General features: G+C 48.3%; 5 protein-coding genes and 1 non-coding gene across 9 annotated transcripts; 4 read left to right on the top strand and 2 right to left on the bottom strand.

Annotated features, from left to right (window-relative positions):
* The first annotated feature begins 5,304 nt into the window (after positions 1–5,304).
* Positions 5,305–37,454, top strand: DMC1 (DNA meiotic recombinase 1). Of its 2 annotated transcripts, none has more exons than XM_039914133.1 (14): positions 5,305–5,353; positions 9,328–9,417; positions 10,119–10,163; positions 11,729–11,875; positions 14,731–14,813; positions 18,082–18,134; positions 19,265–19,306; positions 20,486–20,558; positions 21,323–21,414; positions 22,332–22,405; positions 22,554–22,668; positions 24,196–24,256; positions 34,358–34,474; positions 36,691–37,454. In XM_039914133.1, the coding sequence occupies exons 2-14, from the start codon at positions 9,361–9,363 to the stop codon at positions 36,758–36,760; spliced, it is 1,029 nt and encodes a 342-aa protein (XP_039770067.1). In that variant the 5' UTR covers positions 5,305–5,353; positions 9,328–9,360; the 3' UTR covers positions 36,761–37,454. The 2 variants fall into 2 exon arrangements, with proteins under 2 accessions (XP_039770067.1, XP_028934420.1); XM_029078587.2 differs by lacking the exon at positions 5,305–5,353 and adding an exon at positions 5,382–5,515.
* A 3,841-nt stretch (positions 37,455–41,295) lies between these two features.
* On the top strand, positions 41,296–63,319 carry DDX17 (DEAD-box helicase 17). Of its 2 annotated transcripts, XM_016225389.3 has the most exons (13): positions 41,296–41,428; positions 47,736–47,889; positions 49,363–49,462; positions 50,682–50,815; positions 52,242–52,307; positions 52,524–52,665; positions 53,363–53,523; positions 53,638–53,810; positions 54,676–54,786; positions 55,022–55,083; positions 56,703–56,762; positions 61,110–61,346; positions 62,485–63,319. In XM_016225389.3, the coding sequence occupies exons 1-13, from the start codon at positions 41,385–41,387 to the stop codon at positions 62,988–62,990; spliced, it is 1,950 nt and encodes a 649-aa protein (XP_016080875.2). In that variant the 5' UTR covers positions 41,296–41,384; the 3' UTR covers positions 62,991–63,319. The 2 variants fall into 2 exon arrangements, with proteins under 2 accessions (XP_016080875.2, XP_028935018.1); XM_029079185.2 differs by lacking the exons at positions 41,296–41,428; positions 47,736–47,889; positions 49,363–49,462 and adding an exon at positions 51,387–51,765 and having other exon boundaries at positions 50,725–50,815.
* A 2,418-nt stretch (positions 63,320–65,737) lies between these two features.
* Positions 65,738–77,329, bottom strand: KDELR3 (KDEL endoplasmic reticulum protein retention receptor 3). Its single transcript, XM_029079184.1, has 5 exons — positions 76,808–77,329; positions 71,293–71,393; positions 67,564–67,722; positions 67,005–67,257; positions 65,738–66,716 (listed from the first exon to the last, which is right to left on the bottom strand). Exons 1-5 carry the CDS (start codon positions 76,896–76,898, stop codon positions 66,676–66,678), a joined length of 645 nt encoding a protein of 214 aa, XP_028935017.1. The 5' UTR covers positions 76,899–77,329; the 3' UTR covers positions 65,738–66,675.
* Positions 77,330–78,369: 1,040 nt separating this feature from the next.
* On the bottom strand, positions 78,370–78,507 carry LOC114816809. The gene has a single exon (XR_003764616.1). It is a non-coding gene; the product is annotated as a small nucleolar RNA SNORA7 (small nucleolar RNA).
* Positions 78,508–87,626: 9,119 nt separating this feature from the next.
* Positions 87,627–90,076, top strand: LOC114816463 (neurofilament light polypeptide-like). The gene is made up of 3 exons (XM_029078680.1): positions 87,627–87,679; positions 89,489–89,516; positions 89,809–90,076. Exons 1-3 carry the CDS (start codon positions 87,627–87,629, stop codon positions 90,013–90,015), a joined length of 288 nt encoding a protein of 95 aa, XP_028934513.1. The 3' UTR covers positions 90,016–90,076.
* Positions 90,077–90,278: 202 nt separating this feature from the next.
* On the top strand, positions 90,279–117,253 carry KCNJ4 (potassium inwardly rectifying channel subfamily J member 4). Of its 2 annotated transcripts, none has more exons than XM_029078542.2 (2): positions 90,279–90,514; positions 114,813–117,253. In XM_029078542.2, the coding sequence occupies exon 2, from the start codon at positions 114,889–114,891 to the stop codon at positions 116,260–116,262; it is 1,374 nt and encodes a 457-aa protein (XP_028934375.1). In that variant the 5' UTR covers positions 90,279–90,514; positions 114,813–114,888; the 3' UTR covers positions 116,263–117,253. The 2 variants fall into 2 exon arrangements, with proteins under 2 accessions (XP_028934375.1, XP_028934376.1); XM_029078543.2 differs by having other exon boundaries at positions 90,279–90,730.
* Positions 117,254–117,631: the final 378 nt, after the last annotated feature.

Genomic DNA, 117,631 nt, shown 5'->3' with positions numbered 1-117,631 from the left:
ATTAGAGAGATCCTTCTTTTGAAATGGAAGTTACTGAATTCCCCAACAGTTAGTAGTAGAGTTGTCTGTCCTTCAGCTTGAACGTGTCATTATCTAGTTTAAATATGACACCACCGACGGAGACATTGTGTCCAGGAGTGAGTCTTTGAAAAATAATCTCCTGCACTCTTGCGTACTTTGTCCACGAAACCACAACAGTGCACTTTTTCTGACCCCTTGCCATTCACAGAGGTACATGGATGGTGGCTGTACCTTGAGCACATGTTCTTTCTCAGTGGAAAATAGCCAATACCTAGAACCTGGATGTTGGGACTGGAGTGGGGGAAGAGAGAATGTTTGTTTCACCAGATGTACTTCTATTTCTCTGCTTCTTGACACTTAACCAGATTACACAGCAACACAGAGAAATGGGAATGATGTAAGAAGAGGTGACTTTGAATTGGCTATGACCAAAGACCTAAACCCATCCATGTGCTCTTTGTAAATCTTTCTTAGTGGTCCTCACACATTTTGCTGCTCAACCTGTCCATTTTTCAGTTTCCACAATGAGACAATAAGCAAGTAGGCTTGTGAGGAAAAAGTTAGAGGAAATAGAGATTTTTACACTAGAGAAAAAAGGATAGGATGTGAACAATTCTTCAAATGCATGAAGGGATATAGATAAGGGAGTTTAGGAGTTCTCCATTTCTCCTGAGAACAGGATTTGAGGGAACATTTTAAACTGCAGTAAAAAGGATTAGATTAAACAATAGGAACTAAAAGTCCTTGAAATTTGGAGGCAAGGGGAAACCATTACCAAGAAGCATAGGATCTCCTGAATATTTTAGTGTAAGCAAATATCTGGAAAGGGGAATGGCTCAAATGACCACCGGATATCATTGTAGCTCTATGATTCTTTGATTTCAGGGTTGTACCTCACCAGGAGAATGGGGATGCAAGTGAGCCAAATGGCAAATTCTGTCCCAAGTAGGCACCAGTGGCTCCTACTCTGACATTCACAATCTGACTTGGTTGGTGCAGAGTGGATGAAAAGCAGGACGTATCTCCCCAGCTGCTATCCCTATTAGCGCTCCCCTCTTCAATCTTTCCACTTTACCAATTATATCTAGCACCAAATAATTTCTAAAAGAGAGGCAGTTGTCATTTATGGCGATTGTTAAACATTTACTATGTGCCAAGCCCCGTATTAAGTTCTGGGCTAGGTACAAGCTAATCAGGTGGGACACAGTCCATGTCCCACAAGGGGCTCACGGTGTTAGTCCCCATTTTACAGATAAGGTAACTGAGGCACAGAGAAGTTAAGTGACTTGCCTCAGGTCACACAGCAGACAAGTGGCGGAGTGGGATTAGAATCCATGTCCTTCTGACTCCCTGGCCTGTGCTCTATTCATTAGGCCTTGCTGCTTTTCTAATTCTAGCTTAATGAGGGAGAGAACTAAAAGAAAGTGTTAACCACTGGCAGGATCCATTAGATGTCCTCAATATGTTTTTAGGTTCGGTCACTGACTGTTGCACTTGCTGGCTCTATAAACCTGTTTTCTGACAAGAATTGTTCTCCAGGTGGAAGCATCTTTGAAAACTACTCAGAAGCTTCCATCAATGATAACTCCTGCCACTTATTTATCTGGGAAAGTGTTTTGACACCTGGTTACTGACACTTCACCCCTCTTCCTCTCCACGGCCCTGGAATCATTCAAGAACCCTCCTTGTCATTTCAGTAGGGCAGTAGGAAGGTAAGAAGAGAATGTTTTAGTAACAGTAGGATGGGTCATTCCTCTCCCAGTAACCCCAATTTTCTTTTTACTTTTGAGGTCTGATACAAGATATTCATTTTCAAAGAGTTTTGGATGAGTCAAGGGCTGGTATCATTTTCCTTAGTTATTTTGAGTCCATTTCAATTTGTGTTTAATAAAATCACAAATGGATTCCTCATACCAATTTGTTTTTGCCTCTACAAAGCTTGGTTTTATCCTCCCCCACCATCTGAAGCTGTTCCTTTCTTTCCTTGAAGGGTTTACATACACCCTTCAAATATTATGAACAGTTGTCATCTTTCCCAGCTGTCACTGCACCAAACTACATATGTTATACTGAATTTTCCTCAGTCATTTTTGCTGCCCTTCTAGTTGTCTTCTCAAACACTGTTGACATCATCATGATAAAACCCTCAGAATCAAATTTAAGAATTTCAAGAGGGGTCTCACCTACAGAGAGCCAATCATCCCCTCCCAGGTCTGAGTAAAATGAGGTATCTTTGTACGAAGTTCCCATCATGGTAGATACTAAACCTTCTCTTCCATTTAACAAGTCATTCCATGTTTCTAGAAAACAGATCTGGAACAGTTTTGGAAGACACTTATTGGTTTTTGGAGCTGTCCACCTGAGCAAAATTCTCCACCAAATATCAAATATGCTATTAAGGGATTTTCAGCGACATTTACAACAAAATTACTCATGCACCTTTAAAGGCAGGATCGCCCTGTACCCTTCTCCAGCCCTAAGAACTGTTTATCCGAGTGAGCACCCGGGCTGCGTAGCACCCAGCCTCCACCTCGACAGATGCTCTTCTTCAAAATTCCTCATGCTACTTCACGATAGCCTAGGGCGCAGTCACACATTTTGAGGGCTGGAGATGGCACTGCACATGTGAGAGAAATACCAGAAGCCCTGCTCCCTCTGTCTCTTGAAGGCAGCGAAAGTAAGGCCCTTGATGCCTCAGTTTCTTCCTCAGTTAAATGGAGATTCTCCCCCTTCTTTCCCCTTTATACTGTAGCCCTGTGTGGTACAGGGACGGTGACCCATCTGATGATCTTAATGATTCCGGTACTTGTTCAGCTCTTACTGTGTGCCAAGCACTGTACTAAGCATTGGGTTGGTTACAAGTAAATGGGGTTGGGCCCAGTCCCTTAATCCCACATGGGGCTCACAGCCTTAATCCCCATTTAACAGATGAGGAAATTGAGGCACAGAAAAGTGAAGTGACTTGCCCAAGGCCACAGAGCAGACAAGTGGCAGAGCCAGGATTAGAATTTCACAATCTTCTAACTCCCAGGCTCATGATCTATCCACTACACCATGCTGCTTCCCATCTTGCATGTAATCCAGCAGTCAGTATGGAGCTTGGTACAGTGTGTTTAACAAATACCACAATGATTTTCATTTTTACAAAAGAAGCAGCATGGGGTAGTGGATAGAGCACGGGCCTGAGAGTCAGAAGGTCATAGGTTCTAATCCCGGCTCTGTCACTTGTCTGCTGTGTGATCTTGGGCAAGTCACTTTGCTTCTCTGGGCCTCAGTTACCTCATTTGTAAAATGGGGATTGAGACTGTGAGCCCCACCTGGGACAGGGACTGCATCCAACCCAATTCTCTTGTATCCACCCCAGCGCTTAGTACAGTATATGGTAAGCACTTAACAAATACCACAATTATTATTATCCATCCTGCTGCCTTTGAGGGTATTTTGGGTTTGTGAGATAGGGGGAGGTGATTGATTTAAGGAAGGAGAAGCTAGGTTGAGGGGAGAAAGGGGAAGAATTAGTTCCTAAAAGGTGGATCTCCCCGTCTCCTCAATTCTAGACAGTGAGCCCGTTGTTGGGCAGGGATTGTCTCTGTTGCTGAACTGAATTCACCAAGTGCTTAGTCCAGTGCTCAGTAAGTGCTCAATAAATATGATCGAATGATTGATTGAGTGAATGAATGAATACCCTGACGTGGAATGCCCTCCCTCCTCACCTCCGCCAAACTAACTCTCTTCCCCTCTTCAAACCCTACTGAGAGCTCACCTCCTCCAGGAGGCCTTCCCAGACTGAGCCTTCCCTTTCCCTCTGCTCCTCCTTCCCTCCCCATTGCTCCTCCTCCCTCTGTTCTACCCCCATCCCTTCCCATAGCACTTGTGCATATTTGCATATATCATTTATTCCTCTATTTTATTAACGATGCATATACATATAATATATATTATACATATAAAATATATACATATGTATGTATATATAATATGTATATACATCATTAATGAAATATATATATATATATATATGTATGTATATGACTCTGTTTATCTTGATGGTATTGACGCCCGACTACTTGTTTTGCTGTCTGTCTCCTCCGTTTAGACCGTAAGCCTGTTGCTGGGCAGGGATGGTCTTTATCTATTGCCCAATTGTAATAATAATAATAATGTTGGTATTTGTTAAGCACTTACTATGTGCAGAGCACAGTTCTAAGCTGTGGTAGCGTGGTTCAGGGGAAACAGCCCGGGCTGGGGAGTCAGAGGTCATGGGTTTGCCTCAGTGACCTCATCTGTAAAATGGGGATTGAAAGTGTGACCCCCACGTGGGACAGCCTGATTACTCTGTATCTCCCCCAGCGCTTAGAACAGTGCTCTGCACATAGTAAGCACTTAACAAATACCAACATTATTACAGGGTCCTCAAGTTGTCCCACGTGAGGCTCCCAGTCTTCATCCCCATTCTACAGATGAGGGAACTGAGGCCCAGAGAAGTGACGTGACTGGCCCACAGTCACACAGCTGCCAAGTGGCAGGGCCGGGATTCTGCCTCCCAAGCCCGGACTCTTTCCACTGAGCCACGATTGGGCATCCAAGCGCTGAGTCCAGCGCTCTGCACATAGTAAGCGCTCACTCGTGGCTCAGTGGAAAGAGCCCGGGCTTGGGAGCAAGAGGTCATGGGTTCGAATCCCGGCTCTGCCCCTTGGCAGCTGTGTGACTGTGGGCCAGTCACTTCACTTCTCAGTGCCTCAGTTGCCTCATCTGTAAAATGGGAATTAACTGTGAGCCTCACGTGGGACAACCCGATGACCCTGTATCTACCTCAGCGCTTAGAACAGTGCTCTGCACGTAGTAAGCACTTAACAAATACCAACATTATTGTCTATCATTATTAATCAAGATGAGTGAATGAATGAAGACGATTGAATGAATGTGGAAAGGGGGCGGGAGGGGGGGAGGGGGAGAGGGGAAGCTCGCCTCAGGGAAGGGAGTCCCCCTTCCCGCCAATTCCCGCCTCGCGCCGGCAGCCGCTCGCGCTGTGCTGGGATTGGCTGGAGCCCTGAGGCGGGGAGCGCGGGGATTGGTGGAGGCGGAGGGCGGGAGGGCGGGTGAGCCGGCAGCCGCTCGCTGTGATGGGATTGGCTGGAGCCCTGAGGCGGGGAGCGCGGGGATTGGTGGAGGCGGAGGGCGGGAGGGCGGGTGAGCCGGCAGCCGCTCGCGCTGTGCTGGGATTGGCTGGAGCACTGAGGCGGGGAGCGCGGGGATTGGTGGAGGCGGAGGGCTGGAGGGCGGGGGACACGGCGGCCGGCGCGAGCCGAGGCTGTGAGGGACGGGCGGGACGGTGAGGGCCAGAGGGGCAGTTACCCCGAGGGGCTGAGGAGACATTTCTGGGGAGAAACAGGGGCCCCCGGAGGGAGGATTGATTTCATTTACTTTTGAGATTCACATCCCCCTAAAAGGAAGACCGAAATCTCTCCTTATCCGGAGGATAATAATAATATTGGTATTTGTTAAGCGCTTACTCTGTGCAGATCACTGTTCTAAGCGCCGGGATAGATCCAGGGTCATCAGGTTGTCCCACGTGAGGCTCCCAGTCTTCATCCCCATTTTCCAGATGAGGGAACTGAGGCCCAGAGAAGTGAAGTGATTTGGCCACGGTCCCACAGCTGACAAGTGGCAGAGTCGGGAGTCGAACCCATGACCTCTGATTCCCAAGCCCAGGCTCTTTCCACTGAGCCACGCTGCTGTTGTGGGGCCCTCCCAGCCAGATTAGTCCTTTTCCCCCTTCTTCAGTTGATGACTCTCCCAGAGGGAGCAAAAGAGTCACCTCAGGAACGATTTCATTTAGTTCATAATAATAATAATAATGATGGCACTCGTTAAGCGCTTACTATATATACTTATACTTAATAATGTTGGTATCTGTTAAGTGCTTACTCTGTGCCGAGCACTGTTCTAAGCGCTGGGTAAATACAAGGTGATCAGATTACCCCACCTGGGGCTCACAGTTCTAATCCCCATTTTCCAGATGAGGTAACTGAGGCACAGAGAAGTGAAGTGACTTGCCCAGAGTCACAGAGCTGACAAGCAGCAGAGCCGAGATTGGAACCCATGACCTCTGACTCCCAAGCCCGGGCTCTTTCCACTGAGCCACGCTGCTTCTCAAGTCAAGGAAGACCGAAGTCTCTCCTTATCCGGAGGTTGTGGGGCTCTCCCAGCCAGATTAATAATGTTGGTATTTGTTAAACGCTTACTCTGTGCCGAGCACTGTTCTAAGCGCTGGGTAGATACAAGGTGATCAGGTTACCCCACCTGGGGCTCACAGTTCTAATTTTCCAGATGAGGTAACTAAGGCACAGAGAAGTTAAGTGACTTGCCCAAGGTCCCACAGTGGATAAGTGGCAGAGCCGGGATTAGAACCCATGACCTCTGACTCCCAAACCCGGGCTCTTTCCACTGAGCCATGCTGCTTCTCTAGTCCTTTTCCCCCTTCTTCAGCTGATGACTCTCCCAGAGGAAGCAAAAAAGTCACCTCAGGAAGGATTTCATTTAGTTCATAATAATAATAATAATAATGATGGTACTTGTTAAGCGCTTACTATATATACTTATACTTAATAATAATGTTGGCATTTGTTGAGCGCTTACTATGCGCAGAGCACTCTTCTAAGCGCTGGGGGATTCAAGGTCATCAGGTTGTCCCACGTGGGGCTCACAGTTTTAATCCCCATTTTACAGATGAGGTAACTGAGGCCCAGAGAAGTGAAGTGACTTGCCCACAGTCACACAGCTGACAAGTGGCAGAGTCGAAATTTGAACCCACCACCTCTGACTCCCAAGCCCGGGCTCTTTCCACTGAGCACCGCTGCTTCTCAGTAATGATGAGGATGGTATTTATTAAGTGCTTACTATGTGCCAAACACTGTTCTAAGTGCTGGGGTAGATGCAAGGTAATCAGGTTGTCCCAAGAGGGGTTCACAGACTTCATCCCTATTTTACCGATCAGGTAACTGACAGAGAGAAGTTAAGCAGCTTGCCCAAGGTCACACAGCTGACAAGTGGCGGAGCTGGGATGAGAACCCATTTTGGGATTGGGATTGGGATTAGTACCTCATTAGAGACTCATTTTACCGATGAGGCAACTGAGGTACAGAGAAATTAAGCGGTCTGCCCAAAATCACACAGCAGATGAGCGGTGGAACTGTGATTTGAACCCATTTTGAGATTGGGATTAGAACCTCAATAGAACCACTGGGATTAGAACCTCATTTTACAGATGAGGTAACTGAGGCACAGAGAAGTTATGCGGCTTGCCCAAGGTCACATAGCAGACAGGTGGCAGAGAAGGGATTAGAACCCACATCCTCGGACTCCCAAGCCCATTCTCTTTCCACTAAACCATGCTGCTTCTCTAATTGAGGGCTTATTTTTATTGAGGGCTTACTATGTGTAAAGCACTGTACGAGTGCTTGAGAAAGTATAATATAGCGTACGAATCCCCACATGAAAACGTTTTGGGGCCCCGCAGTCAATAGAATGAAGGGTCTCTATAGATTTAATAAAATAGAGCAGTACAGTTCTGTATTTCTGCCAGGGAACAGTAATAATAATAATGATGATGATATTTGTTAAGTGCTTACTATGAGCCAGGCACTGTACTAAACCCTGGGGTGGATATAAGCAAATTGGGTTGGACACAGTCCCCTTCCCATGTGGGGCTCCTACTCTCAATCCCCATTTTACAGATGAGGTAACTGAGGTACAGAGAAGTGACTTGCCCAAGGTCACACAGCAATCATCCAAGTCCTTGGGAAAGTCTCCTAGGGCATAAACATCACTACCTCTTATTATAGGGCAACAGGTACAAAATTGCCAAGACTGGGGGGTGGTCTTCGCACATCGCAGCTTGACTGTCACAGAAAGTCCAATTAAAATTGAAATTCCCCCAGAAACCCTGAAGTTGTGTGAAAGTATTTGCTCTCAAAATTGAAATGCTTCATAGCTTTCAAAAAATATAAAAGATAGGTCCCCTACAGGGCTTATTCAGTCTCTAAATCAGTAAGGGAAATTTAAGGTCAGATTTTAAAGTGCAGGAATAACCTTACAGGAAAAAAAAATATGTGTGCTATTTCCCAGAAGAAATTCTGGATGTGTGTATGGAACATCTCTTTATTTACAGCTTTTCCTTTTTTATTTCCCTGTTCTTTTTTGTTATCAGAGGGCAACCATGATTGTGAAATTGCTTAAGAGTGAAACAATGCACTGAATTGACATAAGAACTTTACGATTCTCTTTATAGTTCTTGAATTATTTAGCAATTAGGGTAATAATGCTGTTACTATCAGCACTTTTATTGCACACCCACGTTTACTTACTTTCCTAAACAACAACCTCATAGTGCAAATACTATAAAATACAATAAATTTGAATGTCCTAGTTATTTAGCAAAACAGTGATTATTGTAACCTCTGCCATCAGGAGCAATTTCAGAGTGTGGAGGAAGAGATACATAGACTTTTTAGGAGGCTGACAAGTGAATTGCAGGACAAGGAGAAAAAAGGAAAAAACCTATGGAAAAATGTCAGTGACATGGCAAGGAGCAGGATAGCTGTGAGAATCAGTGTAGCCTCGTTGACAGAGTACAGGTCTGGAACTCAAAGGACCTGGGTTCTAATCCTGGCTCTACCACTTGTCTACTGAGAGACCTTGGGCAAGTCGCTTCACTTCTCTGTTTCAGTTACCTCATCTGTAAAATGGGGATTAAGACTGTGAGCCCCAAGTGGGACATGGACTGTGCCCAACCTTCTAACTACTCTAGTACTTAGTACAGTGCCTGGCACATGATAATGCTTAACAAATACCATGTGGAAAAAAAATACATTCTCATTTCTATTATGGACATTCAACTTATTATGGTTTTCAACAGAGAAGCAGCGTGGCTCAGTGGAAAGAGCCCGGTCTTGGGAGTCAGAGGTCATGGGCTCGAATCCCGGCTCTGCCACTTGTCAACTATATGACAGTGGGCAAGTCACTTGACTTCTCTGAGTCTCAGTTACCTCATCTGTAAAGTGGGGATTAAGACTGTGAGCCTCACGTGGGACAACCTGATTACCCTGTAAATCTACCCTCTCTCTGCATGTAATACGTGCTTAACAAATATCACCATTATTATTATTATTATTATTAATAACTCTTTCTGGCTCTGGGAGTCCTTGTTGGGGTGGGATAAGTGCAAGGAAGTTTAGGATCATAATATCCAACCATGACCTCAAGTGATCTTGTCTGCTCCCTAAACACCATGCCTCTTCTCTCTAGAGGTGATTATCACCCTACAGCTATTTTTTCCACATGAAAGCCATGGAGGATCAGGTTGTGCAGGAAGAATCTGCACTTCAGGATGAGGAGGTATATCTAGCCCACTCAGATTGCCCTTGGATCTGCTCGCTTTATTCACCCCTCCCTCAGCCCCATAGCACCTATGTCCATATCTGTAATTTATTTATACTCATGTCTGTTACTTCCACTATAAGCTCATTGTGGTCAGGGAACGTGCCTACAAACTCTGTAATAAGGTACTCTCCTGAGTGCTTAATGCAGGGCTCTGCACATGTTAAGTGCTCTGTAAATCAATAGATTGATTTGATTAGCCCAAGGGAAAATACTTAACTCTAGAAGATACTGATGGGTGGCGATTCCTCAGCAATGCTATGGAGAGAAAGATGGAAGAAATGGGCAGTTGCCCATCACCTCCAGGGACTAGTCTTCTCAAAAGAATGTTAACCTGTCCGGTACTTCGAAGCAGGGGTTTGTTATCAATAAGTAAATCAGTTGTATTTATTGACTGCTTACTAGGTGCAGAGCAGTTTACTAAGCTCTTGGAACAATACAATTCAACAGAGCTGGCGATGTGTTCCCTGCCCATAACGAGTTTACAGTCTAGAGGGCCCACCTTACTGACCCTCCTCCTAGTATGTCTCTACAAAAGTTGTGTTTGAAACACTTAGAATCTTCAGATGACATTGAATTAATTGACTAACAAAAGTGAAAGTCTGTACATTTTGTTCTGAGTAACCAAAATTCATTTTTGTCCTCTCTCTCTCCCCTAGGATTCTCTATTTCAAGACATTGATCTGTTACAAAAGCATGGTATTGTGAGTACAGCAGACTAGGTCTCTGTCAAATTAGCCAGCTGGTCTTTAAATCCCTCTTTCTCTCTGACTGCTGTTCTTGGAGTTAATAATGGAAGTTCTGTTCCACAATGACCATGATGTTGGGAAAAGCAGTGTCTTTTAATTACAAACTAGGTACATTTCAGCAGCAGCTAATTAGCAGCCAAGAGCACCCACAGAGGCTGGGTCTGCACCAGGCAAAACCCACACTTTTCCAAAAAAATCCCCAACCCACGTGTTTCTTAATGAAACAAACATGTCCATTTCAGCTCTCTCCCTTAGATCAAATTAGGGATTGGCAACACTAAAATTTAGTCATAATTTTCCTTGTCATTGTTGGATTCAGCTTGTGAAAGTATGGATTTTTTTTAAACTGATGTATTGCTCTCCTGGGGGTTCTTAATAATAATAAGACTCCCCCAATCAGTCGGCCAATAGGGTCGGGAACAGGGTTAGAAAGAGCTAAAATGCCATCTGTCAATCAGGTAAATGTGGTGACTTCAGTGTTCACCAACTCCTTGCGTCATCTATCTCATCACCAACCTCTCGCCATGTCCTGCCTCAGGCCTGAAACGCCCTCCCTCTTCATATCCTACAAACGATGACTCTCCCCACCTTCAAAGCCTTATTGAAGGCACATCTCCTCCAAGAGGCCTTCCCTGACTAAGCCCTCTTTTCCTTTTCTTCCACTTCCTCTGCTTCGCTCTAACTTGCTCCCTTTATTCATCCCCCCCCCCCCACCCCCACGGCACTTACGTACATATCTGTGATTTTATTTGTTTATATTAATGTCTGTCTCCCCCTCTAGACTGTCAGCTTGTGTTGGACAGGGAATGTGTCTGTTATATTGTACTCTCCCAAGAGCTTAGTACAGTGCTCTGCACACATTAAGTGCTCAGTAAATTTGACTGACTGAAAAGAGGATGTTACCCCTGTCTGTATTCCACTCTTCCTCCAAGTGTTGGGTTGTGTGCATGTAACGTAAAGCATAATTTGAGAGGATTTTTCTTGCAAAAATTTAGCTTGTAACCTGAATCTGCATGGAGCAAATCTAACCCAAAGATTTTTTTTCCAAGACAAATCCTCTCAAATTATGCCTTCCGTCACATGTACCCACCTATTATCTGAAGCCCCTTGCTTTCCTTCAAGAGCAGGAAAGAAATTCTATTCCAAATAGAAAGACACAACAACATAAAAAATAATAGCTTGATTAAAAATAATTTGCTGCCTGAAGAAGAAACTGAGCATAGGGTAACATAATGTGGCAGGCTGAAGATACGTTAGCTTTTCCACAAATGGGCTGGTTTTTTTGAATTACCTGCTCCATTGCTACGGTTCCACTACCACTCTTTGGAAAGCAGGACTCAGAGAGAATATTTGGCAGCTTGGAAGAAGTGTTCCACCCATACATCAAAACATTTGGCTTCCTGGTGGGTGGGTTCCATCCAGCATCTTGGCATCACAGTGAAAGGAATTGCATGTATAAGTACCAGATATTTCAGGGGAGCTTTGCAGGCTGGCATTTCATTAACCTTTTCTATTTATAGAACATGGTTGATATCAAGAAGCTGAAATCGGTGGGAATCTGTACTATCAAAGGGATCCAGATGACAACAAGGAGGGCCCTATGCAATGTCAAAGGCCTCTCTGAAGCCAAGGTGGACAAGATTAAAGAGGCAGCCAACAAACTCATTGTAAGAGCTTCCATTCCTTATTATTTTATTAACAATAATAATAATAATAATGTTGGTATTTGTTAAGCACTTACTATGTGCAGAGCACTGTTCTAAGCGCTGGGGTAGACACAAGGGAATCAGGTTGTCCCACGTGGGGCTCACAATTTTAATCCCCATTTTACAGATGAGGTAACTGAGGCACAGAGAAGTTAAGTGACTTGCCCACTGTCACACAGCTGACAAGTGGCGGAGCCGGGATTCGAACCCATGACCTCTGACTCCAAAGCCCGTGCTCTTTCCACTGAGCCGTGCTGCTTCTTTTAGTTTAAATGGGCTCACGAAATCTTTTGCAACATTTCTTTAGGGCCATATGAAAATTTTTCATGGACTCTTCGGGGGTTTTGACAGTAACTTTGGTATTTGTTAAGCTTTTACTGTGTGCCAGCTACCGTACTAAGTACTGGGGTGGATACAAATTAATCGGGTTGGACAGGGACTGTAACATGGTGCTCGCCTACAAGAAACTTACATTATATTGGGAGAGACAGACAAAAATACCTACAACTAGTGTGGGCAAAATAAATAAACTGAGCAGGCATATATAAATGTGTGCTAAGGAGAGTGCAACTAAATTCAGAAAGTTCTAGAGTTACATGAAAGGTTGTGTTAAGACCTGTGAGGCGTTAATGGTCAAACTTGTTGGAGAAGGTGGAATTTTAGGAAGGATTCGAACGTGAGAAGAGCTGTGGTGACCAGAACTTTACACAAAACACTATTCCAGAAATCACGTTTTGTAGAGTGGCAAAACATTACTTTTGTTTCATTTTTCATCCCTTTCATGTTGGTGTCTGGCATTCAGATGGCCATTTTGGCTGATGCAGCACTTTGAACGACTTTGAACACTTTGACTCCAAAATCTCTTTCCTGAGCGGTAACTGATTGCTCCCTGCCCATCACGATGTAGTTGTAATTTGGATTATTTTTCCCTATGTGCATTACTTTGCCCTTGCTCACCACAAAGTTCAATGCTCAGTACTCCGTTTTATGAAATTTTTGTGCCGTTCATCGCCATCTGTCTGGCATTTTGCTACCCACAGACTTGGAGGTTTCACTGCCCACTTCCTCGTCCAGATTCTTTATGAAGAAGTTAAATAAAAGTGATTCCAGCACTAATCCCTAGGAGACCCTTATATTTACACTTCCCTATCCTGTAAAGTGGCCTCCTAGGTAACATTGAAGAAGTCACTTCAATTCTCTGAGCCTCAAGTTTCTTCATCTAAAAATCTCTTTTAAAATGTGAGTTGGATATAGGACAGAGATTATGCCTGATTTGATTATCTCCTATCTATCCTAGTGCTTGACACTAAGTGCTTAATACAAAGTAAATAATCATTATTATCAGTGGCATTGGTAAATAAAGGTTTAGCTAAATATAATTTTATAGGCCTATCAATTTTAAAAAAAAGATTATCAAGGCAATTCCGCCTAGGTATTTGATTTATCTCTGGCTGTCAGTTAAATGAGAATGGCAAACTGGCAGCCATAGTCTAACATTCTATTTAACTGGCATCTTTTCAGTAACAAAGTAGCAGCAGTTTATTACTGAAAGATTTGGTCAAATTAATGAGAGGAGTGGGTCAAAAAAAAGAATTTTTATAACAAAGCTTTAGAACTCTTACTCATCTGCTCTGGCTAAACGTATTGAGCTCTGTGTCCTCATCCCTTATTTAATGAGAAGAGAAGAAACACACCGAAGAGGGCAATTCTGCTATATGGCTAAGAATTGGTAACAGTTAAGGAACTAGGCTTGTTTTTCTTGACTAAGCCACCAGAATGTTCCTTAAGGGCAGTGATATGCCAGAATGTATTTTTGCCCCTGTAAATCAATCAGTCAATTAACCGTATTTATTAGAGAAGTGTCGTGGCCTGGTGGATAGAGCCAGAAAGACCGGAGTTCTAATCCCAGCTCTGCCACTTGTCTTCTGTGTGACCTTCGGCAAGTCACTTCACTTCTCTGGGCCTTAGTTACCTCATCTGTAAAATGGGGATTAAGACTTTGAGCTCTTTGTGGGACAGGGACTGTGTTCAACCCAATTAGATTCTATTTACTCCAGCGCTTAGCATAGTGCCTGGTTCATAGTAAGTGCTTAACAAGTACCACGATTCTTCTTCTTCTTATTATTAAGCACTTACCATGTGCAAAGCAGGGTACTAAGCTCTTGGGAAGTACGAAACAACAGAATTAGTGGACACATTCCCTCCCCACAAGGAGCAGTACTCCAAACCCCCTTCCCCAACCTCCCAGTGTACCTGGGCAGTAGAATCCTGCAATCCTCACCCTCATCCAAGAGTGTTTCCTCCTTATTAGAAAGGGCTCAGGGTGCTATCGCTGGGCACCCACATGAGGCCACTGTTGGCAAAGTCTTCCCCGGGAGGATGTTTGCATATGCTTAAAATCTGAATACTTCAAAGTTAAGCAAATTGCATATTTTTCTTTTCTTAATGATATTTGTTAAGCACTTACTATGTGCCAGGTTACAAGATACAAGAAAATTGGGTGGGATACAGCCCCTGTCCCACATGGGCTCACAATCCTAACCCCCATTTTACAGTTGAGGTTACTGAGGCACAGAGAAGTAAAGTGACTTGCCCAAGGTCATCCAGCAGACCTTGCGGAGCCAGAATTAGAACTCAGGTCCTTCTGACTCCCAAGTCTATGCTCTATCCACTAGACCTTGCTGAATCTCATGTTCCTTCAGCCCCAGCCTGTACGGATAGAAGAAGCAAATATACAACAAAGTCATTCCTTGGTCAATCCCTCAGATGCCTGGATAAGCCCATCATCTGTAAACCTTTCTGCTCTCTTCCCCCAGGAACCAGGATTTCTGACTGCGTTTGAGTACAGCGAGAAGCGGAAAATGGTTTTCCACGTCACCACTGGCAGCCAGGAATTTGAGTGAGCCAACCATAGCCTCCCTAACCTCTTAACATAGAGCAATTCCCTTTTTCTCTTCCAGGGTGCCACATCTATTGGGAATGCTTCTTTTTAATAGTTCTTTTGTTCTTTTCAAAAGGTACGCTAAAGCAAAATTGAAATGCTAGACCCCTTGAAGGGACAGGGTTAAATTTGTTGTAAGAAATCAAGTTCCTGCATACAGGAGAAGTAGTTTGAAAATCAGTCCCTATTCATCTGCGAGAAAGAAGTTATGGAAAATTCATGGAAAATCAATTCAAAAATTGATTTAACTTGTCACCCCTCTGCCTCTCTCCATAGCAATCAAAGAACTTTTGCTTCATTTCAGGTGCTTTGGTTTTACAGAAAGATGGATTGGTAGATTACTGAGATGATACAGTTTAGAAGAATCCAGCCAAAAGAAGCTTAGTTTTTTGTTTGTTCTTGTTTTTTAATGGTATTTGTTAAGCACTTACTATGTGCCAAGCACAGTTTTCAGCTCTAAAGTAGATACAAGATGATCTGGTTGGACACAACCCCTGTCCCATATGGGGCTCACAGTCTGAATCCCCAAAATACAGATGAGGTAACTGAGGCCCAGAGAAGTGAAGTGCCTTGCCCAAGGTCACGCAGCAGAGAAGTATCTGAACCGGCATTAGAACCTGCATCCTCTGACTCTCAGGTCTGTGCTCTTGCCACTAGGCCAAGCAACTTCAGGGCCTATTTTGTAATAGGGGGAGGCTGCCCTGAATCAAGACCATGGAGGCAAGGCATGGATACTGCAGTTGAAGAAAGGTCAAAATTAACATAAGATCACATCTTCTAAATGTTTTAAAATTTGCACTTATAAATATTAAAAAGTGGACTAGTGTCCTGGTGCTTCACTGATTAGAGGAATCCTTGGTGAGTGAACACAAAGTCCCCTTTTAAAATTGAACTTTATCATGCCATATCACTTGGGCCGGGCATTGGCTGTTCTCAGCATAAATGTCATCTATTACCACATAATGCCAACCATTTATCCAAAGTTGCCAATCTTAAGTATGAATTCCAGAGGCTGCTGCTACTTTTCCCATTGTTCTGGACTTACAGTTTGTCACATTCCCCCCTCTGCCATTTTTAGTTTTTTGCCACTGACTTTGCTTTCCTTCCCTTCTCCTCTTCATTCATTTATTCATTCAGTCATATTTATTGGCTCTTACTGTGTGCAGAGCACTGAACTAAATGCTTAGGAGAGTACAGTTCAAAAATTAACAGACACATGCCCTGCCCACCACGAGCTTATAGTCTAGAAACGGGGAGACAGACATCGATACAAATAAATAAATTACCGATATGTACATAAGTGCTGTGAGGCTGGGAGGGGGGAAAACAAAAGGAGCAAGTTAGGGTGATGCAGAAGGGAGTGGGAGACGAGGAAAGGGGGGCGCTTAGTCTGGGAAGTCCTCTTCGAGGAGGTGCACCCTCAGTGAGGCTTTGAAGAGGAGGAGAGTAATTGTCTGTCAGATTTGAGGAGGGAGGGTGTTCCAGACCAGAGACAGGATGTGGGCTAGGGATCGGCAGTGGAGTAGGCGAGATGGAGGCAGAATGAGAAGATTAGCATTAGAGGAGTGAAGTGTGAAGGCTGGATTGTAGTAGGAGAGTAGCAAGGTGAGGTAGGAGGGGGCAAGGTGATGGAGTACTTTTAAGCCAGTGGTGAGGAGTTTTGTTTGATGTGGAGGTGGATGGGTAACCACTGTGCCCAGAAACCTCTGCTCAGGTGTTGGAAGCACCTCGATGGGCCGAGGAGCAATTTTCCCAGAGGGGCAGTAGGAGAAGTGGTATAGAAATGTCTGGAACAACAGAACCACAGTGTTTAGGGAAAAAAATTTTCTATGTGGCGGCCTAAAGTTGCCATTCCAGAACAGCCTAAGCCCCCATCCCGTATCAGTCGGTCGATCCATAGTGTGTATTGAGTATCCACTGGGTGTAGGACATTTTATACTAATTGCTTGGGAGAGTACAGATGAGTTAGTAGACATGATCCCTGCTCTCAAGGATTTTACATTCCAGCAGGGAAGGCAGGAGGATGTATGTAACTGAGTGCTTACATGTTAAGATAGTGTGAAATTGTAGAAATAGCCATTTGGGGACATGAGGTGGGGAAAATTAGAAATATGCCACTTCGCCCTTTCACTGTATGGCCCTTTCCCAGCACATGAATCAGCCCTGGAGGAATCAACCTGTGGATGTGGATACCAGACTTAGATTAAAATTTAAATTGTTAAAAATCTCTAACAATCCTTCAGTTACCCACATTTCTTTAAAGTGTACTCCGTACAATTTCTGAAATTCAAAGGGTAGGAGTATTATGGGCCCCTTTGGGGATGGGAAAGAACAAAGAGTGATATCCTTTGGGACTTGATGCTTGGGACAGTTTTATTGAATGTTTCCCTGAATTACCTAGAAAAGGGAGTGTGCAGTGACGTTTCCAAGTTTGCCGATAATACCAGGTTCTTATGTACATTCATAACTATGAAGAAAGATAAATGACAAGTAGAACAACTAATTCATTATTTCTCTAAGTACACTTTATTTCCACTATTGGAGAAAGAATATTGAGCTGAATGAGCCATTGGTTAGTTAGCACATTACTTAAGAAGTACTATGTGATAAGGGATATTTCGGTATTTATGACAAGCCTCAGGTTCTTCTGATATTCTTTTGTTTATTTCAGAATTTGGTCATTGTGACATAACCAGACTACAATCACACACGCAATCTCCTCTCCTGAAAATAATTGTTCCACATTTATTTTTTATTAAATAAAAAAAGACCACAGGGAAGCATTAACTCCCAGGTCAGTAGGAAAATTCCAGTGCAGTTCCAAGCCCATTTCTTCAAATTTAAACTAAAAAAAAATCATATTGGTATCTCTTCATGGCAACTTGTCAGTAGTTAGGGAGTAGCTCTTGGGTAATTTTATTTGTCCCTATGTCCGTCTACAGCATTACCCAGGATCTGAACAGGTGAAAGGTTATCTGTGTGGGTAAGATTTCTGCTTTGTATTGCTTATGTTAATATCAATATTACTGTTTTAAAATCTTTGTCCTTCTTCTCTCTCACTAAATTCACTGAGGGCAGTGAATGTGTCTGCTTTAGTGTTATATAGTACTCTCCCAAGTGCTTAGTACAGTGCTCTGCACAGAGTAAGCACTCAATAAATATTGTTGATTGATTAATGAATCTCCATTTCTGAGAGCCTCTCACTTGCTTTCTGTTTTTCTTCCAGTAAACTGCTGGGAGGGGGAATTGAAAGCATGGCAATCACTGAAGCTTTTGGAGGTAGGTGCTATTTATTTTATACTCAAGAGGATATAAACTCTAAGTAATCGTCAGTAAGTTAGACATCCTTTTGGACTTTTTAAGACAACTCAAACTAGTTATTTTACATTATATTTGAAACATTTGTTGATCAGGATTTTCCATTTTTATCTTCTGTGAATTACCCTGAGGGAAATGGTTTGAGTGTTATAAACATATCTCTAAGTTTATAAATATAACATATAGAAATATATGTATTTAAAAGCTGTATATGTAATAAACACCAGTGATGATGACGATGATTAGCTGGTTACAGGCAGAACTGGAACTAGAGCCCAGTTGTACTGATTCCTAGTGCAGGGCTTTTAATAATAATAATAATAATAACAATAATGAGGGTATTTTTAAGGACTTATTATCTGCCAAGCACTGTTCTAAGCACTGGAGTAGATATAAATTAATCAGGTTGTCCCCCCTGGGGCACACAGTTTTAATCCCCATTTTACAGATGAGGTAACTGAGGCACAGAGAAGTTAAGTGACTTGCCCAAGGTCACACATCAGATGAGTGGCGGAGGTGGGATTAGAACCCACATCCTGTGACTCCCGGTCCTGCGCTCTTTCCACTAAGCCACACTGCTTCTCTTTGTCCACTGTACCAACAGCAGAGCCATTAAAAGAACAGAACATACATGACTTTTCCATATATACAACCAGAAATGTGCTTATGGAACTGCAGGTAACTGATGAGTGAGAAGTGGCTAATTTGAAAGAGTAATACCAATACCAATTTTCTTAGCTCACACTGAATCTCTTAGTGAAATTTTCCTGGAATCCCCAAATCTACCCATCTTTTTTTATGGTATTTTAAGTGCTTACTATGTGCCAAGACTGTACTAAGCCCTGGAGAAGATACAGGCTAATCAAGTTGGACACAGTCCATGTCCCATGTGGGGCTCACAGTCTTAATCCCCATTTTACAGATGATATAACTGAGGTACAGAGAAGTGCCGTGTTGCCTAAGGTCATGCAGCAGACAACTGGAAATGCCGGGATTAGAACCCAGGCCCTTGAGACTCCTAGGTCCCGTGCTCTATCAACTAGGCCACGTTGCTTCAGGAATACTGTTGATACTTGCCCTTTATTTCACAGAATTTCGCACAGGAAAAACCCAGCTTTCTCACACTCTCTGTGGTAAGTCCCTTCCTATAGTGATGCAAGTGAAACCATGCTGATATAGAAGCGTTAACCAAATGGCACCATTCCCTTTGTGCTGGGATGTCAACCAGTATCGAAAGTTGAGAAAGGATGACACCAATTCTTAGACTAGGCATTAGCGCTAGCATTTGAATATCAGGGCTCATAGGACTTCTGGCAGATAGAGGTATCAAATGGGGGTGGGATGTCCTACCACCTCAACATTCCCAGCAGACTTTGACTGTAGCTCCCTGCCAGGGCTGTCACAAAGTAAACCCCCAAGACCTGAATACTCTTTTTTTATGCTATTTGTTAAGTGTTTGTTATTTCCCAAGCAGTGTACTAACCCCTGGAGTAGATAAAAGCTAATCAGGTTGGATATGTACTAAGCACTGGGGTAGCTAAAAGCTAATCAGGTTGGACAGTCCCTGTCTCACATGGGGCTCACAGTCTTAATCGCCATTTTCTAGATGAGGTAACCGAGTCACAGAGGAGTTAAATGCTTGCCCAAGGTCACACAGCAGACAAATGGAAGAGCCGTGATGAGGACGCAGGTCCTTCCTTCTCCCAGGCCCGTGCTCTATCCACTGGCCACACTGCTTCTCACTCAGAGAGACCAAGGGCCTCCCCAAGCCCCATAACCTGATGCTGTGAGCATAGGATGCTGATTCTGCCGGGCACCTAAAAACAAATTTCATGAATGAACAGATCTCATGAATGTTCTTCATTTCCTTGGCCTATTCAGATAAAGACTCCATTTAAATCTGATCCATATTAACCGGAAGGTTCTTTGTTGAAGTCAGCTACTGGGAATAATATAGCTTTCAGAACAGTTGTGGAGCCACTCATATGTGGACCATGTTTAAATTTTGCTGCCATAGTTCAGGGAGGGCTAAGTTTTATAAATCTGATTTCCCATTGTGCAAAGTGTTGGAATTCCTTTCTTGAACTCCAGGAGATTATCCTACCACAGCACTTATAATTTCAGCACTAGTTGTTAATGCTGAATTACTGGTGTGCTGTTTAGAAACTAGAAGACCATTGTTCTTTGCTAAAGGTAGTAAAATAGAAAAGGGGAACAATTGGCTGTAATCTCCTGCTGATTTCCAGCTGAAACTTGTTCAGAGTTCATTTTGCTCTATTCATTTTTATTCTTTCTTTCCTGTTGTTCTCCAGTGACGGCTCAGCTTCCAGGAGCAGGCGGCTACCCAGGGGGGAAAATTATTTTCATCGATACGGAAAATACTTTGTAACCTTTTTAGTTAAACAAATGTACTATTATAGGGTGGTAGAGTGGTACAGTGATGTTGGAGTAAAGGGGAGTTTTGCTTTGAAATGCATTCCTCTTTATATCTTCTCATGTGTTATAAGGCTCTGCTTATTCTGAGCCAAAGCGGATAAGAATGAGTAGAGACCAAGGCCCGTCCCCAACCAGTCATTGATTCATTCAATCGTATTTATTGAGTGCTGTGTGCAAAGCACTGTAGCCATGCCGGATTGAGACCTCAAAGTTGTGGAAGCTGCACTGAAGTTTCTCAGGGACAAGGGGTGGACCCTTCCTTAGTTTCCTTCCTCACACTGGGGTTAGAGCTGCTACATAATTGATAAGTAGTATTTCGAACCTTAGACCTCTTCTGGGTTCCTGAAGCTACTTGTTGGACCTACTATGAAGGCAGTAAAAAAGCTTGATAGCTCAACGTATTGAGTGAGCCCAGAAGATGGGAGTAAAAAATCTGGATATCTCATTTTGCAGTTATAGCTGATGTGCTGCGTAATCTTCAGTCACGCACCTAATCTTTCTAGACTTCCCCATTTGTAAAAATGTAAAACAATCGTCCAGCGGGTTATTGCAAAGAATAACTAGTGAGGGTATCATGTTTTGAAACAACAAAGTTTATTATAAATGCTTGAAATTTTCAAAGTGGTATTTTTCTCATGGCTCATCACTGTCTATAAGAGACTTTTGAGATTTATACAAATCTCATTTGGAATCCTTAATCCGGCATGTTCTAGCCGTCCAGATCGCCTTCGAGACATTGCTGATCGCTTCAACTTAGATCACGATGCAGTTCTGGACAATGTACTCTATGCACGAGCATATACTAGTAAGATTGCCAATTTTTTGGATGCTTACTTTCTTTCAAGGGGCGCAGCACAAATTCACTATTTGACTGCCTGTTGATTTGGGTGGTAGCATTCTGCTCCCAATCAACAATCAATCGATGATATTTATTGAGAACTTGCTGTATGTAGACCACAGTACCAGGTCCTGGGAGACTACAATTCAACAGAATTGGTAGACATGTTCCCTCCCCACAAGGAGCTTACAATCTAGAGGGGGAGACAGGCATTAAAATACATTATGGACCTGTCTATAAGTGCTGTGGGGCTGAGGGTGGGTGAATAAAAGGTAAAAATCCAAGTGCAACAGTGACACAGAGGAAGAGAGAATAGGGGGAATGAGTGCTTAGTTGGGAAAAGTCTCTTGGAAGAGATGGGATTTAAATAAGATTTTGAAGGTGGGGAGAGTGATGGTCTGTTGGATATGAAGGGGGAGGGAGTTCCAGGTCAGAGGCAGGAAGTGGGCAAGAGGTCAGTGGGAAGATAGAGGAGATCGAGGTACAGTGAGTAGGTTGTGTTAGAGGAGTGAAGTGAATGTTCTGGTTTTTACCAGGAAATCAGCAAAGTGTGATAGGACGCGGGCAAGGTGTTTGAGTGCTCTAAAGCCTTTCTCTGTTGCTTGTGGTTTTCTCCACATGAATTTTTACAGCCTTGGTTGTCTCTCCTCAGATGTTAAAATGCCTCATTGAAGAACTAGAGTAACATATTTCTTACTTTAAAACACTGGGACTTCTATAGGCTCATGATATGAAAGGAGTCAAATGCCTCTCTGCTAATAAAATGAAGGGAATTCCCCAACATCTTGAGTTTTTTATAGTCAGCTCCCTAGGAGATGGCATTAACTTGCAGCTTCTCTTTTCTGCTAGCTTTCATGATATTCTCTTACTGTACTTCACCTCAGGTGAACATCAGATGGAGCTACTCGATTATGTAGCAGCTAAATTCCATGAAGAGGCTGGCATCTTCAAGCTACTGGTACAAGCATTTCATCATCTCAGTTGTGTCCCCACTAAATATCTTGTAGTTTTAAAAATAATTACCCTTGTAAAAATGCCATCTATCAATAACTGCTTCTTTTCTCTTTCTCCATGTTTACTTATTCGTTTTTCATCACCCTGTGCAGATCATCGACTCAATAATGGCACTATTCCGTGTGGATTTCAGTGGTCGGGGAGAGCTGGCTGAACGGCAACAGAAACTAGCTCAGATGCTGTCACGGCTCCAGAAGATCTCAGAAGGTAGGAGGAACAAATCAAATGGAAAAGAATCACAGCACTTGGAAACACCGATTAGTAGTTTATTACCAACTAGGCAATGGCAGAAATAGAGATTTTTCCCATGCCATTTTTGGGAGATCTGTGGAAAAAAGGACTCTGGGTTTTTTAATAGTATTTGTTAATTATGATAATTATAATAGTAACGATGATGGTTATGATGATGGTGTTTGTTAAGCACTTACTAGGTGTCAAGCACTGTTCTAAGTGCTGCAGTGCACAGGTTGGGCACAGTCCTTGTCCCACAAGGGGCTCACAGTTTTAATCTCCATTTTACAGATGAGGTAACCGAGGTAACTGAGAGAAGTTAAGTGACTTGCCCAAGGTCACCCAGCGGACAAGTGGCAGAGGTGGGATTAGAACCCAGGTCCTTCTGACTCCTAGGCCCATGCTCTCTCCTCTAGACACAAGTAATGTTCTAAGCCCTGGGTTAGATGCAAGCTACTCTAAGTGCTTTGGACAGCGCTCTGCATATATGTAAGCACTCAATAAGGACCATTGATGAAGTTAATCAGATTAAATATAGTCCCTGTCCCCCTTGGGGCTCACAGTCTAAGTAGGAGGGAGAACAAGTATTGAATCCCCATTTTGCAGTTGTGGAAACTGAGGCATAGAGAAGTTAAGTGGCTTGCCCAAGGGCGCACAGCAGACACCCATAAAATGGAATTAAGACCGTGAGCCCTACATGGGACGTAGACTACATCCACCCTTAAACCTACTCCAGGGCTTAGCATATAGGAAGCACTTAACAATGCCATAAAATATAAATCAAATAAAACAAATTAAAAAAACCTCTAAGGGGCGCTATTAATCTTGGGGTTTCAGTTTAGTTGGGCCCAGGTGTTCTGTTCCAGGCAGTTGTTACAGGATTCCAGGCAATGATTCTTTCCTTTTCTGGCAAGTGCCCTGGGATGTTTCCAAGGTGCCCCTGGAGTTCTGATGGACACAGAGAGGGTTCCATGGGTCTGGACAGATTTTCCAAGATTTTCCCAAGGGAGACCTGAAAGAAGCCCAACTTTACAGGGCTTCCCAACCTGGGAATCTGCTTAGCCTGGATTGGATCCCCCTCCTGAGAAAGATACAGGTCTCTTGAGAAAAATGCAGGTCTCCCTAGACTGCCTCAAGTTTCTCCACATCCCAGTTAGCAGCCTCAGAGGTGATCCGACAGTGTTCCAGAGCTCCTTAGATTGGATGTCCAAGCTCAGATGGAAAATTCCAAGAGGAGAGCAAATTGCTCTAATGCTAGCATTTAATTGCTGCAAGTGCTGCGTTAAAATTTTTTATCAGGCAGTGAGCAACCCCTGAAATCTGACCTCTAGAAGCAGTCTCTTTCTGAGTTCCTTCTGATTCCACAGTTCCACAACTTCTCCTCAGCTTCTCTGGAGAGACTGATTAACTGACAGGAGTTTGTATTTTCACTTCAATACAGTAAGCACTCAATAAATACCACTGATTGCTATCCTTACCTAAGACTTTTGTTTTCTGCTGTAGAATACAATGTAGCTGTGTTCGTGACCAATCAGATGACTTCTGATCCAGGAGCCACCATGACGTAAGCACTCCGTCTCTTCTTTTCTCCTTTCCCTCTCTATTTTGCCACCCTACTCTATGCGTGGAGATGAACTTGAGAAAAGGGTAAGGGAAAATACTGGATGGTGATATGCGGGTCGGCCACTGAGGAGGACTCTTACAGTTATTCTGTCCAGCTGCTTAGCTGCACCCTAAATCCAACCAGCCATCTTGCAAAGCATGCTGCTGGCTACAAGGGGACCCAGTGAGAGTGCGTGGATGGTTCGGTGCAAACTATCACCATTAGTAGAAGAACACATCAAGCTCGTATCCTGCTGATAATGGGATATAACCTCCCTTATCCTGAACAGAAATCCTAAGCAAGTAGGTAGCTTAGGATATCGGTTATTGGATTACTGAAGAGGAAACAGCAGTGTTCAGAGACACTGTGGGATCTAAGTAGCCTTATTTAAGAACATACTGCTCACTTCAAATGGAAAAAGGACTAGAAAATATGCTATAAAAATTTCATGACTCAACAACTCATCACGGGCACACCAAAACACTGACTTCTGGGTTAGGTATTTAGAGATGCTATAAAAAATAGAAAACGAAGAAACCCTGTACCAAAAAAAGGATCGTAGAATATCATCATTATTATTACTATTATTATTATTGTACTTGTTAAACACTTATTATGTGCCAAGCACTGGAGTAGATATAAAATACAAGTAGATACAGAGTTGGTTACAGTTCCTGCCCCAAATGGGGGTCACAGCCTAAACTGGAGGGAGGATTTAATCCCCATTTTATAAATGAAAGAAAGAAGTGAAGGAGTGAAGTTAGTTGCCCAAGATCACACAGCAGGTACATGGTGGATCCAGGATTAGAACCGAGGTCCTCTGACTCTCGGGCTTGTACTCTTTCCCTAAGGCCACACTGCTTCCCATCAGGTAATTCATTTTTTAATGGTATTTGTTAAGCACTTACTATGTGCCAGGCACTATACTACATGCTGAGGCAGATACGAGTTTAATCCCCATTTTACAGATGAGGTAACTGAGGCCCAGAGAAGTTAAGTGACATGTCCAAGGTCACCCAGCAATCAGACAATCCTTAGTCTCCGGCTTCCAAATCTTCTGAGGGGCATGAGTGAGCCTAGATCTGCTTCCAAAGCCCAAACCAAAGTGTGTTGCTTTGCAGCAGTCCATTTGTCCTGGTTCAGACTATATAAGAAGCATCATGACCTAGTGGAAAGAGCAGGGGCCTGGGAGTCAGACGGATCTGGATTCTAATCCTGGCTCTGCCACTTGTCTGCTGTGTGACCTGGAGCAAGTCACTTCACTTCTCTGGGCCTCGTTTACCTCATCTGTAAAATGGGGATTAAACTTGTGAGCCCCATGTGGGATATAGACAATGTCCAACCTGATTTGCTTGTATCTACCCTAGTGCTTAGTTCGGTGCCTGGAACATAGTAAGCATTTAACAAATACCACAACTATTATTAATATTATTATCTAGTTATCCTTGTATTTCATTCATTCATTCATTCAATAGTATTTATTGAGCGCTTACTATGTGCAGAGCACTGTACTAAGCGCTTGGGATGAACAAGTCGGCAACAGATAGAGACAGTCCCTGCCGTTTGACGGGCTTACGGTCTAATCGGGGGAGACGGACAGACGAGAACAATGGCACTAAACAGCGTCAAGGGGAAGAACATCTTGTAAAAACCGATGGCAACTAAATAGAATCAAGGCGATGTACAATTCATTAACAAAATAAATAGGGTAATGAAAATATATACAGTTGAGCGGACGAGTACAGTGCTGTGGGGATGGGAAGGGAGAGGTGGAGGAGCAGAGGGAAAAGGGGAAAATGAGGGTTTAGCTGCGGAGAGGTAAAGGGGGGATGGCAGAGGGAGTAGAGGGAGAAGAGGAGCTCAGTCTGGGAACGCCTCTTGGAGGAGGTGAGTTTTAAGTAGGGTTTTGAAGAGGGAAAGAGAATCAGTTTGGCGGAGGTGAGGAGGGAGGGCATTGTATTTGAAGAAGGCAGCATTGAAGGTGAAATTTACCTATAAGGGAGAGACTGAGAGTGTGTGTGTGGCTGAAAAGGCTGAGATCCTCAATCCTTGCTGCACTGTTCAGCACTTACCGTTGCAGAACACTGTACTAAGCGCTTGGGAGAGTATGATACAAAAGAGTTAGTAGACATCATCCCTGCCCACGATGAGCTTACAGTCTAGAGAAGACAGGAAAAGCATCAAGATCTAGGAAGGGAAAGGCCTTGGGCAAATGAAAACAAGAAGTTATAATGCCGCAAATAACTTTCTCCTACAAGGAAGGCGCATTGTTCGTCAAACTGGAAAACCAAAAACAAACAATGGATTCACATGAGCAATCCCACAGCAAAACCCTGCCATTTGGAGACACAGGGGAAGATTAGATCCATGTTAAACAGACCCACAGCTGATTAGAGGATCATAAACACATACACTTATTCAGTTTGGGAGCAGGAAAGCAACTGGTGGGAATTTTAGAAGCTGAGAGTAGCCTGGGAGAGGAGATAGGTGTCTAGAAGTGAGTTGCTAGTGCCCAGTGACACTGTGGGCAAGGAATGTGTCTGTTCTATTGTTCTATTGTACTCTCCCAGTTCTCCCAGTTCTCTGCACACAGTAAGCAATATGATTGACTGATTGTACTCTCCCATTCTAGAGGGGGAAACAGATAGTAATATAAATAAATGAAATTATAGATATGTACTTAAGTGCTGGAAGATCAATAAAGGCAGCAAGTAAGGGCAACACAGAGGGCAGCGGAGGAAATACAACAGAAGTACAATATAACAGAATTGGCAGAGACATTCCCTGCCCATAACAAGCTTGCAGTCTGCTTACAGAAGAGAAGCAGCGTGGCTGAGTGGAAAGAGCACGGGCTTTGGAGCCAGAGATCATGGGTTCGAATCCCAGCTCTGCCACTTGTCAGCTGTGTGACTGTGGGCAAGTCACTTAACTTTTCTCTGTGCCTCAGTTACCTCATCTGTAAAATGGGGATTAAGACTGTGAGCCCCATGTGGGACAACCTGATTCCCCTGTGTCTACCCCATCGCTTAGAACAGTGCTCTGCACATAGTAAGCACTTAACAAATACCAACATTATTATTACAGCAGATGAAGAGGGGCTTCCCTTTATTTGTCAGTGTACGGTAGTCCAGAAATATAAATTTCTTAAACAGCATTAAAATGGATTTGTCTTTCTTTGGGCAACCATTTAAATTAGTCCTAAAAATTATAGCTGCATTTTGTACCATATGGTAGGGTGGTCACCAAATTGGATCCAGGGGAGTCTTGGAATTTTTGGCCCTCTTCCTATTAAAAATGTATTCCAAATAATCCCCTCTTCAGTGCTTGTAGAACTTTGAGATCCTAATGTACGAAATAGTACAAAACCTGGAAGTCAGCACTGTAGAAGAATGTTGAAGCTGGAAAGGAACTGGTCTCTTCGACTGAGAAGACTTTTAATGCAAAAATGCTCAGGAGGTCACGGATACATCTGTGGTCTCAGAAAGGTTAATAAAACTCTAGGGAATCCTTTAAACATAGAACACCAAGGGGAATCATTTAAACTAAATAGAAAGAAATGTTTGAAGACTAGTTATAAAAAGAGAAAATGACTCATTGGCTCTGAGGGAGGAAAGAGGTTGCATTCAAAGAGAGTGACCTAAGTTAAAGAGCAGTGTTCTCTGTTCAGGTGTGGGGAGGGAGCAGAGAACAGGCCAGAATTGCAGAACTACAGAGAGTGAAGAGGTGGAGTCTCAGTTACCGAGAGACTTTAGCATTAAGTTCATGGAGAATCTGGAAATGAGAGAAGAAATCTGGAAATGGAGCTTCCTAGCTAATGAGAAAAGAATTGGAAGGTGAAATGAAAAAAAAACACTAGAGAAGGAACTGGGGAGGAAATTAAAGATTGATCATGACTGGGAAGTGGCATAGCCTAGCAGAAAGATCATGGGCCTGGGAGTCAGAGGACTTAGGTTCCAATCCTGACTCTGCTACTTGCCTGCTGGATGACTTTGGGCAAGTTGCTTAGCTGCTCTGTGCCTCAGTTTCCTCCTATGTAAAATGGGACACCAATAATACCCATTATTATTCATAATAATACCCATTATTATTATTATTATTAGTCTGTGAGTCCCATGTAGAACAAATACTGTGTCCAACCCGATGATCTTGTATCTACCCCAGTGCTTGGCACAATAGGAAGCACTTAAATACCATCATCATCATGAAGAATAAGGAGCCAGGAAAGGTGACAAGGCTACTATTGCTATGAAGTAAAACCTACAGTCCTTTGAAACAACATCTCCGCCATCAGGTGGAATTGTGAGGAAACAGAGTTGACTATAATTAGTGTATTTTAAAATATATTAAATTTGAACAATGCAAATTAAATACGTGCCTTCAGATAATGCACACTAACTGCCACAACTAGATGAGAAAAGCCAGTGCGGTTTGGAAACTAGCAGGATCTCAAATACAATTTGAAAATCTCCCATAAAGGAAATCTCTTTGTTCCAGTCTGTTGAGGAACTCCAAGCTGCAGCCCGCCTCAGGCCTGTCAGAGAAATATCCCAATAATTGGTACGAGTCCCCGGGTGCACTGACAATAATTGAGGCTTATATCCCAGGCATTATACTTGATGGCACGTCGTATTAAAAAGGAACAAAATTATAGAGGCGAGGAGCTGTAGTATGATACAGCCGCGCAACACTTCCCAGGCAAATCTTACAGATAAAGGCTTTAAGCCTGGTAGTGACACAGCGTGTTGAAACCACGGGGAAGAAGGTCAAAGCATCAGCTTGTGAAGCCCCAACATCACAGCTGGGGCAAATTATACGATAAACAAATAATAATAATTATAATAATGGTGGTGTTTGTTAAGCGCTTACTATGTTCCCAGCAAAGTGCTAAGCGCTGGGGTAGATACAAGCAAATCGGGTTTGATACAGTCCCTGTCCCATGTGGGGCTCACAGTCTTGATCCCCAGTTTACAGACGAGGTCGCTGAGGCACAGAGAAATGAAGTGACTTGTCCAAGGTCACCTCGTAGATGGGTGGTGGAGCCAGGATTAGAACCCATGACCTTCTGAGTCCCGGGCCCAAGCTCTATTCACTATGTCAACACTTAATTTCTCTGGGCCTCACTTAACTCATCTGTAAAATGGGGATTAAGACTGTGAGCCTCACGAGGGACAACCTGATTACCCTGTATCTCCCCCCCAGCGCTTAGAACAGTGCTCTGCACATAGTAAGCGCTTAACAAATACCAACATTATTATTATGCCAAACAAAGAATACGGCCTGAAAGTTACCATGTACTTTGAACACACGGTTCTCCCTTAAAGTGGGAGATGTGGTCTTGCAGATCTTCTGTTCAGGAAAAGGTATGCGGTAGTTGTTAGCCTTAGTCCGACACGTGCTGGATCCAAACAGAACATTCCGTAATTCTGTTGTCACGTTCTAGACAAAATGTGTCACAAGATCACACTTTTTGGGAGAATTGAATGTATTTATATATTTTTTACGACTAGGCAAGTTAATCGTGTCGTAACATCTGTAGTGATATCCTTGGACCCATCTCCCACCCAATATTTTGTGATTTCCATATCTTGGCATCTTGATCCCATGCTGCACAGCTGAATTTCATCAATCTTCCAAAAACATAGAATTGATCTCATTGTGTAATGATAGTCCAATGATATTTTGCTGTAATCGGGTACAATATTGATGGAACATACATCCATGAAGACACAGCATCATAATGCAAAGGAACAAAGTCTCCTTAATACATAACACACATCCCAAACAGCTTCAAGATTCTGCAACCTTAAGATGAAATTAGAAAGTCTGGAAATTATCCTTTAAGAAAATCAAAGCTCTCCTGGGAATTTTAGGCATATGTGGAGGCAGCTGTAAAGGCAAAGAGGTTTTGAGAGAGAAGACTTTGAATAGATCAGCCTTCTTTTAAACAGCATCAATTTTACCCTTTATATCCATATATAAAACTCCAGTATCCTCCCTCGCTAAATGTTGATGGCTCCCCCAAATTTCTCCATTTGTAGATCAGAATAATCTTTTGAAACACAAACATGCATGAGCCATTTCAGTGTGAAGTTTATTTCACTTTTGGCACTGGTTTTGTCTGAGTTAACAGTATGTGACAGCACAGTGAGACACTGTGGTCCTAAAATAACAATGGGCAAAGTTAGAAAGAAATGCTAAAGATCTTACTGAAATCTGCAGAACAGCTCTACATAGAGTACCTATTTTGCACTATTTTGCCATATCTAATCAATCCATCTTGGCCAATAATAATAATAATGATGATGGTATTTGTTAAGCGCTTACTCTGTGCCAAGCACTGTTCGAAGCACTGGGGTAGATATACGGTAATCAGGTTGTCCCCTATAGGGCTTACAGTCTTAATCCCCATTTTATAAATGAGGTAACTGAGGCCCAGAGAAGTGAAGTGACATGCCCAAGGTCACACAGCAGATAAGTGGCGGAGCCAGGATTAGAACCCATGACCTTCTGACTTCCAGGCCTGGGCTCTATCCACTACGCCATCTTGCATCTCATAAAGGAAGGTGAAAGTGGAACAAAATGCTTTTTGAAAGTGGCCTCCAGATATCATTTAGCCACCCCCTTGCCTCTGAGAAGACTTCACCTAAACCATTCTTGATATGTGGAGGTGGGTGGAATTCCAAGGACATTCCAAGTCCTTCCTGTGGTCTCCTGGGGCTTAGAAAAGGGTAACATTAAGGGCAGGGGGTGGCATGGCAGAACTGGACTCACTGGGCCCTCATCTGGTTCAGTATATAGAGAAGCAGCGTGGCTTAGAGGAAAGAGCATGAGCTTGGGAGTCAGAGGACGTGGGTTCTAATCCCTGCCCCTCCACTTGTCTGCTGTGTGACCTTGGGAAAGCCACTTCACTTCTCTGTGCCTCAGCCACCTCATGTAAAATGAGGATTAAGACTGTGAGCCCCATGTGGGACAACCTGATTACCTTCTTTCTACCCCAGCTCTTCGAACACCACTTGGCACCTAGTAAGCACTTAACAAATACCATCATTATTATTATATATGCACCTATGCCCATAAAATATTAGCCATTAATTTCCTTTAATTCAATTGTACCAAAAGATGAATGAATACAAATACAAAATGTTTTGAAAAATTCATTGTTCAAAGGGCTCTTACTCTGGTCATTTTGAAATGATGAGTGGAAATTTAGAAAACATGTTCTTCACAATTCCAAATGTTTTTCTTTAACTTAAGTGCATTCTTTAATCTATTGAGCTTTGGACAGGCTTGCTTGGGCCAACTGAGGTTTTGAGAGAGAATTTTTCAGAAGAAAAATTAATTTTTTGTCTTAAACCTCTGCAGGGATAGCTAGCTCTGAGTAGACACAACTTTGGGGGACCACACCCTTTCAGGGTTACTTCTGAACACCTCTTGACACTAGCAAATCTGCCTGAATGGCAAAGAGCATGATGAGATTTCCTTCTACCTTGAGTCTTGAGTTGGGATAAAAATTTATCCCGTCTCCCTTCATCCTCCCTGGGTTGTGGTCACTCAACACCAGATCCACATGCTGCTATAAAGAAGTCATACAGAAGCCCACCTGAACCTCCAAGAGACACCCCCTAACTCTCCTCCTTGCTCTAGAACGATTACATTGCCCCTTCCCCCCAGTCTCACAGACCTACGTGAATACCAAGCCATGGCATTTGGTGGTAGGAGCCGAGATGGAGGAAGGTTGAGAGCTTTCAAATTTCCAACCATCCTGAGGTGACAATCTCTCTTGCTTCATGTTATGAAATCAGCCCCATCTTTTTTAATGTACTTAAGTGTTTACTATGTGTCAAGCCCTGTACTAAGCACTGGGGTAGACATGAGATAACCAGGTTGGACACAGTCCCGATCCCAAAAGGGACTCACAGCCTAAGTGGGAGGAAGTAGGAGTCAATTCTCATTTTACAGATAAGGTAACTGAGACAGAGAGAAGTTTAAGTGACTTGCCCATGGTGACAAGTGGCAGGGCCTGGATTAGAACCCAGACCCTCTGACTCCCAGGCCCGTGGAGGAAGTGCTGCTTCTAGTCCTGCTTCTTGCCTAAACTCTATCCCAGCCCCACTACTTTCCTAGGTGACCCTCAGATCATCCCCAGAATGCAGGTAGGCTGACAAAATGGGTGAGGAGGGGAACCCAGGGCTATCAGTCCTTCTGGGCTACAACTCACTTTGGGTAGGGCTTCTAGACCAATTAGGAAGCCCAGAAGGATACAGTCCTGGCTACAAGTTTCCAAACTAATGTTGTTGATTTTTTCAGATCTGCTACGCTGAAATACGGCAAAAAGAATGTCATGCTAATTATGACTTAGATAAGTCTAAGCCAAGTCACTTAACTTCTCTGTGCCTCCATTACCTCATCTGAAAATGGGGATTAAGACTGTGAGCCTCACGTGGGACAACCTGATTAACCTGTATCTCCCCCAGCACTTAGAACAGTGCTCTGCACATAATAAATGCTTAAATACCAACATTACTATTATTATTATTAACACAGTTCAGAACTATGGGGATTCTGTGAATTCTTTTCAACCTGCCACCAGGCTTGACTGTGCAGAGACATGCTTGGATTTTTCAATTATTTGGCTAGAAATATACCCAGAGGGGCTTTGATGCGCGAATGAGTCAATCATGAACTCTGAAATTGATAGTACATCTTGTTTGATGAAAGCAAGGAGTGTCTTCTTCATCACTCTCCTACTGTGACTTCTAGCCTTGCCCCTATAGGGCAAGGATTTGAAAAATCAAAAAGGAAACTGAGGGTAGGATTTTTCAGGACGCTGGGCAAAAAAATCAAAATCAAATGAAGGAGTATTGAAAAATGAGACAGGTTGTCTTGCTGGCCCCGAGGCAGCTCAGAGAATGTGAACGCCTGTAGGGAAGGTGGACTGTAGACTGTACGTGGTAGACTGTAGGCTCCCCTTTAGACTGTAAGCTCACTGTGCGCAGGGAACGTGTCTACCAACTCTGAGAAGCAGCAAGGCCTAGCGGATAGAGCTCGGGCCTGAGAGTCAGAAGGACCTGGGTTCTAATCCCAGGTCCGCCACTTGTCTCCTGTGTGACCTAGACCAATCACTTCCTCCTACTCCAGCAGCCCCACTAGTTAAAGAGGCAGTGAATGTCCCCAGATGTGTTCAGGATCCGACTAGTTCTGAAATTCTTACCAGGAATTCCCAGGAAGAGACTGAGAACGGTGGTAGGTGCGGTGTTCTTTCTGGGGCTAAGCCAAGAAAGCCATTTAGGAAAACAGCCCCTTGGCTTGGAAAAAAAAATTAGAATGGCACAGATGATGTAATGAAACATCTGGAAGCCACTTGTCTCAGCAGGGCCAACACCAGTCCACGGGCATTTTCTCAGTATCCTGCTGGGCAAAACCAGTCCTGGCTTGGTTTGCCAGGACTAATCCTAAAGAAGAGCACTGGGCACTTAGGACAAAAAGAGACAAATTGTTGGTTCACAAAAAGCTTCATGGAAAAATGTAGAAAAATGGGGCAGTTCTTCAATCAGTCAATCAATCAATGGTATTTATTGAGTGCTTACTATGTGCAGAGCACTGTACTAAGCGCTTGGGAGAGTATAATACAGTGGAGTTAGCAGACATGTTCCCTGCCCAGGACAGGCTTATAAAGGAGGACTGTGTGGCCAATTCAACTGCTTGCCAAGTTCCTGTGGTGAGATTTCATGGAGATGAAGAGAAGCAGCATAACCTAGTGGAAAGAGTAAGGGCCTAGAAGTCAGAGGACCTGGGTTCTAATCCTAGCTGTGCCGCACGTGCTTGCTCTGTGATCTTGTGCAAGTCGTTTCACTTTTCTGTACCTCAACTGTAAAATGGGGATACACTACCTGTTCTCTTTTCCACATAAATTGTGAAGCTCATATGGGACAGGGGACTGTGTCCAACTTGATTAACTTGTATCTACTCCAGCTCTTAGAACAATGCTTGACACAAAGTAAGGCTTACCAAATATAATAATAAAAATAATAATTATTATAATAATGTTTTTGGTTGATTTAGCTTTCAGGCAGACCCTAAAAAGCCCATTGGGGGCCACATCCTGGCACATGCTTCAACAACCAGGATCAGTTTGCGGAAGGGGAGAGGAGAATTGCGCATTGCCAAGATTTATGACAGGTAATCTCATCTTTTCCTTGAACCTATTATGGAATCATTGCATGGCTTATAATAATTGCAGTATTTATTAAGGGCTTACTGTGTGTCAAGCACTTTTCTAAGCATGAGAGTAGATACATGTTTATCAGGCCATAAAGGTCCCTTATCCCACATGGGGGCTCACAGTCTAAGTAGGAGGGAGAACAGATATTAAATTCCCATTTTACAGATGAGGAAATCATGGCCCAGAGAAGCTAAATGACTTGCCCAAGGTCACGGTGAAGGCAGGGGGAAATGGGATTAAAACCAGGTCCCCTGACTTCCAAGACTGTACTCTTTCCACTAAAACCCTCAAGCCGGCCTCCATGCCCAGACTAGCCCAAACCGAGTTCAAGGTGTGTGGGTCCATATCGACCATAATGGGCCAGGAGGTCTGTTGGTGTTTGACCTCCTTTCTGATATCCCTTTTCAGGACGAGTCATTCCCCACAGCCTGGAATGGAAGCCCATCTAGCACACGTGCGTACACGCACACACACACACAAAGTCACTGTCAGTGGTTTCCTCAAATATGAAAGACAATAGTGCTGTTTTGATAAGATCTGAAGTAAAAAAATCTCTTTTCTGCAAAAATATGCTAATTGCCAGTCAAGAGCTACTGAAGCTTTTTTTGACATAATCCATTCATTGCTTATTTAACAAGAAATAACTAACTTATAGGACTTGAACTATATTCAAGAACTTGAAAATCTTATCTTTTGTACCCACAAATGCAGAACCTTGATCATTCTGGCTTTACTTTCCCCCTTTAACAAAGGAAAGCAAGCTTTGATCTAATTGAAATTGATTTACATTGTGGCTAACACAGTCTCAGTTAAGCTTGGATGTCTTATGGACACTTCAAACTTAACACTGCCAAATCAGAACTCTTCATTTTCTCTAGGAAATGTTTGTGGTGGAGGTGGAGTTTTGGCGAGTCTTTATCAAAGAAGAATGCAACTACTTTGTATTCATTCAATCGTATTTATTGAGTGCTTAGGGTGTGCAGAGCACTGTACTAACCACTTGGGAGAGTACAGTAGAATAATAAACAGACAGTAATACTAACTAAATGCAACTAAAAATAAAACTAAGTTTCCATCGCAAACATAAGTAGCTATTCTAAGTGCCGGGGTAGATACAAGGTAATCGGGTTGCCCCACATGAGGCTCACAGTCAATCTGCATTTTACAGATGAGTTAACTGAGGCACAAAGAAGTTAAGTGACTTGCCCAAAGTCACATAGCTGACAAATGGCAGAGCCAGGATTAGAACCCACAACCTCTGACTCCCAAGCCCGGGCTCTGAGGAAACTAAGGCACAGAGAAGTTATTTGCCCAAAGTCACAGAGCAAGCAGTTTGGCAGAGCCAGTATCAGAACCCAGGTCCTCTGACTCCCAGGCCCATGCTCTTTCTACTAGGCCGTGATGTTTCTCTCATTAATATATTAATCAATCAATCAATGACTCTAGTAAGCACTTGGGAGAGTACAATACAAGGGAGTTAGCAGACATATTCCATGCCCACAAGAAGCTGTAATAGCTTTAGAATCCAGGGCTGAAACTGTGGAATAAGTAATGAGTTAAAAATAAAAATCCAGTGAATCCCAACCTGGAGCTCCAGCTGTATTTAATATAGGCTCAGTACATTGCTGGCATGAAATAAATGTTGAATAGTAGTACGAATCTTCAGTGGATGCTTATCTGGTCGGTCAGCATCTCTTAAAAAGATCCAAGCCTTGAAGAATAGGTGTTTCAAGGCAAGATCGAGGTGTTTGGCAGAAATCTGGAAACAAATGTCTTTTTAACCAATGCTGCCTTAGCCTCTTTCTCCAGCTCCAGATTCACCTAATTTAGAATAAAAATAGCACTCTCAAAATTAAACTCAAGAAAACCTCAGGTATTGTGCAACATATGTTCATTTCTCCTTTCCCCTTGTAGATCTCAACACACAGAGCTCCTGCCCAACAAGGGGAACTTGGAGGTTGGAGAATTAATGTGGGTGGTCAGAATCAAGAAACTAGCCCAGGTTCAAGCTACCAACTCTTAAAAGGTTCATTTTGCAGTTGGCCATTACCCTTAGCTGAAGCAATTCTGTGGAGAGTCCTAGGAGTCTCAGATTAATGAAACATGATGTGTGAATTCCCACTTCACAGACAATGATTATTTACTTCTTTCTATTATTTCTGGTTTTCTTTAGCCCTGAGATGCCTGAAAATGAAGCCACCTTCGCAATAACTGCTGGAGGGATTGGGGATGCCAAAGAGTAGATGGAGAATTGGAGGGCACATCAATTGCTTGTCAGGTTTTCCTAGGAGCCAGACCAATGGAAAGAAAACTACATGTTTTCAGAGCGCCAGTGATGGGCTCAGTTTTTGTTTCTTAATATTTCATCTGGGGTGGGTATTTAGAGAAGGGAAGATAGTAAAATGGATTACAATTTTATTGCTTTTAAGAGCACCTGATTTCCTGAATTCATCCTGGAATAGGGATGCAAGCAAGCAAAAATTCAGAAGGACAAGAAATAAGAAATTCAGAGCCTTTGCCCTTGTCCAGGGACACATTTACTGTAAAACTGAGTGTGAGTCCACCTTGGAAGTGGGAAAGGTTTGCACATTTTGGAAAAAGATGCTTTCTAAGTTCTGGGAGGGAAACCCTATTTATTTTCAATCACAAACAAAGCTGCTCATGTCACTTTAACAGCAACAAACAGATGGAGTCAGCTTTTTTGGCCACCTGACTTCTGGCTCTGGCAACTTTTTAAAAAGCAGTCAATATATTGAGATTCAAAGAGCTAGGGAAAGAGGGAAATTGAGCATTTGGCAGTATTTCATCTGGGGAACAACATGATTTGTTTTTTCAGGCTTCAAAAGTTTGAACTTTATCAGATGATTTAAATTTTAAATGCTTTTGAAGTACTTTAAATGTATTTTTTTTCTGGTCATTAAAAATATCAAATCAGAATTCCTCTTCTCTGTGTATCTGTACAGAGCAATTAACATGAACGCTATCTACAAAAACGTTATTATTTATGGCATTTCTTGAAGTTCCAGTTGGCCTACATCTCTCCACTATTCAAAGCCCTCCACTAGCTTCCCATGACCCCCTGCACCAAGCAAAAACTCATTATTAGTTTCAAGGTTCTTTGCCAACCTACCCCACCATACACTTCTGCTCTCTTCACCCATTATCAGTCAGTAAATCAGTGGTGTTTATTGAGGACATTGTGTGTGCAGAGCGTTGTACTAAGCACTTGGGAGAGTACTCACATGGGACAAACTGATGACCCTGTATCTCCCCCAGCGCTTAGAACAGTGCTCTGCACATAGTAAGCGCTTAACAAATACCAACATTGTTATTATTACAATACAACAGAATTGGTAGATAAGTTCCCTGTTCACAATGAGCTTGCAGTCTACCTGACTACCCATTACTCCCCAATTCACTCTCTTCATTTCTTCCTACCCTCCTGGTCTAGAATGAAAGCTCCTTGTGGGCAGGGAATGTGTCTGCCAACTCTGTTGTATTCAATTCTCCCAGGCACTTAGTACAGTGTTCTGCACATAGTGAGTGCTCAATAAATACCATCAAGGATCGATGAATCAATCAACTATGAATTTTTTTGTTGGAATGGGTTGAGGAGTTATTACCCCACTTGGAAATTTTTGTGATGGAGGTGGAGTTTTGGTGAGTCTTTGTCAAAGAATGCAACTGCTGTATTCATTCAATCATATTTATTGAGTGCTTACCGTGTGCAGAGCACTGTACTAGGCACTTTTACTCTCCCAAGAGAACAATAGACAGAAAATACTAACAAAGTGCAACTAAAAATAAAACTAAGTTTCCATTGCAAATAAGGACATTCCAGGCTTAAGGAGCAGTGATTATGAAGGCATAATATCAGGAGCAGGAAACAAGATGAAGAGAACAGCAAGAAGACTTAACAGAGACAGAACAAAAGTAGATAGAGAAATAAGGTGAGAGAACAAAGCTTAAGTAGCCCAAGATGGCCCAAAAGCCCAGATGGCAGATAAGATGTTTGGATTTAATGGGGGGGGGGGGAGGAAGTGGGCAAGATCAAAGCGTGGCTGTCAAAATGTAAATGATGATGAATTTAATGGAAATATGTAAGATTACTATAGGGGACTGAACACAAGGAAAAGGATTGGAGCAAGCAATGCAAGGGATGGGGGGAAATCAGTGATTTTTGGCATCAGGGGCTACATTTAATGAATCTCTGTGTTTGCCAAGAACTGCTGACCCCTCTCTGAGGTGGCAAGAGCGAGTCCAAGTTTAGGCTGCCATTCTGAAGCTGCCTCATCTACCCCACGTTTGTGGTGAACTCTTGGGAATATGTCCCTGAAAGATATCCATCTGGGTCAGTACTCTTTGAGCACTTCGATATTCAACCCCATCCCACCCCCACAGCATTTGTATTCTGTTGCTTTCCCTCATTTGCAATTTATTTAGTGTCTCCTCCATTAGATTATAAACTCCTTGAGGACAGAGATCATGTCTACCGATTCTATGGTATTGCACTCTCACAAACACCTAGTAATAATAATGTTGGTATTTGTTAAGCGCTTACTATGTGCCAAGCACTGTTCTAAGCGCTGGGATAGACTCAGGGGAATCAGGCTGTCCCACGTGGGGCTCACAGTCTTCATCCCCATTTTACAGATGAGGGAACTGAGACACCGAGAAGTGAAGTGACTTGCCCAAAGTCACACAGCTGACAAATGGCCGAGCAGGGATTCGAACCCATGACCTCTGACTCAAAGCCCATGCTCTTTCCACTGAGCCACGCTGCTTCTCTAGTGATGGGCATGCAATAAGCACTCAATAACTCCTAGTATTACTAGTTATCAAGCTACTTTTGATAATTCCAAAAGTATGATTTTTTTTTCCAGATAGGTAGCAGGCATTGGGTTTGATGGGGCGAAGCCTTGGATGGGCCTGATAAACTTGGCCCAAGCTCGTCAGCCTCTTAAAGCTCATTTATTTCTTCGAACCTTTCTGTAAGCCAACAATTTACACTATTCTTATTTTTGGAGTGTCCAATTCATTCATTATACTGCTCTACAGTTCCTCCCTGCACTGGACTCTGCCAACATAGTTTCTTCAAACCAGAAGAAATACGACTGAATGGACGAGCAAACGGGATGCAACATGTATACATTATAGGGTCCGCCGGCTTTCTGCAACGTGCAGCCCTCACTTCACTTCTCTTTGCCTCAGTGACCTCATCTGTAAAATGGGGATTCGGATGGAGAGCCGTCTGTCATTCATTCATTCAGTAGTATTTACTGAGTGCTTACTATGTGCAGAGCACTGTACTAAGCTTTTGGAATATACAATTCGGCAACAGATAGAGACAATCCCTGCCCAATGACGGGTTTACAGTCTAATCAATATAATCTAATCCTACAGTCATCTGTGGGACATGGATTGCAACCAACTTGCTTAATTTCTATCTACTCCAGCGTTTCATACAGAGCCCGGCAGTAGTAAGCGCTTAACAAGTACCACCACTAAACAAAAACACCCCTCCCAAACGTCCTGGGCTGTAATTCTACCTCCACTGCAACAATTTCACAACCTTTCGGATTCCCTTTTTTTAAAAAATGGTTTTTGTTAGGTGCTTAACATAGACCTGTTCTCCAGGAAGGGGAGGATGGCGGAGCAAGGGAGCACTTTGGGGATGTCAGGAGTGGGGGAAGCGTCATGAGCAGCAGTGTGGCTCAGTGGAAAGAACACGGGCTTGTGAGTCAGAGGTCAAGGGTTCGAATCCCAGCTCTGCCACTTATCATCTGTGTGACTGTGGTCAAGTCACTTCACTTCTCTGGGCCTCAGTTACCTCATCTGTAAAATGGGGATTAACCCTGTGAGCCTCATGTGCGACAACCTAATTACCTTGTATACCCCAGCGCTTAGAAAGTGCTCTGCACAGAGTAAACGCTGAATAAATACCAACATTATTATTATTATCATGGCTGACAGGGGTTTGGTGTGAACAGCAGCACCGCATTGGCTTCGCAGGCGTGCTGAGGAGGGATTCCACCCTAAAGGCCGTCTCTTGCCAGGTCAAAAACCAGGTCTGTAGAACAAGGAGACTAAGACACTCGACCCGAGGGAGGAGCGGGCCGCTCTGACGCCTGCAAAGGGTAACATGGAGGACGTGATCATCGCCTTCACGACCCAACATGGGCCAGCGACGGTCTCCTTCCCCTCGGAGCTCCGCCAGGGCCCCTTATTCTCCAAACAGACTACGCCACGCCCGAGACGTAAATCGGGCCTCCTCAACATGGCCCAAGCCTTAAGGCAATAACGACTGGCGGAAGGTTCTTTCTCCAACGCTACGCCAGGCGCGCCGTCGACGGTCCGCAGTTTGCGTATCTGCCGTCGGCTTCCGCCCCGGGCGAAGGGCCCGAGTCTCCGCGCTTTGCGTAAGTGGCTTTCGGAAATAGCCGTAGCGGGCGGGGAGGGGGGGAGGTTATTCCCAGACGCCGTTTACGTGTGGCCGCGGCCGCACGTAGCGTTGAGTCGGAGCGGGCTGGGCGGCGGCCGCCATTTTGTGTGGCAACCGAGGGCGAAAGGAGACGCCTAAGAGCGCCGCACCGGCCGGGGCGCCAGTGGACCCGACCCTTCCCCTTCCCCCTGTTTCTCCCCATTTTTCTCTCTGAACCGCTGCCGTCTCCGACGCGACAGGAGGCGACGGTGGCGACTACGACGGGAGACATCACCGAGGAGCGAGAGAGCGCCGCCCCCCCCATCGCGGAGCCGCCGCCGCCGCCGCCGCCGCCGCCGCCGCCAGCCGCCACCCGGCCGGAGCCTCAGCCTCTCCCGACCCCGGTGGTCCGAGCCCCGCTCGCCGACCCCTTTCCCTTCGGGACGATGCGAGGCTTCGGAGACCGGGACCGGGACCGCGACCGCGGAGGGTAAGGGACCGGCCAAGAGGCCCGAAGGGCAAGGGGAGGTCGACTGAGGAGGCTGGGCCGCATCCTCTCAGGCCGGGGGTCAAGTGGGGACACCGAAAACCGGGGGGGGGGGGCAAACGGTAGTCTAAAAGTGACAACCGGGAGGGGGGTCTTTTTTACAAGATCAATTCCGAACTCCCCCCCGCCCCCATCGTGGCCTAGCGTCCCTGGTGGGCCGCCCGGCCTGGGCCCGAACCGAGCCCCAGAAACCAGAAATTGACTCGCCAACCTTATAAACAACAATCCGGATCTTCTGGTCCCCTCCCTCTTGACCTCCCCCAGTCTCAGGTTCAGGAACGACCCCAATATTCCCAGTCGTCGGCTTGGAAAACAGCATTTAGGAGACGATCCTCCCCTCCAACAACAACAACTCAGCCAGCCATTATGCCACCAAGCCAAGGAGAGGGAGGACGGGTGTTTTAATCCCCTTTTAACCGAAGAGCCCCAGAGAAATGACTTGCCCAAGGTCCCATAAGCAGGCAAGGGGTTAGAATTCAACTCTAACGCCACTCCTCTGGTCTTTGAACGAGGGCATGTGCCTTGTTCAATAGTATTTTTTGAGCGCTTACTAGGTGCAGAGCACTGGACTAAGCGCTTGGAATGGACAATTCGGCAACAGATAGAGACCATCCCTGCCCATTGACGGGCTCATAGTCTAATCGGGGGAGACGGACAAAAACCAAGGCAACTTAATCAAGTAGAATCAAGGGGATGTGCCTTATCCATTTGCTTATAAAAAGGCAAATAAACTGCAGGTTTAGGAACGACCCCGATATTCCCAATCGTCGACTTGGAAAACAGTGTTCAGGAGACGACCCTCCCTCCAACAACAACATCCCAGCCAGCCGTTATCCCATCTGGGACTCCCAATCCAAGGAAGAGAGACAAGGGGTATTTTAATCCCCTTTTAACCGAAAAGCCTCCGAGAAATGACTTGCCCAAGGTCCCACAAGCAGGCAAGGAGGGGAGTCGGGATTAGAATTCAACTCTCCCCACTCCTGTGGTCTTTCAATGAGGCCATGTGCCTTATAATAATAATGATGATGGCATTTATTAAGCGCTTACTGTGTGCAAAGCACTGTTCTAAGCACGAGGGAGGATACAAAGTGATGAGGTTGTCCCACGTGGGACTCAGTCTTCATCCCCATTTTACAGTTGAGGGAACTGAGGCCCAGAGAAGTCAAGTGACTTGCCCAAAGTCACTTGCCCATGCTCCTTCCTTATCCCATTGCCAATGAAAAGGCAAATCAAAGATGGCCAAACTATTTTTAAAAATAGTCTGAGAGAAAAGGGCTTTCTGTGCGCCTGGGAATGGGGTAGGGAAATTTGAGTTTAAATAATAATGGTGGTATTTGTTAAGCGCTTACTATGTGCCAAGCACTGTTCTGAGCGCTGGGAGAGATACAAGCTTGTCCCACGTGGGGCTCAGTCTTCATCCCCATTTTACAGATGAGGGAACTGAGGCCCAGGGGAGTGAAGTGACTTGCCCAAAGTCACACCGCTGACAAGTGGCGGTGTTGGGATTAGAACCCACGACCTCTGACTCCCGAGCCCGGGCTCTTCCCCCTGAGCCACGCTGTTTAAATCTTAGTTTATGTTTTGGGGACTCGGGCCTCGGCCTGGTTTTTTTGTACCTAAAAGGTTACTGTGTTAAGATTAAAGAGAGCTCGAGTTTCAATATGTGCTCAATATTCTCCTCTACTCCAGAAGAACACCGCTGTGACGAAAATGCTTTTATGAAACACTGAAGGGAGTCGGAATGGAAATAAAAGACCAGGTTTCTATTTTTAAAGGGTTTGCTACTCGTTGGGCAAGGCATAAAAAGTATGAACACAATAATAAAGAAATATACACAGATAAATTACATCGCCCACAAAAGGTACTCTAGAGTGTCAGGAACAGAAGGCTAATGATCATGTTTACTACCTTCGGGAGTTACATTTTTATTAATATTAGGAACTTAAAAAAATTCTGCCTTGAGAGAGTTGACTTATTCTAAAGGAAATGTTAATTGTTAGAGTTTCTAATAAAAAATAGATAGTTCAGACATTATCATCCTAGTAGCAACATCTCATTTATTTTTAATTTTCTATCCCATCTTCATTAAATTTAGAATACTGGAAGCATCGTCCTTACAGTGTAGTGAATAAAATACAAACATTTTAGGGTCTCAAGTTTTCAACAATTAAGGGTATATAAACAAAGATATGTAACTACATGAGTATCTCAAAAATGACCACTAAGGAAATACACTAAATATAATCGGAATCACTTTGTGTTTCCTTGTTTGAAAGATGTCATAATGCATAATATAGTACTGCAGAGGGGTCCAAAGTCATACCAGTTCTGGATCCGCGAGCTTTTCTGTTTGGACCTGAAAAAATAAAATGGTCTTCCCAGAATTGCTACCTTCGAATGCTTAAACCTGATGTAGGGCAATGAAAGAAAAAGGGGAAGCATCTTAAAAATATTTAAAATACCTTAAAACATTTGAAATGTTGCTTAACACTTGCCCTCATCTCTTCTTGTCAGCTGAAATAACTTATTGGCAGAATCACAGTGTTTATGGCCTTGGCCTTGACTTAAAGTAATAAATTAGCCTTTGTTTACATGTCTAGTAATAAAAATAGTTATTGTGGTATTTGTTAAGCCCTTTACTCTGCTCCAGGCACTGTACAAAGCATTGGGGTAGATACAAGCAAACTGGGGTTGGGACACAGTCCCTGTCCCACATAAGACTCACAATCAATCTCAGTCACCATTGTACAGATGAGGTAACTGAGACCCAGAGAAGTGAAGTGACTTGTCCAAGGTCACACAACAGACAAGTGGCAAAGCTGAGATTAGAACCCGGGTCCTCTGTCTCGTAAGCCCGTGCTCTATCCACTAGGCCACAAATGTGGTTGGATTTTTTTTTCTTAAGTATTTCCAAAAGGTTTGCTTATGCTTCAAGGTAGTGCTACTTAGCCTGAATAGTTAACTTTTGTACGAACTAGTGAAAGTTCCAAACCCATGAATGGTAATTATAAGTATTTAACTCTTCATTTAAAACAGTTTATAGTTGATTTGTGTTATACTTTAAGGTTGAAAAATACTGTCCTTTGGAGTTGAGGTTTTTGAGGCCCAGAACGAGTATACAACAAGCCAGTGGCCCAGCTAAGAATCAAATTAGTCTCTAATAAGCCTTCCACTTTTCAAATAACATGTAAAAACAGGTTATTTTTAAAACAAAATGTTATTTTTTCCACAGGAGTAGAACTCAAGTTTTAGAGAATCACCCTTCCCAAAATTCCTTTTAATTTCCTCTTCTCCCTCCTCAAGACCCATGGGGGACAGGGTCTGCATTTGACTAATAATAATGTTGGTATTTGTTAAGCACTTACTATGTGCCGAGCACTGTTCTAAGCGCTGGGGTAGACATAGGGGAATCAGGTTGTCCCACATGGGGCTCACGGTCTTAATCCCCATTTTACAGATGAGGGAACTGAGGCCCAGAGAAGTGAAGTGACTTGCCCACGGTCACACAGCCGACAAGTGGCAGAGCTGGGATTCGAACTCATGAGCCCTGACTCCAAAGCCCGTGCTCTTTCCACTGAGCCACGCTGCTTCTCTAGTTGACTTGTACCTCCCTCAGTACTTAGAACAGTGTTTGAAACATAGTAAGCACTTAACAAATACCATAAAACAAACAATTCACTGTTACTATATCTTTTCCATCCCAATGGCTAAAAGTAGTTTCCAGTTATCGCCATATAAGTATTAAATAGCTGCTTCTCTCTACCAAAAAGTATTTTCGCACTGGTGCACTGATAACTTGTATGTAGCAGCTTCTTTTCCCTTTTTTGCAAGAAGTATATATTTAAATGTTTAATTCATTCAACAGGTTTAAATTCCTAGAAGGCACAGACCGAGTTTTTTTGCTTTTAGGGTACTTTTCCAAATGCTTAGTATGATCTGCACCCAAAAGATCTATTGAGCCTTGAGGAGGAACTTAATAAAATTAGCAAAAAGTATTATTTTTCAAAGTTGAACTATGATCCACAACATTTGTAGCTCAGCAAAAAGTTAAGTCATGAGAGCCTTCCAAGTTAAACAAAACTCCCTACTCCCCCTTCTTGAACTCTAATAGATTACATCTTGAAGGACATTTTCACAACTGGATGAGGAAATCAGTGAAGAAAGATGTGTAAATGGCTAGTGTCAAAATAAACCTGTCATAAGCATTAAAAATTACCACCAACCAAACTGCTCTATCCAGTGCAGCATTATTAATGTATCTTGTGAATAGCAAAAACATAATGTTTTCATAGTAAATTTATAGGTGGAATTGGGGTGCATAGTTTTCTTTTCTCTGTCCTGTCTTGTCATTTTAATGGAAAGTGGCATTGAAATTGCAGCTCCCTTAGGGTACTTGCATTGAAATGTTGAAACTGGCAGGTGTTTCTAATGATCTTGTTGAGTTAAATAGTTCTTAGAATAAGTGAATTAAAAGTCTACGAGTAAAATATGTAGCCTGTTGCTACATATTTGTAAGTGCATGGGAATAGCTGCTGAAATACTACCACCTTGAAATTGTATAGCCCTTCTATTTTTCAAAGCACTTCCCCATCAGTACCCTTAACCTCCTCATGAAATCCCTTTGAGAGGAGATCCTCACTGTATAGATGAGAAATTTAAGGCAAAGAGCAGTGATGTGACTTGCCAAAGGCAACCTGGTAGAGTTCAAGTTCTATAGGTCATTTTTTAGTTTAGGTACATCCGGCAGTTTTCATTTGAAGAAACTAGGCCTTTTTTCCTTTGAATTGGTTGAGTAAAACATAGTTTGATGATTGTTGGCGACTTAATTTAAAAAAGTCTGAGAAGACATTAGGAGGGTGTATTCAGTCCTTAAAGTATTTTTCTGGTTATTCCAAATTATACCACCACACAGGGTTGATGTGGTCATTTTTTCTTTGTATTTGAAATAGGAGCTATTTTCACCCTCCTGTTTATGTTAAAGTTGGGAAAGTTTTATTCAAGTCCATTTTAATCAATACTGTTTATTTAGTCCCAACTGTAGGTCACTCTTCTAATTGCTTGGAAAAATGCCATCTAGCTAGTAGGCCTTCAAGGACCTCAAAGTCTGGCAGGAGAACAGATAGGGAGGAGAAGGAAAAGTGAAGAAATGAATGCTTATCATGCCCAGAGCACTATATTATATATGCTTGGGAAAGTGCAGTATAACAGAGTTAGTAGTCATTGGCGATTGCTACCCTCAAGGAGCTTGCAGTCTGCAGGGAGAGACAGATACTAAAATAAATTACAGAGAGAGGAAATAGCATATAAGGAGATGTACATAAGTGCTATTGGCCTGGGGTGATTATCACAGGGCTTAAGGAGTGTCTACACAGCCAAGTACATAGGCAAAGCAGAGGGGAAGGCGAGTAGGGGAAATGGAGTTAGGGAAGGCCTTTCGGAAGAGGTGTGATTTTAGGAAGGTTTTGAAATTGTGGAGAGTTACAAGCGAGTAGCGTAATAGGGTAAGTCAGAGTGTACACTGTGTCACATGTCTCAGTATGTAAGTGCATAGTTTGGCCCAGAAGCCTGTGGTAATTGGGAGGATATAACCTGGGCAAAGGGGGAAAAAAATCAGGTAAGCTCTTGTGGAGGAGGTGAGATTTCAGAAAGGCTTTAAAGATCCAGAGAGCCCTGGCCCTGGCGGTTATGAAATTGTGTGTGTGTTTGGGTGGGGGAGGGAAATGGAGGGATTTCTAGGCAGTGGGGGAAGGAGTGAGAAAGGGGTGGAGGTGGGAAAGATGGGAGTAGGATAGCTTGAGAAGAATTTTTAATGAACTGAAATGGCTTGTTCTTCCAGATTTTATTTCTAACATCTTCTTTCCTGGCTGCTTTTTTCTCTTGATTCACTAATTGTGTCGTGAAGGCAGCCATTGGTTAGAAAGGAGAACAATGATGACACCTCCTGTTCTTTTTTCCTCTGCCCCATTTAAGATTTGTAAATAAAACTGTAGGTGCACCGATAAACTACAAAGCCTTGTGTTAAATTGGAGATGCTTTGGAGACTTTTTAAAAATATGCTGTAAAATTGTCCTTTTCTACCAGTATTTTTAAAAAAACAAACCTACCAACTTTCCCTTTTAGGATGGGTGGAGGCGGGCAGGGTACAGAGAGGTAAGCTATAGGTGGTTGGGAGCCATGTGTCTGAAGTGTACTATATGGCACATCTGTTTTGTTAAATAGAAGGTAAGAATTTCAATCTTGATGGACCTAGGTTTGGGGCAAGTCGTGGCGGAGGTGGCCTACCTCCAAAGAAATTTGGTAATCCTGGAGAGCGGCTGCGAAAAAAGAAGTGGGACCTAAGTGAATTGCCCAAATTTGAGAAGAATTTTTACGTGGAGCACCCGGAAGTGGCCAGGCTGACCCCAGTAAGTTCTCTCTCTTTCACTCTTTTGCTCTGCGTAGAATGGGGCCAGAATAATTTGTGTTTTTGTCCTAATGAATTGCCTTTTCTTCTGCATATAACTTTCTTTTGAGCCTCCTTGTTTTTGAAACTGCTGTGGCTCTTAGAAAATCTTCAGGTGATTATATAAACACATTCCTCTAGACATCTAGCTTCCCAAATTGTTTGGTTTACTGTGCATGATTGTTTATTTTTGATGAATCAAGTCTACATAAATGCTCCTTGGAATAATTTCTAATCTCTTTTATTACTTTAGAGATAGAAGCATGGGTGTTCAGTAACAAACTTGAAAAATGTGAATTTCATTTTGCTAGTGTAGCAGAAACTTCCAGGAAGACGGTCATGCTCTTTTGCACATTTTATGCATAAATGTGTAAGTAATAAAAGTATTGCAGATTCAGGGAAAAATACAAGTGGTCTAATGTGGTTTGGCTTTTCTTAATCACGTGCACTTTTATCTTTGTTTTAGCCTTTCCTTGTTGAGAATTTCTTTGCTTCTCTTACATGGAGTAGATCGACTAGAATAGCCTTAGCTATGTAATGTAAGAAGGTAAAATGTGCTATGCAAATGATTATTTAGGGGAGAAAATTGTACCTTTTTTTTTTTTTGACAGATCTAAGGAGACTTTTCCCTGGAGTTCAAAGGACCTTGATTTATTTTTGACTTTCTTTTATCTGTGAATTTGACCTTAGTCAGTCGAGGGCTTTCCTTGGGGAGAATGGAAGAAGAAAGTTGTTTTGTTTTTTTAAAAAGCGTTGGATCCAGTGCAATACCCAGGTTCCTAGAAAACAGATGACATTAATCTCATGTGTCACTGCTCTGCACACAGTAAACACTCAAATAGGATTGAGTGATTGAATGTGAGCACAGCTCTCCACATCTTCTGGGACTTTGAAGAGGACTTTGCTCATCAGATTAACTGAGAATAGTCAAGTCCCAGAAAGGTCTGGAATGGGTTGTAAACCACTGTGAACGCTAGCCGGGCCCCTTTCTGGGAGTCTGGGACTTTACCTGAATTGCTGTAAACTCTTAGCGAGCCTCCAAATGAATTTATCTATGAATAAAAGCTAGAAAAAAAGAGAACTGAAGCCAACTGGTTTCCACTTTGTGTTAATTTATAGCCCAGAAAAAGGCAGTAAGTTTTAAAAATATCCTTGAGAGAGCATTTATTGAAGTGGACAGAATCATTGGTCCCACTAGAATTTAACTTCATGTGAACACAAGCTTTTGTGCTAATGCTTTTGTTTTTCTATTGAGTGACACCTGAGTTAGGTAATCCTTGGGAGGGAGAAATCCGTGGGAGGGAAAGCCTTCCAAAACAGGGAAGAAGCTCCCTTGAGGTTCACAAGGGCCTGAGGTTTGGGCTAGCCGAACTTGAGACAGGCCCCATTGGAATACTTTTTTGCTGACGGGCTTCATTTTATTTTCCTCAAACAGTATGAGGTGGAAGAGCTCCGCCGGAAGAAAGAAATTACAGTGAGAGGAGGAGATGTTTGCCCTAAGCCTGTGTTTGCCTTCCACCATGCGAACTTCCCACGTAAGCATTCCATTGCTGATGGTTCTACTGTAACTGTTCTGTAATTAATGGGTCAATTAAGAGAATTCTGTTACGGCCTCCAGGATGGCCGCCTTGAGAATTATTAGCTGAAAGCTCAAGACCAGGGCTCATCTGTTGCCTTCCACGGGAGACTCCATCACTCTCAGGAGCCCCCATAACACCCTGAGGCCTAGGAGAGAGTACTGAGGGAGAAGAGGGGTGAGGGAGCCCACGATAGTCACTGTGGTATTAGGAGGAGACCAGTAAAGGGGGTGGGGGGGGTTGCTCCATAACTTCTCACACCACCCCCAGGATTGAGGCTATTCCAGGTTGGCATTAGAGAAGCTGACTGACACTGAGGAATACATGGGGGATGGGGGTGGCAAGCAGGGGACAGATACCTGTAGTCTGGGTAGGAGCAAGAGGACGAGGCAAGTGGGGAAGAGAAGAAAGGACTTAATTGTGGACTGAGGTGGAGGAGAAGGAGCAGCTGAGTCCACTCCTTTTCTCCATTCCTCAGACCTATTAGAAGGTTTCTGGCAGTAAAAAAAAAAGTGGGTATCAGAATGTCCCAGTAGCTACCTCAAACTTCAAGAACGTTGAGAAACATCGATTGAGAGCGTGACAGCTAATTGTTGTTGCTGTGCCTACCTGAATGGGGCACAGAGGAAGTTGGATGGGTGCCAGGTTTGCAGAGGTAGTCACTGCACAGCCACTGCCACTTGGATGTCCTGCAGTCAACTGCGCCACTGTCTGAGGCCCTCCCTCAGTGTTGGAGAAGGCCAAAGGTGGTCACCCAGATGGTGGGGTAGAACTCAGAAACAGCAGTACGGGCATCAGTCCTCAAGCCATTCCCAGACTGTGGTGCCAGGGGATTGCTTACGTTTGTCCTAAGGAGAGTAGAGCTAGAAATGGCTTGATTGAATTGAGTCAGTTTGGAAAAATAAGAATGATAAATGTGTAATGTGGGAGAGAACTCTTCATTTCAGAAAGGTAGCAATGGGTTTTGATGAACCATTCTTAGTACGGTGGTGGAAAAGCAAACACACTGCCCTTCTGTTCTCTTTGGGTTTTGAATCTCTTCCGGTGAACTGGGGATAAATATTTCGACTGTCCTCTAGGATTTGGCCTCAGAAATGGGTCCTCCCACAGATGCATGAGGCTGTGGCCAAGTGACATTCCTGAAATATGTCTTTTCTTTGATTGTTCCTTCTTACAGAGTACGTGATGGATGTGTTAATAGATCAGAACTTCACAGAACCAACCCCAATTCAGTGCCAGGGCTTCCCTTTGGCTCTCAGTGGCCGAGATATGGTGGGCATTGCTCAGACAGGCTCCGGGAAGACATTGGCGGTATGTACCAACAACTAAAAACGTTTTTGTTCGATGAGCACGCGCCAGATGGAGCTTTTTGGAGGACTTAAGAGACTCCATTGTCAGTTTGCTTACTGCAGAGGTGTGAAACTCAGCTCATGAATCATTTTTAGCCTGCAAAAGGGAAAACTCAAAAGTTGATTTTGCCATCAAGAGCGATAAATGGCCGGAGGCATTTTACAACCAGAGATGTTCTGCAAGTAATAGCATTCTACCAGCATGATTGAGCTAAGAATGGGCACGGTACAGGCTGGTTTCAGCCCACCAAGTGACTATCTGGCCCGAATCCAGGGATGAATCATACTGACGACCACAGTTGAAGTCAGCAGCCTCCGGCTGCCTTGGGTCTCCATGAACAGTCAACCATATACTGGGGATCGAGGAATGCATTGGTGGAAGTAGCTGCCCTGCCAGATGTAAGCTCCGACTCCAGGGTAGTTGGCCTCTAAGGGGTTGGCACGGAGCAAAATGGGCAGACCATTACTTCCTGTCCTGTTCCTTAGAGCTGAAGAGGGACAGGTCTCTATCTCTTGCCTTCTGATCCTCACAGGGCACCAGGGCTGGGCCGGAGTGGTTCCTTTTCCCTCTGCATCGTAGCCCCGTGAGGAGGAGCCAACCAACGGCCTCCCCCCCAGCGTGGTTCGCCCCGGCAGCCAGGGCGGCCCATCAGGGACGGGATTGAATGGGAGCTCCACAGCCTGCGGCAGCATGCATTCCGTGAGACCACACAAGCGTCAGACCACTTGGGCGCCGGATCTGCCAGTTAAGTCTTGGCTGCTGCTGCTGTAGAAACAGCACAGCTCAGCGCCACGGAGCCCAGATGCTTGTGTGGCCGTGTGGGATGTGAGGCCGGTGGGCGGAGAGACCCTCCTCCTGGGGCTATGAGACTTCAAGTTGGAGACGAGGCAAACCACTTGCCCCCCAGCCTGGTGAGGAGCAGAACGGTGGCGGAGGTGTGTCGTGGTTAATGACATTTTTGCTGCTTTTTCCTTTTCTCCTCCCTCCCCCCTTCCCCTCTTCTTATCCTCCCTTCTCCATTGCCCCCTCCCCATTCCCTTTAACATCTCCCCCAAAGTTCGCCCCTATGCTCGCAAATATAATTCGGCCTTCCGGCTTCTAAACTGTGCTCCGCTCCCTGCTCTTCACTGCCTGTCCATAGATACTTACGGAGAGGAGAAAGTGGCTTAAATGATGGCAGCTGTTTAAAGAACTCTCCATTAATGCCAAAAGAAAATTTTAATTGGCCCTGTGCAGATTTGTGTTAATTTCACGACCCACAAAATTTTTCATTTGGAATGATTGGGGGTCCTTTTTGGCTCAGATTAGGACTGTGTAATTATATAGTCAAAATCTCAGCTGTACTGTAACTAAAGTTTTTGTCTTATTTAATTTCTTTCTCTTCCAGTATTTGCTTCCTGCCATTGTTCACATCAATCACCAGCCATATTTGGAAAGGGGAGATGGTCCAATTGTAAGTGCCGTTCATTTTACTTTTTCTCTAAATACAGACTGCAAAGTCCTCAGTAGAGCCAAAGAAAAGTTAGAAGGCACTAGGTTTTAATCTATATACTAGTCACTAGTTGTATGGTTGGAGGAGGGGATAGGGTTGCCTTTTAAAAATCTAAGCCAAATTTTCCATGCATCTGGCTCTTCTCAGGATCCTCTGGCTTTTGTTTTGTTTTTACAGTGTCTGGTTCTGGCTCCCACCCGAGAGCTTGCCCAGCAAGTACAGCAGGTAGCTGATGATTATGGCAAATGCTCCAGGTTAAAGAGTACTTGCATTTATGGAGGTGCTCCCAAGGGTCCCCAGATTCGAGACTTGGAGAGAGGTAATGGAGAGTTGAATTGAATTTGAGTGTGTGTAAAATTCTGAGTTTCATGAAGTTTTGTGGATTAAGGTGAGAAGCACCAGTTCTGAAGCAGCAGGAGAGTTTGAGAGTTTTTCCATTAAAGGGCTTTAAAATAGAGAAGATAACATCGGGCTAGTGTCTAACAATTGGGTTTCATCCCTTGGCTACCAGTTTAGCTGCAACACATTTCCTTTCATTGATATTCGGCTTCTTGGTCTTGTAGTTAGTGGGATGGGCAAGTGTCTGCTATGTCAACTGCACTGTCTAGGAATTTACAATTTTCTCCTCTCTAATCCAAGTTTTCTAAAAGTCCAGCAGAGTAAGTGGAGAGGTGTTAATCATCAATTCTTCCTTGTTCCTTTTGGTTATTTCTGTCTATGAATTGAAGTTTTGAACTATTAAGTATCCAAATTATAGCAGCTACCAGTAGGAAAAATTAAATTTAGAGAGAGATTTGTCCCATCAGTCCTTGCTACTCATTCTTTCCCTGTAGCCTTCCAGGTGTTCTCCTAGGCTGCTTCCTAGCCCTCAGTGTGCCTAGTGTTTTTGATTATTACCTGTAACTGCAGGCTAGAGCATTGATCCAAAAGAAGTTGGACTGTTGCAAGTTGCTTGATTGCATCATCAGACTTGAAACTGATAATACCCTTCGTTCCTCCCCCACATTGTTGTGCAGGTGTTGAGATCTGCATAGCCACTCCTGGCCGCCTGATAGATTTCCTGGAATCAGGCAAGACCAATCTCCGTCGCTGTACATACCTTGTCCTGGATGAAGCTGACAGGATGCTCGATATGGGTTTTGAACCCCAGATTCGTAAAATTGTCGACCAAATAAGGGTGTGTGAAACCAGTTGTGCCAGCTCTTCATTGTTTTTTGTTTGTTTGCTTTTGTTTCATTTTTCCCCTCACTGGTGAAATGCTGTACTACTCACTGTTCCCCTCTCCCTCCAGCCCGATCGGCAAACCCTGATGTGGAGTGCCACATGGCCAAAGGAAGTGCGGCAGCTCGCGGAAGACTTTCTCCGGGAATACACCCAGATCAACGTAGGCAACCTGGAACTGAGCGCCAACCACAACATTCTGCAGATCGTGGATGTTTGCATGGAGAGCGAGAAGGACCATAAGTATGAAAGGATTCTCTTCTTAAGCATAACCTAGGCCAGTTTCCCAAATGCCGAAACATTTGAACGGGAGGTTTTAGAGTTTCTCTGACATTTGTCCTCCTTTGAAAATTGGCAAGACTTCAGGGGTTTTTTTTTGTTGTTGTTGTTTTTTAATGGTATTTAAGTGCTTACTGTGTACCAGGCACTGTACTGAGCATGGGGGTAGCTACAAGTAGATCAAGTCGGACACAGTCCATATCCTGCATAGGGCTCACGGTCTTAGTCCCTCCTTCTACAGTTGAGGTAACTGAGGTCCAGAGAAGTTAAGTGACTTGCCCAAGGTCACACAGCAGACAAGGTGCGGGGCCGGGATTAGAAGCCAGGTCCTTCTGGTTCCCAGGCTCGGGTTCCGTCCATGAGGCTACACTGCTTCTCGGGTTCACTTCCTTTGGTAACTATCACAAGTGAAATTACTCTTGAGGCAACAAGTAGCTGCATGGAGTGCTCTTCATGGTGTTTATTGCAGAAATGTCCATCAAATACCAGAAAGGCCACATGGCCTAGTGGAAAGCATGTGAGTCTGGAGTCAGAGGACCTGGGTTCTATCCTGTCTCCCCCAATTGCCTGCTGTGTGAACTTGGGCAAGCCACTTAACTTTTCAGTGCCTCAGTTGCCTCATCTGCAAAATGGAGACTCATTAACTGTTCTCCCTCCTACTTAGCGAGCCTCCATGTAGGACACAGACTGGGTCCAACCTGATTAACTTTTTTCTATCCCAACACTTAGAAAAGTGCTTGACATTCATAGTAAGCACAAAACAAATGCTGTTAAGAAAAATATTTGAGGCCCACTCTAGAGGTATTGAGTCATCTCTCTCCACCTCCAGATTGATTCAGCTGATGGAGGAAATAATGGCAGAAAAAGAGAACAAGACAATAATCTTTGTGGAGACAAAAAGACGATGTGATGATCTCACACGGAGGATGCGCAGGGATGGGTGAGTGAAACACTGAACCCTCATTTCCAGTTGTTATAGCCTGTGAAAAGCTCCTGCTGTAGCAGATTGGCACATTTTGGTAGTGGCTCACAAAAATCTCACCTATTTTTGTTGTCAGTCTTAGCTAATGGCCTATGCAGTAGTAGTCTTGTAAGACTTATGCAAAATGTTAGCAATGTCTCTCTAGGTTTTCCTCTTTAATTGTCTAAAGTCTTGGTCACCTTTCAATTGGCAGCTGGCCGGCTATGTGTATCCATGGAGACAAGAGCCAACCAGAAAGAGATTGGGTACTTAATGGTGAGTACAGTGGTAGTGATGCTAGGGTGAGGGAACTTTTTGTTTCATATGATAAAAACATTGTTGACTCTCTTGTGGCAGTCGCATATGGTTTATGAGGATAATTTTTAAGCTCTCTTTATGCTGAATCTTCTACATTTTTCAGCACTGTATCTCAAAGGAGGAATTAGTTTAGAAAAAAACAGGCTGGGGGTGGGGCTGGGGGGAATCCACTACAAAAAGAGGGGCTCTAGATGATGCTGTTTCCTACTTAGCAAAATCTTCAGGTAATCGTTTCTCCCAGTTTCTTAAAATGGCACACTTTCTCCCGCCCCCACCCCACCCCCACACTTTTTGGAGACTTGGCTTTTGGGTCCTGGTGACCCCATTTGTACCACCAAGCAAGTCCTCATGCCCTTTGGGCTATTCCAGTCCTGTCTTTTACATTTCATTAGCTTGGGGAGGCAATCTATGCCCATCTTCTTGACAATCATTAAACTCCAAAAATCTCAACTTCAGGGATTCCCTTTACTAGTTCCTTCGCTTTATGGTTTTAAATGTGGCGTTGGATGTGTCGGCATCTCAGAGAGCACACATTGGTTTAGAGATAGTCACAGGCAATAATTAACTGGAAGATGGGATCCCAGTTATTTCTCCCTCTCACCTGTATACCCCTGCCTCCCAGTTGAGTAGGGCTACCGGGAAAGCAGACTAGGCATTGGTTGAGGGGAGGATCAGTTACTTCCCTTCTTTCTGCCTCCCACTGGGTGCAACCACCATTCCTGTTCCCACTTCCCTGGAGGGGGGACTGGCTAAATACAAGGATAAGGAAAGACTGGGTCACCATTTTCCATCCCCACTGCCCCGACTCCTCCCCGTTGATTTCAGTGTGGCCTCAGCACCCTCCCCCCCCCAGTACTCTCCTAGACTGAAGATACACTTCAAACACAGATGTTTTTATTGTAATGTGGCCTGGAATAGCAGTGGTGTAGAAGTAGGTGAATGAAAGCCATGTCGTGTTTATTCAGCGGTTATTGAGTGCAAAGCACTGTACTAAATGCTTAGAAGAATAATGTAACAATATAAGCAAGTCACATTCCCTGCCCAAAATATAAGCAAATCACATTCCCTGCCCACAAAGAGCTTACAGTATAGAGGGGAAGGTACACATTAATGTAAATAAATTACAGCCATGGTTGTTGCCAGTGGCTGGCAGGACTCCTGCACAAGAAATTGGTCATTCAGTCAAGGAGGCAGGCAGCTCCTCTTACTGACTGGTTCCTTGGATGAGTTCATGTGGGATTTGCACCAATCACTTTGGCAGGCAGAGGCTGCAGCCACTTATCTTTTACTTGCCTATCACCTGCGCAAATTGTGAGGCTTTTCTCTTAAGTACTGTTGGGAGGTAGCCTTTTTCTTCCCCAGTAATACTGTTCCACCAGAGTGGAAATAGGCTGGTTTTTGCAAAAGCTAACTGGAACATAATGTGGTTACCAAGTGGTGAGCTCTTATTGATAGCACTCTTGGGAAAAATATCTTTGCATAATGACAAGGCCCACTGGTTAATGAAGTTAATTCAGCTGTTGGAAAACATGCCAGTAGTAACCGTTTGACCCATGGGGGGGATTCTTGTTTTGCAGAGTTTCGTTCTGGGAAGGCTCCTATCCTCATTGCTACGGATGTAGCCTCTCGTGGGCTAGGTTTGTATGGCTAGGTGCCTCTTACCTGATGCTGATTTTTATAGGATCTTTTGGTTGTTATTTGGGAGAGTTGTCACTTGCCTCAATTTAGAGTGAATATCTTTATGTACATTTTTAAAGAAAGGAATGCAAAGCGTGATTTTCCCCCACATGAGTGTTATTTTTTAGGACTGTTTTTTTTTTTTAACTTTGATTTTTTTTTTTCCTTTTACGTTTAAAATCTCTTCCTGCTCCTAACAAACAGGCTTTGGTCTGCAGCAAGGCCTAGGCATGACTAAAACAAACAACAAGAGGGAGAGGAGACATTCAGTTAAGTAGAGGACCAGTCCCCGACTTAGCCCCCACTGTCCAGCCAGAAAGGGTATAGGCTATAGTCAGTCGTCTTTCTGCAGAGTCAGAAAATAGAGCCAGTGACACTGACATGTTAGTTGTCTTATTTTTTCCATTTTTAACACCTGACCAGTTTCAACAAAGGTAGCAAACACCGGTGCCTGTACCCACCCACGCACCCACCTATCATTAAAGGACTCCATGGAGGCATTCTTCAGAATCAACCTTCTCAGGTCTAGCATATTCCTTTCGGTGAATTGTTGGGGTTGGTAATTAAGACTTCAACAGATGTCCTCATTGAGTATGAAGTTGTTTAACAGGAAGTAAAACGGATCAGCTTGAGAGCTGAGTGGTCCCCGTCTTTTGGTGCAGCACTTGCTAATTTCAGAAATTAACAGTTGAAAAATGAATTCCTCCAGGTTGTCAGGTGGCCCAGCTCACTGTACTTTTATATGTGTATTTATATCTTCATGGGTCACTTGACAGCTCTAATCAGGCAGTCAACCAAACCTGGCACAGCCAACATTTCTATAAAACAAAATGTCCCTTAAGGAAATCTGCAAATTACTGACAACTTTTTGGTATCCAGAGCCTTTTCTTACTCCCGCAAGGCCGTATTGGGTGTGTGTGTGTGGACCGTCTATCCTTATGACCGTCAATTTGGGGGAAACCCATGTTTAAACTCGGACTTATGTAAAGTCAGTTTCCCCTCCCTTCCCATCCCTTAAACCCTCAGTCAGAAAGCATCATCACGGACTCTTTTCTAAAGAGTTGATTACCCAGAGCCATGGACTGAAAATTGTCTCTGCCCTCTAAGGTCATGTCTGGACCTGTGCGGTTAGAACTTGGGCCTGTTGGGAGACGGGGCTGAGGCCTGAAAGCAATTTATCTTTAGAAAAAAAAAGCTTTCAGTAATGGTGGTTTTTAAACAGGCTTGCTATGTGCTGGTAGCTTCTTTGTGCATCTTGCCTAGACAATTAAACCTATGCCCCAATCCCCACCCCCACATCCCCAAAACCAACTCAATTGGCTGCCATTACAGTAACTAGTGTCTTACATCCTACCCCCCCATTCATCCAAGTGATGGGGGAAAGGAAGGTATCCGAGTCTGTTTCTTGTTACTAAACAACATCTGTGCTTGTTTTGGGGCCCTTTGTTTGCTGCCTTATTTAAAAAAAAAAAAACAAACCAAAGGAGGATTTAAAAAACCCCACTAAACTGGCAGACTTCTGACCAAGGTCCTCCAAGATGCTGGAAAGTGAAGGCTTCTCTACCTCATGTAGACAGGGGTGCGCTTTTTGGCTGAGTCACCAGGCCTTTCCCCCTCCCTGTCGTGCAGTGGTTCCTTAAACATTCCTTTCAGGTAAGTTCAACTCCCATAATTTCATTAAGATCATCCTCAGGAAACCACACCTTTCCTCTGCACTGGGTGGTTTTTTTGGGGTGGTTTTTTTTTTTTTGGTTAAATATAAATCTGTTAAACTAAAAGCGTTGCATTTCTTTTGTTTTGTTTTTAACAGAAGTTTTGTTATCAACTGCAGATCACTCTCAGTGCAGGGTTGGGGTATATCTACATTGGTGATCCAAAGTAGCTCTAGATGAGCGTGTTTGCTAGTTTTATGTTTCCTTTCCCCCCTCCCCACCCCATTAGAGACCGGTGATTCAGTCCAGGCCATAGGGGGTTTTTGATGGTCTGACATGGTGTCCCAGGCAGCTAGCCAAACCATTAACATTTCAATTTCTTACCCTGCTACAGCATCTTCTATAAAGGCAGCAAGATAATATTGTGACGGTGCACACAAATACTACAGAGCAGGCTTGACTGGAGAAACCAAATCCTGCGCTTGCTCTGTGTGCCCTCATCCAGCTATGTGTGCACACCCAGGACCGCCTTGGTAGTCCGGAGAAACGTCACCACCGTCTCCCCGTTTGCCCTCCCTCACCCCCTTCCCAAAACACTCCCCGAGCATTAGTGGCCGAACTATTGGCTACAGCCCCCGCCCCCCAACCTCCCCACCCCCACCATGCTTTCTACTAGGAAAGCACTTCCATGTATCCAGTGCAGTAATTCGACTTGCTCTGCTGCTGATGGACATGCGGAATGGGATTGACTAAGGAGTATACGGCTGGCTGCTTGTCAGACTTACTTTCCCTGTGACTCTGAAGATCTGGCTGTGTCGGTCGTAATCCGCCCACCACCTTCTCGGCCTCTACCTCCCCATCCCCTGGCCCCCTCCCCGCCCCCAAACCCCCAGGCTTGCTCCTGCCCCGGCCTCGTAGAACATTTTTGCTCTGTTGCATCAAGGACCCTAGCTGGAGACTCACGCTGCCCCCTGTGATATCTGCCTTCTCACTCTTTCTGGTGTGATTCAGGACTTTGGAGTCAGCAAAGACCGAGGAGCCTTTATTGTAATAAGAAACAGACATGACAATGCCCCCATTACAACAGTTGCATTTAAAAAAAAAAAATCTTCAACCCCTCCCACTGAAATTAATGCAGTCTGGGCAATAGATGCAGTCTGACCCTTTGGATGTAACTTTTGCATTTTTTTATTAATTACCTTTTTCTACAATCACCCCTATTATCCTTGGGGGAGGCGTTGGAGGACCTGAAATTTTTACCCGAACCCAGGTTCTCCGGCGCTTGGCAACCAAATGGGGCTACAGAGAAGCATCTAAGCCAGTTCACAGAGCGAGCGTGTGTGGGGACTTCTCACTGCCACGGACCCTTGATGCATGCTCCCCGCGCTCCAGTGGTCCCGTGTCAGAGGGCGGAGTTTTCGAAAGGAGGCCGCCAAAAATAAAAGGCAAAGAGACGGGATCGGCTGCAGCGGTTTCCCAAAGGAGGAGGGAGTGTGCATCGGTCTGGTAACAAACAGAGAATGTTTTTTTTTTAATTATTTCTATCACAAAAATCTGTGTTTTATCTTGGATATTTTCTGAATATTCTTCGTAAAATGCAGATTTTTTTTCCACAAAAACATTAGGAGTTCTTGCTTTAATGATGTTCTCGATGTTGCTTGATGAAGTAGTAAGTAGATCTGATCTCGTGAGTTGTTCAGCTAAAAGCATTTCACTGGTATTTAGGGAGTTTGAGAGCGAGGAGCCCAAAGAACCAGTGGTGAATAGTCTCTTTCAGATTTGTCTTGAGGTCTCTTGGCATCTCTCACATTGTTTAGCAGTTTAGCTAATTTCCTCGTCCGCTCAGGGCAGTCTTTGGTTCTGTAAGCAAGTGTTTGAATCGAATAGGATACCTGATTTTTTTGCAGAAACCAAACTTGTTAGCGCCATGAAATTTTAGAGTAATGTATTCTTGTGATCACTGGGAAAGAAGGGTTTGGAGGAAGACTCGCCACCTGGTTTTTCCGTAAAGTAGGCTGACAGAATTTAATTTGTAATCAAGAGTCGTAGAATTCCATGATGGGGAAAATAATTAGTATAACCACGAAATCTGTGGTTGACTAGCTCCCCTGAAAAATAGTAACGATAACGGCCGTTCTGCCATGAAATCGGTCAGAAGGTAAGTTTACCATTATTATCGTTAGAATTTTGCTGGGCTTCTCCCAACAGAGTAGAAGTGGTTTTCCCCCTCAAGATCGAAACCACTTTGCATCGTATTCCAGTGAGGGGTGGAGTGGAATTCGATTCAAGTGCACCCTGAATGGGCAGTTAATGTAGAACCCCTATCAGGGCACTTGTTTCCTTAAAATCTTTCTGCCCAGCCGGCAGATTTGGGAATGGATCCCGGGGATTGCCTTAGTTGCATTGCATCCATTTTCTAGGTGAGAAAATGCCCGTTGTCGTGCATGTCCGACGACTCCCCAGTCCTCCCTCCCCTCTTTTACTCTGTTGGGATGAGTCTGTTTTGTTTCCGTTTTGTGCCGCTATTAACTTACTCTTTTTTCCTCTTGCTGTCACCTGCACCCGTGCTTCTCGCCTCTCGGCACGTCCTCCTTTACCTCCTCTTTTCCCGCCACCTTAATTCCCTCACGTGCGCTCCGCAACCCGGCTCCGAAGACGTGGAAGACGTGAAGTTTGTGATCAACTATGACTACCCGAACAGCTCGGAGGATTACGTCCATCGCATTGGCCGGACCGCCCGGAGCACCAACAAGGGCACCGCCTACACCTTCTTCACCCCGGGAAACCTGAAACAAGCCAGGGAGCTGATCAAAGTGCTAGAGGAGGCCAATCAAGCCATTAACCCTAAGCTGATGCAGCTAGTGGATCACCGAGGGGGCGGCGGCGGAGGGGGTAAGGGGGGATCGCGGGGTTCTCGGGGGCATTTCGAAGGTGTCTCTCATCAGTCCACGCGTGGGGCTCGGTCCGGGTGGGAGCACAGGGAATCGATGCGGAGTATAATCTAGCCACGAAAGTGGTCAGTCGTTTTAAGGTGCCTCGGATTTAAATTTCTTTCATTGACCGTCTGGGGTTAAACCTTCATCTTTGCCGCTTCCCTGCTGCAAGGGTGTCTTAGCTTGCAGTTTCTCTTTAATCTGCTAAGTGTCCTACAAGCCAGTCCCCTGAAATAGTGGTCGAGCTGATAGGATTTGGGGCCAGGTTTAAAAAAAAAAAAGCCAGGAATGAATTCAAGTGTAGAAGCCCCCCACAATGCCTTGTTACTTAGCACTTGTATGTTTCACTTTGAAAAAACTGTTCTGTGAATAGGGTTGTGGCTTATGCTTTTTTCCACACCTAATGAAATCCATATTATGAGCCCCCATTTTATGGTTCTAGAAACCCGTAGAATTTGAGTCTTTCTGGTTATGCTTTTGGCTGTGGATCAGGAAAAAAAACTGGGTCTCTAAGCTCTCGGGCTATTATCTTGTGGGCCTTTAACCGCTTTTACTCCGTGCAAGCCCCCGAACTCATCGGTTCACTTGCTTTTCTGCTCTGCGTTTCCCGCCTAAGACTTACCGCACATGGGTGCTGAGAGAGTACCAGGAAAACGCAGAGTACTAGGTAACGGTTGAGCCATCCATCGGGACCTATTCCTTCCAATTTACGGCACGCTGGTGATGAGCTCCATTCCAGGAGCCGAACACAGCGTTCACTACTTTTGTGTCTCCCCAATATAATTCCCAAAGCCATTTGAGAAGCAGCGTGGCTTAGTGGAAAGAGCACGGGTTTGGGAGTCAGAGGTCATGGTTCTAATCCCGACTCCACCACTTGTCAGCTGTGTGACTTTCTGCCAGTCACTTCACTTCTTTGTGTCTCGGTTACCTCAACTGTAAGAATGAGGATTAAGACTGTGATCCCCCCGCGGGACAACCTGGTTACCTTGTATCTACCCCAGCGTTTAGAACAGTGCTTGGCGCATAGTAAGCACTTAACCAACACCATCATTTTTATCATGCGTCTAACGCTGAAAATCCCACGTGTCCTCCATCAGGGGGTCGTTCTCGCTACCGCACCACCTCTTCGGTCAACAACCCCAACCTGATGTACCAGGACGAGTGCGACCGGAGGCTCCGGGGAGTCAAAGACGGTGGCCGGAGAGACTCGGGAGGCTACCGGGATCGTGGTGACACCGACAGAGCCGGCTACGCTAACGGCAGTGGCTACGGGAGTCCAAACGCTGCCTTCGGAGCCCAGGCGGGGCAGTACACCTACGGTCAAGGCACCTACGGGGCAGCCGCCTACGGTGCCAGCGGTTACGCCGCCCAAGAGTACAGCGCTGGCACTTACGGAGCGAGCGGAGCCCCCTCTACCGCCCGAAGTTCTCAGAGCTCCAGCCAGCAGTATAGTGGGTTAAGCCGGTCAGGGCAGCAGCCCCAGCCGCTAATGTCACAACAGTTTCCCCAACCCCCGGGGGCCACCAACATGATAGGCTACATGGGGCAGACTGCCTACCAGTACCCTCCGCCGCCTCCCCCTCCTCCCCCGTCCCGTAAATGAGACCGCTCCAGAAAGCGGTCACCTGCCCCGTCCCTGCTTTTAAAGGAACTTTTTTTTTTTAATTCTCTCTCCCTTTCTTTTTCTTCCTTTTTTTTTTCTTTTTTTACCATTGTGATTTGTCTTTTCATGCAGGTTAGTTAGATTTCAAAAATATCCCAGTCTGTAATACAGATTTTGTAAAAAACAAAAAAAAAAGTATATAGCTGATTGGAAATGTTCACTTTTTTTTTTTTCCAACGCCTTGCATGTTGAGGAAATGGAGCCGATCTTTCTTTTCTCTTTAAGGAAAACAAAATAAAATGGGTAAAAGGCAGTTCAGCCCCAGCCCATTTTTTTGTGTTGTCTCAGTTGTGGGTAGGGAGGGGAGGAGGGGGTGGGTTGGGGGGTGTGGGGGGGGAGAGTGGATGTGTGCTACAGGGGAAGAATGCATCTGTGCTTTAATTTGCTCATTTTATTGGGGTAAAGGGGTGTGGGGGGTGTTGGATTATTGGGAGTATTCGCTGTAATGTCCTAAATCCAAAGGGAGTCAAGTCTTGGATTAGGACAGTTTTCAGATCCTAAAAAGGTGAGCTTTTATGGTGGAATGCCCCACCTGTTTCTCCTGCAAGAGGTCGCCTGCCAAGGTGAATTTTAAAGTAACCTTTAATTCTGATTGGAGGGTCTCCTGCTGGCAGCTGCCCACCTTACTGATAAAGTGACTGATGAAATTCATGGCCCTGCCTTCATGTTAGACCTGAAGCCGGAGGGCCTTGATCCTGGGTTTATCCATCGCTGAAACACGAACCGGTGTTTAAAATGGATGTCTTGATTTTTTAAAAACCAGCAGTGTTTTCTGTGACGGTTAAGCTCCAGCCTCTCAGCAGCTGGGAGGGTGTTGCTTCTAAGTCCCATGTTGCCAGGGACCATCTGGGAAGTCAGGTTCCAGCTAGACAGTTGCCATGGGCAAGAAGCACAGAAACACTCGCTGGAATTGAACTGTAATACTAACATGCAGGATTCTGTGCATATTTTATTGCAAAAAAAAAAAAATGTGGAGGGCTGAGGGTTTTTTTTTCCCTATGAAATTGAGTACACAGTTAAGAGTGGGTGTGCCCCTTCTCCACCATCTTGCCTTCACTTTGAGCAACCAAAATTGGGGCAGACTGCCTAGGGTGCATTAGTTTTCTGGTGCTGTATTCCTGGGTTTCTGGGATTGTTTCCCCCAAATCCTGTTGTGCTCATCTTTTCCAGGTAGGTAGCGTTTAGGGAAAGGCTAGTAAAGACTGGAGCGTTAGCATCTAATTCAATATATTGTCTCCTCTTCCCCCCCCCCGCCCCCCACCCCGCTTCCCTTTCCTTCATACAAAGGTAGGTGGGTATTTTCCCCATTGCAGTAAACATGTTGTCTGTTCTAATGTGACTTCGTTTGGCAGATGGGTCCAGGAACAAGAACTCCTGGAAACAACTCCCTACCTTTACATTCCGATCACAAGGCAGGAGTCAGACCTGCACATTGACTCCCTAACGCAGACACCTCTCCCACGATTCAGTGAGAGGGTTTGTTCAATTTTCCTTATGCCACTTGCTGTTTTGGAGATTGTCACTAACAATGTAGATTAAAGTGGGAGGCTCCGAAATGGATTCAGCAGCTTGGAGAGGGCTTGTCTACAGAGAGGGGTCTCTTTGGGGGGCTTTGTTTTGTTTTTAAGATTCTCGAGGGAGAGGAAAGGGGAGGAGGTATCTGAGGGGTTTAAAAAGGCATAGTTAAAGGTATGTGCAGCATGCAGGTAGGTTGCTAGCATAGCTGAAATGCCACAAGCACGAGTGCTGTTTCAAATCCATACTCTTCTCCGGGGAACCTCTTAGGTTTAGGGTTTTTTGGTTCTTTTTTCCTCCTATTGTCAAAGTGTTAGGCTCTGGGGATGTAGGATTGAGAAGTACTGTGGCAAAAAGTTTGTCCTGTGCTTTTTGCTTGGTGTCTTCAAACCGAGGCCCAAAGGAGCTTTTACATCCTACGACCAGCCAGTCTGTCATGGAGACGTTCCTTTGCCTCCCATGTAAGCAGATGCTGAAAACATTCATCTGCATTTCAGCCAGAGGGGTGCCACCAAGGGGGATGCCCACCCTGTTTATTATAGCTTCTGCAAGCTGCTGTTTCCAAGAAGCAAGCAGAATTTGGGCAAACGAGGCAGCATTTGATCAGCCCATGTTTTTCCCGCATTGATTGAGGAACTCTGCAAATATAAAGTTAGACGAATAACCAGTCCCCTAAAGTGCTGACATAATGCAATCAAAGTCATCGAGTGCCCCTCCTGTAGCTCTTTACTGCTTGTCAGAGACTTGGTCCCTCAACTTGTGTTTTGGCTTTTTTTTTCTGTCTCCATTCAAAATGTGGCACCAGCAGCTCCCCGCTTCAGAATTCCAGCAGGAAGGTCCCCATTGGGAAAACATCGGCATCAGTATGTGCTTTGTTCAGTCATTTTGAAGGGGGAGGGGATTAACCATGGGGATCTGAATTGCTGCTTCTCCCAATCCCTCGTTATCTCTAGGTTGGTGGCTTGCTTGGGATCGGTGGTCTGCCTGGGTGACCTTGCTGGTCCCTGAACCCATTCCTGGTACAGTACAATTCGGAATTGAAAGTCAGATGTGTGGCATTCAGGCACAGGATACTAAGAACTGTGTTACTCTTAGTTTGTAAATTGTCCTTTTGATACCATATTGTTTTCTTTTGTAGGTATAAATAAAAAAAAACACTGTTGACAATAAAATTGAGTCAGGTCTTTATTTCACCAGTTCCCCCTTCCCCCTTCCCTTGGTCCGGAGGCCAGAGAAGTGCTTGCAGCTTCTTCTAGTTTTCATTTTCTTTAGTATTAGGAGGAGAGGGTTTGGGAATAGATATTAGAGATTATAGGTTATTTCGAGCATCAATAGCCTGCAAACTGGTAGTTCATTCAATAGTATTTATTGAGCGCTTACTATGTGCAGAGCACTGTACTAAGCGCTTGGAATGTACAGATGGGTAACAGTCCCTGCCCTTTGACGGGCTTACAGTCTAATGGGGGGAGACGGACAGACAAGAACAATAGCAATAAGTGTGGGTGGGGTGACTGAAACGTATGAGTCGGGTTGGCTGTAAAATCACATTCATAGACACTAATTAATCTTTGGTCCAAAGTGATGGCAACTCAGTTGTGGGGCTTTTTTTCCTTTTAGAGTAGCAGCCCCAGAAAGCAGTGCACTTGGTATTGTTGGCCAACTCAGCAAGAGAGTGGTTGGGGGAAAAGCAGAGTCAAACTTGAGGGTTAAATATGCCAAAGGGAAAACCAGGGCCTTCTCTGTGACGCAGCAAGGCAGGGCGGAATAATTTTAAGGGAGGAATCGACTAACTGTGGCCTCTGCTACTGGACAGGAATAGAAGGCTTAAAGCTTTCAGGGTGGTTTCATCCAGCCTGAAGAAAGGGGGAAACAACCTCCCGCGTGAACAGCCATTAAGGAAGATGTTCCAATACTCCTTAGCTGAAGGCACGTTGTCTTCATTGCAGTAATGGAAGCCCATTGGTTAGGGAGCCCAGCACTCATCAGGATAGATGACTGTCCCTCAGCTGCCCGAGTCAAGCTATTCATAGTAAGGACAAGGGAAGGAAACTTTTGAAATCCCTGTATCTACTTCTGCTTAAGGTTTGGGCTCCCAGTTCTCTTGAGGTTCTCAGACCGGCATCGGAAGGCTTAACTTCTTTCCTTTCAGGACTGCAGGAGCAAAGAAAGAATGGAGGTTGAAGGCACAATTTGCTATTTAGAATTATTCAGAATAATTAGGGAGTCTTCATGGTTTTGCAGCAGTGGGGTGAGTGGAGAGTTATACCAATATCTGAAAATCGGCTAGTTGGTGGCTGGCCCTGCCTTAAGGATCCTACCTGTACGTCAGCTATAGGAGTGACCGAACGCTGACTTTGTAATCACCTCCTCTACCCAAGATTCTCGGTTAGTTCATCACCCCGTCCTCTGCATCTTGCCTGCCCCATTCCAGACACCTACCTTTGGTGACGTACAAGTAGAAGAAGTCACAGTAGAAGATGGTTTGGACCACCCCGGACACCACTGCAATTTGGTCGTAGAAGTTTTCGGTGTGATAGCGCCAGATCCAGTTGGCCAGGTAGAGTGCCCGATAGAGGCCAAGGAAGAAAAGGTAATGCGTAGTGATGGTCTCCGCCTCTCCTGTCTTGCTGATCATGAACAGCTGTGGCAGAATCGCCACGGACTCCAGGTAAATGGAGAAGGTCCAGAGGATCTGGGTCCAAAGGAAAACGGGTCAGAGGAAGCACTTGGAGGTCAAGAGGAACCCGTGACAGAGTGAGGGCAGCTGCCTTTGGCATTCATTGGCATCTCTGACATTAAAAATTTCGTTACAACCTTCTATATAGGCTGCAGTGCTGTCCCTTTCTGCTGGGAATCACCTGGGGATAGAGGATCTAGCCTTGGAAGGCACACCTCCCGCTGCCAAAAAAAAAGTTGGGGTGGCTGCCCAAAGGCTTTCTCTGCAAGCAGGTGGGGCCTCCCCTCTCCCTCCCCCTCCCTCCTTCATTCCTCCCCTTACCTCCAGTGGAGTGAAACTGTAATTCTCGAGGAAGGAGAGGCCAGTGATGGGCACCAAGAGGAATTCCAGGCGAAAGGTATCGTTTTCACTATCAAAAGTTTTTCGAAACTTCCCATAGATCATGTATACGGTGAGATAAGCGCACAGCAGGAAAATGACCTGTGGGGTTGGGGAAGGGCATCAGAAAGATCCGGGAGCGTGGTTGTTGCTTTATCGATCCATTTGATTGTTGCCCCTATCTGCATTCAGGGTTGTGCGGTGAATCAGATCTGACTAAAGAGTCAGCTGGGGGCGAGCCACACACCGTGGGCGGACAGAGCACGCGGGTTCAGCTTTAATGGGTTCTCTCTCCCAGCTGTGCTTTCCGGACAGATGCTGTGACGGCTGAATCTAATGGTCACTGCAGTTGAGGGAGGGCGCATTCTAAGGGATAGATTATTCTAGTTGGCACAAAAAATCCTAGGGCTGCGATTCCTGTTCGATTCGATACAGTGAGGCTCAAACCCCGGCTCCTCTGAAGTCCCCATTTTCCCTTACAGGTGGGCCCCACCTCACCCCCCATAACCCCCAAAAGTTCCATTTATGGTGTTAGACCATCGCTGGTTTTTCTCTTATAGTTGTACGGTTCTGGCCTCAGCACAGCACACCAACCTGGGACAAAGAAATGAAGACAGCCTTGCTTCGTTAATCTAACCTTGCCTTGCTCTCCCGACAACTTGGGATCCCTGACCTCCCATGAGGCTCCTGGCTTTCACAGAATCTGTCTCAGCGGCAGTGACCCGACCTGGAACCCCCAATCTGCAAAAGGTAGGCTCCCGGCTGAATTGATACCAGGGGTAATAACTAATAATAATGGTGGTTAAGTGCTTATTATGTGCCAAGCTCAGGGAAAGATATAATCAAAGCAGATACAGTCTTTCTCCTACCCGGAGCTCATGGTCTAAGGCAGAGGGAGAACAGGTACAGGTATTTAATCCCCCTTTGAAGGAAACTGAAGCAGAGAGACTGGCCCGAGAGCACCACTGCAAGCTTCGGGTAGAGCCGGATTTCGAACCCAGGCTTCCTGACTCCCAGTTCTGTGCTCTTTCCAGCAGGTTACGCTGCTTAACTTCATCAGAACATTGGACTGCCACTGTTAAATAGGCAACCCTATTGTAGAACCTCTTTGACTTGATATAAATATACTAATGTAGCTCTATCGCTCACCTAGAAGTTTAATGAGCACTTTATTCTGACTAATTTTGGTAAAAGTAGAGAATCTGATCTTGGCTCAGGAACCAATCCCCTATTTTTGCATCGTTCCTGTAAGAAAATAGTTCCAATTTACATTGTGATTTAAGATGCAGTGTTCAGGAACCAATTGGTCATAAATCTGAGAACTGCCTGTATTTGACATTTTCCACAAGGATGTTGAATTTATATAGTGCCTTCCATCCAAAATTCTCAAAGCACTTGCACTTCCCTCCCATTCACTTATTGGAAAACTTAAGCACAGAGCAGGTTATTTGGGAGGGAAACGATGGCTGAGACTAGATTCCAGATAAATCACATGGCCTTCCCTTATGACTCACTTTAGTTGTGTAGACAAATCCAGTGGTAGTGTTTGAATGGTAGAAGAGTAACAAAGCCAAAGAGATTTTAGTGCAACTTGGTGGGGACAAGGGGTGGAGCCAGATGACCTAAAGGTCACTCACTAGTCTTTTCCACCACGTTGCACATCAGATTAATCAATCGATGGTATTTATTAAGTGCTTATTGTTTGCAGAGCACTCTAAGTGCTTAGGGCTGATGCAAAATTATCAGATCTTTCAGTCTAGAGGGGAGAGACAGACACTAATATAAATAAATCATTTACATTAATGATGTCATCTAATGCTGATGAAAAAGGCCACCTCTTTACCCTTTACCTGACTGGGACTGGATGCACCCTGGCTCACCCTTTTAAGTTATGGATTGCCCCCACATCTTTTTAGCCCTTGGGAAGCTCATCGGCTCTCCTGGCTTCAATGGCCACCTCTACAGAGACACTTCTAAATTTACCTCACCAACCCTGACCCCTCTCCTCCTCTGCACTCTTGTATCTCCTGCTTTTGTCACCTCAAACTCAATATGTCCCAAACTGAACTCCTTATTTTTCCTCACCTAACTATCCCATCACCGTGGACAATACCATCATTCTTCCCATCTCTCAAGCCCACATCCTTATATAACGCTTGACTGCTCCCCGCCTTTTCTGTCCCATAATCAGTCACCAAATCCTCTCTTCATAATGTCTGTAGGGTGTAAACTCATTATGGGCAGGGAACGTGTCTGCTAATTCTGTGGTACTGTCCTCTCCAACAGGTTTAATACAGTGCTCTGCACACAGTAAGTGCTCAATAAATACCACTGATTGATGAACAAAATCAATCCCATGCACTCCATCAAAAGTGCCATCATGCTGGTTCAATAACTGGGGCAGATTTCCCTGACTCCAGCTTCTCCCCTCTTCCGTCCATACTTCACTCTCCTGTTCAGATCACTTTTCTAAAACTTTGTTCTGTTCACTTCTCCCTGGGCCTCAGAAAACTCCAGTGGTTACCCATTCCTCTCTGCATCATGCAGAAACTCCTCACCATTAGTTTTGAGGCAGTCATCTCCGACCCCACCTTCTCGTTCCACCTCCACCGCTACACCCCACTTCACATAATTCATTCCTCTCAAGCCAACCTACTCATTGTCTGCCCTGTGTCTCTTGCCAACAACATCTTGCTCATGCCTGGAACTCTTCCTTCACACCTGACAGACCACTGCGCTTCCCATGTTCAGAGCCCTTTTGAAAGCACATCTCCTTCCAGGAAGCCCTCCCTGATTAGTATCTATCCCATTTCCCCTACTACTGCTACTTCGGCCCCTCTGTGTCACCTACGCAACTTGTGTACCCACACACCCTTGTGGCACTTAGGCACATAGCTTTATACTCTGTTGCTTCCCCTTACCTGTAATTTATTTTAGTGTCTGCCTCTCCAACTGGATTGTAAACTTTTTGATGGCAGAGTTCATAACTACTGTACACTCCCAAGTGCTTGGTACGCTGTTTAGCACTCATCTATTTATTTAGGATCTGGTCTGACCACGGCTAAGATGTGTTTATGATTCTGCTCTGGTTGACCGTTAAATTTATTGTAAATAGTTTGTATCTGTCTTGCCCCTTTAAATGTTAGCTCCTTTGGGTGCAGGGAATATGCCTCATGCGTCTGTTGTATTTTGCCAGTGGCTACTAAGGCCACTGAAGGCCTGGCTCTGGTGAGAGAGGCCACACCCTGCCTGAAAGACAATGCTCCTTTCTGGCCAATTTAGGAGTAGTATTAGTAGATTTCACCAAAAGGAAGGGCTCCAGATCTAAAACTGGATTGGAAGATGGGCCATAACATAAACTGTGTACTTGTTTGGGATGAAGAGAAATAGTCCTTGATATGGATAAGCCATTGTGGGAAACGGCGAACTATTGGAAAGACTGCCCTTTTGCAAAACACCACCTAACCCAACAGGTAGCCCAGAGACCATCAATCGTCCCATCTGTAAAATGGATCAGACAGACCTAACCTTTAAGTCAGATGGGATGATTAGAATGCTTTAAAATTCCTAAGATAAGGGATCCAGACTTACCTACTGTTTCTCAGAGGTAAAGACTGAGTTTTGGCGCACATGTGCACACACATACACACACACACAGCTAATTCCCCTCACCTTCATCACAGTGTTGTAAAGAGAAACAAAATTGGTGAAAAGATCAAGGTAGCGGGTTGTGAAGACAAGAGCAAACAGGATCTGGCTCTTCCCGGAAATACCTGCATCCCAGGAGAAGAGGGAAGAGTTAAAAGGTCAACTTTCCAGCACACCACATTTCTCTCTCCCAGCCCAGTCCCACCACTGACCAGCTGAAAGAGGAACTGAGAGGTTCCCTCAACCTCCCTCTGGATTTTCTTCTCTCCATCCGAGGAGCAAAGTCTATTCTGGGGGTTTTGCCTAGGGCTGAGTGCAAGGGAATTTAGGTTTCTCACCCCTGCCTTGTTCCCCTTGATTTTGCTGAATGTATTTCTTCCCAGATTCTACTTCCTGGTTACATATAGTATGGGCCCTTTATTGTAACAAATTTTTTGGGTTAAGGATTATGTTTCCTGTTCTGACTCCTCCCTCTTGCCCTAACCCAGCTAAGAGGAATATTTTTAAAAATGGTATTTAAGCCCTTACTAGGTACCAGGTACTGTACTAAGCACTGAGGTAGATACAAGCTAATCAGGTTGGACACAGTCCCTGTCCTACGTGGGGCTCAAAGTCTTAATCCCCATTTTACAGATGAGGTATCTGAGGTGCAGAGGAGTTAAGTGATTTGGCCAACATCACACAACAGACAAGTAGCGGAGCCAGGATTAGAACACAGGTCCTCTGACTCCCAGGCCTGGGCTCTTTCCATGCTGCTTCTCTATCCCTCTGAACATTCAGAGCAAATCTGGACTTGACATTGGCCTTAGGGCAGACCCCATCTGCCAGGGCCTCTTCAGTCCAGGATGAGACGGGGTTGAGGGCAAAGAGACCAGCTCAAAACAAGTGTTCTCCAGGGTAGGGGTGAAGGGCCCCATCATCACAAACATTTATTGACCATTTACTCTGGGGAGAGCAGGACACTAGGTGCTTAGGAATGAACAATAGTGAACCTGATCCCTGCCCTCAAGAAGCTTATGGTCTAGGTGGGGAGACAGGCACTAAAGTCTATTATTCATTCAATTCATTCAATCTTATTTATTGGGCGCTTATTGTGTGCAGAGCAAGTATAAGCATTTGGAAAGTACAATTCATCAATAGAGACACTCCCTGCCCACACTGGACAAGAGGGAGGACCCAGTAGAACATAAAGATATGTATATAAGTGAACATGCCTGCTAATTCTGTTGTACTCTTCCAAGCACGTAGTAGTACAGTGTTCTGCACATACTATGCGCTCTATAAATACCACTGATTGATGGATGGATTGATTGCTATGGGGTTGTGTGAGTGCCCATGTGGTTGGGAAGCATTGTGGCCTAGTGGATAAAGCATGGGTGTCAAAGGACCTGGGATCTAATCCCAGCTCCACCACTTGTCTGCTGCATGACCTTGGGCAAGTCACTTCACTTCTCTATGCAGTTATTTCATCTTTAAAATGAGGATTAAGACTGTGAGCCCCATGTGGGATATGGTCTGTGTCCAACTTGATTAACTTGTGTCTACCCCAGCACTTTATACAGTGTCTGGCACATAGTAAACACTTAAATATCAGTAAAAATGGGCTGGAGGGGCAGAAGAGGGGAATATGTTGAGGAGATGAGAGAATAATCAAGCAAGTCTTCCTGGAAAGGAAGTAATTTCAAAAAGGGCCTTGAAGATGGAAAGAGCTGGGATCTGCTGGATGTGAAGGGTGAGGGAGTCTAAGTTGGTCTTCGGCAGGGGATGAAATTGAAGCTCGGTGAGTAGGCTGGCTTGAGATGAGAGGTGTGTGCGAGCTGGGGCATAGTGGGAGAGGAGTGAAAGTAAGTAATGGGAGAGAGCTGACTGAATGCCTTAAGAAGTCACAGTCAGAAATTTCCATCGGATTCAGAGAAGAATGGGCAACCACTGGAGATTTGTGAGCGGTAGGGAAAAGTGTACAGAGCAGTGTTTTCAGAAAAATGATCTGGCAGTACAAGGAAGTATGGACTGCAGAAGGGGGAAAGTGGAGGCAGGGGGGTTCTGCAACAAAACTGCTGTTCAGTCAGCACGTGGCAAATGGATGGTGGCAGTTTGGGTGCAGAGAAAGGGTGAATTCTGCAAATGTTATGAAAGAACTGCCAACAGGAATTGGGTGACTGAATATGAAGTTTTAAAGAGGGAGGGGGGAGTCAAGGATAATGCCATGGTTTAGGCTTGAGATGGGGAGGATGGTGGTGGTGTCCATAGTGATGGAAAAGTTAGGTGGAGAGGATTTGGGAGGCAAGATGTGGGGTTCAGTTTTGGACTTGTGGAGTTTAGGGGGTGGGCAGGACAATCCAAGTAAAGATGTCCTGCAGACAGCCAGAGATGTGAGACTGCAGAGGAGGAGGGAGATTGAGGCTTATGGCATTTTGGGGGCACCTTGGGTGTGTAGAGAACTGTACTGTATGCTTGGAAATATTTAATCGAGGCACACCCCACCCTTGATCTTACATTCAATGGGGTAGGTGAGCAGGCCCAAATTGCCATGTCTTCCCTTGATTAATAAAGGACAGAGATACCAATGACAAAATAAAGGACTCCATTGATAAACTGATATCCACGAGGGCTCCAAGGAAATGGAGGGGCTTATGAAATGCTTCTTGGTGGGGGGGGACTATAGGTGGACTTTAAAGGTGGGGAGTAATGTGGTTTGGTGCATTTGAGAGGGTAGGGAACTCTCTTTGGAGGAAAGGGGAGAGCGATGGGGCAGGGAAGGGAGCTGGATAGAGTTGGAGCTGATGATGGACACGGCCTCTCTTGATGTAGAAGTGTTTCTGGACCATCCCATTGGTGAGCACACTTGCTTCACGATATAATGGATATAGCATGAGCCTGGGAATCAGAAGGTCATAGGTTCTAATGCCAGCTCTGCCCCTTGTCTGCTGTGTGACCCTGGGCGAATCACTTTACTCCTCTGGGCCTCAGTTCCCTCAACTGTAAAATGGGGAATGAGACTGTGAACCCCACGTGAAACAATGACCGGAACGTAGTAAGCGCTTAACACACACCACAATTATTATTATCATTATTTCCCGCAAGCAGAGCGCTGTACTGAGCATTTAACAAGGTCAACCTCTGTTTAAGGCTCATTCATCACCATGAGGGAGGGGGGAAGGATTCTTCCCACCCTGGTGGGGAAGCAAGGTGGAAGTGTGGTTGTTCCCACCCAATATCATGTGCAAACATCTCTCTTTGCTCTGTGCTGTCTTGACCGGAAAGGGACATTCTAAATGGGAGTGACCCAGTCCTGCCATCAGCGGAACTGCTTCACCTGACTCCCCTCCTGCTTCAAGACCCGTTGGCACATTCTGATCGTCAGTCCCGTGAAGTGTTCCAGCTTCCAGTGGGGTGAGTGGATGCTGAATTCTCTGAATTGATGAGGTGTAGTGGGTCCCCAGGAGTAGCTGGAAGTCTGTCTCCCACTCTAGATTGCAAGCTCCTTGTGGGCAGGGAATGTCTGTTATACTGTACTCAGCACTCTGCACACAGTAAGTGCTCAATAAATATGAGTGAATGAATGAATGAAAACGTGTAGACAGACTCAGCTATTTTTCAGAGGGGTCTTGGGTTTCTCCCCACTGCTACCTGGCAGCCCCCAGCAGACCCCATTCACCCTCCTCGGTTACCCCTGTGTCAGAGAAGGTCTAAGGTAGAGTTCTCCCTCCGAGTTGCAGTATTCACTGTTATCATTATTATACTTGTTAATCACTTACTATGAGCCAAGCACTGTACTAAGCACTGGGGTTGATATGAGATAATCAGGTCCCACATGGGGTTCACAGTCTAAGTAGGAGAGATTCGGAGTTAATCCCCATTTTACAGATGAGGAAACTGAGGTACAGAGAATAATAATAATGTTGGTATTTGTTAAGCCGAGCACTGTTCTAAGTGCTGGGGTAGATACAGGGTAATCAGATTGTCCCACGTGAGGCTCACAGTTAATCCCCATTTTCAGATAAGGTAACTGAGGCACAGAGAAGTTAAGTGACTTGCCCACAGTCACACAGCTGACAAGTGGCAGCGAAGCGACTTGCCCAAAGTCACCAGGCAGACAAGTGGTGGAGCTGATATTAGAACCCAGATCCTCTGACTCCCAAGCTTGTGCTCTCTCCACTAGGCCAGCAGCTTTTAGAGTGGCTCCCAGGGTGTGGACATTGCCTGGGCACAGAAGCCCATGGAGTAGGAGGGGTCTGGGAAAGAGAACTGATGGGCACTCGTGAGCTTTAGCCAGCAAAATTTTGTGGGGAGGCTCCAGGAGGGGGAGGGGCTCCAGGCAGGGGGAGAAAAGTTGCTCCCTGAGCTCAGGGAAGAAGCAGAAATATTCACTCCCCCTTCCTCCTCACCGTGCCCCCCCCCCCCCCCACCACTCTGCCCTGCCACATCCTTAAAAAGCTGAAAGACTGCCTGCTGTCCATCTCTGGCAGTAGCAACCTCCACCACGGGCTTTCTTTTTTTCCCAATAGTATCTGTTAAGCGCTTACTATGAGCCAGGCACTGTTCTAAGCGCAGGTGTAAGTACAAAGACCCAGACTGTAAGCTCATTGTGGGCAGGGATTGTCACTCTTTACTGTTGCATTGCACTTTCCCAAGCGCTTAGTACAGTGCCCTGCACATTGTATGAAATTAATAAATACGACAGAATGAATGAACACAAGATAATAAGGTTGGGCACGGTCCCTGTAATAATGTTGGTATTTGTTAAGTGCTTACCATGTGCAGAGCACTGTTCTAAGCGCTGGGGTAAATACAGGGGAATCGGGTTGTCCCACGTGGGGCTCACAGTCTTAATCCCCATTTTACAGATGAGGGAACTGAGGCACAGAGAAGTTAAATGACTTGCCCACAGTCACATAGCTGACAAGTGGCAGAGCTGGGATTCGAACTCATGAGCCCTGACTCCAAAGCCTGTGCTCTTTCCACTGCGCCACGCTGCTTCTCCTGTGTCACATGGTGTTCCCAATCTGAATCCCCATTTTACAGATGAGGTAACTGAGGCCCACGGAAGGGAAGTGACTTGCCCAAGGTCACAGAGCAGACAAGGGGCGGGGCCTGGATTAGAACCCCAGGTCTTTCTGACTCCCAGGCCCGGGCTCTAGCCACTAGGCCACACTGCTTCTCTTTCCTTGCCACATCACACCCTCCCCTCCACCCCTCCCTTCTTCCTTCCCCGCCCACCTCCTTCCCCAGGCACCCACCCGGCCCTCCAGCCGTGGGTGGGGGACAAAGAGGGGCTGTCTGCTCTGGGTGGGAGAGGCGAAGAGGGTCGAGGGGAGGTACACGAAGGAGGAAGGAAGAACCAGGCTCCCTTCTGGGGGTGGTGGTGGTGGTAAGAGTTTAGAGGGTCCTGGAGTCCTCTTTGGGGTTGGGCTGAAGGGCGGGGGGAGAGAGTCCTCCTTCCTACGACCCTGGGGTCCGGCCCGTCTGTCTCCATCCTTCCTCGGGCCCCAGCCCAAACTTCCCAGAGGGGCAGGGGGCCGGGGAGGGGGTCTCTCACCTGTGCAGCACTTGGACCTCCAAATCTTGAGCAGAAGCAGGATCATGGCCAGCAAGTGGGAGACGTCCCCCAGGATCCGAAAGACGTTCATGTCTGCGGGGAAGGGGCCGGGGGGGCTCTCCCTCCCTCCCTGAGCCTGCCCTTCGGTGGGGCTTCCTGTGGGAGGTGGCCGAGACGGGCCCCCTTCCCTTCCCTCCGCCCGGTTCCGTTGACCACTTGCCCCAGGGACGGACACTTTCCTCCTCCTCCTCTTGGGGAAAGTTTCTCTCCCCGCTTCCGGGCTCCGGCCTCCTCCTCTCGCTGCAGCTGTTGCAGCCGCTGCAGCCCTTGCACCTCGGGGCCTCCCTGGCCCAACTCCTGCAGCCTCCCCTGGCCCCGAGGCCCAGCGATGCCCCCTGCACACACCTCCCCGCTGCCGGAGCCCGATCTGGGCGTGCCCACACACACCCACACCCTCACACAGACACACACACACACACCGAGGTGACGTGGCCACTCCGAGCCCTGGGCGTGGGGGGCGGCCAAAGCCCCCTCCCCGCCCATCTTCTCCCCCTCTCCCCGTCTCAAGTTACAGCGGGACTGGTCTTAAAGGGGAAAAAGCCCATTTCGGGGCTGGGACCCAGGAGAGAAAGTGGGAAGGGGCTTGGAGAGGGCGGGGAGAAAGAGGGAAAAGGGAAGGCGGACGCTTCCAGAGTTAGGGAAAAAAAAAAAAGCATGTCAGGACCTGGAAGTTTTTCCCAGGAACACTCCAGCCTAGTTGGCGAAAATCGGGGAGGTCCAGAGGGCTCGGGGATGGCCGGGTTCTCCCCTTCCTCCCTCCTCAGTTTGGTGGTGGGCCAGGACCGAGGGGAAGATAGTCAATCTCGATAAGAATTGTGCTGTGTTGTGAAACGCTTACTACGGGCCAACCAAGCCCTGTGCTAAGCGCTGGAGTAGGTGCAATACAAATCTGATCGGAAGCAGGCCCTGTCCCACATGCTGCTCAAGTCTAAGGGGGGAAAGGTGCGGTAACATCACCAATGATATTTGTCGAGCACTTACTGTGTCCAAAGCACTGTGTTATGCACCTGGGAGAGTACAGTGTAACAGAGCGGTAGACACGTTCCCTGCTCACAGCGAGTTTACAGTCTCTAGGGGAGAGTAGCCAGGACCTCGGCCTGTGCCAGTGCTTGACTGCTGGAAGTCAGCCACCCCTTTCTGTCTCTGTCCCCTCCCTGGGGACACAAACCCATCCTTTCCTCCGACAGCCCTCCCCATCTCCCTCATCCACACAGATTTTCTGGCCAGCTCAGACCCTTTCTCAGTTTCGTGCCTCTCTCCCTCCGTTAGACCCTTTACTGTTGTCTTAGGCTGTCGAGTCGTGTCCGACCCATAGCGACACCATGGACACATCTCTCCCGGAAAGCCCCGCTATCCATCTGCAATCCTTCTGGTAGGGGTTCCATAGAGTTTTCTTGGTAAAAATACAAAAGTGGTTTACCATCGCCTCCTTCCACGTGGTAAACGAGTCTCTGCCTTCGACTTTGTCCCATACCGCTGATGCCCAGCACAGGTGAGTTTTGACCTGTAGCTGATGGCCTTCCACTCGCTAGCCACTGCCCAAGCTAGGAATGGAATGGGTAAGCCTCTGCTTGACTCTCCCTCCGGTAGTTGAGACTGGCAGAGTACTGGAAACCCTTCAGGTGCGACTCCGAGAGGAGGTTAGATCCTTTACACACAGGTAAAAGAATCAGCGTGGAGAAACAGCGTGGCTCAGTGGAAAGAGCACGGGCTTTGGAGTCAGAGGTCATGGGTTTGAATCCTGGCTCGGCCACTTGTCACCTGGGTGACTTTGGGCAAGTCACTTAACTTCTCGGTGCCTCAGTTACCTCATCTGTAAAATGGGGATTAAGACTGTGAGCCCCACGTGGGGCAACCTGATTCCCCTGTGTCTATCCCAGCGCTTAGAACAGTGCTCGGCACATAGTAAGCGCTTAACAAATACCAACATTAGGTATTTGTTTCCTCTTTCCCCCACTCAGTGGATCCCTTCTCCCTGCTTCCCCTTCTCTCTCAGCCTCTCAAACACTGTCCATCACACCAGTCCAGCCTATCCTCAGCTCATGTGTGTACACACACACACACGCATGTGTATTCACCACTGAACATTGTTTTATTTGTTCTGACTCCACAGCTTGTGAACATTTCCATTGGTCTCCCCCATGAGAATTTAGACTCCTTGTGGGTAGACTCCTTGTATTTCTGTTGGACTTCCCAAATGCTTAGTAGGGAGAAGCATTATCGTGTTGTGGATAGAGCGTAGGCCTGGGAGTCAGAAGGTCATGGGTTCTAATGCCGACTCTGCCACTTGTCTGCCTGTGTGACCTTGGACAAGTCACTTCACTTCTCTGTGGCTCAGTTACCCCATCTAATAATAATAATAATAATGTTGGTATTTGTTAAGCGCTTACTATGTGCCGAGCACTGTTCTAAGCGCTGGGGTAGACATTGGGGAATCAGGTTGTCCCACGTGGGGCTCACAGTCTTAATCCCCATTTTACAGATGAGGGAACTGAGGCACAGAGAAGTTAAGTGACTTGCCCACAGTCACACAGCCGACAAGTGGCAGAGCTGGGATTTGAACTCATGAGCCCTGACTCCAAAGCTCGTGCTCTTTCCACTGAGCCACGCTGCTTCTCTAAAATAGAAAACTAGGGAGTGAGGCTGTGAGTCCCAGGTAGACAGGGACTGTGTCCAATGTGATTTGCTTGTTTCCACCCCTTACTAGAGTGCCTGGCACATAGCAAGTGCTTAACTAATACCACATTTTAAAAATTATTATTACTATAGTACAGTGCATTCAACTCAGGAGTTCAATAAATACCATCCCCATTAATCACTACTTCAAATATGAAGATATATATATGTGTGTGTGTATAAATCTTCTGGGATGGAGATGTGTCAATCAATCAATGGTATTTATTGAGCACTTAATATGTGCAGACTACTGTACTAATCACTTGGGAGAATACAGTACAACAGAATTAGCAGGCACATTTCCCTGCCCATAACAAGCTTACAGTCTAAAGGAACTGCCTATCTTCCCTCTGTAACCCATTTCAATAGTTTCCATTCCTGACAGATGCAAAGTTTTCCTGTTTCCCAGCCAAACTCCCCTGTTGCAATCTCAGCCCATTTCTTCCTGTTTTGACCCCTGGGGTCACGGAGACAAACTTAGAGAAAAACCTTCCTACTCTTGAAGATGCTTATTCAGTTCCCCCTCAGCCTTCTCCTCTCCAGGCCATATAACCTCTAATCCTTTTCCCATTCCTCTCACAAGAAGCATCCACTACATCTTTTTTGTCATCTCTGACCCTGTCCAGCTTCTCCGCATCCTGGGCACAGTCGTCATTCGTTCATTCAATCGTATTTAGTGAGCGCTTACTGTGTGCAGAGCACTGTACCAAGCGCTTGGAAAGTACAATTCAGCAATAAATAGAGACAACCTCTGCCCCCGCTGGGCTTACAGTCTAGAAGGTGGGAAGACAGACATCAAAACAAGCAAACAGTCCTCTGATGAGGGCGTGACCTGGGCAGGGAAAGCAGGAGGGTCTCTCTAAGGTCAAGGGCTGAAGAGCCAGGCTCATGAAGGCTTTTAAAATTGCACCACGTTGCTGACTTACCTTCAGCTTGTGGGCCACCATGACCCCCAGATCTTTTCCTACCCAGTCCGACTCATATAATGGTGGCACCCGAGGTGAGGCTACTCCGTAAGGAGTAACAGGTTGATCCTTGTAGCCCAGGGGCCAGGCGGGGAGGCGGCTGAACCCTCAAGCCCCGACACCGGAGAAGAGACGTGGCTGGCAGCAGACCACCCGCCCCCGTGCTGGTGAGCCTGGAGAGGAGACATCCAAACCTGGAGCATCTCAAAAAGGAGCCCGGGAAGTGAAATGATAACAATTAAAAATAACCCTCCTCACCCTCTTCTCCCCCTTCCCTGCCACAAAAGAGGCTTGAAAAGCCGCACGACAGGTGTCTCCCTGCGTCCCAAAATAATCCAAGACACCGCCACCGTCTCTGTTCGCGCTGCACACTCTCCATGCTGGGGGTTTCCACGGCAACCACAAGCCATGTCGCCAGGGTGACAAGGAGAAAGAGGAGACAGAATTTGGCAATAAAAACGGGGAGAGATTATTGTTCCGATATAGCTATATATTCATGGATGTGTTTGTGTGAGTGAGTGAGTGTGTGTTTGTGTGAGTTTATTTCTATGGAGAGATGAAGAGTCAGGGAACACGAGGGAGAGTTTGACAGTTTGGAGAAGTTAGGGATGATGATGATGGATAAGCAGCGTGGCCTAGTGGAAAAAGCACGGACTTGGGAATCAGGGGATCTGGGTTCTAATCCCTGCGCTGCCAATTGCTTGCTGTGTGACCCTGGGCAAGACACTTAATTTTTCTGTGCCTCAGTCCCCTCAACTGTAAAATGAGAATGAAACACCTGTTCTCCCTCCTACTTGGACTGTGAGACCCATGTGGGACAAGGATCATGTCCACCCTGATTAACTTGAATCCACCCCAGGGATTAGAACAAGTTTGACCCATAGGAAGCGCTTAACATATAGTAATAATAATGTTTTCCTGTCCAACAGCTGTGCTCTCGGTGTCTTCTCTACAGCAGGGCCGAGAGCCTGGGCAGAGCGGGGACCACTGTCCCTTTCCTTACTACGTACCTGGGTTCTAATCTCGGCTCCACCACTCGTCTGCTATGTGACCTTGGGCAAGTTACTTCACTTCTCTCTGTAACCTCAACTGTAAAAAGGTGATTAAGACTATGAGTCCCATGTGGGACAGAAAATGTGTCCAACCTGACAGCCTTATATCTACCACAGTGGTTATTACACATAGTAAGCACTTAACGAATATCATTATTATTATTGTTATTATTATATTATTGCTTCTGGGTTCTCAAGGGCAAAGAGAAGTTGTCATCTTCCCCATCCTGGGGCAGGACGTCCGGTCTCAACACCCCTGAGTCGAGCCTCATTTCCCTCGACACCCCCGCATCTTCTTCAGGAGCTCCATTCCAGATCGTGTTCCCAACCCCTACCCAAGTATTTAGCCTGTGGCGGCTGCCCCCCCTTGCCCTTCCCTTGGCACAGCCCTGGGGGCTATTCCGGGGGCAAGAACCCTTCTCCCCATCATGGGGCTATTTCTGTTCCCCCGCCTCCACTCACTGCAGTCAGGTCACAGAGCTTCTCATTACGTTGTCGCCCTCAATCTCATGGCAGTGGGGTACAGGAACAAGAAGAATTGTTCTCCCCATTTTACAGTTGGGGAAACTGAGGCTCATAGATAGGAAATTACTTACCCCTGGACCAAGCAGGGTCAGATTAATTTCATTCATTCAATCGTATTTATTGAGTGCTTAGCTTACTGTGTGCAGAGCACTTGGAAAGTACAATTCGGTAACGGATAGAGACAATCCCTACCCAACAACGAGCTCACAGTCAGATCTAGTGCTGTATAATCCAGTGCTGATTTCCATTGCTCTCCTTCAAGCTGCTCTGAGTTTGGAGACTTTGACTCTACTCTTCCTCCCCCCTCCATTGCCTCCTCCTCCTCTTCCTCCGCCACCCTGCTTCCCCTGACATCCTATTGGCTGGTTCCTACTCGGGACAGAGATTTGAACTCAGAGTCCATCAAGTTTGCAGGTAATCCCTCTTGGGAGCGGCCCAGAGCTGATCTATTCTCAGCCCTGTTTCTCCCACCCTGGAGGAATTTTGGGAAAAATAAATACATTTTGCTTTCTGCTTTTCCTCACCAGCTCATCCCAGGAGCCCAGAGTTTTTTATCCTTTCTCATTCATCTTCCTTCCTCCTGGACAGCGGAAAAGGGGGCCTCCCTCCCTTGCTTCTCCTGGACAGTCGATACGTTGGCCTCCCTCCGTCCCTACTCCTGGACATTCAATAAGTGGGCATCCCCAGCTCCTCTTGCACAGCTGACAGGTGAGCCTTCCTCCCTCCCTCCTCCTGGACGGCCAGTAGGTGGGTCTCCCCCTTCTCCTGCAAGGCCAAAAGGTAGGCTTCCCTCCTCCTGAACAGCCAGTAGGTAGGCCTCCTTCCCTCTCTCCTCCTGGACGAGCAGTAGGTGGGCCTCCCCCACTCCTTCTGCACGGACAATAGATGGGCCTCCCTCCCTCTTTCAGGACAACCAGTAAATAGGCCTCCCTCCCTCCTCCTGGATGATCGATAGGTGGACCTCCCTCCCTCCCTCCTCCTCCTGGATGGCTAGTAGGTGGGCTTCCCCCCACCACCCTCCTGGATGACACCTGTAGATGGGTGCGGGCCTGAGGTGGACAACTGTCTAGAAAAGAGAGACTCTTTCCCCACCACCTGTCTGTCCATGACACCTGTTCTAGAGAACTCTCCCTCCCCATCCCGTCTCTCCTCCCTTTCTACTCTCCTCTCCCTTGCTCTCCTCCTTTTCCTCCTCTTCTCCCTTCCCTTCTCCTCTTCTCCCTCATCGGGCTACCCCCCAAGCATGGCCATTAGCCCTGATGGCTACGGGGACTGGTGAGGCAGCCCTCCTCTTCTCTCCTCCGGGGTAGACAGAAGTGATTCCTGTCATTCCAAATAGAGGCTAACTCACCCTGTCCCGCCCTTGCACACACACAGATGCACAGGTTCCCCTCCCTGCCGCCCATGGCCTGGTTTTGGATCCTGGAGGGTCCGGGTGGGTTCATGGGGAGAAGGCAAAGGGGGAACAGTGCCTGAGGAGGAAGCCTGAAGGTTCTGGCCTCCAGCCTCCGATCTGCAACCTCTGGCCTCCTCATCCCCTGGACTGAGCAGAAGAGGCCCCGGGAGCCACTAGGAGGGTTTCGGGGGGACACAGAGTCCCGTCTTGCCCACCCCCCACCCTCCCTCTACTCCCCCTCGCCACTCCCACCCCCTGCCCCCCACCGCAGGAGCAGCAGCAGGAAAGGTTGGCGGAGGGGGGCTATTTTGGGAGCGTCTCCCTAGCAACAGCTGCCACCGCCGTCTGTGGCGGTTTTTCTATAGGTGCTAAAATATTCCACCCTGGTGACTACACGGAGTTGCGGGGTGGGGGGGCACCAGGAGGGGTGGGGGTAGTGGAATGTGGGGAGAGGGTCCCCGGTGTCCTCCCACAGGTCCTGTGGCCCCCATGTTGGCAGGCTCCAGTGCCTTCCTGAGCAGTGAGTTTGGCTTCCTGAGAAGGAAGGACGGTGCTGTGCCTTCTGGCCTTGGAGCGGTGGGGCCGTGGTGAGTCTGGGGGCTCTGGAGGAGGGGAGGAGTCAGGCTGGAAGATCCCACTGGAAGGTCTTGGATGGGTGGGGCCCCCTGGTGACTCTGTGTGGGCAGACTAGGCATGGGGCATTTTGGGATGAAGGGTGGGGGTGCATCAGAGAGAGCACCAGCTCAATTCCACCCAGGGGGCTTCTCTCAAGGTCCTGGGAGAACAGAGGAGGATGGGGATGAGGTCCTGGGGAGAATTATTTCCCACACTCCTTTTCCTCCTTTCACTTGCTAGTTGGAGGGACCCAGTCCCTCTCTGCTATCTGTGAAGCAGGGGATTCCAGTTCCGCTCCTAGGTCTGCTCAAGGGCCTGGTGGTCAACAGGGAAGCCCAGAGGTCAGGTTGCTGGTTCTGTTCTTGGGTCTCCTCTAGGACCTGGTGGCCATCAGGGAAGGCCAGGGATCAAAATGCCAGTTCTGATCATGGCTCTGCTCTAGAGCCTGGTGGTCAGCAGGGAAGCCCAGGGGTCAGGATGCTGGTTCTGTTCTTGGGTCTGCTTTAGGGCCTGGTGGTCAAGAGGAAGCCTGGGGTGAAGGTGCCAGTTCTGTTCCTGTGGCTGCTCTAGGAGGTGGTGGTCATTAGGAAAGGCCAGGGATCAGGATGTTAGTTCCGTTCCTGGGTCTATTCTAATAATAATAATAATAATGTTGGTATTTGTCAAGCGCTTACAATGTGCCGAGCACTGTTCTAAGCGCTGGGGTAGACATAGGGGAATCAGGTTGTCCCACGTGGGGCTCACAGTCTTAATCCCCATTTTACAGATGAGGGAACTGAGGCACAGAGAAGTTAAGTGACTTGCCCACAGTCACACAGCCGACAAGTGGCAGAGCTGGGATTCGAACTCATGAGCCCTGACTCCAAAGCCCGTGCTCTTTCCACTGAGCCACGCTGCTTCTCTCGCTGCTGCTTCTATTCTAGGGCCTAGTGGTCAGCCAGGAAGCCCAGGGGTCAAGATGCCAGTTCTATTCTTGGGTCTTCTCTAGACCTTGGTGGTCAGCAGGGAAAACCAAGGGTCAGGATGCCAGTTCTGTTCCTAGGTCTGCTCTAGGGCCTGGTGGTCAGCAGGAGAGCCCAGAGGTGAAGATGCCAGGCCCAGGGCTGGCAATGAGGTTATTGAAATGCAGATGTTTCCCAAAGATGGCAACCACCACTCTGCCCCCAGGGCCCTGGGGAGGAGGAAGATTATAGGGCCTCTGGGGAAAGAAGACTGGCTGAGGCCGGGGGTTCTTACCCTTCCTCTCTCCTTGCACTGGGCACCCCCTGAGCTCAGCACAAAGCTGGTCACGTCCCTCCTGAGCTGACCCAACAATAGAGGCTCCCATTGGCCTTCTCTGCCCTCCTTTATCTCTGCCTTGACCACACAGAACCTTAAACCCCGGTCTGCTGCTGTTCTTGCTGAGACCCTGCCCGCTCCACCCTCCTGTTCTTGGCCCCGTTACTGTGGTGATCAGCCTTGCTGGAGAACCGGGCCTCGAGATTGCTCAGAGCACCAGTAGGCCCTTTCTGCTCCCTGGCTTCTAACTCCCTGGACCCCTGCTCTCCAGATCCCTTCTCCTTAGATTCCAGCTTTCTGGATCCCTGCTCCTCAGATCCTTGATCCCCAAATCCCTCCTAAGGGGGTCCCTACTTCCCGCTTGCTTCCTTGGTCCCTGATTCTTTGCTATGGTGCTCCCTACTCCCCAGTTCCCTGTTCCCCAGTTGCTCCCTAATTCCCTGCTCCCCACTTCCCTGCTTCAGAGCTCCCTGCCACAGCAATGTCCCCAGGGAAGCCAGGGATACCTGTGGCCACCTCTCTTCCTGCTCCTTCCCACCTTCCTTCACCTGCCTTAGCTTCGGGGTCACCCAGCAGTGAGAGGGCACAACCGCAGAAACCCTGCAGGGGGAGAGAAGTGACTCCAGGACTGGTCAGAAGACCAAGCCCTGCCCTTTCACCCCAGAGGCACTAGGGTCTGCCGGTCAGCAGGGAAGACCAGAGATCGGGGTGCCAGTGCTGTTCCTGGGTCCGCTCTAGAGTCTGAGGGTCGGGGGGAAGGCCAGGATGCTGGTGCTGTTCCTGGGTCTACTAAATGTTCCTCATTGGTTGATCTGGGCTCCCCCTTCCCCTTAGTCTTCCCATCTGTAGGCTGGGCCATCATGGGGTACAGACCTGCAGAGTCTTTTTGCTGGAAGATAGGGCTGCCCACACCCACCTCCTCCCTTCCCCACCAGCCTCAGAGCTTTCCACCAGCCTCTGCAAAGTCTGTAGAGAAGAAAACTTCAAGGCAGTCCTTGGCAATGTGGGCCAATCAAACAGTGGTACTTATTGAGCCCTTACTGTGTGCAGAACACTACTAGTGTTAGAGCAAGGGCCTGGGAGTCAGAAGGACCTGGGTTCTAATCCTGCTCTGCCATTCATCTGCAGTGTGAACTTGGGCAAGTCACTTAACTTCTCTGAGCCTCAGTTCCTTCATCTGTAAAATGGGGATTAATACTGGGAGCCCCATGAGGGGCATGGACTGTGTTCCACCTGATTATCTTGTATCTATCCCAGCGCTTAGTATGGTGCCTGGCATATAGTAAATGCATAAAAAAATACCATTAAAAAAAGGCTGGGAGAGTGCAATACAATGGAGTACATAGACACTCTCTCTGCCCACAAGGAGCTTACAGACTAGAAGGGGAGACGGACATTAAAACAAATTACAGATTCATATGTACATAAGTCCTCTGGAGCTGGGCTTGGGATAAATATCAAAGAGATCAACTATCATAGGCAATGCAGGAAGTAAGTGAATAGGAGAAGTGAGAACTTAATCAGGGAAGGCTTCTCAGAGGAGATGTGATTTTAGAAGGGCTTTGAAGGGAGTGCAAGGGAGTGGTAGTCTGTCATATATGCAGGGGATGGGAATTCCAGGCCACAGGAAGGATGTGGGCAAGAGGTCCATGACGAGATAGATGAGACTGAAGGACAGAGAGTAGGTTGGCATTAGAAGTGTGCGGGCTAGGTTGTAGATCAGCCAGGTAAGATAGGAGGGGGGTGAGCTGATTGAGTGCCTTAAAGCTGTTGCTGATGAGTTCCTGTTTAATGCGGAGTTGGATGGGCAGCTATTGTAAGTTTTTGAGGAGTGGGCAGATGTGGACTGAATGGTTTTGTAGAAAAATGAGCTGGGCAGGAAAATGTGGACTGGAGAGGGGAGAGACAGGAGGCAGGGAGGTCAGCGAATCCACTCTGTGTCATGGGCACCAGGGAGCGCTGATCGGGGGGGTGGGGGGACCGCCTTATCGAATTGGAGCCCGGGCCAGCAGAGCTGGGACAGGAGGGCGGGCAGGAGCGGGGCCAGGGGTGAGTATCAGGGTCAGGGGAGGGGGCAGCACTCACTTGCCTGCTGTTGCCGCCTCCACCAATCCCACTGCCCCTTGGCCCGTAGCCCCTGAACCACCCTGGCTCAGGCCAGGGAGAAGCAGCGAGGGTGGCCCGGCTAGCCTCCTGCCTAGGGACCCCTATTCAAGCAAAGCCCCAGCAAGGGCCTGGCTGACCTGGGCATGATGGAACCTGCAGTGGGGGCAGCTGCTGCTGATGAAGAGAAGGGAGAAGACCAGTAATAATAATAATAACAACAATATTGTTAATACTGTTACTAATAATAAAATGCATGTGACCTAGTGGATAGAGCAGTGGCCTGGAAGTCGAAAAGACCTGGGTCTTAATCCCGGCTCTGCTACTTGTCTGTTGTGTGACCTTGGCCAAGTCGCTTAACTCTCTGTGTCTCAGTTTCCTCATCTGTAAAATGGGGATTAAGACTCTGAACACTATGTGGGACAGGGAATGTGTCCGACCCGATTATCTTGTATCTACCCCAGCGCTTAGTACAATGCCTGGCTCATAGTAAACTCTTAACAAATACCACTATTATCGTTATTATTATTAATAATAATGACGATGGTCGTTGATTTTAGAAGGGCTTTTAAGTGTCAAGCACTTACTATGTGTCAAACACTGGGGTAAATGCAATGCAATCCGATCCTGCAGGTCCCTCCCTCTTACGATCTAAAGGAAAGGGAGAAAGGGTTATTTGAAGAGGAGGAGGAGGAAGAAAAAGTGGTCCAGGGTGAGGAGCAAAAGGAGGAGAAGGAGCTGGATCGAGTAGGAACAAACTATATTGTATTTACTGATTTTTATTTCTTTGTTTATGGTATTTACTCTTTCATTCATTCAATCGTATTTATTGAACGCTTACTGTGTTCAGAGCACTGAACTAAGCGCCTGGAAAGTACAATTAAGCAGTAAAGGAAAAAATCCCAGCCCACGATGGGCTTTAAACACTATGTGTCAAACACTGTTCTGCATACTGGGTGAGGTACAAATTAATCCCGCATGGGGCTGGGAACTAAGTAGAAAAGTTTAGTGCTCAGTAAATACCACTGATTGATGAAAAGGAAGAGGAGGAGGAGGGAGGAGGAGGAAGCTCGTACGCCTTCCCTCCGAAAGGGTCCCCCCACCTCCTGCCTCTCCAGCCACAGACAGGAGTCCCGCGTTAGGGAAATCGGGTGATGGGCCAGAGCCCTGAAAATCGTCCCGGTCCTGTCTGACCACGGTGTCCTCAACCTGACCCTGCAGTCCCCTTGGCTGGCCTTGGGATTTGTACCTGGAGGGTCGGTCAGGGAGTGTGTCTGGGGGCTGGTCTTGCCCCAGAAGTGGTTGCACACAGGGGGAGAGATTGGGTGGGAGGGGGGTGAGGGGGACCGACAGGACCCTGGGGTAGCTTTTCAAGTCAGCAAAAGGCTTAATGTCCCTGCAGGGGTCATCTCCTCAGTTTCAGCAGGGACCCCAGCAACGAGGCAGAAGAATTAATAACAATGATAATAACAGTATTTGCTAAGCTTCTATGAGCCAAGCCCTGTTCTAAGCTCTGTGATGGACTGAAGCTTCTCAGGTTGGACCCAGTCCCTGTCTCACGCGGGGCTCCGGTTCTGCAGACGAGGGAACTGAGGCGCAGAGAAATGAAGCGACTTGCCCGAGGTCACCCAGCAGACAAGTGGCAGAGTGGGGGTTAGAACTCAGGTCCTTCTGCCTCCCAGCCCCGTGCTCTATCCACTACGCCACACTGCTTCCCAGAACTTGGTCTTTGGGAGCCCAAGGCGTCCTCCAGGACCCCCGGGGAGCCGAGGGGAGGGGAAGCTCTGGGAGTGGATCCCAGAGGGAGCTTCGGGGTCGGAGGGATCCCGGCCGGTTCCCAGGGCCGGAGTTGTCCCTGGGCCGCTTCGCAACGCTGCAGCCGCAGTGGACGCGCCCTGTGGCTCTCATTCACACGTGAGGATGAGCTAAAGTAGCGGGAGAGCTGTCGGCTTCGGCCAGAGTTGGCGCTTCTTAGCTACAGACCACCCTTCGGCTGTCAAGGGAGGGGGAGGACAGGGAAGGAAGGGAAGGAGGAGGAGGAGGAGGGCAAGACGAGAGAGAGAAAGAGGAAAAAACAGAGAGAGAGAGGAGAAAGAGAAAGAGAGGGAGAAAGAGAGAGAGGAGAAAACAGAGAAGGAAGGAGAGAGGGAGAAAGAGAGAGGAGAAAACAGAAGGAAGGAGAGAGGGAGAAAGAGAGAGGAGAAAACAGAGAGAGAGAGGGAGAAAGAGAGAGGAGAAGAGAGGAGAAAGAGAGAGAGGGAGAAAGAGAGAGGGAGAAAGAGAGAGCAGAAAGAGAAGGGGGGGAGAAAGAAGAGGAGAAAACAGAGAAAGGGGGAGAAAACAGAGAGAGGGAGAGAGACCCGCGAGACACAGGCAGAGACAGAGAGACGCAGAAGAGACGGGATCGGGCAGAGGCGCAAAGACGGAAGAAAAAGAGAACCGGACAGAGACACAAAGGCAGGTAGAGCCAAAGAGACAGGCAGAGGAGTGGGATTCGGGAGCGCACAGCAAGACAGAGACAGGGAGGCAGAGAGATAGGTGGAGGCAGAGAGAGACTTAGAGGCGTCAGGGGGTTGGGGAGACGAGGCATCCAAACTGAGAGGAGGGAAGAGGGAGGGAGGGAGAGTGACAGGGAGCAGAAACGAGGGGGGGGGGAGGTGGAAAGGAAAAAAATACAGGGGAGCGGGGGGGAAGGGGAGGAGGGAAAAGAGAGAGAGAGAGGGAAAGGGGAGAGAGGGAGGGGGGAGAGAGAGAGAGAGGAGAGAGAGAGGAGGAGGAGAGGGAGAGAGAAGGAGGAGGACAGGGAAAGAGAGAGAGAGAGAGACGGAGAGAGAGATAGAGAGAGAGAGAGAGAGAGCTGAGCCTCCGGGAGCCTTGCTGAGCCGGTAGCGTCGCACAGGGTGGGACCTCCTCTGGGCGAAGGATGCTAACCAGGAAGAGACCAGGAGACAGGAGGAGGAGAGAGGCCGGAGCCAGCGAAAGTTAGGGAGAGCCGGGAGGACAGCCGGGAAAAAAGAGCCCGGAAAAGAGCCAGGAGGTGAGCGGGGAGGACAGCCGGGAGGAGGGAGCGGTGGGAAAGGTGGTCCGGAGAAGGGATCCCCTTCCCCTTGGCCCCCAGGGCGGGCCAGCGTCCTGCCGAGCAGCGGGCCGGAGGAGGCCTCGAACCCGGGCCCGGGGGAGTAGGAGACCCCCTCCCTGGCCAGCCCGGACCACCCGCTCTCCCGACATAACGCGCTCAAGCAGCTCCCCCGCGGTAAGGCCTTCTCTGACTCTCGAGTTCGGGTTCCCGGTGGGTGGGGGGTGGGGGGGTCGAGGCCGGGAAGCCTGCTCGGGACGCCCCCTGCTCTGCCCTCCCCTCGTCCCCGGGGTCCGACCCTGGGCTGAGCGCGAGGGGGGAAGAGCAGGAGCTCCCACGGCCGCCCGTGTCCATCCTCGTGTCCGAGAGTCCCTCCCCGGGTCCGGGGGTCCCTCCCTGGGTCCGGGGGTCCCTCCCTGGGTCCGGGGGTCCCTCCCGATCCCGCCTGCGCTGCCGGGATTTGCCTTCAAATCCCGGGCTTTTGGAGGGAAGGGCAGCAGCAGCCTCGCCTCCCGGCCGTTGACCTCTCTCCCTGTCCTCGGCGCCCCCCGCCCCCTCACCCCCTCATCCCCTCACCCCCTGGTCCTCCGTCCCCCTCACCCCCTCACCCCCTGGTCCTCCGTCCCCCTCACTTCGTCAACCCCTTGTCCTCTGTCTCCCTCATTCCCTCACCCTCTCATCCCCTCACCCCCTGGTCCTCCATCCCCCTCACCCTCTCATCCCCTCACCCCGTCACCCTCTGGTCCTCCATCTCCTTCACCCCTCAACCCCTGGTCCTCTGTCCCCCTTATCCCTTCACCTTCTCATCCTCTCACCCCGTCACCCCCTGGTCATCTGTCCCCTTCACCCCCTCGCCCCCTGGTTCTCCGCCCCCTTCACCCCCTCACCCCCTGGTCCTCCGTCTCCTTCACCCACTCAACCCCTGGTCCTCCGTCTCCTTCACCCACTCAACCCCTGGTCCTCCGTCCCCCTCATCCCCTCACCCTCTCATCCCCTCACCCCCTGGTCCTCCGTCCCCCTCACCCTCTCACCCCCTGGTCCTCCGTCCCCTTCACCCACTCGCTCCCTGGTCCTCAGTCCCCCTCACTCCGTCACCCCCTGGTCCTCCGTCCCCTTCACCCCCTCGCCCCTTGGTCCTCTGTCCCCCTCACCTGGTCACCCTCTAGTCAGCCGTCTCCTTCACCCTTTCAACCCCTGGTCCTCTGTCCCCCTCATCCCGTCACCCCCTGGTCCTCCGATCCCCTCACCCCGTCACCCCCGGTCCTCCGTCCCCTTCCCTCCCTCACCCCCTCACCCACGGGCATCTTCTCCCGGCTCTTGTCCCGACTGCGAGGCAGCGAGGCTGGAGCTGGACCGATTCCTCCGGGCCTCATCCGGGGCTCAAGCTGGGCCGGACGAGGAAGCGGAGGTCCGGTCTCTGCCCCCCACCCCCAGGGGACTGCTAGAACTGGGACCCAGGGGGTGTCCAGAAAGAGCCCCGTTAGGCAGAAGACCCCGGCGGCGGAGGAGGCGGGGGCAGGGAGGGACGGCAGGGGACTGACCTCCTGGCCACCCTCAACTGTCCACCCCCCTGGTCCCAGTCCTACCTGCCCCGGCTCCGGGTTAGAGTCCCACCGGAGGGGGACAACAGCCCTCACCTTGTCACCCCGCCCGCCCCAGGCTGCTGGCCACGTGAGATCCGGGCCCTGTCCGGACAGACTGGTCATCCCTGAGCTGCGATGGGGTCTCGGGGCATAGCTGACCCTGGAGGCTGCCAAGAGGGTGAGAGATCGCCTCCCGCCTCCAGTCCGCAGCCCCCAGCCCCCCAGACATCACAGCCTTGGAGAAAAGCCCCAGCTGGGAACCGGGGAGCTTCTGGGTGTTTGTGGAATCTCTCTGTACACATGCACACACACAAACACACTCATACGCTTGCATACACACCCCAAATCACTCACCCATATGCATACACGGTCACACACACAAACACACTTACACCCACGTTCATACACTTATACACACCCCCATGCACAACACACACACACACACACACACAGAGTGTAATCCAACCAGACCCCTCGGCATCCAGTGGTGCCCTGATCTAGGGCGATGGTACTGGGCAGGGAGAGGTCCTGTCGTGAACAAGTGGGCAGCTCACTCTCGATTCTTCAGGGCCCCGGGGACGGGGGGAGGCGGGGGTGGGGAGTGGGCGTTAGGGGAGGAGGGTGATCAGTTTCTGTCCTGCCCAGTGGCGAGCGAGGAAGCCTGTCTTTCCTAGGAGAGCTGGTTTGGAGGTGGTCTGGATAATAATAGTAATAATAATAATGATGATAATTGTGGTATTTGTTAAGCGCTTACCATGTACCAAGCACTGTATTAAGCGCTGGGGTAAATACAAGATAATCAGGCACCACTAGGGATCACAGTTTAAGTAGGAGGGAGAAGGGGGGATGAGAGGGAAGGTGCCCTTTTCCCCCCTGCCCCTAATAATAATTATGGTATTCGTTAAGCGCTTACTATGTGCCGAGCACTGTTCTAAGCGCTGGGCTAGTAAGGTAATCAGGTTGTCCCACGTGGGGCTCACAGTCCTCATCCCCATTTTACAGATGAGGGAACTGAGGCACAGAGAAGTGAAGTGACTTCCCCAAGGTCACTTAGCGGACAAGTGGCAGAGCCGGGATTTGAACCCGTATTCTCCGACTCCCAAGCCCGTGCTCTTCCCACTATGCCACTAATCCCCGCGGGAGCAGAAGGTCCTGGACTGCGAGTCTCCCCAAATCGCACGACCGGATCCTCCTCTCCTCCCGCCCTCCCCCCCTTGCCCCCTGGACCCGGGGAACGACCCCCGAGGGCTCCCAGGTGAATAATAATTATTATTATGGTATTTGTTAAGCCCTTACTACATGCGGGGCTCTGTACTAAGCGCTGGGGTAGATACGAGCAAATCTCTGGGCTCCTGAGAAACGGTTCTGAATTGGCGAATGGCGGAGGTTGACGGGGTGTGTGGGGGGGGTGCGTGGAGAGGACCTCGCGTGGGTTCTGAGGTGGGGAGGGCCTCCTCCATCAGGGTGACTGAGTCATAAGGAACATGTAACCTACATGGCAACGGGCAACATGGTAACAACAGCTCATCCGAGTGGTACCCGGGCCGTCGGGGGATGGAGGGGAGAGGCAGAAGCTGGGGCTGAGAGTTCGGATGGAGGAAGAGATGGATGGGGAGAAGAGAGGCTAAAGACAGGGAAGGGGAAGAGAAGGTTCGGGAAAGGGTGGAAGAGGAAGAGGACCAGGAGGAGGAGGAGATGGGAAAGAGTTCGAGACGAGATGAAGAAAGATGTGGCGGGATTTGTTAAGCATTTACTCTGTGCCAGGTGCTGTAGTAAGTGCTGGGGTGGGTACCAGCTAATCGGATCGGATACAGTCCCTGTCCCACATGGGGCTCACAGCCTTAATCTCCATTTTCCAGATGCGGGAATTGAGGCCCAGAGAAGGGAAGGGACTTGTCCAAGTTGACACAGCGGACAAGTGGAGAAGCGGGGATTAGAACTCAGGTCCTTCTGAGTCCCAGGCCCGGGCTTTCTCCACTAGGCCGTGCCGTGAAGGGCTTGGGCAGACACGGGGTAGGAGAGAAGATGGCAGGACGGTATAGGGGGAGGCTGGAGAAGGGATAGAGAGAGGGGAAGAGAGATGGAGTAGAAGAGAGGACAAGAGCAAGTTTCTACTCTCCCTGTCTCCGGAGGTCTTCTCCTTCGGCCCAGGTCCCTCTCCCCTCCATCTCTCTCCCCTTCCCCTACACATCGACGTTGTTCGTGCCTCTCCCCCCGCTCTTGGATGCCAAATTTGGTTCCTGCAATCTGTCGTCTCTCCTCTGAGATTGGCACCGGGACCAGATCCGAGCACATTACATCACCACAAATCAATTTGCGAAAGGGAAAAAAAAAAAGTAGGAAAAAACCCCAGAAAAAGCAAGTCAAAGGGGTTCATCCTCGTGGGCTGGTCCCCGGACATCGCCCCCCACCAAGGGGCTGGGCTGTTAAATGGGGGGGAGGGGCACGGCCGGGACCCCCGTCCCTCCTCCCTCAACCCAGGGGAAGGGGTGGCTTATTTGCTTCTAGTTCTGGAGTGGGGACTTTCATTCAGTCGTATTTATTGAGCGCTTACTGTGTGGAGAGCACTGTAGTGAGCGCTTGGGGAAAGTACAATTCGGCAATAGACAATCCCTGCCCATAACGAGGTTCTGTCCGTCCCGATGAGCCCCACCTCCACCGGCTGCCTCGGTTTCTCCCTCTGCTAAGTTGGGGCCCAGGGGCGGAGGGGAGGAGGGAGGACGGCTGACCGCTCTTCTGGTCCCAGCCGGAGTGGACGTTGGCCTGGCTCTCGATCAATCAAGCAATCAATCGGTGGAAGCAACGTGGCTTAGTGAATAGAGCCCGGGCTTGGGAGTCAGAGGATGTGGATTCTAATCCCGGCTCTGCCACTTGTCTGCTGTGAGACCTTGAGCAAGTCACTTAACTTCTCAGTGCCTCAGTCTCCTCATCTGGAAATTGGGGATTAAGACTGGGAGCCCCATGTGGGACAACCTGATTACCTTGTATCTCCCCAGCGCTTAGAACAGTGAGTGGCACAAAGTAAGGGCTTAACAAATACCATAATAGTAATTATTATTATTATTATCGAGTGTTTACTGTGTGCAGAGCACTGTACTAATCGCTTGAGAGAGTACGATACAACAGAGTTGCTAGATACTAGCACCTCGATTAGACCGTAAGCCCGTCAAACGGCAGGGACTGTCTCTATCTGTTGCCGACTTGTTCATCCCAAGCGCTTAGTACAGTGCTCTGCACATAGTAAGCGCTCAATAAATACTATTGAATGAATGAATGAATGAATAGATACGTGCTCTGCCCACCAGGAACCGACGGTGTGAATAATAATGATAATAATGATGGTATTTATTAAGCGCTTACCGTGTGCCAGGCACTGTACTAAGCGCTGGGGTGGATACAAGCAAACCGGGTTGGACACAATCCCAGTCCCACGTGGAGCTCACAGCCTCAATCCCCATTTTACAGCTAAGAGAACTGAGGCACAGAGAAATGAAGTGACTTGCCCAAGGTCACACAACAGAGAGCTGGTGGAGCCGGGATTAGAGCCCAGGAGGAAGCCCCTAGCCCAGCCCCAGGGAGCTCGTCCTGAGGTCTGAGGCGAAGACTTCGAGCTGGGAGTCCCGGGGGGCTCAGCGCCCACATGCACAACCCACGCACAGAGTGTAGCGCATAACCCGCCCCCGTCCCCCGGCTCCCACCCCTCCTCTCCTGTTACAGTCAGAACTCTTTCATCTGGGGCTTTCGACCCCCCTCTGGGGCTCGGGCGGGGGGGCACCGGAGGGAAGGCAGAGCTGGTGGGCAGAACCCCCCAAAGACCCCACTAACTCTAAGCCCCCTCCCAAGTGCGTATGCGTCTGTCTTGGGGGACACCCGGCGTGTCCCGGATCCCTTCCCTCCTCCCACCGCCATCCCCCATCAAGCAAGACCCAGCGCCCCGGTGCTCAAATGGTCAGATGCCCAGATGCCCGGCGGTCGGTGCCCACTTCCCGCTGCCAGCACCAGGCTGTGTCCCAGTCCGTGGGGTCTCCTTCCCCCCCTCCTCCCCGCCATAGCAGCCACCCCCCGACACCGCCGCCCCCCCCACACAGGTGGCCATCCATCTCCAAACATACGCAGTTGTGTGCCCACACATCCATGCCCCTCACATGCGGCCCCATAAAAATAATAATCATAATAATGGTATTAAGCTCTTACTATGTGCCAGGCATTGTACACAGCGCTGAGGAGGATACAAACAAATCGAGTTGTCCTATGTGGAGCTCACCCTCTCAATCCCCATTTTACAGATGAGGTAACTGAGGCACAGAGAAGTGATTTGCTCAAGGTTCCACGGCAGACAAGGGGCAGAGTCGGAATTAGAATCCATGACCTTCAGACTCCCTGGCCTGTGCTCTATCCACTACATCATGTTGCTTCCCCATGCCCCATACACATCCAGTCATATAACCCTGCACACACACGCAGCCACAGCCCCACACACATGCAGAAGCAGCACGGTCTAGTGGCAAGAGCCCGCATTTGGGAGTCAGAGGACTTGGGTTCTAATTCCAGCTCCGCCACTTGTCTGCTGTGTGACCTTGGACATGTCACTTAACTTCTCTGTGCCTCAGTTTCCTCATCTGTAAAATGGGTATTAAGACTGTGAGCCCCATATGGGACAGGGACTGTGTCCAACCTGATTAGCTCTCCTAGCACTTAGAACCGTGCTTTGCACATAGTAAACGCTTAACAAATACCATAATGATGATAATAATAATAATAATGGTGCGCAGTCACAAGTCCCTCCACATACATGCAACCAGATTCGTTCTTGAGGATCTGTCCAGCCTTTCGCCCTCATTCATTCATTCATTCATTCAATCGTATTTATTGAGCGCTTACTGTGTGCAGAGCACTGTACTAAGCGCTCCACCCCAAATACTCATGCTGGTTTGCACAAGGCAGGGCCGTCATGTGAGTGCCGAGCCCAACCGGACCAGTATCCGCACACGGGTCACACACACACGCCCACACACATATACATCCCTCCTGCACACATTTGCACACACGTTACACAGACACGCGAGCGCACCCCCAAACGTCCCGCACCCCGACCCATGCTGGCCACTCATGCGGACCGCCGGCAGTTCTCAGTGGGGCGGTGGCTCTGCTGATGTCCATCTCGCTCCGAGACTCAGGCGGCCGCCTCTGAGGCCTGTCCTGCCCCACTCTCTCTCTCTTGCTCCCTCTCTCCTTCTTTCCCTCCTTTCTTCCCCTCCCTTCCTCTTCTCTTTCCCTCCTTGTTTCCTTCCCTCCCTCCCTTTTTCCTTCCCTCTCCCCTTCCCTCCCTCTTCTCCTTCCCTCCTTCCATCCCTTCCTTCCTCCCTCTCTCCTTCCTTCCCTCCTTCTTTCCTTCCTTCCCTCCATCGCTTTTTCCGTCCCTCTCTCCTTCTCTTCTTCCATCCTTCCTTCCCTTCCACCCTCTCTTTCTCCTTTTTCTCTCTCCCTCCCACCTTTCCCTCCCTCTTTCCCTTCCTCTCCCTCCCAGCCTCCTTTCCTCCCAGCCTGGTCCTGCATCCTGCAGGCCTCCTTCCCCACGCTGGGCCGGGGGAGGGCTTCTGTCCACGGGAGGGGAGAAGGACGGGTAGGAGGGCGGTGGACAGGGCTTCTGTCCAGGTTAGGGGAGAAGGGCGGAGCCCAGAGCCAGCCCCACGCGGATGGCACCCACGGGCGGCTGTCAGAGGGAACCAGGAGTCCGAATTGGGTGGGGCGGGGAAGACAAGGCCCAGGTCTCTGGGATGGAGGTGGAGAAGGGGCACGAAGGGGGAAGGAGGACGGGAGGCAGAGGAGGCAGGGCTCGGGCGGGACAGTTGGAAGTGGCATAGCTCGGGGGGTGTGGGCTGGGTTTGGGGGGGTGAGAAGGCCCGAGCCCAGATTGTTGAGCGTCAGATCGAGTCAGTCGCCCTGGCCATCCTATCCTTCTCCCCGGGGCAGCCTTGGGCTACCAGAGCCGAGTCCGGCCAGGCCTCCCCTTTGCTGGGAGCCGGGGGGTTCTCTCCCTCTCTGATATCTGCCGAGGGCTGGGGGCGGAGGGAGTTTGGGAGTCGTAGGGCTCCAGCTGTTCCCGGGGTGATCTCCCAGAGCAGCCCTCTGCCCCGCCCTGGTTCCTTCGCCTAGCCTGGGTGGTCCAGGGGGTGGGGGTCGGGGGTGGCAGAGGGGGCAGGGGGCGGCTGTGACCTTCCTGTCTCTCCGCTGACACTGTCACCCCCAGGGTGGGGGGGCTGGGTGCAGCCCTCTTTAAAATCTTTATTTTTCTCTCCCTCCCTCTTCCCCTCACTACGTGGGCTGATCACTGCTCAAACTTTTAATTCAGATGGTAATTGGAATAATAATATGGGCAGAGCCCTTCTTGCTGTGACGCTGCAGCTGGCACCGCGTGGCTAGGAATAGCTCTTGAGTCACACATGCACACACACACACACACACACACACACACGGTGGTGGCGGGGTGGGGGTCAGTTTCCAGCTGTTTTCTGTCTGGCCCCCTCTCCTCAGCGCCTCTTCTTTCCCTGGCTCCTCTCAGATCCAGGTCCAGCTCAGAACGGTCCCGATCTAATCAATCAATCAATCAATCAATGGAATTATTGAGCACTTACTATGCGCAGACCACTGTTCTAAGCAGATGGAAGAGTACAATACAATAGAAAGCAGACACATCTTCTGCCCGTGATGAGTTTACGGTCTAGAGGGGAGCTTACAGTCTGGAGGGGAATAACTGTGGTATTTGGTAAACACTTACTATGTGCCAGGCACTGTAGTAAGTGCCGGGGTCGATACAAGCAAATTGGGTTAGACACAGTTTCTGTCCAAGGTGGGGTTCACAGTCTTAATCCCCACTTGACAGATGAGGGAATTGAGGACCAGAGAAGTGAAGTGACTTGCCTAAATTCCCACAGCATTCATTCAATCATATTTATAGAGCACTTACTGTGTGCAGTGCACTGTACTAAGTGCTTGGAAAGTACAATTCAGCAATAGAGATGATGATGATGATGATTATGGTATTTGTTAAGCACTTACCATGCACCGTTCTATCCCTGCCCACATCGGGCTTACAGCAAACAAGTGATGGTGTCAGGATTAGAACGCAGGTCCTTCGGACTCTCAGGTCCGCGCTCTCTCTTCCAGGTCACGCTGCTTCTCTAAGGAGGACACTGGTGCAAGGGCAAAAACCCCAAGGAGAGAGAAACCGTTCATCCCACCTGTTCCCCCTGGCTCCCCCACCCCAAGCTGACCTCTCCATAAAGCTGCCCGATTGTAAGCTTCTGGAGAACAGGGGTCATGTCTACTAACTCTAGCCTACTCTGCCACAGAATAGGCACTCACTATGCAATATTGATCCATTGATTGATCTGGGGTGATCCTCAGACTGTCCCGAGACTATTCCATGAGGAAGAGGCAGAACCCTTTGTCCTGTTCCTTGGCTTTTCCTCCAGCTCTCTGCCACCAGGCCTCTGCTATCCTGTTCTTCCCGGTGGGCAGGGGTGGACAGGTCATAGTGACCTTCCTGGCCTGGTGTAAAATAATAACGATGATGGTGTATGTTAAGCACTTACTCTGTGTCAAGCGCTGGTCTAAATGCTGGACTAGATGCAAGCTAATACAGGTTGGATTCAATCCATGTTCCACAGGGGGCTCCCCATCTTAATCCCCGTTTTGCAGATGAGGGAATTGAGCACAGAGAAGTAAAGTGACTTGCCCAAGGTCACGCAGAAGACAAGAGGCAGAGTCAGGATTAGAACCCACATCCTTCTGATTCCCAGGCCTGTGATGTATCTACTAGGCCATGCTGCAGAGAGGTGGGGAGCAGGGTGGGGAATGACCCAGGCTGAAGGGGTGGGGAGCAGGGTTTGGGTCTGGGCTGGGAGAGCTAAGGAGTCTGAGAAATAGTCCTGCCACAGGGGTGGGGTGGGGAGAGACCCCCGGGAGCCTCAGGCTCTGTCTTTGTCCTTGCTGGTATCTTTCCTTCTCCTGTCCTTTTGAGTCTTTTTGGCCCTGGAGAGGGTAGGGTTCTAGTTTCACACTGGACTATAGACTGTAAGCTCATTGTGGGAAGGGAATGTGTCTGCTTATTGTTATATTGTACTCTCCCAGGCGCTTAATACAGTGCTGTGCACATAGAAAGTGCTCAGTAAATATAATTGAATGAATGACTGGACAGTCCACCCCAAATACAGACCTGACCACGTTTATGCCTTGAGTTTGAATTGTTGGCAGTGAGCCTCTCTCAGCCACGGCTCGGTCACAGTGCCCTGTCTGGACCTGGCAGGGGAGGGTGCATTTCTGGGAAAGGTTAGGGTTCAGGATAACTGGGGACGTGCTTCAGGTCCGGGAGAATTGAGCTGGAATCTGGCGAACGTTTGCGTGAATGCAGTGTGCTGGACTGGGGGTCACCATGCATGTCTCGGGGTGGTCACCTGATCGATTCCCTTTCCGGGAAGGTGCTCCTCTGGATTATTTTTATGGTATTTGTTAAGAGCTTCCTATGTTTCAAACACTGTTCTAAGCACTGGGGTAGCTACAAGTTAATTAAGTTGGACACAGTCCCTATCCCGCATAGGGCTCACAGTCCAAGTAGGAAGAAGAACAGATATTCAATTCCCATTTTACAGATGAGGGAACTAAGTCACAGAGAAGTAAAGTGACTTGCCCAAGGTCACACAGTAGATAAGTGGCAGAGCAGGGATTAGAACCCAGGTCCTCTGACTTCCAGGCCCATGCCTTTCCACTAGGCCACACTGCTTCTCCTGATTCCAACTCCAAACAGAAACCCTGAGGCCCCAAGATGCTACTGGTCTTGGGTAGGAGGCTGGCTCAGAAGCCCCTTCCCCAGGTCTTTCCTGGGTGTGCAGGTGAACATCGCAAATGGCATCATAATAATAATAATAATGTTGGTATTTGTTAAGCGCTTACTATGTGCCGAGCACTGTTCTAAGCGCTGGGGTAGACATAGGGGAATCAGGTTGTCCCACGTGGGGCTCACAGTCTTCATCCCCATTTTACAGATGAGGGAACTGAGGCACAGAGAAGTTAAGTGACTTGCCCACAGTCACACAGCCGACAAGTGGCAGAGCCCCCTTCCCATCCCTGGCCTTTCCACTCCAGGGCTGGAGGCCCCCTGCACCAGGTGGGAGCAGAAGGAGCAGAGGGAGGCTGGGGCAGGGCTTGTGGGGAACCAGCCTTGCCTGAGGGGGGGCCTCACCCCACTTCAAGCCTGCGGGTGGGACCTGGGGGAGGGGTGAGGAGTCATGGCTGGAATGGATAGGGGATAGGGGAAGCAGCCATGGCGGGAGGAAGGAGGAGGGTGAAGGAGTCTGTAGCTCTAACCCCTCGATAGAGGTTGACCAGGCCGGCCTGGTGGGGCTTCAGCCCAGAGGGGAGCATTAGTTGTCTCCGACAATTAAGGGGAGTGCATCTTAATCAGTCAGTCAATCATATTTATTGAGCACTTACTGCATGCAGAACACTATATTAAGTGCTTGGGAGAGTACAATACTACAATAAACAGACACATTCCCTGCCATGTTGAGCTTACAGTCTAGAGGGGGAGATAGATTTTAATATAAATAAATAAATTACAGATATTGCACCCATTCCTGACCCATGTCGGTGTCAGTGGGGCAATGCTCTCCTGGCCTTACTCCACTGCCCAACTGCATTGTGCCCTCGCCCCACAGCCTGGCTTTCCTCTGGGAGAACTGAAGATGGGAAGGGGGACCGGGGGAGGCTCTGTGGACTCCCCTTGACCAGACCCCAGGCTGTGGGGATGGTGGGCTCGAGCAGAAGGGTCCCCCGTCCCTCGTCCTCTTCCCGCTACCCCCCCAGTGCCCAGGCATCCTCCTCTGGGGTGGGGGAGGAGGCAGCTGCACCAGCTGCAGAGCCCACGGGCGAGCCACTCAGGGCAGGAAGTGAAAATGAGTGCTGAGGTAGCCAAGCAAGGCGGCCAGGGGGCCTGAGCTGGAGCGGGGCCAGGACAGCAGGACTGGAACCTCAAGTCTGGCAAACCGCTCCCCTGGACGGGAGGGGGCAAAGAGGCAGCGGGGAAGGGGGGGGGTGGCCCAAAGCGAGCTCCAGCTGGGAAGATCGCCCTCCGCCTCGTCCTTGAAGAGGTACCCGGAACTGCTTCCTGTGCTGGCAGGCGCCGCTGGGGCCCACCCCTTTCCCCCCCGCAGCCCAGGACCCCCTTCTCACCTCGGCCCCCGGGACCCTACCAGATCGGTGAGTGAGGAGCTGGAGAGAAGGAGGAGGAGAAGAGGGGGTTGAGCTCGGAGGGTCAGTGGGCCGGTGTGCCCAGGTTCCCGGGAAGGTTTATGGCATGGCCCAAAGGGCTCAATGTTGGGGAGAAGGGGCCAGGCTAGACCCTAACCATTTCCCTCTGGACCCCCACCATCAGGGTCTGTCTGGGACCCCTCTCCTGAGGGGCAGGGGCTAGAGACTACCTCTTGCCACTTCTTTCCTGGAGATCGGAGCCCCTGCGTCTCACCCTGTCCTGGCTGGCAGCGTCAGCCTCCTCCGCCCCCCAGCCAGGTATCTCTCGGAGCCGATATGGAGGGGGCAGCCCTCTCGGATGTGGGTCCGTCTCCCTGGCTCCCGCTTCTACCTTCCCACCTTCTGCTTCAGCTCCAAGGGCAGAGCCCCCCAACATCCACCCCTCCTTGGCACTGCCCTGGACTTTGTTCTTGGGGCCTGCTCCCCAGTCTTGTATGTGGAAGTACATGGAGGGAGTACGTTGAAGGAGACCATGGGGAGAAACCTCTCTTTTGGACCCTCAGACTCTTCTTGCCCTGCAGCCCCTCCCACTAAGCCCCAGCCCCTCACCCAGGAAGCCAGAGCAACAAGGGTCTCTGAGCCCCATGCGGGGAACAACAGCCCTTGGAGTGATGACATCAGCACTAGATCGCGTAGAGCACGGGCCTGGGAGTCAGAAGGACATGGGTTCTTATTCTGGCTCCGCCACTTGTGTATTATGTGATCTTGGGTAATCTCTTCCCTTCTCTGGGCCTCAGTTACCTCATCTGGAAAATGGAGATTAAGACTGTGAGCCCCTGTGGGACAAGGACTGTGTCCATCCTGATTAATTTGTAATTAGTACAGTGACTGGCACAGAGTAAGAGCCCACAACCACCACCATCTTCATTCTCTAATGTTGGGGGTCAATTCAGCACCTGAATCCAGCTCCTGACCCCAGGGAAAATCTTTCCCTGAATCTTTTAAAGGAAACTCTCTGGGATGGGTCTGGAGTGCTTTATCCAGAGTTAGGGTGTCCCTTCACGGAACCATCTGTGAATGGTGATATGTACTGAGGAGGATGCAACGCAGTGAGATCGAATGCAGTCCCTGGCCCAGGTGGAGCTCGCAGCCTAAGTAAGAGGGAGAATAGGTATATAATCCCCATTTTGCAGATGAGGAAACTGAGACCCAGAGAAGTGAAGTGACTTGCTCAGGGTCCCACAACAGGCAAGTAGCGGAGCTGGGATTTGGACCCGTACTCTGGCTCAAGGGCCCGGGCTCTTGCCACATTTGAGAAAGGTTCAGGGCAGGATCCTTGCGGCCCTGGGGCCTGGTGCCTGCTGGAAACTGGACCTCTGGTTGAGAACTGGGTCAGCCCAGGACCTGGAGGTGAAAATACCGCTATTAAGTAATAATAATAATGGTGGCATCTGTTAAATACTTACTATGTGCCAAGTACTGTCCTAAGCACTGGAGAAGATACAGGATAATCAGGTCAGACAGTCCCTGTCCCATATGTAGCTCGCAATTTAAGTAGGTGGGAGAACAGGGATTGAATCTCCATTTTGCAGAGGAGGAAACTGAGGCCCAGAGAAGTTAAGTGACTTGTCCAAGGTCACATAGCAGAAAAGGGGCACAACCAGGATCAGGACTTGGGTCCTCTGATTCCCAGACCCATGTTCTTTCCACTAGGCCACCCTGCTTCCCATAAGAGGGAGGAAAGAAGGAGGCAGTGCCCTAAGAGAAGCAGCATGGCTTTGTGGGTAGAGCACGGGCCTGGGAGTCAGAAGAACGAGGGTTCTAATCCTGGCACCGCCACTTGTCTGCTGTGTGACCTTGGGCAAGTCCCTTCCCTTCTCTGTGCCTCAGTTACCTCATCTGTAAAATGGGGATTAAGATTATGAGCCCCATGTGGGACAGGGACTGTGACCAAACTGATTACCTAGTCACCATGGGCACATGGGCATAGAGGCGGTACTATGTACCTAACCCAGAGCTTAGACCGGTGCTTGGCACATAGTAAGTGCTTAACAAGTACCATTATTATTATTATCAGCTCTCTGCTTCGACCTCCCTCCACCACCCCAAAGGGACCAGGCCTTCCAAAAGTTTTGTTCTGCCTGCTGGAAGCTGGCCTGTGAGTTGGTCTGGTGAGAGCTCCCCCTCTGGGGGTCTGACCTGACCCCCTGACCCCCCAGATTCTGACTAGGGCCTTGGAAGGGCAGTAAAAGGGAGCTGCTCAAGCCCAGGGGCTCTGATTCCAGCCAGGGGATTGATGGATTGATAGATTTATCATTCATCCACTTTCAGGGTGAGGGTGAGGGAGGAAGGTGAGGGAGGCAGGGAGAGCCTGGATCACAGAAACCCATAGATAGCTCGGCCCCCTCCTGTTTGGAGCCTCTCATCTCTAGACTGTAAGCTCATTGTAGGCAGGGAACTCTCACAAGCGCTTAGTACAGTGCTTTGTACACAATAAGTGCTCAATAAATATGAGTGAATGAATGAATGAATGAACGGAATGGATCTACCATCTCTGTTGTAGGCGCTATGCAACACTCTGCACATAATAAGTGCTCAATAAATACTACTGATTGATTGTCTAATTGACTGATTCCCCACTGAACCTTCAGTCAGGGGCAGAGCGGATCAATCGCAGATTGCTTCCTTTCTTGACTTTGCCCACCTCCAAGAGGTGCCGATAAGCATGGGGTTCAGCGCTGCTAGTCACACCCCTGGGGCTCAGGCCTTCTGTGGGGCTGAGGCAGCTGAGCAGGGGTTAGGGGAAGGGAGGCTTGTGCCCAGGGGGTGGGGGCTCAAAAAGCCGGGTGGGGACCAGAAGTATTCTTAGTGTGCAGCCACCCAGCTGCAAGGTTTCTAAGAATAGCTCTAGGGAGGGCACTGCCAGAGTAAGGGCCATGTATTTTGTGTGTATTTGTGTGTATGTGTGTGGTACTGGTCACATCAACATCTCCCCCTACTTGCTGAGAATGCTGGGTGTGGGGAGCACAGGGGTAAGCAGCCTACAATTCATTTCACCTCCCCTCTCTCCGGGGAGAGACCCAGAGAGGGCAGCAGAGATAGGGGGAGAAGGCGAGGGCCTGAGCCACGTCCTCTCACCCTGCACTCCCAGCCCCATCCAGTCCTGGAGAGCTGAAGAGGAAGGGAGGTTTACGCCAGGGTCGGAGCACGGAACAGGAGTCTCTTGAGCTCCTCAGCCAGCCCCAGAGCACTGCTGGAGATGTGGGAGGTGCTGCCGTGGCTGTGCGCAGAGCAGGCAGGCATCTGGACAGTCTGCCCTTTTTTTTGTTTGTTTTAAATGGTATTTGTTAAGCGCTTCTTATGTGCCAGGCACTGTTCTAAGAACTGGGGTAGATATAAGCTAAGCAGATTGGACACAATCCATGTCCCACATGGGAATACAGTCATGATCCCCATTTTACAGATGAGGGAACTGAGGAGTGAAGTGACTTGACCGAGGTCACATAGTGGAAAAGAGGTGCTAGGATTAGAACCCAGGTCCTTCTGACTCCCAGGCCTGTGCTCTATCCACTAGGCCATGCTGCTTCTCAGGGGCTTTCAGATTTTACACCTAGACTTTAAGTTTGGGTGCCCAGCCTCCCTCCACCACCAGGTCCTGTGGCTCGGACAGTGTGCCTGACTTCATGCTAACCGGGAAGAGGAGCACAAAGGCTGCAGCTCAGACGCTGTGCTGGACTTCACACTGACCGGGGAGGGGAGAGCAAAGGCTGAGGCTCGGATGCTGTACCGGACTTCATTCTGACTGGGGAGGGAGTGCAAATAATTGTGTTATTTGTTAAGCGCTTACTATGTGCCATGGCACTGTACTAAGTGCTGGGGTAGAGGCTCAGATGCTGTGTTGGACTTCACGTGAACTGGGGAGGGGAGTGCAAAAGCTGTGACTCGGACTCTGTGCCGGACATCATGCTGACTGGGAAGCTTTGTGGTATTTGGAAGCATAATTGTGGAAGCATAATGGTGGTATTTGTTAAGCACTTACTATGTACCGGGCACTGTTTTAAGTGCTGGAGTAAAGGCTCAGATGCTGTGCTGGACTTCATATTGTCCAGGGAGGGGAGCACAAAGGCTGAGGCTTGGCTGCTTTTGCTGGACTTCACGCTGGCCGGGGCGGGGAGCTCGAAGGCTGAGACTTGGACGTTGTGCGGGACTTCACGCTGACTGGGGAGGGGAGCGCAAAGGCTGAGGCTTGAATACCGCACCGGACTTCGTGCTGTCTGGGGAGGGGAGTGCAAAAGCTGCAACTTGGATGCCGTGCTGGACTTCACGCTGAGCGGGGAGGGGAGTGCAAAGACTGTGGAGCAAGTACGTTGCGGGGGAGTCAGAACCTCCGGAGAAAGGCAGAGGGCCAGGGCCCATCGGGGCCATCATGGGGATTTGTGCACAGTGGTGGCCGTGGGTTGTCTTCGGATTGGCGTGGCATGGGAGACGTCATATGTGCCTGAATGTCGGGGATTTTGGGGGTATGTGTGGGTGTCTGTGGTGTGGGCAGCAGGTGGAGGAACTTTCCAGGGGAGGGTGAAAGCGGGGAGAGGGTGACCTCACAGATCTGCTGATTCTGCTTCAGGAAGGGCACTGGTCTCTGCCCTTCCCCTCTGCTTGATGTCTCTCACTCAAGTGCCTAACTTGGAGCTCAGCTGCTGACAACCTCCTTTGTCCTGCCGAAGAACCCCCCAGCCTCCATCCAATCCCGGGCTCGACCTGGCCATGGTGATGGAGGATGCCACCGCCGTTGCTGTCTGTGGCGGCCAGGCAATTGATCGTATTTACTGAGCGCTTACTGTATGCAGAGCAGTCATTCTTATTTCTTGAGCACTTACCATGTGCATAGCACTGTACTATGGGCGAGGACAATATAAAAATATAACAGACACATTCCCTGTCCACAATGAGTTTATAGTCTAGAGGGGGCGACGAGCATCCAGACTGGCTCTGACGTTGGTCCTCTAAACCCAGGGAGCTCATCACCTCTCCCGTCCCATCCTGCCCTCGACCCATGCCAGCCCTGGCCTGGGAGGGGCACCTTCTTTCTTGCCAGACTGCCTCGCCCTTTCCAAGGAGACCTGAGGGTGCAGCTGGCACTGCCTTCTCTTCCCACACTCCAACCTCACCCCCAACCCCATGACTTCAGGTCTTGACCATGATCTTGTCCGTTTTCCTGGGTGGGGTCAAGGGATAGCATTTGGGTAATAAGGGGCAGGGCCGCTGGCACCTGCCTTCTCTACTAAGAGAGCCCTGCTGGGCAGGGAGATGTGGAGAGGGTTTGACCATCTGCACCAGCTGGGGATGGGCAGGGCAGAATCTATGTGAGGATGGAAGGGGACACCATACATAGACACCATTCTATGTATGATGGGGGGGGCGGGAGTGTTCTATGTAGGATGGAGGGGGCCGGCAGTCTATGTAGGTTGGGGAGGTGCGAGCAAGATATTCTATGTGCGGATGTAGGGAGGGAGGTGGGATATTTTATGTGTGGATGCAGTGGGGCAGGTGGGATATTCTATGTCTGGATGGAGGGAGACAGGGTATTCTATGTCAGATGGAGGTGGGCAGGTGGGATATTCTATGTGGGATAGAGGAGGGCAGACAGGATATTCTATGTCCGGATAGAGGGAGGCAGGTGGGGTATTCTATGTGAGGATGGAGGGGGAAGGAGAGATATCTTATGTGAGGATGGAAAAGGGCAGGTGGGATATTCTATGTGTGCATGGAGGGGGCAGGCGGGATATTCTATGTGAAGATGGAGGAGGGCGGATGGGATTCTCTAAGTGGAGACAGAGGAGGTGCTCAGTGCAGCAGCAGAGGAGACCTAACTGGGAGAGGGAGTCTATCTGATCTGATTATTTCTATCTTCTCCACTGTTTAGGACACAAGAAATACTATGTTTTTTAAAATGCTGAACCTAGCTGTCCAGTCCCCTGCCTCCATCCCACTGCTCACATCCTTCCTCTGCCCTGGCCGTTTTTCCCTTTCAAATCCACCAAACCTCATCCCTCCCCACCTTCAAATCCACCTAAAAAGCCACTTCCTCCAGGAGGACTTCCCCTATCAATCCCCACCTTCCAGTCAAGCCAGCTCTGCAGTCTTCTGTTCCTTCTAGATCCTCCTTTAGACTGTGAACTCCTTTTTTTAAAATGGCATTTGTTAAGCACTTACTGTGTTTCAAACACAGTTCTAAGTACTGGTGTAGATACAAGATAATTAGGTTGGACACTGTCTATGTTCCACATGGGGCTCACAGTCTTAATCCCCATTTTACAGATGAGGTAACTGAGTCCCAGAGAGGTTAAATGGTTAAATGACTTGTCCAAAGCCACAAAGCAGACAAGTGGTGGAACTGGGATCAGAAGCCAGGTCCTCTGACTCCCGGGTCTATGCTCTTTCCACTAGGTCATGCTGCCTCCTTAACCTGACTCTAACCTGAATCCTTCCAGCAGAACTTCAGGCACAGAATGGGCTTCAGGACTCTCAAAGCCTCTTTCCGACTCTGTCTCTAATTCTTGAGGAATGTTGGGCAGGACTCATGTCCTCATGCCTACGTCCTGCCTCTGGCCTGGATTGCCCTTCCTCTTCATAGCCGACAGATAATCACTCTCCCCTCCTTCAAAGCCTCAATGACGGCACATCTCCTCCAAGAGGCCTTCCCTAACTAAGCCCTCATTTTCTCATCTCCCATGCCCTTCTGTGTTGCCCTGATTTATCACCCTCCCTCAACCCCATAGCACTAGTGTAATAGCCCTACTTTATTTATGTTTATGTCTGCCTCCTTCTCTAGAATGTAAGCTCGCTGTGGGCAGGGTACATGTCTATATTGTACTCTCCCAAGTACTTAGTACAGTGCTCTGCACACAGTAAATGCTCAATAAATACAAGTCGGGCATGGCCCTGCCTACCAGAGAGCAAAGACTCAACCAGTCCAGCAAAGAGGTGCAACGGGGAGCAGAACTACCCAGATGCAGAGGAAGAGGAGACTTAGGAGGAGAAGAGTTGTTGGGATGCAGAGAAGCAGCAAGATCTAATGGACAGAGCACAGGCCTGGGAGTCAGAAGAAGCCTGGTTCTAAATCAGGTTCCACCACTTGTCTGCTGTGTGGCCTTGGGCAAGTCACTTCACTTCTCTATGCCTCAGGTACCTCATCTGTAAAATGGGAATTAAGACCATGGGCCCCATATGGGACAGGGATTCTGTCCAACCTGATTATCTAGTATCTACCTCAGTGTTTAGTATAGTACCTGGCACAGAGTAAGCGCTTAACAAATTCCATTTAAAAAAAAAAGTGTCACAGCTTTCCCTTGCACATGCAAAAGCAGAGATCCGGCTGGGTTGCCGAGTAAAGCAAAAGAAGGAGTGAAGCCAGCATCTGTGCCCCCAAGCCCTACATTTCTTGACTCCTCTGGCTATTGGAGTTTTCAGCTAGTGCAGGGTTTTGATTTCCCCTCATGGCAGGGAAGCAGAAAGAAGGTGGCTGAGGACAGTTGTCCTGTTAGGGAAGTAACATGGCCTAGTGGATAGAGTATGGGACTGGGAGTCAGAAGGACCTGGGTTCTAATCCTGGCTCCGCCACTTGCCCGCTGTGTGACCTTGGGCAAGTCGGTTCATGTCTCTGGGCCTCAGTTCCCTCATCTGATAAATGGGGATTAAGACTGTGAGTCCCATGTGGGACAGGGACTGTGTCCAGCCAGATTAGCTCGTATCTGGCCCAGTGCTTAGAACAGTGCTTGACAAAGACTAAGGGCTTAACAAATACTATGATGTTGATGATGATGATGAGTATTAGTAAACAAAAGGGGGAACACCCAGGCTGCAGAAAAAATGTCATCCCCTGACCATCTTCCTCCAGAGCGTCTCGTGTTTCAGGATCGTGGGCAGAGATGGGATCAGCACCTCCCGGCATTTGTTGAGTGTCTGAGGGTGCTTGGCCTGAGGCTGGGCTCTATATGCAGCTGGGCTAGCCAGGCCCGGGCCCGGCCTTCAACGGTGTTTGTGATCTAGACCGAGGGGACAGAGACACGACGCCGGGACTAAGCCGTGTCCGCCCGGACAAATTACCCAGAATATTCTGGACCTCGAGGATGTGGGTAATCTGTCTGTCGGCCACAGCTCATTTTTGGTTGTCCGTGTATCGGTCCCGGAAGTCTGACTACCTTGTGGCCTCCATTTGGTGACTCATCTGAGGACTGAAGCGTTCTCAATGATGGGGCCTGGTTAAACCAGCCTCCACATCGGCTACTGGAGAGCAGAGGACAGAGAATGCAGCTTCCTATTGACTTTGTTTTTGATTGTTCGCTTGGCCCCTTCTCCCCATCCTGGACCTGGGCAGAGTTGGGGGGAGTTCTCAGGCTGGGGGGCATGGACAGAGTTGGTCGGAACTTGCTCCGGGACCAGGGGAGTGAAGTTGGGACGTGGAAATATTGTGATGGGGCATGTGCTCTGAAGACTGCTCTCTCCCTGGGCCCAGGCTCCCACTAGGAGACAGGGCTGTCCAGGCCAGGGAAAGAGGGCCGTTGAGGCAGCGACAGCAGACTGGGCTGCTGTGGGATGGAGGAGTGGCAGGATGAGGCTTCAGAACACTTATGTCCATCAGCATTTCCATGGCTGACTCAGACGGGCCCATCAGGCCTCTAGACCTGCCTCCAACAGCAGCAACGGGAGGCTTGGAGGAGCCATATGGTTCTTGCCTTCCTGGTCCCTGCCCCCTCAGGGTTGAGGATGGGCCATCTGACACCCCTAACTTTATCTTTAGTGAGCCATTATCCAGAACCTCTCTAGAATCCGTGGGCATCTCCAGAAGCCACCAGCAGGCCCTTGCTGAGCCGGGGAAACTGCTGGGCTGCTTGTCTCCTTGAACAGTGCTGGGCCTGAAAGTTGTCTCATTTGTTCTCTCCCCATCCACCCTGGAACCCAGCCCACTCTCCCACAACACATGAGCACCCCCAAAAACCCCGAGTTAGCCAAATGTCCCCGCGCCTGGCTGATCCCTGCCATCATTCTAACTTTTCTAAACCTTGGAGCCAGATCGAGTGGTAACAGGTTCACTCTTCCCCTCCCACCCCAATCTCAACCCAGTAGGAAGTTTGTTTTCTAATCAATTTTGGTTCATTCCTCCTGGATATCAAACATCAATCAATCAGATTTATTGAGCACTTACTGTGTGCAGAGCACTGTACTAAATACCTGGGAGACCTGTGCTAAATACTAAATACAGAGTTGGTAGACCTGTTTCCTATCCACAGTTTGGAAGCAGAGTGGCTTAGTAGATAGAATTGGGAATCAGAGGACCTGGGATCCAATCCCAGCTCCTGCATTTGCCTGCTGTGTGACTTTGGGAAAGTCACTTAACTCCTCTGTGCCTCAGTTTCCACATCTGTAAAATGGAGACTAAGACTGTGAGCCCAATGTGGGACAAGAACTGTATCCAACCCGAATTTCTTGTAACGACCCCAATACTTAGTACAGTGCCTGGCTCCTAGTTAGGGCTTAACAAATACCATAATTATTGGTAGTAGTAGACTCGATCCCTGCCCTCAAGGAGCTGCTGTGGGGACAGACAGTAGCAAGCATTACAGAGAGACTTGGTGCCTAAGTGACAGGGTCTGTAACATAGATACCGAATGACTGCCCCACTAACTTTCCAGCAGGGAGAGGGCTCATGGGTGAGGAAAGTAATGATAAGAATTGTGGGATTTTTTATGTGCTTACTCTGTGCCAGGCACTGTAATAAGCACTGGAGTGGAAACAAGATAGGTCAGACAGTCCCTGTCCCACATGGGGCTTACAAGGCTAAAGGGGAGAGAGAGAGCAGGAACGGAATCGCCACTTTACAAATGAGGAAACTGAGACCCAGAGAAGTGAAGTGACTTGCCCAAGATCTCCCAGCAGGTGAGCGGCAGAGGCCGGATTAGAACCCAGACCCATGCTCTATCCTTTAGGCTATGTTGCTTCAACTTAATCCCCATTTTATAGCTGAGGAAGCTGGGGAGAGAAGTGACTTGCCCAAGGTCACCCAACAAGCAAACAGCTGAGCCAGGATTAGAACCCAGGTCCTCGGACTCCCAGTCCTGCGTTCTTCCCACTAGATCGGCTGGAAGAAAAAGATGGGCAGTGGAGACCCCGATCCCTCCATCCACCCACCCCCCAACTCCACCTTCACTGTTCTGGCCTCAAACCACCAAAGTGGTGGATCACCTTGTGATGTCACCAAGAAACCCCGTGATGTCACCATGAAACCCCATGATGTCACGGGAGAGTGTGACCTCACGGCCCCGTCTCTTGCCGCCGGGGGTTGGGAGGAGGTGAGGGGGTGGCCTGGAGTCCCGGGGCGTCGGTGTGACAGTGGTTGGAGTTGGGAAGCCAGTTTTCTCTCCCCCCGGGGCTCTAAGAGGGTGTTTTTATCGGGGAAGCTGCCGGCACTTTAGCTGTTGATCTCTAAATTACAGCGTTGGCTCTTGATTCAGGACGCTGGGAGCCGCACTGGTTGCTGTGGCAACTGAGTTGTCCTGAACCGGGGAAGTGTATAAACATTGCCACAGATGCACAATTAGATCAGTAAGAAGAATAGGACAGAAAATAGAAACTTCCAACCTTATGTAATTCCAGGCCAAAATGTTACCAGGCGGCTGCAGTCTCCTGGCCTCCTCCTCCTCCTTCTCCCCCCTTTCCCTTCTCCTCCTCCCCTCCCCACAAACTGCCACCTCCAGCCCCCTGCTTGGGTTCTGCCCCTCTTCCCTCTGCAGGTTAGGGATTGTGCCCACCAACTCTGTTCCACGCTGGGGAAGCAGCGTGGCTCAGTGGAAGGAGCCTGGGCTTCGGAGTCAGAGGTCATGAGTTCAACTCCCGGCTCTGCCACTTGTCAGTTGTGTGACTGCGGGCAAGTCACTTAACTTCTCTGTGCCTCAGTTACCTCATCTGTAAAATGGGGATTAAATGTGAACCTCATGTGGGACCACCTGATTACCCTGTATCCACCCCAGCGCTTAGAACAGTGCTCTGGACATAGTAAGTACTTAACAAATACCAACATTATTATAATTATTATTATTACACTCCCCCAAGCGCTTAGTCTAGTCCTGGGAAGCAGCATGGCCTACTGGATAGAGCATGGGCCTGGGAATCACAAGGAACTGGCTTCTAATCCCTGCTCTGCCATTTGTCTGCTGTGTGACCTTGGGCAAGTCACTGAACTTCTCTGTGCCTCAGTTACCTCATCTGTAAAAGGGGGATTAAGAGTGTGAGCCCCATGTGGGACAGGGACAGTGTCCAACCTGAATAGTTTATATCTACCCCGGAGCTTAGAACACATAGTAAGCGCTTAAAGAATACCATCGTAATTATGATTATTAGTGCTGTGGACACCAGCCCTGGGGCTTCATCAAGACTGCTGCACGTGAAGCTTCTGCCTGGCGTGATCCAGGTGGGTTTCTGGAGGCTCTAGATTCCACCTGTGTGACCTTGGGCAAGTCACCTCACTTCTCTGAACCTCGGTTTCCTCTTCTATAAAATAAGGATCCGATAAGACCCGTGGATCCGATAAAACCCGTTCTCCCTCTTGCTTAGACTGTGATTTATTTTAATGCCTTTCTCCCCCATAGACTGTAAACTCCTTGTAGGCAGGAATCATGTCAAGAAATACCATAGGTTGATTGACTGACATGCTCACCTGAGGCAATCAATCAGTCAATCAGTGGTATTCATTGAGCGCTTGCTTTTTGGGGGAGTATTCATTAAGGGCTTACTATGTGCTAGGAATTGTTCTAAGTGCTGGGTTGGAGCAAGATAATCAGGCTGGAGAAGCAATGTGGCCTAATGAATAGAGCACGGGCCTGGGAGTCGAAAGGATCTGGGTTCTTATCGCTGCTCTGCCATTTTTTTGCTGTGTGACCTTGAGCAAGTCACCTTAACTTCTCTCTGCCTCAGTCTCCTCAGCTGTAAAAATGGGAATTTAGAACGTGAGCCTCTTGTGGGCCAGGAATTGCTTCTAACCTAATTATCTTGTATCTACCCCAGCACTTAGAACAGTGCCTGGCACATAGTAAGCGCTTAACAAATACCAGTTATTATTATCAATAGATTGGACACAGTCCATGTCCCACAGCCTCAATGCCATTTTACCAATGAGGTAACCGAGGCACAGAGAAGTTAAGTGACTTGCCCAAAGTCACCCAGATGTTAGTGGCGGGGCCGGAATTAGAACCCACAACCTCTGACTCCCAAGCCCGGGCTCTATATCCTGTCCCAGGGGCTCAGTCCAGTGCTCTGCCCAGAGTAAGCACTCAATCCACACGATCGACCGACTTCAAAAAACCCCGCCCCAACGACCCGGCCTCTGACAAGCTGTGTGTCTGTGTCCTCCCCGCCCCCCTCGTCCCACGCAGGGGCCACTCGGACGCCGAGGACGACGCCGCGGTCTGAGTGGACCAGGACGGGCCGGACGGCTCTGCCCAGGGCGGCATGCACGGCCCCAGCCGGAACGGGCAGGCCCACGGCCCCCGGCGGAAGCGCCGCAACCGCTTCGTCAAGAAGAACGGCCAGTGCAACGTGTACTTCGCCAACTTAAGCAACAAGTCCCAGAGGTACATGGCAGACATCTTCACCACCTGCGTGGACACGCGCTGGCGCTACATGCTGATGATCTTCTCTGCGGCCTTCCTGGTCTCCTGGCTCTTCTTCGGCCTCCTCTTCTGGTGCATCGCCTTCTTCCACGGGGACCTCGACGGGGGTCCAGGCCCGGGGTCGGCGGGGGGAAGCGAGAAGGGGGTAGGGGGGGCGGGGGTAGGGGGTGGGGGTCCCCCACCGCCCCCGGCCGTCAAACCCTGCATCATGCACGTCAATGGCTTCCTGGGGGCCTTCCTCTTCTCCGTGGAGACGCAGACCACCATCGGCTACGGCTTCCGCTGCGTGACCGAGGAGTGCCCCCTGGCCGTCATGGCCGTGGTCGTCCAGTCCATCGTGGGCTGCGTCATCGACTCCTTCATGATCGGCACCATCATGGCCAAGATGGCCCGGCCCAAGAAGCGGGCCCAGACCCTGCTGTTCAGTCACCACGCGGTCATCTCTGTGCGCGACGGCAAGCTGTGCCTCATGTGGCGAGTGGGCAACCTGCGAAAGAGCCATATCGTGGAGGCCCACGTGCGCGCCCAGCTCATCAAGCCCTACATGACGGAGGAGGGCGAGTACCTGCCCCTGGACCAGCGGGACCTCAACGTGGGCTACGACGTGGGGCTGGACCGCATTTTCCTCGTGTCGCCCATTGTCATCGTGCACGAGATCGACGAGGAGAGCCCCCTCTACGGCATGGGCAAGGAGGAGCTGGAGGCCGAGGACTTCGAGATCGTGGTCATCCTGGAGGGCATGGTGGAGGCCACGGCCATGACCACCCAGGCCCGCAGCTCCTACCTGGCCAGCGAGATCCTCTGGGGCCACCGCTTCGAGCCCGTGGTCTTCGAGGAGAAGAGCCACTACAAGGTGGACTACTCCCGCTTCCACAAGACCTACGAGGTGACCGGCACACCCTGCTGCTCGGCCCGGGAGCTCCAGGAGAGCAAGATCACCGTCCTGCCCGCCCCGCCGCCGCCGCCCTCCAGTGCCTTCTGCTACGAGAACGAGCTGGCCCTGGTCAGCCAGGAGGAGGAGGAGGAGCTGGACGAGGAGGAGGAGGAGGAGGACGAGGAGGCGGCCACCGCGGCTCTGGGGCTGGACGGCGGCTCCAAGGAGGAGGGAGGCATCATCCGCATGCTGGAGTTCGGCAGCCACCTGGATCTGGAGCGGATGCAGGCCACGCTCCCACTGGACAACATCTCCTACCGCAGGGAGTCTGCCATCTAGCCCCGCCCACGACACGACCACGTCCCCAGGTCACGCCCTCCCCAGACCACGGCCTCCCCAGACCACGGCCTCCCCAGGCCACGGCTTCCCCAGGCCATGGCCTCTCCGGCCAAGCCCCTCCTAGAACCCCTTGCGGAGCAGGGGAAGAGATGGGAGTCAAGGTGACAAACGCTGGTCGGTCCTCCTCTTCCTCCTCCTCTGGTATCTTCTGCCTCAGTTTACCCCACGGGGGCCGGGCAGACTCCGGGAGGGGCCAGCTAGCCTCCGGGGAGCTTCAGGGACTGGCAGCGGCTGCCACCTTCCTTCCCGACCTGCCCAGGGATCTGCCCAGAGCCCTACCTGGGGATCTGCTCCAGGATCTGCCCAGTGCCCTGCCCGGAGCTCTACCTGGGGATCTGCCCCAGGACCTGCTTGGGGATCTGCCCGGAGATCTGCCCGGGGCTCTGCCCAGGGACCTGCCCGGGCCCGATGACAGGAGCTTAGGGGATGGAGAGGGCAACCAGGCTCGGTGTGGAGGGTGGGGCCCGCGGGGAAGGCCAGCTGGATGATTGGGATGCCCAGGGATGAGGGTGGGGGGCGAGTTTCTCTTGCATGTTTTCGGCCTGTGGCAAACGACTTTCTTTTGTACATATGGTACGTTTAAAAAAAGAGAGAGGTTGAGAAACTAAATCCATGTTCTTCCATTCCACACGCTGGACGAGGAGACGAAGCCGTGGACCGCGCCCCTCCCACCGGGCCCCCCCCAGGCAGAAGGCCCCAGAGCCTCCCCCCATGCCCATTGGCCCAAATCGCCCCAGCCCCACGTCCCCTGACCCCCGGCTCCCCCTGCCCTCCCAGATGAGGGGGGCTCAGGTGGACCCCACCCAAGGAGGGACTGTGGTGAGCTCCCCTCTGCACCAACTCCTTGACCCTGTGCACAGCTGTACAATGGAATTTGTAATTATTTATTTTTAATAAAGTATACGAACTGTGGGGCAGTCTGGAAAAACAAGAGAAAGTGGGAGCAAGAGAGTGCGAACCTACACACACATACACACATGCGTGCGCTCACAGAGCATATCTGTTGTTTTTCCAGGTCTTGGGGCTTGGCCGGAGTCCCAGCTCCCACAGCTTGGGCCCACTTCCTACCCCAGGAGACCCAGCCGATAACCCCTGAGACCCCCAGCTCCTATTCCACCCCCGGCCCTACTGCAGCTGCCAGGGCCAGGCAAGGGGGCGGCCAGTCGGGAGGGGATCCTGGCCCAAAGGAAGGCGCAGAACCGGACCTCAAGCCCATATTACTGAAATCTTGTAAGTTGTGACACAAATCGAGCTGCCCCCATCAGGGCTGGCAGGAGAATGGGATGGGGGGCTTTGAACTGGGGTAAGC

This window comes from Ornithorhynchus anatinus, chromosome 14 (assembly GCF_004115215.2).
Source record: "Ornithorhynchus anatinus isolate Pmale09 chromosome 14, mOrnAna1.pri.v4, whole genome shotgun sequence".
Classification (NCBI taxonomy): Eukaryota; Metazoa; Chordata; class Mammalia; order Monotremata; family Ornithorhynchidae; genus Ornithorhynchus; species Ornithorhynchus anatinus.
The sequence above is the reverse complement of the archived record's forward strand: the minus strand, read 5'-3'. Positions and strand labels throughout refer to the sequence as shown.

Coding starts and splice junctions, on each gene's coding strand:
- KDELR3 (XM_029079184.1), bottom strand. CDS start 76,898: ATGAACGTCTTTCGGATCCTGGGGGACGTCTCCCACTTGCTGGCCATG. Junction 71,394..76,807: donor GAGGTCCAAGTGCTGCACAG/GTGAGAGACCCC, acceptor CCTGGGATGCAG/GTATTTCCGGGAAGAGCCAG. Junction 66,717..67,004: donor CTACTTGTACGTCACCAAAG/GTAGGTGTCTGG, acceptor TTGCTCCTGCAG/TCCTGAAAGGAAAGAAGTTA.
- DMC1 (XM_039914133.1), top strand. CDS start 9,361: ATGAAAGCCATGGAGGATCAGGTTGTGCAGGAAGAATCTGCACTTCAG. Junction 11,876..14,730: donor AGGCAGCCAACAAACTCATT/GTAAGAGCTTCC, acceptor CTCTTCCCCCAG/GAACCAGGATTTCTGACTGC. Junction 20,559..21,322: donor ATCGATACGGAAAATACTTT/GTAACCTTTTTA, acceptor GGCATGTTCTAG/CCGTCCAGATCGCCTTCGAG.
- LOC114816463 (XM_029078680.1), top strand. CDS start 87,627: ATGGAACCTGCAGTGGGGGCAGCTGCTGCTGATGAAGAGAAGGGAGAA. Junction 87,680..89,488: donor GAAGAGAAGGGAGAAGACCA/GTAATAATAATA, acceptor AGGGAGGGGGAG/GACAGGGAAGGAAGGGAAGG. Junction 89,517..89,808: donor AGGAAGGGAAGGAGGAGGAG/GAGGAGGGCAAG, acceptor AAACAGAGAAAG/GGGGAGAAAACAGAGAGAGG.
- KCNJ4 (XM_029078542.2), top strand. CDS start 114,889: ATGCACGGCCCCAGCCGGAACGGGCAGGCCCACGGCCCCCGGCGGAAG.
- DDX17 (XM_016225389.3), top strand. CDS start 41,385: ATGCGAGGCTTCGGAGACCGGGACCGGGACCGCGACCGCGGAGG. Junction 49,463..50,681: donor CCACCATGCGAACTTCCCAC/GTAAGCATTCCA, acceptor TCCTTCTTACAG/AGTACGTGATGGATGTGTTA. Junction 53,524..53,637: donor AAATTGTCGACCAAATAAGG/GTGTGTGAAACC, acceptor CTCTCCCTCCAG/CCCGATCGGCAAACCCTGAT.